This window comes from Vanellus vanellus, assembly GCF_965231255.1.
Source record: "Vanellus vanellus genome assembly, chromosome: 1".
Lineage (NCBI taxonomy): Eukaryota > Metazoa > Chordata > Aves > Charadriiformes > Charadriidae > Vanellus > Vanellus vanellus.
The window spans coordinates 78,589,933-78,709,055 of NC_138905.1; the positions used below are offsets into that span (position 1 = coordinate 78,589,933).

Below are 119,123 nucleotides of genomic sequence, written 5' to 3' on the forward strand. Positions count from 1 at the left end.
ACTTCCAAGTGTCCTAAAGTGGTACAAGCCCCCATGCTGGCACCCTCAGTCTCCACCCTCATTCCTTCTGACAAATGCTGTTCTGTTTCTTGAATTATTATTTAGATTGGAGAAGAACAGTATCCACAGCCTTGTTCTAAGGACACAGCGCAGGGGAAGAGAACATAGATTCAAACCTCTACAAGAAAATTTAAAAAATGTGGATCAAGGCCTCTGCACACCTTCTTCCTTTAGGGAACATTAAATGTAATAAGAGTCATAAGCTTACTTAATTATTGGGGAACGTTTAAGCACAGTTTCAACCGAGAAGAGAAAGGGGCTGCTAGGACCCTTCCCACCTGAGCTTTTGCACGGTTAGTGCCCTCCCCTATGACAGGAGACCTTGATTCCCCTGGTATGCTGTCAATGAACTAACCTCTCCCACCTTGCACGCATGGAGCTAGTGGATGAAAATCCTCCTCTAGCTGTTTTAGGTGACTATTTAAAGATTGTGTTCAAGATGGTGACCGCATAAGAGGAGTATTCCTAACAGCCACCTCAAAAAACCTCAAAGAGGAGCAGGATTTAGGAAATAGTCTTGTCTTCAGCATTTCCTCTTGGCCAAGACAGGCAGCCTGGTGCCTATTGTAAAAGCTTGAACTTTGACACATGTGCTGCGTGGGGAACCAGCTATCCCAGAGCATTGTAGCATTGCAGCCCAGCACTTCCAATCTAACTGCTAACTTCCAATTTCTAACTCTTACACTTAAAGTGGATTCTTTAGAGGCAAAGCTCTAGCAGCAGAAAGATCTAAGGTAGGCTTTCTTTAGCAGATGCAGACCAAGCCCTGTTCCCCAGGACCACACTGGAGAATGAGAGAAGAAAACTAAAACCAAAACCAAAGCCCAGCCCAGCCCCACCCCATCCTGCCCCCAAAACTGTGATTACCAGCTGTGACAGGGTTGAATGGGTATTTAAGGAAGGTGGGTTCAGGCCTCTTGGGATTCATTACTTCTTGTTAGGATGTTCTGTGAGTGCTGCTGAGTTGAAGGAAAAGGCTTATGTTTATCCTCTTTAGGATGAAGAGGATCTCAATTGGCTTCAATTAAAGTAAGTTAACCTGATGATGCTGTAATGGAACAGGCTGAGCTCTGCTGCTGCTGTGGTTTAGAGCTTGCTGAACTAAACTTGCCTCTTTGCTAGCGAATGTGGTATCCACAAGTGTTTTGTCTGCTGTGCTAAAGCTCTTCTGCTGGGGTAATGACTAAAGAAGGAGCAAACGCATTCTGACTCTAATGGTTCCAGCTGCAGTTTCAGGGCTATTTTTTAATTAAAGAAAACATTATAAACTCAGCAGGCTTGCTATGAAGAGCCTGAAAATCTGAAGTCAGAGTTAAGTTCCCTACTGCAATGGTGATAGGGTGGCATTTTGTCTCTCCTTTAAGTTTCTATTAAAATATGCAGGCAGATACAACTGTAAATTGAATAACTGGGTGTGGTGGTCTAGCTAATTCCTGTGAAAGTCACCATCTCTGTTGTCCTCAGAGATGAAGCTTCTCATCAACTCGTTCCCCAAGAAGTGGCATGACTGGTGGCACTATGGAGGCGAGAAAGATGTAGGTGGAGCTGTGCTCTACCTCTCTGCTTTGTGCCGGTCTGGTTTCTATCTGCCAGATCATGGGTGTGAATGTGCTTTATTTGTGAATGTGCAAGGTGCCGAGGGGCATGGAGTCGGACATAGCCCTGGGAGGACAGAGCATGAGAATGATGCTGAGCCGGGTGTGTGCAGGCAGTCAAAGCCCACTGTGCCAGTGTTCAGTGACTTTAAATGCTGCATAGATGTGAGACTACCCTAATTTGTGACCCTTCTACTAGCAATCCCAATGCAGACAGGTCAGGGATGTGGTCTTTTTAGAAACAAATCATGGAGTCATTACAAAGGAAAAATGGGTATCAAAGAGTGCAGGTTCTTGTCAAAATATATTTACGAAGTGATGGCTTTCAGCTTCAAATGCTGCTACATGGCAGTGTCCCAGTGCACCAGTGATATTCAAGCTTTGTCCCTAAGGGGGCATTCTCAGTATGCCAATTCTTCCTCTCCACCCTTCCTTTGTTATGATAAACCATTTTATATCCTAATCCAAAACTCAAAAGCTCTCTGCCCTTTCCCTGGTTGGGACTGGTTCCAAAACCCTGCGAGGGAGATAGAGCGAGAGATAGCACTTAAAGCTCCTGTCATCTGGCACAGGAGGGTCAATGTTACTCAAGCAAAAGGAACCGGCAAACTAACCTCATCAACAGCTGCTGAGCTCTGTGGAGAAGTAATGCAGCTCCCTGGAGCACAACTGGAAGTGGCAGAATAATTGGCTTCAAATAATGCTGCCCCAATAGCGGCCTTTTTTTGGTATAAATGGGGAAATTTGCTTTCTATTGTTCAATTAGCTCCTGGTAAGCTGGTTTTGATAGTGCTTTTGACTAAAACAAGTGTGCTTGCTGATACCATCTGAACCACTAAGCTGTGGTGACAGAAGAGCTATGGGCCACCTTCTAGGGCCACTATACAGACATGCGAGTATATGAAAATATCTGATATCTCTCCAGTTCTGGTTAGAGATATATTTATTGTTCCTTTATTTGGATACTATCCTGTAAGAACATCTTGGAAATAAAGATGTCAGGAAATCCTTAGTGTTAATTTTGAACTCTGGTCTGCAGAGGTGTGACTGTTGTTCCCGAACTTTTCTCAAAGTACCAGAATTTTGATGGGGGGAGCAGAAACCCAGATATCAATCGAGCTGGCAGTGCTGCAAATAACATATGCAGCCATTTTAATAATACATAAATCCTTGCACATGCTCTCCAGGAGAATAAAGCATTTGGTTTACAATTGAAGTCTTGTTTGCATGTTTCCACAACGGAAAATAATACACTTCTACATGGGGAATAAATATATTTTGCCTCGAAAGGCCTTCTAACATCCCTTTCTCTTCATGTGGCGTGGTAGCAACAGCAGCAGATTGCTGTGCTCAGTAGTTTGCAAGTTCCTAGACTCTTCTTCCTCTGCAAAGGGAGGAGATGGTGCTTGGGGCTGGAAGAGCAGACCAGCATCTCAAGATGATGTGGGTGAAAGGTGCCAAGAAATCAGCTGTGCTGTTGCATCCTCTAAAATCCAACTCAGGTTAGAGCTTCTCAAGGCAGATTATTCATCTTAACTGGCAGCAGGCTTTGGAAAACCACAGACCACCTGATGTTTGTTGGGCTGCTGTGGATCAGCATCCCAGGAGGGCGATGTGGAGAAGAGCTGCCAGGGAATAGCTGCTCAAGGCATCCAAGGTGGCTCCTGGTCATTCCTTATGGCCTGAAGGATCTCGGGCCCCTGCCTGTTTTCTGATGTTACTGACAGATTAGGGATCTCTGAGGGATGGAGATTATACCAAATGATTGAACTCCTGGAACTATTGAGAGATGTGCCAGAAAGTGGTTCAAGTATTTTGTGTGGTCCCAGGATACCACAAACAAGTGGACACAAACTCTCCCAGGTGCCCTGTCTTGGCCTCATTGGTCCATCAAAAACAATGGTTAAACTCAACTGGTTTCATCAGACTCAGAAGGCTAATGTGTTGTCTCTCAGAAATCCACTACTTGGCTTAAAGCTGTTGCTTACTCTTCTGTACCGCCCTCAGAAGCCACATTTTGGGGAGATCTGCAGAAAGGCTTTAGCTTTGACCTACTATCATAATATCATAATTACACTGGCATTTTAATATTATTCAGGCAGGTAACTTGGTTAGTAATTGAATAATGAAAATAGCCTGTTCTTTCACAAATGGTGCACCCCTCAGGTCTTGTAGTGCATAATTGCATTAGCGAGTTGGCTGCTCGCCCGCCTATAGCAGGATTTCCTACCTAAGAGAGGAACTGCCAGGATGCTCAGCCGAAGCCAGAGGAGAGGGAAGGGAAAACTGGGTGTGTGAACAGCCGTGGAACTGCTGGGCTAATAAACCTGCCAGAAGTTTATTGTTAGTTAGCTGCCTTTGTAAAATGAGGTAGCGGGGGCTAAGTTTATAATTCTATTACTGACAGTCTGCGTCAGCATTTTCACCTTAAGATTGCTGACTCTTCCTGAACATACTTATTTCCTAATTATTTTAGGAGGGGTTAGGTTTGGGGGGTTTTTTTGTTTGTTTTGGTTTTTTTAATTGCAAAAGAAAATAGATAGTCTTAGGCAGAGCTTTAGCTAGATTTTAAAACACACTCCCTCTAGCCCTCTGGGTTTGGAAATCAGGATTTAAAGGGAGTTCTTAGGGCACTGTTGTCTTTACAATGAAGATTAGTCTTGCAATCAGATTGCCGAGCTGGAACTCGAAGACTGGGATGGCTTAATTCCATATCCTCCATGGGCTTTTTGCATGGATTTAAGTCACTTAATAGCTCTATACCTTTTCAGAACATGGTGATAATGTTCTTATCTGCCTTTCTTACATTTTAAATTGTCGAGTGAATTGTCTGTTGCTTACAGATTTAATGATAAAGTATGGATAACAAGAGGAGAGGAGGCAGTGCATTGGAGAATGATTGAATGTAAATTAGAGATGCAACCTTAACTTTTGTGTATTTAACTTTGTTGCCATCATATTCTTTTAATGTAGCTGTACCACTGACTTAAGTCTATACATGGTAATTAATTCTTATTTATGATCTATCTTCATGCCTTGTTTGGCTTTCCTCCTCAACAGCAATCTTTACTGCCACATTTACAATGACGCTATGCTCTGTTTCTCTGGCTGATGTTATGTCGATACTCTCCAAGATTGGAGCACTTCATGTTTTTTTCCTTCAATCCATGTTACTTTGTGCTTATCAGCATTGAGCTTCTTATTGCCCATTACCCTAAATAGTTTAGGGCCTTCTGAAATACCTCATGTTCTGTCTTGAAAATACTCAGTAACCCCAGGACCTTTGCTTCATGCTTCATCCATCTCTTCCAATCAAAAAACTTTAGGCTTGGTTTCCAAAGAGGAAAATTTATCTTCCCACTTGCAGTAGTTTTGTGGAAAATTGAGATCATAATGTTCTGTTCTTCATGATCACTTGGACATTTTTTCCCAGACACAGATGTAAAGGTTGCTAGTTTATAAGTGTTTGGATCATACCCTCAGGCTTATGTTAAAACACAGGTATGGTACTTGTGCTCTCCAGTTCTCTACAACAATGTCTGTCTCTCATAAAAGACTCCATTTGCTGTGCATTATTAAGCCACTTCATTCTTAAACCTCATGGCTACGCAATCATCTGGGATGGTAAAACGCTACAGGAAGCTGGAGAAGGTGGTAACCTCTTGGGGTATCCACAGGCAATCTCTTTACATAGTAAGATAGAGAGGTAAAAATACAAATGGAAATGTTGCACCCCCAAAATCAAAAGCAGAACAGCATGTGGATGCTGGAGCAGACAAAAATGCAAACCATTTAATGGCAAAACTCAACTGACTTCAAATGCAGCTAAGATCTCACCCCACATCTGCGCCAGCAGCTGTGTAGTGTCCCTATTCTTAAACCTTGTTCAAGCCTGCCTGGAGGAAGAGGATGAACAGAAATTATTCTGAAGAAAAAATTGTACAGAGCTCTGAAAAATTTTTAAGGCTTATGAGGGGAGGAATTTGTCAGGGTAAGGGTGGAAAACATTTTCAATTTTACTCATTCAATTTAAATCCTGATTTGTCATACAAATGTTCCCAATCTTTTGCAAAATCGGCTTTTAAAATTATTTTTAACTGCTTTTTGTGTCATCCACTCCAGGAGTGAGGAGTGGTGGAAGTCGAGTACATTGTACTGCTAGCAAACCAGGCGGTACTCAAGTGGATAAAAGCTTTCTGAAGAAAACTCCAGATTTCCAGGGCACATTGACTGAGAGGAGGAAGAAAGGGCTTTGTTGCACAAACATTCCTGCGACTCCCCAGCTGCTGCTGTGCACAGGGAGGGGGAAGGCGGTCAGCTGCACTCTCTGGGATATGATGAATGTTGCTGAGGAAAAAACAGGCTTGGGATATTAGGTATTTTCTAAATTCCCTTCTCCGTTCCTTGGGTCAAACACAAGGTTCATGCACAAAACAGCATTTGGATGGCGAGACTCAAGGTGGCATTTTAAGTTTTACTTTGTCAGATTCAGATAGAGCAAAACACATCTGGGGCAGCGCTAGTCCCCCGCCTCCTCTTTTTCTTCTACTTCCTGTAAACAAGTAGTTACTGGTTATTGACAAACAGCTCTAACATTTTGAAATTGGCCTTGTATATGGGTCAAGCCCTGGAAGGTACTACAGATGCATCCATGGTGTATGGATCCATCCAGATACTTCCACTAAACTCTGTCCACGGGGCATCAGGGAGCCTTCTGCAATCGGAGACTGCAAGCATCCAGTACAGCTCAGGATCTGGCCTCATCAGTCTGGAATTAGCAAATGATGAGGAAACAGAGGAAAACTGATGCCACACTTAGCAGGGGAAGAAACTGCGCGTTGATGCCTCCAGTTGGCATGTACAGTGTGGAAGGACCACTCGTGGTTACTGTGCAGATTGAAGTGTCAGCAACAACATTCTGTCAGCAAGAATCACTTAATTTGCTCATGCTGAAGAACTAATTTGATATTCTACCTTTTGTGTCGTCCAAAAGTTATTCCTTAAATGTTGTATGTGGGCAGGAGTTCTTGGCTGGTAATGCTGCAGTTTAAATGCTTCATTTTAAGTGCTCACAGCGGATGTATCAGTATTGGTTCAGGTTGTAGGAGCATTCAAATATAGCGCCAAGTCACTGCTGAATGGTCTCATATATAGGAAGATATGATATTTTTTTCCTTACTCTTGAAACTGTCATATATTTTCCTCTTACTGGTTAAGTAGAGTTCAGGGATTTGTGTGTGTTGGATGGGGTTTTTTTACTTGTTTCTTTCCCAGAGGAAGCTTTAAATCAAGCCTGAAGTCCTGCTTTTCTGCTCTGGGCACGTTCTGGGATTGCCTCCCTGTCTTTTCTAATACAGATGACTATACTGTTCTTATTTCTTCTTTTGTGCAGTAACCCTGCCAGCTAGCTCACTGGGACACTCTGTGACAAAAGCTGACCACTGGCTTCATGTAAGGAGATGCTCCCTCAGCGGTGTGCCAGTGGCCAGGCTGCATGTTTGTCCTGGTTTGAGATGTTTGTTCTCCACAGATAGTTTGGATGCTCGGTGAAAGAGAAGGAGCAATTCAGAGCCACAGCCTAACTTAAGCGGTAGATCCTGCGTCTCATTTCTAACTGCACAGGGATCCCACTGAGACCACCACAATCTTGTGTGGTGCCTGTGGCCTTCCTTCCCCTTGTTACTCCACCGCAGAAAGCTTATCCTTCAAGAATGACCTTGAAAAACCTTAGACTGCTTCTGGTGACATCTGTCTTGTGAAAGTGTAGCTATTAACAGAGTAGTATGCTGACTGAGAGGAAGGGGAGAAGAATGCCAATAGCCCTACACTTGGGGCGTGTCCTGGTTTGAGAGACACAGGACTCATTTCTCTTCTAATGCTTGGGAAAACTGCACTTTTAGAAGACTCCAGTGTCTGAATTTGTGAAAATATTTACTTTACAGCCAGCTATGGTGTGTGGCTCTCAAGGTCTCAGTGTTTTCAAGCTAGCCAGGTGCAGGGATGAGGAGGAGCGAGACCCGGGCACTTGACCCAAGCTGGCCAACAGGATTATTTCATACCATCAACGTCACACTCATTATAAATTAGAAAGTTTGCTGCAAAGTTCGCTCTCTCCCTTGATGGCTGCCATCCTGAGAACTTCGTGCCCTGGTGCTGGAGCCCTGAGGCCTTCCCTTCCTCCTGAAGCCGTAGCGCTCGCAGTGTCCCACATTTGCTTCCACTGCTGGGAGTGCACAGCTTCCTACTGATAGGATTGGCTGAGTATAATCTGTGCATATTCTATATTGGCGTTGGGATCAATATCAGTTCTTTAGTGCTATTAATGTTAATTATCTAATCTTATTTTATTAAATCTGTTCATTAAATCTGTTTATATTTCAGTTCCCAGGTTTCCTTGTTTATCCTGATTTCTCTTTCCCAGGTGGGGAGGGGTCATCAGGTGATAGAATGATTGTCTAAATGACAACAAATTCTTATGGGTTTCTCAAACCATAACAATGTTTAAGAAGGGAGACGTAACTGCAAACGGGATTGACTCAAAATGGCTATGCTGTTTGGACTTTCCACTGGAATTTCTCTTTTCCCTCAATGATCCAGTCTTTGGCCTTTCTGACCAATCTTGTTGACTCTACAAGCTACAAAGAAAGATACCACAATAATCTGGGGTTCAGAATCTGTTTCCTGAGCTCCTTTTGCGTGGTCAGGGAGCCTCTTGATGAGGGATGTGAAGATGGCATGGAGATGCACCCAGAGTGGAGTGTTTCCTTGGAAGTACTCCTGTTGAAGCCTGGCTTACAGAAGACAATTTCTCATCTCATATGGTCAAAAGTGGTAAACAGCCTCCTTCAGCAACACCACCTCCTCTCTCTTCCCCAGACTAAAGCATATGTAAAAACTACACAGACTAAGGAGTCCACTGAGCATAAATGCTTCCCCTTTCAGCGGATGCTTTTCAGGAGGGCTATGCAGTGCAAGGTTTGCTCAAGTCACTGCCATAAGCTGACAGTGTAGGAATCCAAAGGCAATTCTCGGAGGGGAGATCCTTCCTCACAACTGGCTGGGTACAAGTCCATCTTCAGACTAAGATTTGCTACAGTCTGTTTCTGCAGGATTTCTGTGGTCTCATCTCTCTGATTCCTCTGGTGAGCAGTAATATCAAGCCTGCACCATTTCTTTTGGGATGAAAAGATCCTGCAGGTCCACTTCTTTGCCTGTCTCCATGTGCTCTCCAGGCCAAAATACCTAGTCTGTAGCAAAAGATGAAATAAATCCACATTCCTGCCTCCAGATGCTGGCCCTTAGAAAACCCACATATTTAAAATGTTAATTTATTACTGACAGTGGCAACGCTAATGCCTTCTAGACGGTGGCCCCTTCCTTGCTGAAGGACTGTTGTGGAAGTAATGTGCTCCCTGGTCTGGGGTGCAGGTTGTCTTCTGGGACATGCTTTCCACTCCAGAGCGGTGTGGTGCTGGGCTTGGTGTCAGCATGCATAGCATCTGCACGTAGCACCACAGGGAGATAATACTCAGAAAAATGTTAGTGAGGGTTGTACAGTTTTGTGAGGATGGGCTCTACTGCCCCTAAAGAAGAGCCGCCCCATTTATTGATTTCAACAGCTGAGTCCTGAGCCTCTCTTATCGAGAAACATGGATCTTCTGTGCATCTCTTAAGATAACTCATTGATAGACGTCACTATTTCTCTGCAGGCTCACTAGTATTGCAGATCCCTTTAGGTGCATCCTAGTTTTGCAGTGGATTAGAGCTTGTACAGTATTACTGTGTTACTATCCAAACTGGCCACTGGATTGCACCATTGCTCCAAATAAATGCATCTGAAAGCAATGCAGCATCTGAGACCGGAGGAGTCAGCTCTGTATATAACAGACCTTTTGTGTTCTCGCTTTCCAAAGTCCCTCTGAGAGAACAGCAGCAACATGCTGAGTGTGCTACAAGAAAATCAGTCTCTGATCAAGCTTGTGTCTTCATTTGTGGACATGAAAACCTTAGCACCCTTTGATTTCCTCGGGCCCTGGTTCCTGTGGCTTACTCAGCCACACACCACCTGGTGATGAGCTGGGCGAGAGCTGCTGCATGGTGTTTCAGAAGAAGTCCCCCTTCCATGGTCTCTCATCTCATGGTGAAGGTGAGAAGATTGAGCAATTTGGAGAACTAGTTGCTCTTTTGAAAGACCCTAGTGAGAGGAAGAAACAGCAGAGGGACAGAACAGAAAGGCAGAGTCCAGGCTGCCCAACACAGCCATCTCCTGAGACATGGAGAGCTGGGATGTGGAAGGCCCTTTTATTGAACTGGAGCAAATAGCTCTTGCAATAGCTGTCTTGCTTCCTTCCTGCACGTCGCTTCTCTAACCCCAGGCATGCCTGGAGTTGCTGATATCTTCCCTATATCCCAGCCCAGGAGCCACCAGCCTAAGACACAAGCAGTGCCCCAGGGCTGCTGAAGCTCAGTAACTAAAAGATCCATTTCTACAGAGAGATCAGATGGCCCTCCTACAGATTTGCACCAGGGTTCCCACCTGTAGCTCCTCTACCTCAGGCACTCTGCAAGCCAGGGACCTTGACCATCGGTGTTCAGGTACACTCATGGGTTCTCCTCTGGGGTGTTTGGGAGAAGCTTCCCCAAACCTGACCTGCCATAGCTTTTGCTTATATTGGAAATCTCTAGTCATCCAGTCAGTTAAATCCTTCTTTGTCTTGCCTTGTATTATTTGATATCATAACTCTCCAGTGCACCATGACTCTCTGTTGTGACTTTTGATCAGCTGCCATGGAGCTATAGGTCATATCCTGCCTATCACCTTAAAGCCACAGTTTAGGCATTTCTCTGGCATGTTCAAGGTGTCTAGGGAAGGCCCTGCCGACTCTTCCACAGGTCCCAAGTAGAGCAAATGGGCAGGTTACAGAGAGGCACAGAGGGCCTGGCACGGGGTTGAGAGCTGAGGGCCAGGGTGTCCCCAGCAAGGCGGTCTCAGGGGAGGACCTGAGATACATCCCAGAAGAGGACCTGCACTCCAGACCAAGGAGCACACTCCTTCCACAACAGCCCTCCAGTGAGGAAGAGGCTCACCGTCTAGAAGGCATTAGCACTGCCACTGTCAGTAATACATCAAGGCAGTTCCTTCCTGTGCATGAGGCTTTCAGGATGCCTCCAAGAGGCAGCCTCCCCTGGTCTCAAATGGCACGATTTTCATAGAATAAAAAAGGTAGGTTTGGCTTTCAGCCGTGAGGTGGTTGAATTCTCCATTTCACATCATCTTTATTCGAAACACATAATTCTGTATCAGCTAATTGTGTATGTGAGAGCAGTGGTCTTCATTGTGCTTTCTGCCTGGCGCAGCATTTCAGCCAAATGCTTCGTCCTCTTTCTTTCTGTGTGCCTGTGCCAGAGCTGTGCCAACTGTGCTTCTGGATGTCTAGGCTGGGCTTTTTGTATCTTCCCATCTCATCTGCGCCTGGTTATACCCCACAGTTCAGCACAGAATGTTACCTATTTTCTTCTGGTGACACTGCTCATCTCATGAGTATTAACTTTATTGCTTGCGTCTGAAATCTAACTACATGAACGTTTTTGACAATGAGATCACCATCGAAGACTGTTATGCTGAGCAAAAACTTAATGATGAGGAAAATCTTAGCATTGGTGAGCCACCTTGGTGGCTTTTCTGAGGGATAAGGAGGATATAAGGCTGCTTGCACAGAATCAGTGCAGCTGTGGGAGTGGGAGAAGAGGTGGCACTGAAAACATGAGAAGAGCTTTGCTTTGCTTCAGTTGGTGCAACGGGCCAACACAGCCAAGGGGGACACACTTCCAGAGCGCACAGGAAGGGGAACAATTATCATTGCATCTGGATGTTTAGTTCATGTCTAGCTGGTCTTAAGGCAAGGCAGATTTCCAAACAAGTTCAGACTGAGGCACTTAACTCATGTCTAGCAAGATACACCATTGCTTTATCACTGTGGCCCAAGACCTTGACTAAATTTAAAAAAACTTTCACTCCAATGAAGGTCAGCGGGATGCTTGTATGTACAGCGAATCCAAGAATGGTTATCTGTACAATATACTCCAGCACTGTTATTTTAAGAAATAAGGGTAGAATGTGTATTTATTTCACTGAAAAAAACAGATATGTTGTGCAAACATGAAAGTTAAGCTTTGCAGTCACTGCTGAGTTGTAATTTAAGATGCCCTTAGGAAACGCTGAGTTCAAACAGAATCTGTATCTTAAAAATATATCCTCAACACAGGTAGGAAGTAACCTAGCTTTACAAGTTGCCAGATATGTGTGATTGTTTGAGACTATTTGATATAAATCTTCAGACATTTTCAGGGATGCTTTGGATGATTCAGTTAGGCTTGCAAGAAGGTTTAACAGTTTGTTGTTGATTAAAGCTCTATGCTGCTATTCCTGGCTATGATAGGAAGAAAGGTCTACAATATTTGTCTGATGAATCACTGAATTTAATATGTATCTTAGAGCATGAGATAATCAGGTTTGTGCTTTTATTTATATGCCGTTAGTGTGGTAATATATTAAAGTGCATAGTGGGCGTTTTGTTTTGCACCCCTGGCTTAAAAATCAAAACTACAGTTAACTTCCTGATGTTGCTGGATCAACGTATTTTATGTACTATGAAGGTGAATATTGTCCTTAGTTTTTTTAAATCTTTAGGCATGAGGGGAAAGAAGGTATAGGTAAAGGCAAGGGCAGGGGTACAGTCGGGATTTTCTCGGTAGCTAACAAAGGCATACAGACAGGCATGGGGCAGCTTCCCATGTGAGCAAAAATAATCGTATATGAGAAGGTTATAAGATCCTTTCCAAGATAATAGCCATTTCTTGTTGCCCAATAACTTACACTTCTTGCTTTGCATGAATTTGTTCTTTAGATATTTATTGCATTTTTCCCCATGTTTGCACACACATACATATACACGAAAATTTTCTTTTGGGATCCCTGCCCCCTACAGTTGCCACTGTATGGCAGTTCAAGGCATAGCCACGTCCTGCTCTCTTCCTTACCTCTCTGTTGATCTCAGAACCCTCCAAGGTATCCAGCAAAGGCAATCCTGGTCTCTCCTGTTCTTCCTTTCTGGGCTGTAGTCAATACTATAAAGGAACACATGTTTTTGTTGTAGCCAGTTCAGAGCTTGTTTTAAATTAAATAGGTTCAAGCAACTGAGATGTAATATATTCCCTGCTAAAAGAGCATGGGCATGAGGAGAATGAGGTGGAAGGGGGGAAAATCAGACAGCTGTTCTGAAAACTTCCTCAAATAATCATAGCAGGATTTATCAGGCTTGCTTTATCAGTTTTCAGCCCTCTGTGGTTCACCAGTACAACACATCCAGCCATAAGGTTTGTAGGGCCAGATGAAAACTGCCACAGGCATGAGATGCACAGTACTGAACTAATATAAACTCACTCTACTGGTCACATTTGTTTTAAAAGTAATTATAAACCAACTAGGCAATTGCAAGGTGGAGCAGGCCTTGTTGGTCCTTTTACACCTAGCATAAGCTCTGTATCACGTGTGCTGGTGAACTTGATTGAAATGTGATCAATGCTTGAGACGGATTGTATTTTTGTGGTTAAGTGATCTGGTTGTATGAAGGTCTGGCAATAGGCTACGTGGAATTGTGTGGTCCCACAAAAGCCACTTTGCTTTGTACTTCCAGGGGAATTTACAACAAGGTTTTTCTAGAAAGCACTCGGAAAAAGACTTCTAATTACAAGCACTTGCTGTATGCTGGACTAATTAACAGCATGAGTGATGTACTGGAATTTCTGTAACCTTGTGAACCAGAGAAAAGGGCTTGTAACAAGGACAGTGGTGTTTAATCCATAACCTTACAAGGAAAGCATTGCAGGGGCATCAAATTGCACTCCCTTTGGTAGACTTTGTGCAACCAGACATCAGAAATGCAAACAGGGGCAGAATATCAAGTGGAAGTAAGGCACCCCAAAAGCCTTGGAGTAGGACCATGCTGTGAACTTAAAGCTATGCACATAAGGGCATACTTCAAGTTGAAATTTTCAAAGAGACCGAAAAAGAGCAGAGTGGCAGTATTGCTTGTTTTTCATCTTGAGTGGAGCAAGTAACTCTCAGGTGGGATTTTTCTAAGGTTTCTACTCCGCAGGGGTTTGGTCTCATCTCTTTACTTCCATTGAGCATTAATAAAGAGGAGGCATGTGTGGGTATAGCCAGCAGAATGTTTTATTTTCTGTTTCCAAATGTGAAGACTGTTTCGAGGCAGGAATGTTCAGTGACTGATGGTTGAATAGGAGGGAGGAACAAGATGTGGAACTTGAATTCTCATTTCTTTGGCTTCTGAAATGTCATGTGATTTAAATGAAGGGCTTGGCTCTGTTTCCCTCTCTAGGAATCTAACAAATCATTCAGGTTCTCAGCAGCACTGGGTCAAAGCTCTTCAAACTCATTATCTGTTCCTTAAGTCAGAGAAGGAAACACTTTTGTATTGCAGTTTCAATGTGTGTCATATCTGGCAGGGGCTGGGTACTACCACGAAAGGCTTTGAAAAAATAAAACTGCCTGTTAATTAGAAGCATATAAGGCTGTCTGCATCTCGTTCAAGGCAGGAACACCAGCTGCAGACAGATGTGGATTCTGGGAGCAGATCTTTCCAGATTTTCCTCTCTCCCTACCTAGAAACACCCTCTGAGGAAAAGCTTTCTCTGGACTAGAAAGTATTCTTCTTCAATAGCATCCAGCTTACAATTTTATAGATGGAGTGCAGACCCCTAGAAAGCTCGTGTCAAAAGTGTGACCAAGGGTTCCCTGCAGAGAACCTGTAGTATTTGCCACTGCTTTTCTTCCCCCGATGCTGGGGGTCTGTTGGATTCAAAATAGGAAATCCTTTCACTAAAATGCACATATAATGCTTGCTAAGTGGCACTGCGGTGTGGGGGTGTGCAAAGGGATCTAGAGACAGTGAAATAATGGAGCAAATAGGTGAGTTTTCCACCATCCCACTAGGACTAGCAGCGAGAAGTGGTACAGAAATGAATGCTGCAGGCTGCAAACATTCTCCCAGTTAAATAGGAAGTTTGAAATTAAGTTTCTTTAAAGAAAAAAGTTCCTCCTCAATGCACGAATCTGAAAGCCAGTGAGCACAGATGTCAGTGCACTGCTAATTAGTAACACTAAATAAAACTGTATGGCTTGGGCATATTCCTAATCTAACTCAAGAAGTCAGTGGATTAATTCTACTTCCCCCCCTCCCCTCCATTTTACAGTAAGTCATATTTTAAGGTGTAACAATTTTGGGAGAGAGAAAGGAAGAGGTACATTTTTAGTTGTGTGGATAGTTGTATGCAAACAAACAAGAGGTAAAACTGTGGTGAAAGGTCACTATCTAACACCAGTTAATAAATGAAGCTCAAGGCCATGGAGACCATGGTACTTAGGAACTACTTATTTGAGGTATGAATCTAGTCTTCTACTCATACTGGTTACACCCTACTTATACATAGTAAAGCCCCTTTACTTTTGGGTGGTTTGTTTTTTTTTTTTCAAAGCAAACCCATGGTGGGGCAGGAGCTCAGACACTATCTCAAAAGCATGGAAGTTAGATGTTTGTTCTCCACAGATAGTTTGGATGCTCGGTGAAAGAGAAGGAGCAATTCAGAGCCACAGCCTAACTTAAGTGGTGGATCCTGCGTCTCATTTCTAACTGCACAGGGATCCCACTGAGACCACCACAATCTTGTGTGGTGCCTGTGGCCTTCCTTCCCCTTGTTACTCCACCACAGAAAGCTTATCCTTCAAGAATGACCTTGAAAAACCTTAGACTGCTTCTGGTGACATCTGTCTTGTGAAAGTGTAGCTATTAACAGAGTAGTATGCTGACTGAGAGGAAGGGGAGAAGAATGCCAATAACCCTACACTTGGGGCCTGTCCTGGTTTGAGAGACACAGAACTAATTTCTCTTCTAATGCTTGGGAAAACTGCACTTTTAGAAGACTCCAGTGTCTGAATTTGTGAAAATATTTACTTTACAGCCAGCTATGGTGTGTGGCTCTCAAGGTCTCAGTGTTTTCGAGCTAGCCAGGTGCAGGGATGAGGAGTGGTGAGACCCGGGCACTTGACCCAAGTTAGCCAATGGGGTTATTTCATACCATCAACGTCACACTCATTATAAATTAGAAAGTTTGCTGCGAAGTTCGCTCTCTCCCTTGATGGCTGCCATCCTGAGAACTTCGTGCCCTGGTGCCAGAGCCCTGAGGCCTTCCCTTCCTCCTGAAGCCATAGCGCTCGCAGTGTCCCACATTAGCTGTCCACTGCTTTGAGTGCACAGCTTCCTACTGATAGAATTGGCTGAGTATAATCTGTGCATATTCTGTATTGTTGTCGGGATCAATATCAGTTCTTTAGTGCTGTTAATGTTAATTATCTAATCTTATTCTATTAAATCTGTTTATACTTCAGCTCTCAGGTTTTCTTGTTTTTCCCGATTTCCCCTTCCCGGGTGGGGAGGGGTCATCGGGTGATAGAATGATTATCTAAATGACAACAAAATGTTATGGGTCTCTCAAACCATAATAGGGCCCAATTCATATCTTGTGTAGGCCCTTGTTGTTGAAAATAAGCAAGAGTGCTGATGGGGATAGACATGGGATGAACCGACTGAACCCCATGATCATATTACCTGCATATTCTTCATCATCAGTAACAACTATGAAAAGGAAACCCAGTTTGACTCACAGATCCTAGTACTGTTTAACCTACTACCCTGAAAGTCACAGACAGCACTTTAAAGCTCTGTCCTGAATAGATATAAAAATGTATGTCCCTTAAAGTATAAGACCCAGCCTAAGACTTTCTCAGCAGTTCCACACTAACGAGTCATATAAGGTGGCTGATTGTGCCTCAGATAGCTGAAAATTAGAATCTACTGATGCATTTGTCTAGTAGGATTGCCCTCAAGTCTACAAGCTCTTTCTCACCCCTGCCGTGCACATGCTTTCTCTCACAAAGCTATCGTGCTCAGATCACTTGCTTTTTAAATGAATGGGTCAAGCTGTCTGCATTACTCTAGCTTGGCACTGATTCTGCTGTCTAGAGTTAATCCATCCTTAACTGGAAACTGAGTACTTCTGTTATGGTTTGAGAGACCCATAACAATTTGTTGTCGTTTAGACAATCATTCTATCACCCAATGACCCCTCCCCACCCGGGAAGGGGAAATCGGGAAAAACAAGGAAACCCAGGAGGTGAAGTATAAACAGATTTAATAGAATAAGATTAGATAATTAACATTAACAGCACTAAAGAACCAATATTGATCCCAATGCCAGTACAGAATATGCAAAGATTATACTCAGCCAATTATATCAGTAGGAAGCTGTGCACTCCCAGCAGTGGAAGCAAATGTGGGACACTGCGAGCGCTACAGCTTCAGGAGGAAGGGAAGGCCTCAGGGCTCCAGCACCAGGGCATGAAGTTCTCAGGACGGCAGCCGTCAAGGGAGAGAGCGAACTTCGCAGCATACTTTCTAATTTATAGTGAATGTGACATTGATGGTATGAAATAACCTCATTGGCTAACTTGGGTCAAGTGCCCGGGTCTCACCACTCCTCATCCCTGCACCTGGCTAGCTCAAAAACACTGAGGCCTTGAAACCCACACATTATAGCTCGCCGTAAAGTAAATATTTTCACAAATTCAGACACTAGAGTCTTCCAAAAGTGCGGTTTGCCCAAGTATTAGAAGATAAATTAGTCCTGTGTAGCACAAACCAGGACAACTTCTTACATGGCATAAAAAACTATGCCACCAAAATAATGTGAAGGGAGCCAGGGAAGACTCTAAAAACAAAAGACTAACCTAAAGCAGTAGTATTTGTACACAGTCTCATTTCTGCTGTATATGGGAAATAAAGCAAATCAAGCAAAAGAGCTTAATTGGAAAGAGAGTGTCAAATCCACTAGTTGTCCACAAAGGCCTGATGGATTTAGTTCCTTCTGAAGTGAGTGGGGTGTCTTCAGTAATTCAAATGCAGCCCTACATATCTAAAGGACAGGAGACACAAGGCCTCTGCTTTCTGTGTGCCCTTGTAGATGGAGCAGCCAGTATTCCATGTTTAACATCCCCAACTTACAGTCATGGCACATTATACCAAAGTAGGTAGTGCTGGAAGGAATGGGATCTAAGCTATGCTGTGCTTTAGTCAGTCCCTTTGCCATGCAGAAGAATGCATTTAGCAATCTGTTCAATGCCAGTGGCTGTTGAGAAGTGGGGGAAGGGGTTGTTGCTACTGTGTTTTACCAAAACTACCTTGATTACATACTAAATTATCAGCACTTTGGTATACCTAGGCATGGACTGGCCAGGGCAGGAGTTCAGCTGGAAATTACTACTGCCATTTGCTCTCACCTCATGTTTTTTTCTGCTCACCCACTTGTACAATATTCTATGGTTAATGTGAAAAAAAGGAATTGGAAAGTAGACACTACCTGTATGTACTCGCCTTCCCTGGTCCAGACACCTCCGAGACAGCAGTGTCATCTGCTAGCATGGACAAGGAAGCGTTGGGATGCTGGCAATAAGATGGAGTTAGGTTTTATTTTAACTTCTCAGTCCTTGAGACCGTTACGCTGGAAGTGATGCAGCGGCTTAAGAAATGTAAGGACAACTGAGGCAAGTATTGTCATGTTGTCAAAAAGCTGCATTGTGCTTCGAGTGGTTGATATATAGCTGTAAATGGCACAGCCTCTTTCCAAATGCTGCTTCCACTTCAAACCTCTTTGCAGTCACCTGTGCATGGTGTCCTTGAGCAATAGCAGGATGTCCTTGAGAACCATGATTTCTTCTTGGCACTCCTCCATAAAGCCACACATCTCTCCAAATTTTTCTACATGACCCACTTTATTGCAAAAATACCTCTAAGAAATCAACAAGCCAAAATAAGCCATTATTACTGAGAGCAGTATTTCCTAAAAAGCCATGTGAAGACCAAAATTGAAATCACCTTTGGGACAAGAGAGTTACACAGCAGCTAACCTCCAAGACCATTTCATTTCATTTTCTTCTGTTCTTCTTTTTTGTAACTTCTTCCTTTTAGCCCCTCATTTGTAATCTAATTTGAGATGTTTTGGGGCAGAGTATGCCTGTCTGTGTGTGAGAGCTACTGCATGTAGCACGTTTCTGCTCACAGCCTCTCCCATACCATCCTCTTCTTCCCTCCTCTTGCAAGGACCCTTTTTCCCTCTCCCAAACGTCCTAACCAATTACAAGTGCTCCTCACTGCCTTTTTACACTATTTTGCTTTTTTCCCCACTCAATAGTAAAATTACCAGGGTTCTACCAGAAGCCTAGGTTATGGCCTGATGCCTCAGAAAGGAGAGGGTATGGCGTTCCCATAGCTACCACGTTAAGCAGAGAAGCGTTACCCATTTGAGTGTTATGCCTCATACTATACCTGGCTGGGTAAGATCAAGCGTCCAGGCATACCATGCGTTCCCCCTTCTCATGGGCTCCAGCTGCATCAGTAAAGGGATGATAAAGAGCTGCGGTGCATCACAGCACAGGCACAGCTTTGAGACGTACGCTGCTGCGGGGCTCTGTGCTGACTCATTGACTTCCAGCTACAGAGAAATGCCACCGTATTTCTAACTGTTAAATGATGAAGCCTGGTGCCTTGTGCCCTGAACTCACTGGTGCTTGTCTCTGGGCATTCATCTCCACAAAATAAAAAGCACTCTATAAAGATAAAATAACACTGTCAAGAAAGGACAGTGTTGAAGACAGACTGCAGGGAGGGAGAGGTGTTATCAAAGCTTGATTCCCTTATGGATTCTCTCCTGCTATGTGCTACCCAGCCCGTCCTCCTGCCCTTTAAATATTTGGCAGCAAAGTACCATGTGTTGGGATTATCCTACTGTAAGGCCATCTCTTGTGTACGGATTTTTTTGAATCAGTAGAAGATACCATGAAAATGGTTTAGTGACTTTTCACAATGACTGGGAAGGGGAAATTAGTTTCTGTCAGTATTATTTTATATGTCAAATAACAACCACAAAGAACTAGCTGACAATTCGTCACTTGGAGGATTTGTTTGTTGGTTGTTTTTTTTTCTTAGTGTGAATTCTGTCCTTTGGGAGGAAGAAGTAAACTAAGATTTCGATCCAGAGATGAAGACCAGAGTGGCAATCTTATTTCCATTGCCCAAACTGTATCATGGAGCAAGGGACCTGTTTTCCTTTGGTCTCCCTGCTGAGCTGGTTGCAGTAGCTGTTGGTTGTGGTTCCCTTGGCATAGATTATGGCCTTCTAAAACTGGGTTGATACCAAAACGTATTCTATTAAATATCTCGCATTTCCAGTTGGTATCATGGTACTGACTACTTACATAGTCCCTGAGCCCAAGCTCTCAGATGCTATAGCTGACTTTGACTTTTGGAGGTGAGGCAAGTGACTATTGTGTGTGGAAACAATAAATTGATTTACCAGCCAATAGAGCTTTCTATCCAGAGCTGTTAGGCTCCTCCAGCTGGTGAGCTGGATCATTAGAAATACAGAAAACGTGGCATCCCCGGGCTAACGTCAGTCTTCAAGAAACTATAAGCAGAAACAGAAATGGGGTCAAACCATGGTTCTCGCTAGTATTGGGCTATGTTGCTCTGTTAAGAATAAAAAGTAAATTGAAATGTTAAGGTGGGAGGCATTTTCACAAAAATTTCTGGCAAACTACTGAATGAAGTCCCTGCTTTGACTCTAAATGGACAGTACATTGTCTATGAGAAAAAAAGAATATTTTATGCATTTCCTCAGTCATGAACCAGGGCATATAATGGTGGAAGTTTCAAAAAAATTTGGTTTTCATCCTGTGCCGATTCTCTTGAAAGCAACAAGATTTAAATGGCTACTATGCAGAGGAAGAAAATCCCCTTTAATGTTTGTGCAAAGATGTGTGCAAGAAGTCCAGGCCAGGGATGAAATTTGGAAAACTTTGTTCCTTACTCCACCAAATAATTCCACCTAAATAGCACTGACAACGTGCCAGCACTAACGTGAGCATACAGGAATTGTCTCAAAGGATGAGCCTCCAGTGCTCCTTGCCTGCATGGACCCATTCCTGTTATTTTCTAAATGGCAGGCCTGGTTTTGATCTCTACATCGAAGCACAGCAATGTTTTGGGTTGTGGTTTTTTTTTTTTTTTGTAAAGAAATATTTATCTCTTCTAATAAGCTGCTTCTTCTCCAGAAAACTTCTTAAGCTGTATCTCCCTTTCATCACCAAAGCAGGAAAGATGCTTTCATCTTCCATCTCTAGTTATGCTTCTCTCACTTCATCTTTAAAAAAGCAAAAAAATCCCCTTTTAGTAGCAATGCTGTTCAGAACTTTGTTGGGCAATTCTTTGCCCTTGGTAATCTCCCTGTCTCCTGAAAGCAAACAGGTAAACCCTCTAATTTGAAATGGATGTGATAAAATATCTGTGCTCAGCTTGTGGGAAACACAAAGATAAATATACTCTGCAATATTGGCCCACACCACCTAACAGCTGCAGAATAGAGGATGTAAACCGCAAAGCAGGGAATCTCTCAAGATAGGAAAGTAGCAAAGATTGTCTTTACAACCTTGATAATTATTTTGTTTTACCCCTGAGACAGAAAGAAAGAAACCAACCACACAAAATCGCTGGGGAATCTGAAAGCACCTTTGTAGTGCCAAGGGCAGCCAGGTTAATTCTAATTTTGGCTGTAATTTATTATTTTAGTTTATGACAGACCAGGACAAACTGTGCAAATCTGTTGCTAACTCATACCAGCTGAACCAAAATAAACTTGGTTTCAACCAAAATAAGCACCCAGGCAGCCTTTTGCACAGGTTTGCCCGAATCTGTTTAAAATCATGCCTCTTGGTAGACCTCATGTAAATGAGATACTTAAGAGTGAAAGGCCTGAGCCTAAGGTGGGCTCTGGATTTCATTGCAGTATCAGCGCCTGACTACAGACAGGAAAGCTAAAAATGCAACAGCCAAAAATGGGAAGAAAATTAAGACGGAAGGATCCGGGTTACGTATTTATAAACTAGGTAGTTATTGATAGTATAATTTAATATTTTTTTCCTACTAGAGAGCGTTTTCTATATATTTTTGTCTTGCAGCTAAACAATGCTTCCTTGCCACTCTTGCAAGTTTTTTTTTTTCCTCCTCCTCAGCCACAATGCCTGTGACCTTGTAGTCAGGAAATACCAGCTGAGCCTTTTCTAGCCTCAGTGTAAATAGCTGAATTCAGTGCTGTTAATTTTTTTTGGCTTTGTTTTACAAGATTTATAAACATCGAAACCTTAGGGTGTATTTAAACACTGAGATCAGTTCAACTGTCCTTATCTTTTTGTTTAATAAATACAGTGTTAACTCTGCTTTGTCAGGTCGGGGTATGCGAATGCACGTGCGTGAGAGGAAATTCAATGAGCTGCAGTGCTGAGAGCAGCAGATTATTTTTTGCTCTTCTCAGACCAAATAGCTGTGATTACAGTTCATACCCCCCCCCCCCCAAAAAAAAAAAAAAAGTACAGGCTGTTAATGCATGTCAGGCTCTGGATTTGCAGTTTGCTGCTTTGACACCTGACATAGACAGACCCATGTGGTATTTTTAAATTTGTATGTTGGACTTTGAGCAACATTCACAGCCACAGTGATGCTCTCTGCAGGCTGTTGGCTAGAAGCTCAAGATAATAACTTTGCATTCACCTACTGGATCTTGCACAATCAGAGGCAGATTTACTGAAGATAAAAATCTGTCTCAAAATGCTGAAGCAAAATTTTGTGCATTGAAATAATCTCAGACCAGACAACATTTGATAATGTCATATGAATCGGCCGAAAGAATCCTCAATTAATGTACAGGTTTTGATTCTGAAATAGATAATAATGACATGAAACAAACTGCATTTTTTAGGCATAAAAAACTATTAGAATTTTAGAATTTTAGATGGTGAATTTTAGATGCTGAGATGTAAGGCGTAGTACAAATGTTGTTATTACTTTATTTTTTTTTAATGGTATGTGGTTTTATGGGGAATGTAGTTAGAAAATCAAGATCTGGTTGAATTCTAGGGCTTACCTGGAAGTTCAGGACTACTCAGTAAACCCTTTATTCCCATTCCTGGAAATGCATGCATCAGCTTCCTAATTGAGTTTTGAAGATTGCTTCCTCATATATTACCTCAACAGCTGATGGACACTTTTGTTTTTATTGGCTCTATTGTAGCATGAGCCGCATGTAGTCTATTTTATTTGATTACCCTGGAGGGCAAGATCTGCTTGACTTCTACTTTCATCTGGCTTTGTTTAGTATAAAGCAAAATTGAGCTCAGTCCAGCGAGATGCTGAGCCATCCTCCACCAGTGAAGGCTATTTTATTTTGAGCAATGCTTTCTACCTTGCAGTCCTGAGCTAAAATGAATCACAGTCTGGATGATACGAGGGTACTCGTTTTCAGAGGTTGTTACTCCAACTTGAGGGTGAGACTTCAGCAGAATTACAGCAGTTCCTCTCTTACTGTCTTCTGCAGCCGCTCTAAAAGAAGCGGGGTAAGCATGGCACAAGGGATGACACCTCTCTCCATCCGGCAATGGGGAAAGGGAGTTCCCTTGCAGCGCTCGGCAGCAATTTGGAGCCAACAGTCTCTCCTTCAAGCATGTGGTGGTGGTGACACCCTAGAGGGAAGAGCCAGGCAGTACCAGCGGTCAACAGGAACAGGGAAAGCAGGAGCCCACAAACAACTAACAGCACTTACTCAGTTTTCTCACTTTTCATGCTACCTGGCTGTTGCTCAAACCCTATCTCCTATTCTCTTCACACTTATTTCTCCAGTGTTCCATTTCTTTTTTGCTTTGATTTCCATAAACCACTTCACCTCCAGAGTAAACCCATGAGAGGACAAAGTAATAATCGTAGAGTTGATGTTTGCCATCGCCGTGTCTGTTTAGCCCACGGGGTTATAAATATGTTCTGCAGAGTACTTTGTAAGGCAAGGATCTGTCCCTGAGTGCTTGTTAGGCACTGCTATCCTAATATTCATTAAAAAATTTATGCCAGCTGACAATGTTATTATTAGCACTAATTGGAGTAACTTGGCTTACTTCACTTGACATGAGGGCAATCGACACTCTCCGATGTTTAAGAATCACTCTATTTGTAACAACACTTCATCATTCTACAGCCTCTCACATCTGCCAGGGGCATATGCAACGTCATCAAAAAGCCTCCTCTAACTTTTGATCACAGTAATGATGCAGCATGAGTTCCAGCAAAGAAATTTGCTTTTCTTAAATAGGTTTCAGAATAATGCTGTCTTTCATGGTACACACTTTCCTATTTTTAAAGATTACTTTGCAAACCAAATACCCCTGGAACAGCAATCTGTGAACAGAGATTAATGTTTTACATCCTGGGACAAGTTATTTCAACTATGCCTGTGTCTTGCCAAAAAATAACAAAGCTAAATGAAATTGATGGTATGAAAATGATAGCACTCTTCTTCTCCTGCCAGCTGCTCATTTCTAGCTATGGAGTCCTCAGCACATCACATTTCATCTTAAACGTGGGAAAAGAGATTCAGAGACATGAAGACTCGTCTTTTTAAAGCATTAATGAGAGACCAAGTGATAATACGAATGAATGGGACACGCCCAATATTTCACTAGACTCTATGTAACATATGAAGGATGCATGCACTTCAGCTTTAAATAAACACAGACCCCTTTCTGTTCATAGTTACTTAAATTACTTGAAAGATGGGTGAACTCAGTACGGGGGGGGTTGTCTAGATATAATTAATGATGAGCTACTTAAATAGGCTTTTGGTCTGTTCTTGAACTTTCAGTGCTTTTCTCAAGGTGACCGATCCTAATTTACGGCAGTGGATAGCAGCAATTCCTAGGCAGCCGGCAGCGCCATTGATTTTGACCTAAGCTTTCAACTGGCGAGCTACCAATTACTTCTATAAAGGTTTCAGCTGCTCTGCGTGGAGGCACACACAGTGCTGGCTCTTTGGCAATCTGAAATGGCAAGACAGCCAATGTATCAGTTCTCTTCTATTGATAAACCTTCTGGGCAATAGCTGCTGTAGCTATAGGTCCGGAGATTTTTGATCATCTCAGATTTAATGACTTCCCCAAGCAGAGGACTTAACATGCATATATTATTTAGCAATAATACCCAATTGGCAACAGACACAATAGATACTGATTGATGGGCTTACAGAGAAGCGTACTGAGTATACACTGTGCTCAAAAATTCCCCTCTCTTTTTGGCAAAGGTGGATCAAATGTAAAACATCACAAGGAAAATCTATCAAAGCATAGTAGGCAAATCTTGAATGAAAATCTAATTGAAATTCACGACACAATACTTGATTACCTGTATAGGTTTAGAGATTTGAGTGCAAAGTGAAAGGTTTATTTGCACAAGTTTGGAGTCTTGGGGGATATTTTGGGGGGCCTTTTTTCTTTCTTTCATACTGAGGAATTTATCTGGCTTACAGCTTCTAAAGACACTGTATAAGAGGTTCTAAAACTACCGCTAATCACAGTAAGCAGATTTAGAAAATCCTTTCTCTTCTGTGCAGAGATCATCAGATGTGCTATTCAACTACCAGGAAGGCTATTTGTTGTTATTTATCTGCTATCACTGGAAACTCCAGCTATCTTTATTGCTAGAATCGACCTTAAAAAAAAAAAATAGTAAACTGCTATCGTACACTAAAATGCAGGCGCACATACAGGATAAGGAATATTAATATGACACACAGATGACACCTCCTTTAGGCCAAAGGTGGTTTTAAGTTACTTGATCTTAATTGTATTGGTTTGGAGATTTTTGGTAGGATGAGCTAGGACACAGTACTTGGCCTGGACTATTTGGAAGACCTTCTAGTAAGATAGTCTAATACGTTGCTGCTTGATTTTTGCATTTTTCTTAGATTGTAAGTTCTTGTGGGCCTCCTGTTCTGCATTTGTGAAGATCCTAGCACAGTGAAGCCTGAGGCTTGAGTTCCTCCAATGCATATAAAGAAATAAAAGGCTATAGCCCAGAGGTTGAGTAATACCATCTGTAGAATGTGTAGAATTTCCTTGTAGTTTTGGGACTTTCTGAAGAACGTTTCTGCGTAAGTACAGAGATTTTTAAAGAATTTCTAAGCACGATACACCTTCCTTTTAATTTTTCCTGCTTTATTTCCAATGGCTTTTGGCTTTTTTGTGTGCAGTGGTTGTTCATAGTAATAACCCCTAAGAGGAAAATGCAGCACAATGCTTCTGAAAATACAACAGATGCTTGTAATATCATTGCCCTCTCTACAGGGACTTCTGTAAACTGATTCCTTGCTACACTCAGCATGTTAACATCCAGGAGCAGAATATTGTTTGTGGAATTTATAATGGGACCAGGGATTCCAAAAATTGATCCACGGGGTCTTATAACTACAGGAGCTCGAAACTATACGTTATCAAGCTGCCTCAACTTTGCTCGTTTTCAAACACAACTCAGTTTGCATTTACAGCCTGTTCTGAATAATCTTCACTTGGTACATCCTTACTCGGATACTGTCAAGGAGAATGATTATGTGCCAAGTACTGATGTGTTTGGGAATATTCAGCACAAGTTTTGGTGTGTTATTTAAATGAATGTCTTCTTTTGTCACCCTTGAAATATGCATCGTCACTCTGGCAACCTCTGTATCCTGGAAGGTGTGCGGCACAATGAGACGTATGAATGAACAAGAGGCAGGCAGAACGGCATACATGATGAATGAGAAAAATAAGTCATTAGGAAAGCCTGGGATAAAAACAGAAGGGACCAAAAAAAAACCCCTCTCACACGACGGGGACATGAGAAAATGGGGTTGGTTTCATTTTCTTCTGTCTTGGCAGATTTCTGGGAGTGCATGCAAGACCTTAGATTGAAGATATGCATGAAAAATGCAAAGGTCCATGAAAAAACATAAACTCCTTGTTTCCAACGTTCAGTTCTTTTATAGCATTATTTCGTCTTCTCTGACTTCCTGTCATTTCCCACTGATATCTCAAACCTTCCTACGAATAGAGTGTAACCCGCCCCCACCTCTGCCAGGCTTTGTAGCTGCAATCATTTTTCTGGTCCAGAAGCCCCTTCCTCCCCATGAGCTCTTTGGTTATAAAAAATTATTTTCCGCCATAGAAAACTTCAGCGGGTGCCCACAATCTCTATCGCTATACTCCTGCTGCCTCCTCACCCCACCTGCAGACATGGATGAGCATTGGGCATCAGCAGGCTTATTTCCAGTACAACAGCTCTAATATGCAACATTGTCTTTGGATACGGCCTCTACCTGTTTCAGGAGGGCATATAACAAAGATATTTCCCCCAGCAACTGAAGGGGAGGCAGAATTGCATCCCCTCGGGTAGCATTTCCTATTGTTCCTAATCCAAAATATTATTATTTCAGTAAGAATAAATGCAATCATATTTTTTTCTCTTGCATTTAGGTTGTCCTTGTTCTATTTTCCAGAGTAGTATCTTCAGATCATGATTAAGTGGATGAAATGAAATGCTTGACAAATTAATTTTTTATTAAAAATTCTGGTATTGGAAAGTAGGATACTTCTGTAATAGTATGCAAATCAGAATTAATGTTTTCAAGAATAATGCATAATACTCATTTGCTTTTCAATGAATTATGATTTAAAAATGTAAATGTTATAAAATTTTACAGTCCTGTAGCTTGAGAGAATTCCAATCCCAATCCAATACATGAATCTAGTCTCAGCTTTTGTTTCACTATTATTTTTTTTTGATAACCCTAAATACTTTTGTGGAAATCCTGGTTGTTGAATGAAAATGACAGTGCCTTGGGCAGAACACCTTATTCACATTTGTATCAGCATCCATTTCTATAGGTAGTTGTCCTGCAATAAGTATATCAATACAGCTAAAGCTGTACAATTTTGTAGTATCAGTAAGATGTTAGGTGTCATTTCCCTGGGATGCATTTTTGCCGATTATGTATATAAAAAGCATCAAACACCGTAAGTCTTTGAAGCTGGGGCACATACTGTCTACTTGCTATTGTTAATACAAAGAGCAGTTATAGTACCACCATCTTCTGTACGCACTTGTTAATTGGCTGATTACCTCATCAGTATGGGAAGTCCTAACTCCATTCACCACGTGTTCAGCTAAGGCCAGAGTCCTTTAACCACTGTGGACACTTTAAATCAACCTGCAAACGTCTCGACTTCCTCCACTGCACCTCCTCATCCTACAAAACCACAGCGTCCAGCGTAGCTTTTTCTTGGTCCTTTTTTTCTTCACTGATGGATTATAGATATCATCCATGTTAGTCTAGCTGCTTATCACTCACACCCTCAAGTTCCCTCTTATCTCAGTTGCACAGTTACAATATCATTAGGCTGTGTAGCATTGCTTTGGCCAACTAATGTTATTTAACTTTAAGTACATATATTCCATTGGCTTATGAATGCTTCTTGTCTTCTGAATCCTCTCTCATGAATATGTTTTAGGGCACTGCAGGGGGGTTCAAATTTGAGAACTTGTATGACAGCATCACTGGGCTTTGTAAATACTGCATTACCTTTCGTGCATACCAAAAAACACTCTACCCCAATTATTCCCAAATCTAAAACCTTTTTCAAGTTACATTTGTAGAAAGATGTTCCATGGACAAAACGTGATAGGATAAAGGCATCATACAGACTTAGTGCAAATTTATCTGGGAAGATATTTTATTCTCCCCTTCAGGATTACGGAGTCTGTGCTTAGGTCTTGTGCTTAGCATGCCAAGTGTTTACGCAATTCATCTTCCACGATCATGCTCTGACGTGTCTTCCTCATGGGATGCTGGAAACTAATCCAGAGCAGAGGGGTGTTGCACAGCCTGGGAGTCTGAGCTTTGTCTTTCTGTGTTATCTTTGTTATCTAGACATGCTACTTTGAGATTTAGGCAATTCACCTTTTAGAAATTTCTGATGACTGGTTCACATTTTCTTGACGACAACCCCTCAAACCCCAATCTAAATGATGGTTTTGACCTTTGTAATTCCTGATAGCACTTATGTATTTACCTTTCTGTGCCTCAACTTGTCCCTTTTCGGGCTGAGGCTGCATAGGTAGGAAAACTAGTGCCGTATGTGTAAGCACGTTCAGCAAAAAATGCTAATAATGCCACACCACTGGATAGTGATTTGTCTTTTTGGTTTCTTTTTGGTGAGGCCCTGGGCAATTTGCATAGATCGAAAGACAGGTAGGCATAAAACGGTGACGAATGGCTCCCTTGGCTTGAACGCTAAGCAGCAGCTCCAGCGTGAGTGATGAACCCAGGGTATTAAAAGGATACTTACACAACAGTAAGATATGTCTTCTCAGGGTTCCTCTTCAGCACTGACAATTATCTCTGTTAATGATGCATTTGCAGAGGAGCTTGCTGGACTTCTTGGACCCAGCTCAGCCCAACCAGAGCACCACCAGTGTCACTGGAACTCTGCCCATCTAAATGAAGCCAGAGTTTTTTGCACCGTGATTTACAGCATGCGTTGCTTGGACACAAGAAAATTGCAGTTGTACACTGGCTTTTAAAAATATTTTCACTCTTGAAAGAAGCCTGATTGACAAAGAATATGAGCCATTGAATTATAACGCACCAGATTTTACTAAGAACACTCTAAATATGCAAATTTATGGGAGGGGAAGCAATATTCTTACTCCTATTTAGGATGAGTTTGATAGACAGAAATAATTCTCTTGTCACTTGTTACAGAGAAGAATTATTAATTTTGCTTTGTCTGTAGAAAGGCAAAAGCCAGCAATCATGTTACAAAGTAGGTTGCATAAATTGGTTGACTTTCAATGCCTCTTTCCCCATCACATCTTAGGAAGAAGAAAAGATTTCTTAATGGTGCCAGTTTCCATTAGAACAGTAGCGCAACATAGTTTTAATTGACGTGTACCACGTCTTAGGAAAATAACAGGCAAACTCCCTGACCATTCAATTACCATATAAATAAGAATGCGCATATCTCCCCTCATATCAGCATCTTGCTTTTTTTTGTTGTTGACAAAAATATGTTAATGGATAAAAGCAGCTTTTCATTTGAATAATGACTTAATGCTTCTGTGAATCTCAGATGGTGGATTAAGCCCTTTCTTTAAAAGTTTGCAATTTCCCTATAGCTCACCAGCTGCCTTTGCTCAAGGAAAAAAAAAAAAAGGCAAATGGGAAACTTCAAACCTCAGCACCTGCTAGGGTGCTGCTGCGGTTTATAAATCTGTTTAGGGAAATTAAGCATGCAAGTCCTCTGCTGCCTTTTGTTTGGAAGACTATCATTGATGGGAGAGAGGAAAAAGCCCAGCAGTGTGTGGTTTATAGTGTAACCAGTTTTCTTTTTCATGCCTTGCCAGGTGGAGGTGATCCTTTGCAAGTACACACTTCAGGTCTACAAGGTCACCAAGGAAAGAAGCAGCACTACCTTCTTTTGACTTGACCATAGGAGAGGGACCAGACCTGAGTCAAAATTAATTACATGCAGGGCATTAATGTTAATTGTTCAAGTGGGTAATTATTTACGGGGAAACAGTACTAGCTGTGGTAGTTGTATGTGACGCCTCCTTCATTATGCACTGCAGGCCATTCCTGCTGCCAGAAATTTTGTTGTTTCACTTCATTTTTCAGCAGTAGGAGGCTTTACTTGATAGTCAGTGGATCCCAAACAGCAGCTGCCCCATTTTCACTTGCTCTTTCCCATATTTTGGACACCAGACATCAAACTTGCTTTGATTCAGCTAAAAAATCAGTAACACTCCAGTCGAAATGACAAAACCAGTAGGCAATAGCCTTTAAACCAACCACGAGACACGTGTCCGGTAGTGTACAAAGATGTGGTTCAACAGCAAGCCTCTAGGCCCTTCTCGATTTCTGAAGGAAAGCTCCAATTTCAAACAGGTGTTACAGTTTGAATCACACTCCTATTTTAGGAAGAAAAATAAAGGCAATACCATGCTCCCCACACCTCATTTCTGAAATAATTTAGATGCGAACACTGACTGCTTACCGTAAGTGTTGAGCATGCCAGGGAAGGTGAGAAAGTGGTTTGAAGCTGGACCACGTGTCAGTAGAGCATCCCAATCTCTAGTTATCTGCTGTGATATACAGAAGCACAGGGCTCTGCGAGTGCTGGTTGCTAGACTGAACTTGCTGTTAAAATTGCAGACAGTTCTGAATCAGCTGTCAAAAAAAAAGCTTCCACTAGATGGAAGGCTCTTCTTTCTGCTTTCTCTTCATCTCTTCCCCTTACTCACTGAGACTCAGACCAGACCTGAAAGCCACCGTGCTTTGATTGTACTCCCATGTCACTTGGAAAAGCACTGGCATTGGCAATTCATTCTGCAAGGGCCATCTGTGTCTGATTTTCAAAAGGTGTACTTAGCACATCTGTCTGAAAAATCCAAACTGTTAATTATTACCTCCAAATGAAATATATGTTCAGGCTGAAAGCAGGAAAAGCATCAGGCTTTTCACAATAGTGATTTGTTTCTCCCAAGTGAATTCCTCAAAGTATCTGTGTCTTTCTATCCCTTTCACTGTGGAATAAGAATCTATGTCCATTTGTCGTGCTAGACAGGAAAATAATCTACATTGTACTATACACTTGGAATGCTGCAGATAAAAGAATGTGTAAATAGATACCTTTGCTTGTATTTGCTGCCAGCAGCCTTTGTGTTTCTCTCCTAAGGTTCAATATTGCAATACTTGTGCTATAACAAAAGGACCTCTTTCATTAGTGTAGAAAGGGCTCTCCTGGTGGTGCAGTAAGATTTAGCTTAACCATCTTCATCAAACGGAAAAAAATTAAGTTGGGTTCGAGCAAGCATGATACCGATACAGAAAAAAATCATATAAAAAATATACAGTTTAAGTTCTCTTTATGTAACTTCTGTATTTTTGGGATAGTTTTAGTACACTTGGATTCCTAATTTCATACATGCATTTTGAGAAGCAATACATGATACTCCATAATAGCGTACAGAGAAGTTTCAGCATAATAGATAGAAGTCAACAGAAGCCATATGGAACATGAATAGGACTGCTGTGCTTTGTTGCCCATTATCATCTTGCTCTAGTTCCATATGGTGATTGAGCTCTGTTTACATGACTTTGATGTGTAGGCATCTATGTTATTGGAGTTGTTAACCAATTAATAAAAATCTACTGCCATATGTGCTGATTCTACTGTTCGCTGTTTTATTTGCATTGGAAACTGATTTGGGAAGAACTCTGTTCTCAATTCTGTTCTGATGATGATAATATCCTTTCATACAAAGACTACCCTCACAGTTGCACTTCTAACTTGTGCTTATCGAGAGAGAGCTCTTGATGAAAACCGATGAAAAGCTTTGGTAGAAATTGAGATCTGTGACCTGAAACAAGACAGTTCTTCTTGGTCCATAACTTGGGAACAATTTCTGATGAATGAATGCATGTCAGAAAGCAAAGTTCAAGTTATAGAATCATAGAATCATTTTGGTTGGAAAAGACCTTTAAGATGAAGTCCAACTATAAACATAACACTGCCAAGTCCACCATGAAACCATGACCCTAAGTACCACATCTACATGTCTTTTAAATACCTCCAGGGATGGTGATTCAACCACTTCCCTGGGCAGCCTGTTCCAATGCTTGAAAACCCTTTCAGTGAAGAAATTTTTTCTAATACCCATCCTAAACCTCCCCTGGTGCAACTTGAGGCCATTTCCTCTTGTCCTACTGCTTGTTACTTGGGAGGAGAGACCAGCCCCCACCTTGCTACAACCTCCTTTCATGTAGTTGTAGAGAGCAAGATCTCCCCTCAGCCTCCTTTTCTCCAGGCTAAACAATCCCAGTTCCCTCAGCCACTCCTCATGAGACTTGTTCTCCAGACCTCTCACCAGCTTTGTTGACCTTCTCTGAACACGCTCCAGCACCTCAATGTCTTTCCTGTAGTGAGGGACCCAAAAACCAACACAGTATTTAAGATGCGGCCTTACCAGTGCCTTATACAGAGGGACAATCATTTCCCTGGTCCTGCTGGCCACACTATTCCTGATACAGGCCAGGATGGTGTTGGCTTTCTGGGCCACCTGGGCACTCTGCTGGCTCATATTCAGCTGGCTGTCAACCAATACCCCCAGGTTCTTTTTCTGCCAGGCAGCTTTCCAGCCACTCTTCCCCAAGCCTGTAGAGCTGCATGGGGTTGTTGTGACCCAAGTGCAGGACCCAGTGCTTGGCCTTGTTGAACCTCATACCACTGGCCTCGCCCCATCAATCCAGCCTTCAGATCCCTCTGTAGAGCCATCATACCCTCACGCAGACCAACATTCCCGCCCAACTTGGTGTTGGGCAAACTTACTAAGGGTGCACTTGATCTCCTCATCCAGGTCATTGATAATGACATTAAACAGATCTGGCCCCAATCCTGAGCCCTGGGCAACACCACCTGTGACTGGCCACCAACTGGATTTAACTCACCACAACTCTTTAGGCCCGGCCATCCAGCCAGTTTTTTACCCAGCAAAGAGTGCACCCATTAAAGCCATAAGCAGTTTCCCAAGGAGAATGCTGTGGTAAACGGTGTCATCACCTTACATGTAATTCAGGTAGGTGCTAAAGATGAGGTAAAAAGAAACTCATGAACAGGTTTCTGGACAAGTGCTGATGAAACTGATGAACTGATTTTTGAGATTATTCATCAGTTCTTCAAAAATTTAGAGAGGGATTTAAATTCCACACTTTGGTTGAAGACCAAATCTTTTATGGATTCCATTTAAATCTTCACAAGGGACAAATTTTGTCATGTCTTCCTACTAGAAAATGTATGATGTTTTTGACACATCTGGTACGCACTGAAAGGCAGGGCCTGGGCTGGGTGGACCGCTGGTTGAGGCCAATGTGCTTCTTTCTGTTGTCTGTGGTATTTCTCAGAAAAATCCATATCTGTAATCTTTCTTTATCGACCCTTACTTATCTCTGCCCTCCAGGAATTACCAGCCAGGCTTACTTTGCTTTTTGTTTACATTATCTACTAAACCAACAAATGTATTTGTACAGCAGTGCTTCAGTAGTACTTTTGGGTCACACAACATAGTCTTGCTGTTACTCTATGCCTCATAATTAGCTTGTTTCAAACAAGTGTATGGATGATTTGCCAGACTAAATTGTTCTGCTGCTAAATTCAGTGACACTAACCCAGCAAATGAGGATTTGGCCCATATTAGCATTTATTTCCTTTAAAAGGGAATGACTTTGAAAAGAGCCTGTGGATTCACGGGACCGCTATTACCATAGCTCACTAATGATAATTACTGTGGAATTTCCTGTTTGAGGAAATCCAACTGTGAGTTCATAAACATGTGTGAAAGCAAACGGAGAGGAAAAAGAAAATTCAAACAACTCTTCAGTCCCTTAAATCTTGCTTTCGATTCGCAGCTTTCCTTCAGCGTTCAATTCTATTTTGTAGCAATGAAAGGCTCTGACAAGTTGCATGAATGGGGGAAGTATTAAAGAAACAAAACCAGAAAACAAGCAATTCTTCTTTACTGACATGTATTATTTTATACTCTAAGTGGTATAACAGGAATTTCTTCTCGCCTTTTAAATTATGTTTTTGCTTTATTATCCATACAGTAGTACTGCACTGCCATTTTAGAAATTACAGACATGTTGAAAGAATATTGGAGGTTCCACTGAATCTATGTATTTATGTTGCATTCCTCGTGGTAACTGATACATTATACATCATAAATAACTCTAGTATTACAGGAGATGGTGCCCCATATTAAGACATTTTGCGTTAGAGGACTCTCATTTGCAACTTTCTCTAAAGCGAATTTTAACAATAGTGAATTATGTTCCTTAAGTGAACCCGTACATAAATTACAGATTTAGAGATGACAAATAGCATACATTTGGTTCTTGTTCATATGAAATAAAAGGCTAGAATATATACACACGGTAGAGTCAAATTGGGTACGTTCTCCTATATAGTCTTCTCTTACTCTGGAAAAAAAAAAGGTTGTATGACATTAATCTTAACCCAGTGAGATGTCACAGCCTTACTAGAAAACATAACCTTGCTGTTTCTGTTGATCTTTCCTCCAGTTTGCATAAGGTCAGCTGGCCTCAGTGCTGAGTCTTATCTTAGAGACCCACCAAGCAAACCTATTGCACCTTGAGAGAAAACAAAGGTGATCTTTTACCAAGTAAAAATCTGCAGCCTGATGTTACTCCACTATTTTATCAGTAAAACTTGTTTTCTGTGACCAAAGTCTAGTCTACACATAGTTTTAGATCCTACCTACAGAATATTGATCATCTACCAGTGCAGTTAAAATAACACAAGCGGTATAAACCTTGCACAGGCATTCTACCAACGGGAGGTGATGAACAGCTGAGTTAGCACTGAAGTCTTCCAACAATGATCATAGAATCACATAGGTTTCAAGGCACCTTTAAGATCATTGAGACCAACCATTAACCTAACACTGATAAAGCCATTGCTAAAACATGTCCTGAAGCACCACATCTACCCGTCCTTTAAATACCTTCAGAGATGGTGATTCAACCACTTCCCTGGGCAGCCTGTTCAATCCTTGAAAACCCTTTCAGTGAAGAAATTTTTTCTAATACCCATCCTAAACCTCCCCTGGTGCAACTTGAGGCCATTTCCTCTTGTCCTACCGCTTGTTACGCAGGAGAAGAAACTGACTCCCACCTCGTTACAACCGCCTTTCAGGTATTTGTAGAGAGCAATAAGATCTCCCCTCAACTTCCTTTTCTCCAGGCTAAACAATACCAGTTCTCTCAGCTGCTGCTCATGAGACTTGTTCTCCAGACCTCTCACCAGCTTTGTTGACCTTCTCTGAACACGCTCCAGCACCTCAATGTCTTTCCTGTAGTGAGGGACCCAAAAACCAACACAGTATTTAAGATGCGGCCTTACCAGTGCCTTATACAGAGGGACAATCACTTCCCTAGTCCTGCTGGCTACACTATTCCTGATACAGGCCAGGATGCTCTTGGCCTTCTTGGCCACCTGGGCACACTGCTGGCTCATATTCAGCTGGGTGTCAACCAACACCCACAGGGCCTTTTCCTCCAGGCAACTTTTCCAGCCACTCTTCCCCAAGCCTGTAGCACTGCATGGGGTTGTTGTGACCCAAGTGCAGGACCCAGTGCTTGGCCTTGTTGAACCTCATATCTTTGGTCTCAACCCATTGATCCAGCCTGTCCAGATCCCTCTGTAAAGCCATCATACCCTCAAGCAAATCAACACTTCCACACAACTTGGTGTCTTCTGAAAACTTACTGAGGGTGCATTCGATCCCCTCATCCAGGTCCTACAGTCCTTACAGTCATCACTGTTCTGATTTAAATTTTGCTGCTCAGAAGATCTCTGTGACCAGAAGGTCCTCTCAGAAATTTCTATATAGCCTCGTCCTACAAACTGAGATCAGTGTTGTAGGCTGGGGTCCATATAGAGTTCTCAAAAAAAAACTGTTTGTTCAGACATGCAAAGGGACATAGAGGGTACGATAGGGGAGAGTTTCATGCCGGTTGAAGGATGGAAGTATGGCAGTCCAGCCGAAAATCTGGACTTGCCTGCCTCCCTTCCCATTTGTGCTACTGCTCTGAGGGAATTATACATCACTCTCAGCAATGACCTCATCATGGACTTCACCATCTGGACAAAAGCAGCCTGGAGTCTTGAATCAATTAAGTGGCAAAGTCCATGGAAAGAGATCTCTTTTAAGACCAAACTAAAACTAGAGAAAAAGCTCTCTCTGGATTTTGTAGGACAAACTTAACATTTCATTTATCCATGAGCTTCACCTCTACATCTCATTTTGAGGTGGCAGTTGGCTGCAATTGGAGAGGAGAAAAATTATTTTGTTTTAAAATAATAAGATTCTTCTAAATCCATTGACTGGATGTGTTCACATAGAAGAAAGTAGAAGCAGTGTTCTTCAACTGTTCTTTTTGGGTTGCAGACAAACTGTTAATAAAATAAAAATACAAACATAAAGAAATGCATTTGAAACAGAAAAGAGGTATAGTATATGCGAAGCAATGCCAGTGCGTTCAGGGAGTGTACATAAAATCTCAAAGGCATGACTGTAAGTAAATCTGGGAACTAGGCAATCTGAATGCATGGTTTTGGGGGAAAAAAAACAACTGTGAGGCAGGCTTTGAAGTAAAAAAGTATAACATTTGGCTTTTTCAGCCTGAGGGGTTAAGTCTAAAATCAATCACAGGCGTGCTGTGCCTTAATTTCAGGTCGGACCTTGTAGCCACAGCATCCCAGGAAAGACACTGAAAAGTCTGGACGCTTCTGTGTGGGACTTGTACTTGGTGAGAAAATGGACTGATCCAAGCAACTACAGGCTCTTTTATCTGACCTCATTAGTACACAAGGCTTTAGAACACATGCTGAAGGAAAAACTAATTAAAGATGTGGAGGTATATGAAAAGCTAGTTAAAATGCAGCAGGACTTCACCAAAGATAGAACATACCAGACTAAGCCAACATCTTTGTCTGATAAATCATTTTCTCAAACAATGCAAATACAGTAGATCAAATCTATCTGGACTTCAATAAAACATTTGAGAGGGCGCCATGTGAGAAAATATTAATTAAGATGGAGAGATGCGAATGAATGTAAGAAATGAAAAGTAAGGACAATAGCATGTGCTGAAAGAGAAACTCTAGATGGAAGGAGGTTACTTATGCAGTTCCATAGGGAATGATCTCAGAACTAATCTTAGCTAAAATTTTATTAGTGACCTTGGCACAAAAAACATGAGTGCGCTAATGAAATTTGCTGATGACATAAACCCAAGACCTGCTGTTACAACAGAAAAGGATTGGAATACCCTATGGAAAGAATTGGATGAGTCTGCGGGCAGGAGAAAGAGAAATGACATGCAATTTAATAGTAGGAATACAAAGTTGTGCACTTAGCAGAAATTCCTATTAATTCCAGTAAAGTGGGGTGAAGAGGAGGTTTCTCCAGATGGACAGAAGAAAGAAAAGATATTGCATGAATTAATCACTCAGAAGCAGGAGTGAGTCCACAGTGAGAAGATTTCTGTTTGGAAAAGGCAGTGTGAGGGGTGTACCATGCAGCCAGAGCTGTAAAGGGCAGTCGCACTGGCTCAGACCCCATGTCCCATAGCCCCCTTTCTGACAGAAGCCACCAGCAGGAGCTGGGGAAGGAGAGTCTGGCAGGATTTTCCCCGAGCAGTGGAAGCATCCTGCAATTTGTGACTCATTTGAGGTGGTGTCCTTGTGCCTCTAATTGTGTTTATCTCACCTTACTTCCCACTTTTCTACTGGCAATGACAATTTCCTGGTGTGAGTTTGAGGGAGTATAAAGAAAATGGCACAATCCGGGTGAAACTGTGGGACGAAAGATCAACTTGGAGTCTTTTGTCAGGACGCTGGTGGTACTTTGGACCTCTCCTAACTGCACGAGGATAGCTGGGTAGACCTAGAGGAGCTACTGGTGTCACATACTTATAAAAAAGGTACATGAAAATGGATAAATGCTGGTCATACAGACTGGAAAATTACACCGGGCATATATTGGCTGTTCACTCCTTGGGCAGATGGAGCAATGCCACCAAACGTTTGCAGCACAGAGCCCACCAGCATGCGTGTGCCTTACAGTGAAGGGCCACATCTGACTCCTCTGCATCACCTGAATGAATTTTGAAGGGTGGGTCACCATCGTCCCAGTCCCCCCAGGGCTCTTTGCCACTATGTTCATTGCTCCCCACTGTAGTTAGATGGGGATGCTTGAAAACTTGGTAACCCCTCCCCCTAAACAATAAGGAAGTGGTAAAAAGAGATTAATTTCCACATCTTGCTTTTGCACCTGGTTTCACTTCCCCACTGCAGTCGCCCCGCAGGGCCTGCGGGGTGGGCCCGGGGCCCTGGGCCCGGGTACCGCCGCCCCGGCACCGCACCCCCCGCCCAGCTCCCTCCGTCTCCTGCCGCAAACCACCCGCGGGAAAGAAAACCGAAAGGCCAGTGGCGGCCCGGAACCGAGCCGTGCCTCCGGCACCCGGCGGCATTCCCTCTAACAGCTGCCCCCCGCCCCGGTTCACCTGTGTGGACAACGAGAACCCTGCTTCGTCTCCCCCACAGACCCCCTTCACTCCGCCTCTATTTCAGTCAGCGGGGCTCGGTACGGGCCCGGCCCGGCCCGGCCCGCCCCACCCCACCCCGTGCCTGAGGCGAGGGCGGCCTCAGCGCGGCCCGCTGCCTCCCAGGGGCCGGAGGCGCCCGCCCTGCCCCGGCCCGTGGCCTCGCCCCCTCCTCCGGCCGCCCGCCTGCGCGCCCGCAGGTGAGGCCGGTCCCGTGGCGGCGCTGCCGCGGCCCTCCCGCCTCGTCTCGGCCGGGAGAAACACCTGCGGTGCCTGCGAGCACCCGCCACCACCACCGCCGCCGCCAGGTACGTGAGCCCGGCCCGGCCCCGCCCGGCTGCCCGCCCCGGGGAGTGCGGAGGGGCCCAGGCTCGCCTGTCGCCGGAGGCCCGCTCCGCCCCGGCTCCTTATCCCCGGGACCCGCGGGGGTTTTCCCCGCCGGTGAGGGAAGGTGAAAGCAGCTGGGGCTTCCCGGGGGTAGAGGTGAGTGAGAAAACTCGCTGCCGGGAGGGAGTTCGGGGGTGGCGGCGCCAGGAAGGACCCCCGGGGGGCCCTTCCAGAGATGTGTCTCGAGATATATAGATGTATATACGTACAGGTGTATATCAAACCAAGCACTCCTTGGGCTGGTCGTTATAACAACCTGTTGTGCCGCTCTTTATTTGAGAGGAGCCCTGTCTAAAGGCAAAGCAGCCAATATGGTCGGTCTGGGGTTCCCCCCCCCACCACCGTTTTGCCCCATCGGGGAGCGGCTGTACCAGGCTCCCCCCGCAAAAGGGTCTGGGCAGGCCGTGCCCGGGGTGGCTTTGGGTACCTTCCGCTCTGTGGGACGCCTTCGTTTTTACAGGTTCCCGCAATAAATATGATTCAAAGGTCGTACGGAGAGACAGGTTTTTACTGTAATCTGTGTGATAGGAGGCCGCTGTTTTACAGCGGTGCTTACACCTCTGCCTGAGAACGGAGTCTTGTGGGTGTTTGCGCAAGGGTATGCATGACTCGGCGGAATAGGGTTCTGCGCATTAAGAATGTGTAAAATGGTTTAGCGGTTTGATAGCAGGTAGGCGATTTATTTGCGCTCTTGTTGGCCATCTCCACTGACTTCACGGGAGAACTTCACGGGATGAAAGGTTTCTGCCTGCAAGTCCTATTGTAGAATGGGACCTGGTATCAATATGAAACCTGACAAGAAAGAGAGAAAATGGGGTAAAGATTACAGTGAATGTTATATGACTGAGATTCAACACTATGAACTCTAGCTATATAGTGATGCATTGTGCTTTTAGGGTTTTCTTTCCTTTTCTTTGTCACCAGTCCTTTGAAAATTAATTCCTCTTCACCCCCATTATAATAGCTGTATAAAATTAGTTCACTTTTTATCATTCTTTCTATACATGTGCATCATGTATTAGGTATGTAGTTAAAATCTGTATCGATGTGCGTGTGCACAAGGGTCTGATGGCATGTTGTACACGAAACTTTTGTCCCAATCTTTCCACATGTCTGAGTGATGACCTTGTTCTTTTGCAGTAAATTTTCCAGGCAGAAGGTGACACAGGGTTTAGTTTAAGGCCTAATTAACTCCTGGGGAGGGCTGTGGTAGGCTGGGAGTACAGACTGGAACCGGTTCCTCTTGTTTGCTGCTATTAGCATTCCTGCAATTCCTTCCTTCCAGCCCTCTTTCTAACATGCCCTGGTAGATTTCGACCACCAAAAGGCTCAAACCCTTCAGGGCAGATACAAAAGACTAAGCCTCTCATCTCACACTTCCATGGCAGGTAAGCAGCAAGCCTGAAATCTAAGGGAAAGGTGCATTCCCGGTTAGATGCCCTTCCCATAAGGGTAACTGAGTGCACAGCCAGGAGTTTCCTGTCCTTGATGTTGTATGTTGTATTCGTGACCTTGCTGTGGTTTGTGGGTTGTTTTTTTTTTCTTTCTTTCTTTCTAACCCAGATGAGCTGCTGGCCTGTTACTTGGTCTCTGAGCTGAATGATCGCTGAACTGCTTTCATCTGCTCTTTTACTTCTGCAAGTCCAACCTTGGTGGCTGGATGCAGGAGTAAAGCTCCTCGTGGAGCGATAGTCAGGGCCACTGAAGGTTAGGAGCCTTGCTTCTGACACCAAAGCCTGTTCCAAGGAGGAGTGACCCCTGCTTTTGGGAGGTGTTTTGGTATCTAGGTGTGATTTTTGCCACTGACTTGTTACAGACCTTTGGTATGCTGCCTAAAAGAGAATGCTATTTTATCCTCAAATCTAGCAGTTTGCTGAGGGGTCTCTGAATAGATCTAAGTAAGGCAGTGATGTTTCTGTAACCAAAGAAATTCTTTTTTAAAGCTGCTTTTACACACGTTGCTTATTCCAATGTCTTCAGACAAAAATATGCAGTAATTGTAGGTTGAACTAACTTTAAAAAGTGAAATGAAACTGAGTTCCCTGTGTGGTTTTTCTTCATTGTTAGAGCAGGAATTCAAAAAGTAAATAAACATGGAGAGATGTAAACTGTATTTTTAAAGTTCTTCTGGATTGAATAAATGTTTAATAATAATACCACTGGAGAAATGTGTAAACGGTATTTTTTGTACTCTCCTGTGAACTCTTAAACTTTTATTAAGAATATGGATAGAGCCATGAAGTCATTGTGTGACTAAGCTGAGTGAGTATTATACGTGCTTATGTGGGTATTGTTTTTATCGGTTTTAAATTTAACAGTTGGTTGTTGGCTTTTTTTTTCAGATAAATTATTCAGAGCCAAAACAGTCTGTGGTGTAAAGGGTTTGTGCATAGTATAGCAGTAAGTGTTTATGCTGTGCTGACTGGATTGGTTTAATTTTGAAATTCAGGTACAACAGAACAGTCATCATTTAATAGGCATTGTGTTATTGAAACTGTAATTCACATTTTAAAAATTACAAATGTTTCATTTTTTTTTTAATGAGGCTTAACAGAATGTTGTAAGTCTAGGATAAGGATTCTTACCCCGCCAGACCATATAAACCACAGTCCAAGATGTTGCTGTAGCTAGGGATGTAGGATGCAGCGCTGAGAGGGGGAAATTAGGGTGTCTAGGCAGGCTGCTGCTCAGGAATGGGCTGTGCAGCCAAGGCCACCTGGGAGTGACTCCCCACTCAGCATTAGTGTGAGTAGCTCTTGCTGCTCACCATGTCAACAGTTTCAGATTTCTTGCCAGCCTCCACACCATCATAACCCACTGCCAGGGAAATGATGCAGACTGACTGTGGGAACCACGTACAACCTGCTTGTGAGTTACGTGAGGCTGGAGTCACACAGGTTAACTCCCTTTGCTCTTGAACAAAAAAGACATGACATTTGTATCTGGCGGCTTTCTTGCATATCCCCCAGTTCGCTGGCCCAGCTGAGCTGCAGAACAGAAGCAGCTATTTCATATCCAGGAATGAAGAGGTATGGTGAGGATTTGTATTGTATGTATATATAAAAAAACCCCAAACGCACAATTTCTCATGAAAAACAGGCTATGTAGACTATCAAAATTTTAATGTAAAAATAAATACAGAAAAAAAGTAATTCAGAATTTTGGAAAATGTAAAATCTTACTGGTTTTACTTGACACCCCACCCCCACTCCATCCCACCCCTAGCCCCCCCCCCCAAAAAAACCCCAAACAACAAAACAAACGTTTAGAATACGTGGGTAAAAGTACTGATGATGGGAAGGTTTGAATCAGCAATGGCTAAGACTGCAAAGGAATGAAGTGCAGAGTAATTGTAGAAGTATTACCAAAAGACTTTTATTTTAGCAACACTGCTGGATATTAGTATAATAAGGCACAGATTCTGTTGTACATATACACTGTTCAAGCCTGACAGCTTAAAAATTGACAACTCTGTTGGTGCCTTTTCAAAGAGACAATTATCACAAAAGCTTCCTTTGCATCAAATGAGAGACTGGAAGTTAGTATTACCAGTATACTAAAGAGTGGCCTAGTTGAACCATCAAATTTTCCCTGACCCTAACTAAAATAAGCTCTTTTGTTACAAAATGTAAGGCATTTTTAAAAGAGAACTAAATATAATCATTGACTTATAATATCTGGTTTCAGAAATAAGAACATTTGAGGGAAGGAAAAAAATAAAGAAGAAATAATTATTTCTTCTCTGCTTCTACTGGAAGTCTTTCTTTGTTCATACTTACTGAATCTTGCATTCTTTATTGCTGAATTCACTATATATGATATTGATGCAATTCATATTCTTTGAGAGTTTTTCTCCTCCTCCTGCTTACTCTGTCTTTTGGAGGCATAATCTTTGATCTACGATGACAATAATTTTCATGGCACGTGCAGACAGTGACTGCAGATGGGGAATAAGTAGCATGAGCTGACAAACATGTAAGAAATAATCCTGTAATCGTGCATATATGGGGTGTGATGGGTCAAACAATGCATGTATAAGAAACTTTGCATCCTGTGAGAGCTGCCATTTACTTCACCTGGGGCTGCAGGTGCCTCCAAGAATCAAGGACTATGTGTCCAATGCCAGGCACTCAGCACTGAATTCCAGCTGTTATTTGGGTTTTTCTGTAGACTAGTGGCTATGCTCGGCTTGCTTTTATTCTCAAGCCAATTCTTTATGTCAGGCTAGTCTCCATATCTTTAGTTCTTTGAAGAGCAAAGCATCTCTCTCACTCACTCTCTCTCTCTCAAAAATGGTTTTGGGGAAAACCAAATATATGTAGGTATTCCTTTAAGCTATTTTTTCGTGCTTTTGAACTATTCCAAAAGTAAGGATTATATTTCTGGTTTTGCTGTTCAAGGACGGTGGCAGATGTGTCCATTGAGGGGAGCAAGCTAGGATCGGCTCTCCTGAGGGAACTGGTCTTCTCATACTCTCATTCTCTTGGCAAACTCATAGGTAGTCCTCAGATCATCTAAGAGAAGAGTTTTGTTTAATGACTTACAAAGTATCTCATTGGAAATTGTTGGCAGAAGCAAAAATGGATTCCAGATCATCCATGTTAGCTCTGAGACCATCCCTTCTCCTCTTCCTGGCGTGCAAGCCTTGCCTCTATGACTATATCTGCTACGTTACTTAACAAGAGGGAAAGACAACCATCTTCTCAGCAGAAATGAATGGTGGTTCTTTAGCTCATGTTCTCTTGTGCAGAACCTGAAAAAGGAATTACATGGAAAGAAAAAACACAGTTCTGAGCCTGTAATAGAAAATGTCTTGCACACATGCATAGGGACTAAAAATCACATTGTTGAGGCAAACTTATCTCTAGCGTTCCTGAAAGTTTGTGTGCTTGGTTTAGGAAGCACATTGGTCTTCTTGTAACAAACTTTTTGGCTTTGTATTCATGTATAAACTTTTAATTTTAAAAAACGTAGTAATTCTATTGGGGGATATCATGTTGGCACCAGTGTGGGTCATCATCAAGGCTGAATCTCAAGATAGCTGTACAGACTTCTGCGTCTTGATGTGATGGATTAACTGATAGCAATTTTAAGTTGCTATTTCTGAGGCCAAGCAATGTAAGATGCTGTAACAGCTGATGTGCTGATAGGAAAAAAAAAATGGTGAGACAGAACAATCTTGGGTTTCATTTCAAGCTACATTAGTGGGCACAGATTTTCTGCTTATTATCCCCAGTTGGGACTCATTCAACTTCTTTCTTATCTCATCTCTTCTCTCTTATCTTGTTCAAGTCCTATTTCTTTCACTTAACCTTCTCAGTAACCCTTTCTGAACTACTGTCTTACTCGCATGCTTCTTTGAGGTTGGAAAATTTCAGCCCACAAATAAAGTTGTGAAGAACTGAAAATAGGGTCTCAGAATTGGAAGCTTCAGGTGATACTAACCAGACTATGATATCAATCCTGTCCATAGTAAAGAAAATCCTCAGCAGTGTAACTTCATTGCCTTTCAGCGATATGTGCCTTAAGGGCTTTTTCTTTGATTTGTTCATTCTGAAGATATCTTTTCTACTTTTTTTACATTAATATATTCTGGGAATATTTCTTTCAACTTTAAATTCTTAGCAAAGACTAGCTGACATTGTGTGCTGTGCAGTGCTTGTATTTCACTAGGTTTTTCTAACTTTGAAATTAAGTCTGCTGAAGACTTTGGACTTCTGTATGGTTCCCACAGCCGTTAGGGAATACTCTGTCTTTGGCATGATGCTGCAGGGTTATGGTGATAAAGCTGAATGTCAGACCTCCAAGAAAAACATTCACCACGAATTTGTTGTTCTGTGACATACAGTGATGTTCTCTGACGTGGTGACATATGGTGACAGCGCAGCGCACATACCAAGTTTCTGCAGAGAGACACTTTGAAACAAAACAAACAAAAAATTAAACTAAACCTGAAACTCTTTACAGAGTTCTTGGGCATTTGCATTCCCTCATGGTAGCCTGTCAGCGGTGATTTTGCTGGCCATTGAAGGCTAATGCTGATGAGCATGGGGAACTTGGGCTAGGTGCGAAAAGGGTTACACAGGGAAAAGTTACAAGGTTCTTTACAAAGAAATAGGTCTTTTCCCCAGTCTTCAATGAAGAGTCTACGTATCCGCATCTTCTTAATAGTCTCCTGATATCATATAATGTATACTTTTCCTGTTTTGCCTGATGTTGCTCTCCCAAACCGATTGCTTGATGCGTGCATACGTGCGTGTCCACTAAAATTTTGCCACTGAGATGCCTGACAGCTAAAAAGGCTGTAGAGCCACCTCTGTGTAAACATTAAAGAAAATCTGTTCCATGTCATTTGTTAGACCGCTGGATATAAGGTCTATAAATACACAATACTCTGCATACTGAGAAACCAGTGTATTGGATGCTACATCCTGAAATGCTTTATGGTATCTTTTGTCACATAACAAGGAAGAACTGGAGAAGATACAGACCATAAGGCTAGTGACTCCATTTTTATTTTTAAGAAAGCATTGAATTATTAGGGGAGAATGCATAACCTGCCATACAAGAAATTGGAAAGACTAAGGTGTTTCTGTTCACAGACTTTCCATGTCCATCTTTACTATTATCACTCATTTTTTTAATCTACATGTGAGGCAGAATATACATAATCTTCCATGTGTTTACACATACAGAATGCACAAATAAATTTAAACAATTAAAAAAAAGTCAACAGCTTTATGGGCTTTTTATCTCTAAATCACACTCTCCCTTCTATTCTTATGAATGTTACTAACAAAAGTCTGTAGTGTCATGGGAGCTTCGACTTTTGGAAGCTGTCTCAGGCTTGAGAAACTACTTGCTTGAAGCTTGAGTTTGAGGCTGAAATCCAGAAGTTTGGCATGTTCCCTACGAAGCTGGCATTGAAAAAAGGCTGTGCACTAAGGGCTGATCTCTGTAGCTTCAGAGAATACCAACAGACCTAGTAGCTCATTTATATTTAGCTTCAATAAGTGGTAGCACAGAAATCATGGTAGCTTTAGCTTTAAATCTCATTTTGATATAACTGTGCTCTTTTGCATTGATATAGTGCTTGTTGTCACCTATTGGATGAAATAGTAACGAAAAGGTTGCTTTTCTGAAAAATATTCTATTGGGTTATGTTTATGGGGTTTGCACCCTGTGTTTTAGAAGTTGAGAACTGGCAGCTTCAACCTACTTGTTGAATGTTAGCTGAGATTGTGTTTATGGTGGGATGCTGGGGAGTCCCCTGCTGAAGCTGGGTACTGTGGGGGTGACTTTGCCACAGAAGATGGATAATTCTTGAATTCCTCATAAGAGAATTTTTAGTATAAGCAGGGATCCTATGCTTGGGAGGAAAATACCTGACAACACAGGGGTGAGATCCTATCCCAACTCAGTCGAGGTCAGTGTGAGTTACGGTTGTGATTTCCTTGGGCGCAGAATCTCACTCTGTGTATGGAAGAATGCCACTAAACCTGTAGGCAAGTTTTCATGTTAAACTCAGAAGCCAGAAATAACCGGTGCCTGAAGGCTTAGTATCGTCTTCCCTGTTCCAGTGTATCTGCTATGTCTTGTTTATTTGTCAATGGTTTTTTGATCTTGCCTAATGGTAGGAAAATTCTTTTGTAGCAGTGTTCAGATAGCAGAGTAAGCTGTGGTTATGTCTCTGCATTTGGACTTACTATACGTACTGTTTTGCTTGACAGAAAGATTAAGCAGACTTGACAAACTCACAGTTGTAAACTTATCTTTGCAGTCAGAAGCCTACAAGTCAGGATAAAAGATATGTTACTCAGGCTTGCAAAGGAAAATACTACAGGAAAAATGGAAACAGAAAAAAAAAATTGTGCTTGATTCAACAACTTTCTTTGCAAGTAGAGCTTGTAGTAGTGCATATTGGTGTTAAAAAAGACCTGCAATATCCCTTGAATTTTTATGAGAGTCCTAAGTTTTGTTGTGGATGTGGTGGCCTCATTGATTGTTTACTGTAACTTGGTGATATCCCATGTATAAATATGTAATGATTTTCTGTAGGTAAAATAGAAAGGACACTGATATGAACCTGAAAGCTAGTAATTTTAAAGTAAATAATTGTAATTAGCTCCTAGCTCCACATTTCTTATTTCCTCTGACAACCTGGTAACTTTCCTCATCCCTTATTTTTTTATCCCTTAAAAAAGGCTTCTCTCTCCCTTCTGTAAAAGACCCATGCAAAGAAACTGGTGGTTTACTGAAAGGGCTGTGAGGATATCCAAGTATAGAATGGTACCACCTAGGAATCATTAAAAGTACCAACTAAAAGAATGTAATTGTAGATATCTTTGTACCAACAGTAGGTAACTTTTTTTTTATAGAAATGTTGTTTTTATTATAAGATGCCTTTGAATGGTTAAAATAGCTTCTTGTTCCAGCCAATTGAGTAGGGTCGAATTATTTTAAATGGGATTACTGTAAATTCACCTTTCAGTTTCTTTTTTTATTTCCTCTCTCTGCTTCCTTTACCAGCAGACAGGAAGTGTCTGAATTGGCTCTAGAGCCAAATGATCATTGGAATGTCCCTTGGGATAACTTACTTTAAAATCCTCAGAAGAAAATGCTTTAAGTTGTATGATGAGAAGAATTTACGCTAATGTTTAAGAAGCCTCATAAAAGCCTACAGAAGTCTGACTGAATTTATGAAAAAAGAAAGTGGGGAACTGTTAGAAGTCTTATACCTAAAACTGGATGAAAAAATCACTAATACTTCACTCCCGAATGACACTTTTCAACAGAATCTCATAAAGAGCTCTGCTGCAGTACCGTTACTGACACTGAATAGTACGCTTCTCTTTGGGGAGTCCTGAGTATTTACCAGGTAGGTGCAGGATGGGGTGCAAGTTTTGGTTCTAGCAGCTATAGCTGGGGGAAAGGAACCAAATTTCATTGTAATCCTGGTACCTACGAAAGTACTTTAAAGGCAAATATATCTCAACATGAGCTAAGAGTGGCAATATCTGATTAGGTGAAGAGTGGCAGAACTGCTTCCTGATTAATCAGGCAGCTAACACTTCTTTGAGGCATTGATGGATGAAAACCTTGAACACATAATTAATTTTAGCTGGACTTCTGTTGAGCATATATGTGAGCTGGTGCTTTATGGCTGTCCCGAATGTTTCCTCAGTCTGGGCCTATTAGGGCTATGTATTCATTTTACACTGAGGCAAGGAAAGTGACTTACAGGTGTGTGTTCTTAATATATAAATAGAAGTGATGAAAAGGATAAAAATCCATGTTTGGAAGGAAGCAGAACATGTCAAGTGCTTTGTTGCATTGATGGGATTCTCAAAGACTACACTTGAGTGTGTCACTGTTCCTCAAAACTGGTAAGCAGTGTGCAAGGTTGTTTTTTTGGTTTGGTTTTTGTTGTATGGTGGTTTTTTTTGTGTGTGGGTGTTGCATAATTTTAATTGACCCTCTGAAGGAATGGAAGGCTTCTTCATCCTGGCCCAGAATTCTTTCCAGGGTTTGGCATCTAAGCTACTTCTCAAAAAAAAAAACCAAACCAAAACACCAAAAACCAACCAAAAAAACCATGGCTCAGTAATACCCATTCCAGCTGTTTCATACAGCCTTCATTGATTATGGCCAACAGCTAAGACAAAGACAACATATATATTAATCAGTCTAAAGAAATAATGTTTTTCTTGCCAACCATGTTGGTAAAGCAAGTCTGTTGTGTAGCATTTCTGGTGAGGTAAGCTGTGCGTCCACATCCTTGGAGAGAGTATAAATGTTCTTCAAAAAAAACTAGGGATTTATTTAAATAGTTAAATTACAGATTATGGCAGTTAGAGGAGAAGAGCTGCACCTGACAACCTTATTTATTTCTGATCATTGCATCAATGAGTAATTTGTTTGTTTTCTTCTCTGCTGTATAGCCTTGCTGTTTTCCACAGCTGACTTGGGGTATTTTTGTCCCCTTACTTTTTTCTCAAACTCTGCACTCTTATGTTTATATAGCATTTATTAAATATTTATTAAGCATATCAAAGGGAATATTGTTGGAAAGTGCACAATATGATAAGTTGCTGGGTGCACAAGCTTCTCTTTCAGGTCACCTGAAGGGCTTGAGTGCTTGAAAACCCACCAGTTGTTTTTTAACCCTGCTGCATTCTTTGATTTAATAAAAAACATTGTTTCCCGCTGTGCCTTGCTTAAATTCAGACCTTTGTGTCACTTCTGTTGTTGAAGTAGTACTTTAGCCTGTAACAACACCATAGACTGTAGCAACACTAAAGCCTTCTTCAACATGTACAGAAATTTTATATTACTTACGTTTTCCATTTTTGTGATGTGCTGACAGAAGAACGATGAATAAACAATATGGTCTTGTTAGATGTTAGCATAGGTTTAAGTAAGTGTGTATACAACTGATGCACTCGTATCTTTACATTTGTGTAGTGATTAGCATATGTATGTTTTTGAAAGTTCAAAAAGATCTGGATACCAGTGTTGTTAAGTACCTCTGAAGAGCGTTCTAGTTGTGTTTCATGGAGATTAATGGGCTAATACGTGTCATTCCTGCAATATGTTACCAGTGTTAGATTCCTTATGTGGGAAGTAGGATTTATTATTTTCCAGATGTTAGAAATTTTGATTCCTTCCTAGGATGATAATTTGTGCCTGTTTGGGCATGCAGTTGAAGAGGGAAAGGTAATAAACCAAGTGCAATGACAGCAAGTAGTTTTACATGACAGTAGGGAATTGGCAAGATTTCTTTTGAAGTTGACTTTTGTTAAAGTATGGAAAAGGTCTGATAGCAGAATCCAGTTAATAATGGTAAGTCATCATTTCAGCCACCATGGTACTGCTACCACGTCATTTCTTTTTCTACAGTCTCTTTCCTGAGAACTGCTCTGTAAAGTACATGTTATTTACACTAACCTAAGCTGGATACCTTTGGATAAGGTGATAATGTCTTCAGGGTTGAAGCCTTTGTAAGGGGGCAATGGTTTCACAATCATTATTAGCAAATATACATGCAAGCAGATCAGCCAGCAATGAAAATTTGATCCAGATCATGCAGTGATGCACAATCTGTCAATTTAGTCAAAGTACATCAGGACAGCAAAAAAGCATAAATCCCTGCTTATGTCAGCTCCAGGAGGGCAGGAGATACTTGATGCCACATAAATCTTTCTGATAAAAAAGTTAACCTGCCAAAATTTGAATTTGTTAACCTGAACAAATTTGAATTAATAGAGTTTGTTTATGCTGTGTCGTTTCTTTCTTTCATGTGACCTCGGTTTTTCTGATCCAGTACAGGGAACTTGAAAGTCACACTTAATACATCAATGAACTGTGACACAAAATGCTTCTCATGCAAATTTGAGCTAGTCTTCTGTATGCCATACCAGGTAAGAGAATTACACCTCTGAAAGACATGGGCATAACAAACACGAAGGAAAATTGACAGAAAGCCTTTTAGCCATATTTCAAACTTCAAGTCTAACTTCAGGGTTGGGTGGTGAGTTTTTTTTTTTTTTTTTTCCCCCAGCCTTTACAATTTAGTATGGAAAGATCTGTCTTTTCTATTTCTTTTTCTTCCTCTAGTTCCCATTAGTCTTCCATTCCATAGTCTTGGCTGACAAATTTACTTTATTCTGCAGTTCTGTACATGCAAGAATTCTTTGTGCTCTTCCACAAACATTACCTGTCACAAAATTTTGCTCACAAAAGCCAGCAAAATATAGTGTGTGTGAGTTGCTAGTGAGTTTTAGTTTTGGTGGCAAGATGAGCAAGAAACGTTTAACATCGTCTTTACAATTCTAACATCAAGAGAACAGTTGAAGCTCTTGAAATGTAAAATTGTTTTTCAGTTTTTGTTCAGTTGTAACTCCAAAGCATCTACGGAAATCTAGCATGGGATGAGATCTTTACAAATTAAGATTCTGAGGATGGGATGTGCTGATATGAGCAGAGGGGAAATTTGAGGTGGACTGAATATAGAAGGCAGTTGTGTTGAAGGTTAGATTTGAAGTGGCTCTTGTTGCTGCTCGATTATATTGATAGTAATGAACATGTGAACTCTTTTGGGCCCTCCTAAGTCCCTTGGTACAAGCAGATCAATGACTGAGTTCTCATCTGAAATGCTTACTAGGTTGCTTTAGCAGCTTTATGGACATAGTGCATTGAACTCTTGTGAAGCCCGGTAGCATTTTACTACAATACTAAATTTCCTGCCTTGCACAGTAAGTTATGAAGTCTTACAAATTGGATGGGTGGAAAATGTTTAATCTTAATACTTGTGAATTAATGGAGAAATAATTATTTCAGGCAAACCAACAGCTAGGTGGGTTTTAAGTGCGCTGATTAAGAAACAATCCAGTGCAAGTGGAGAAACAGTGTAATGGTAGGTGCTGTTATCATCATTTTACTTGATTTTTGAATTGAGATTAATAACTAAACGTGGGCTTTCTGTTAACTGTATAAAATGACTTTTGTAACTCGCCTCCTGTGCTTTACAGTAGTGTTTCATTTTGGTGCAGCTTGGAGGTGGGAGGGGTGATGGTAAGCATGCATATTGCTGCATCTTGACAACAACTGGAAACATTTGCCTGTGTTGCATAAATATAGGAAGAAATTAATTTATTTAAAAAGCCCTAATTTATTTCAGCCAGAGGAATCCCCAGTGAATAATTATGCAATTAAAAAAACCCGTTTTATCATAATACGCCAACCCTTTGTCCAGTAGCTTGTCAGATTAATTTAATTAAAAAACCCAGTCTTAAAAATATACTTGTCTGCAATTGAATGTGTGTAATCCCTTGAGATGGAAGCGCTAGTTAAACATGAGTTCAGCCCAACGTAATTCTGCTACATTAGTGTGTATTACAGTATATTAATTTAGAGAACAAGTTCCATAGATGAGTGATCATTAATGTTTATTATGATTACATTATAGTAATCTTTGTTTAGTCAATAAACATTTACGCTGAATCAAAAACCGGTGGTGTAGTGTGTCATATTGCAGCCACTTATCCATGTTCAGATAATTTTGTCCTAATAATACAGCAAGCATGCATGGCTTTCTGTTAATTGGTTATACATTAGGCACTTTTTCTATCCATGTGCTTGCACTCTGCCAGATAAACGAGTGGATGTGATAAGAAAATAGCTGCACTGTTTCAGACAACAAAAGAGTATTTCCAAAACCTCTTTACAAGTAATGGGTAGAAATAATCCCTTTACTTTTTTGCTTTCAGAACTGGGAATGGCTGGTACATGCAGATATTTATACGCAGTATGGAAACAATTTGTTTTTTTCACTCTGACATGCTTAATTCTTCCAATAAATAGATTTTTGACTCCTTCCAGCAGAGAAGGTATGGCAAGGCGGGGGGCAAGAGACTGTGCGCACATATTTCGTGGTTAATGAAATGACAATGCATCACTGGTTTCCTGGTAGAGGAGGAAAACAAGTGATGGGCAGTCTGTGGTTCAAATTATAACCTGCCTTGTTTGCCTACCTGCTCCAGTCCTGCAATGGAGGTGATCACAAGCTTTATAGAGGCACGCAAATTACAATATACTTTGAGATTGGACATAGTAGGTAATTGTGGAAAAATGTTTTATTAGGTGAGTGAGGTCTGCATGGCAGCCTGCAGTCCAGAGTCAGCTCTCAGAGGAGAGACAGGAGTGGACGGAGTTGGATTTATGCGTCCCACGGGGCTTGTTCATGGCCCAGGACAGCCTGTAAAGGACGTCCCAAATTGCAACACAGCCCCTGCTGCAGGAAAGTTTTGTTTGTGGTGCGCTGAGCCATAACCCTATACTTTTGTATCTCATTCCCACCCCAGCATCTTTACTATTTTAGGTAATCAAGTTCTAAATCTTCTTATATACAAGTGTGTGAGTATGTGTAAAAAGCCTAATGAATACACTGTTTTCCCCAAGGTTCTCTCTTGAGAGGAAAAATAATTCCATCCAACAAAAACTGAACTTCTAATTTCAGGAGTGTGCTACGCAGTGTTTACCAATATCCCCCCCCTCCCGGCTGAGAATTCACCTCCTTGCACAGTGTAGCAAATGTTGCTGTATCTATTTTATATACAGTGGATGTTTGCTTTAAATGAATGCAGTGCTGGTTAAAAATTACCCAGTTGATGGCATCAGAAATTGAAGTCTGATTTATCATCAGATCAAGTAGCATGTAGGCACCTCCTCCTCTCTCTTCAACATCAATAAATTTTTGTTCTAAACAAGGTTTGAACCAATGGGAGTTAAAGAGGATGCTTCAAAATTACATTTATAATATTTGATAAAAATGCTTACTCTTAAGTTACTGGTCTCTCCTATCTTTGCTGCTATACATCCATGTGGTGAACATAGAGTTTGCTTTGTATTCATACTGTAATTCACATGCTAGTAACTCAGTGATGAAAATTGTTTGTGTACCAGGTTATTGAGCCATCAGGTTTCGCCAAACTCTGTCACAAATGAAAACCATTGCTTAGAAAATTACAGTTCTGGTTGCCAATATAATTGTAAGTACTAAGGGAATACATACAAATATGTTTACTCGTTCAGTCAGGTTTCATCATTAACAGTTTAAGAAGAAAAAGTATAGTAGTGTGAATTTTTAAGCTTTAATAATTTAGTTGTACAAATAAGAGAAGAACTGTCTGCAAATTTCAGACAGAATTCTGTTCTAACAAATACCAGAGTAGCCGTAAGAAATGCAATGAACTGAAGAAACACCTTTTCTGCTGTTATGGACTTCACTTCCCCTTTGTTCCTGGGGGGTCTGCAACCTTGGAGGTTCGTTTATTCCTGTGCAGCCTGAGAGCTTGAAATCTGATTGTGCTGGGAGTGGGAGAGGTGAGAGAGAACTTCAGGCAGGAGAACGTGGACGTCAGCAAAGCAGAAGGTTGTGTTAACCAGCGGATTTGGTGGTGGTTGCAGGTGAAAAATTATGCACAAAGGAGCTAAGCCAAGGTGAAGGAACTAGGGAGAAGTTGGGAAAAAAAAAGTCATGGTGGAAAGGAAAACAGAGATGAACAAAGGGGAAGGCCAGACAGAAAGGAGGAGCTTGGTGGATGGGAAGACAGGAAGACAAAGTGAGAGAAGTTAAATCAAGAGAGGAATAGAGCCACTTAAGTGGGCACAGAGCGGTATGACTGAAAATACAGTCGTGAAAGGAACAGCAAGTAGCAGGTCACTGACTCTCCCATCTCCTTCACATTGCCAGCCAGCGCCAGGTTTACCAGAGAGTTGACATTTGGCTGAACAGAAGACAGGATTATCCCATCTCGAAGTAGGAGTGTTGAAAGAGTGTGAGCACAAAAAGCCAGGGGTGAGTTGCCAGCAAAAATTGGCATCACAACCAGAGTCCCTAGACCTAAGAACAGTAATGCTTGTGAGCAAGGAAGTAGGATTTGGGGTGCAGGCTCTGTAGGGAGGTCATGCACTGTGGGGATGAGGACCGCAGCATTGCCAACTACATCTAGCATGCTGTCCATGCTAATTGCTCTGCCAAGTTGAGACCCTAGCCAGGATTTCTGCATGGCACTAGGCTACACCGGGCAGCTCTGCCATGGAGAGTTATTTTTTCGTGGCCCAGAATCACAATGCAGATGTGCTCTGAGTGGCCCAGGTGTTGAAGGAGCAAGGCCACATTTCCGTGTGGCTTCAAAACTCCAAAGAAACAAAGCAATCCACTTATTTGAGGGGTTGGGTAATTAAAGAATAATGCTTCAGTATTTATCCAGGAGTAAATACTGAAAAAAAAACAGCTGCATGAACTTGGGCTTCTTCCCAAGTTTAGGACAATATATACCATCACCAAGTAAACACTGTTCTCTTATTTTCCAAGTGCTGAATGGATGAGCCTAGTAGAAAATTGCTTTCAGAGAAATCAGTGCTGTTTGATCAGTGTGTAACTTGGTATGATAGAGCACAGAGACTCATGACAGGGGGACAGTCTTCCTTTCTTTCTGATTTTCAAGGCTGTGTCTCAATCCATCATAGGAATTAACCTTTGTGTGTGCTCCTTCTCTGATCATTATATGAAAAGAAGCTCAAAATCCCCCAAACTAATGTGATATAGAAAGGATAAAGTCTTTGTTCGGATTCTTTTTAAGGCCATATTAATTTCATTTTTATTTTTGCTCTTCCATTTTAACATAATATTTTACATTTTAGCCTTAAAACCAGATAAGTTTGTACATTATCACTACTCTGTCCCAGAAATGCTACAGCACAGTGTTATTTCATATGGAGATGGGTAGTTTTAATCATTATAAATGCTTCACAATTTTTGTTAATTCTGTTAGGTGTCAACCTAACATGTAAGAACCCAAACAATGTTAAAATTTATGCACAAAGTAAATGCTGAACAGTTGCAGGAATATTTCTAATATTTTGCTTTAAATCTTAGCATGATGGTTTTGTGTGTTAAGCGATATGGAAATCAATTTATATAGATGCAATTAGGAATAGTGATTAGGCTTTTAAAGTTATTGAAATATCAATACACATTTGGATAAACTTTTGTAAACTTGCATTGAACTTTTCAAAATAATAATATTCTAATTTTAATTATTAATTTACCAACCTGTGTATCATCATCCTTCAAATTATTTTTTTCCAATATGCTGAATTATTTTTTCCTTTGAAAATTAATTTTTCATGGAAATTTTGGTTAAAAATGTTTTGACATTACAGAGAAATGTGGCCAGTTTTAGGAATTTGTGTACATTTATCTTTACTGCACCAAAATCAGTAGAACTTATTAAAGTAGTAAAATAAATTTGGGATTAGATCCCTGTTGTGGTTTACGCCAAATCCGCTACTGGGGACATGGGGGACCCCAGATGGGACCCACAGATGCTCCCCTCTACCTTTCTTCAAAGAGAGAGTCAGAGGAGGAAAAAGAGACTTATGAGTTTAGAAGGAACTAAACTAATTTAATGAAATATTAATAATAAAATAAAAAGGAAATAATGAAATATATACAAAACCGTATCAAGCTCCCGAGATGACAATCACAACACCGGCTGGCACTGGGGCAGTCCCAGGCTGGACTCAGTGACAGACAGGAGTTGGATTCCGGATCTGCATTCAGGGTCGGGATCACAGGCAAACAAACAGAGTCCTTCTCAGACATCGGCCATTGAAGGAAGAGCGCCAACCCTTTGATCCCTCAGCTTTTATACTGAGCATGAGGCAGATGGGATGGAGTACCCTGTTGGTCAGTTTTGGGTCACCTGTCCTGTCCGCTCCTCCCCGCAGGTGGGACCCGTCTACGCTTTTCCGCTTCCGACCCTCCAACGGGGCAAATAACAAAGTTGGTTGGCCTGGGGTGTTATAGCAACAAGTATAAGCAAGAGCCTCTCTGCATACCATCCTGGGCATCAGCTATAAACAATTGGTCTTATCAGTCTGAGAGAGTGAACACTGTCTGCACAATACGCAGTTAATTTCAGTAGTTAGAGAGGCCCAGCTAAGAAGCGAAGTTACTGAACAAAATTGGTTCTGTTTTACCTCAAACCAGGACATTCCCAAAGGGAAAACTTAGTAAAATTAAAGCTGTTTAAGTTTTCCTGAATTTCAGGGTTCAATAACACTTCTTATCAATATTGATGTGTGGAATTAACACTATAATATTTACTTTTCCAGGCTTCACAGTACTTTCATCTTGGAAAGGGTATTTCGGTTCTGTGCGAAAGTGGAGGTGCAGCCTTGCAGCTTTTCATGCTGTGTGCAGAATCTCATTATGCAGCTGGCATCCTTGCAGAGTATGGGAGTCCAGGCTGTAGGGTGAATCTGTACTGCCTCTCAGTGTGGAAGGAAAAGTCATTGCAGCAATTGAGAGACTCCCTTTATTTTGAGAAAGGTTTCGTCCATCCATTTCTTGTATTTTTGTTTGGTGGTTTGTTTTTTTTGTTGTGTGATGGTTTGGGTTTTTTTTTTGCTTACATGCATCCCCTTTATGTTCTGGTCAGTATGGTACAGTTCGATGTTTACATCACACATCTACGTATCTCTATCACAGGCCTGACTTTAGAGACCTATATATTCTCTGAAAGATGCAATCTGCAGTCGTATATAACAGAGAAGCGTGGCTGTAGGTTATAGGCTCCCTCTTCCTTCATCCCTTGGTGTTGGGTGAAGGTACAGCAGCAAGCAGGGCTGTACCGCATCTCCCTACCTGCCTCTCAGCATGCAGCAGTAGTAGCACGTTGCCCACTCTCATAGAATGGTTTGGGTTGGAAGGGACCTTAAAGATCATCTTGCTCCAACCCCACTGCCATGGGCAGGGACACCTCCCATTAGACCAGGTTGCTCAAAGCCCCATCCCACCTGGCCTTGAGCGCTTCCAGGGATGGGGAGTACACAACTTCCCTGGGCAACCTGTTCCAGTGCCTCACCACCCTCACGATAGAGAACTTCTTCCTAATACCTGATCTAAATCTACCCTCTTTCAGTTTAAAACCGTTACCCGTCATCCTATCACTATCGTGATGCTGGGAAGGCAAATGAGACACCAGGTCTTGCAGGAAATGTGCTGGGGTTTTGTTTGGGTTCCCCCTGGGGAAATACTATACCAAATGCCTCTGGTAGTTTGGGGGAATCTGGGTCCTCTCCGTAAACCTTTGCTACTTGTTTGATTCCATATACAGTATAAACAACTGTCTGACACAAAGAAAGAAGAGAAGCAAGAAAGAGTAGAGGGGGAAGAGAAGAAAGAGGGTAGGTAGCTGGGAAGTCTTAGTATTGTAGCTATAGAATATATTTTTATTTTTAAAAAAAGAAAACAAACCCCCTACTTGCTGCCAAGTGAAAAGTCAGAGTTTCTGTGGTCTGATAATTTGTAGAAACTGCAAAGAAGAAAGGAATTCCCATATTTCCACCCGTGACGCAGATCTCAACTCCAATGTTAAAAAGTACTGATGTTTTAAAATGAGTCGGTATGTACTCCGTTCCCTCATGCTGCCCATTCCCACAGTCTTTTGCACAAAACTGGGAGCGGAAGCTGGGAGAACACGAGGAGTTGGCTGGGCATCGGCGCTGCAGAGGCAGCGGCAGCCGGGGGATGGGGGCCGGGGGGCTTGCTGGAGGGAAAGGCCGATGTGCGACGAGGCGGTGAGCAGCGAGGGAACGCTGCCGTCGGCTGTACTGCTCCTCTTACTCGCTTGGGTGTACAGCTGCTCTGCGGCTGAACCACAGTTTCCTTTTTTAAGAGTTAATCCATGCGTTTTATATGTGGAAATACAGTCATCCTCTTGATTTTTATTTATTCTGTCCCCAAAATTGGTCGTGACAGACCCTCTCAGTGGCAAGGCAGGCTTTTGACATTATCTGAACTAGACGCAAATCAGTCCTTAAAATGAAGGAGGCCCAAAGAACCGCAGGTCTGTGTGCTCTCCCTGGCAGCTGGTCCTCTGGGTGTCTACTTACTGTGCATGGTCTAGCTGATTTTCACCAACATATTGCCAGCAAAGAATGGTAGGTCGATAAAGAATATGAAAATAAATTATGTCAAATACCTGAAACAAACTGCTAATGAAGAACACCGGCTTTGCTTTTGGTAGCCGTTTTGTGGGAAATACACCGAGGAAAAATACAATTTAGCACACACAACCTGTGGGAAGAAAAGCAAGATGCTTTAAATACACTTTTTAAGAGTACATTATGCACTCAGCTCGTGTGTTGCTGTGTTTATAAATTCCATAGCAAAGTTCCTGCAGTATTATAAATAATAAAATAATCTTCAGAAACGACTTTACCTGGTTTTGTAGACGATACCCCTTAGCAAATAGTGGGGGTATGTAGAATTCTCATCCTATCAAAATTGCAGACTGATGTTACACAGTGAATTGTGTCACACCTTTTAAATGTAACAAAGACTACCAGTGGAAGGCAAGAACATTGCGGGGCCGGGGGGGGGGAAGGAGAAGAAGAGAAACCACACTATTTAAATTTGAAGAAAAACATATCTGACAGCTGAGTGAACAAAAAGAATAGGCATCAAAGATGCCTGCGCCTTGACAAATGTTGGGAGGAATCCCTCGCCTTTGTTTGGACTATCTGTAGATGCAAGTTCATTATCAAGCAGTTCTGCGTGCCTGGCTGCCTTTATTTTCGATAAAGTAATGCTCTTTTAGGGACGTCAGTAAGTAATAACCTTGCCCGTGGAGTGATATAGGATGTGGTATTTTGTAAAGTACTTCCAAATTTCTATTATTAATAAAAGGCTTGTAGTTTGGTCTTTTTGGTGCTTTTTTTACTGATTTTTTTTTTTTTTTTTTTTTTTTGTGGCTTGAGGTGGGGGAAGGCACTAAATCTGACGGTTTACTAGAAACAGTGATACGTGGCATGGAACGCTATTAAGGAGATTATGTTATCTCCTAGGAACAGAGAATGCTGCGGTCAACGGGAAATCAATTTCTGAGGGTGCTACGGTAAATTTGTCTTGTAACTGGAAACTTTCTAATTGCTGCCCCAAGGGAACAGTAAGCTGAAAACCAGGCAGATGGTTTCTTCCCCATTTCCCTTATTCTTTGATTCCATCTAAATTATTTCTAGCTTCCTAGTAACTTTGTTAAACGTTTGCAAATGTTTTAATGCTATCATAGTTGCTCTCACTTGTACAGTAACTTTGCTGTTCAAAAGCCAGATGTTTTTCAGCAGGTTCTGGGAGAGGTTTAAATCTGTCCTCTTTAGATTGAGCCACTACTTCTAACTATAGCGTTAGCAATTAGTATGAAGGAGAAGTTGTTTTTCATTCCATGCTATGCAGCAGAAGGATTATATTTTGTTTTTCAAGCGGGGGCTTAAGGAGATGGCTTTTTTTCCCTGTTCCATCAATTCATTGAGACTTTCATTATTCACATAATCTGAAAAACATTCTAGTGTCAAAGATATAGTCTAGGTTTTATGACTTACGATTTTATTTATGATTTACAGTTAAAATTCAATAGGATGAAAAGGCCTGGTGTAAATAGGTACTTTAGAAGGAAGGTAGAGCCCCATTTCTGTATAAGAGCTTTGGGAAATATTTGGTTGGGATGAAGTCTATGAAGATCAGATATATCGAACATTGGCTTTCTTTGTTCTGAAAGTTTGGCTGAATGCAGGTTGTAGTCTATGAAAACAAAATTGAAAAATGTAACAGAAAAATAAGTCACAAAGAGCTTATTGTGGTCAAGTTCTGGCTTCAACAAAGAGTGGAAAGACCTGCCTGAAATACTTGGTGGAGCTGAAGGTTAAGAGGTGTGAATACAAATGTGAGCTGTAGGTTGAATTCAGAGCTCCTTGAAAACTTCTTAGTTATCATTACATTCCTACAAGATGTAAACACGTTGTTTAGGAAAAAAAGGTGGGAGGAAATTGTTCAGATAAGATAGAAAAAGTCAGCTTTCCCTTTTTTGCAACTACACTTTGCTTCAAAAACATTTTTAAATTTTGTTTATTCGAAGTAGATACTTATGTACCATGTACTCCTGACCATTGCAGGTACACGGGATCAGATAATATATCAAATACTTATGAGCAAACTATGTCAACTACTAAATCATCTACAATACCTGCCACAAATTAGTTGCTAAAAAAACTTGCATTATCACACTAGTTGCTAATTTTAGAAATGTCTAAATAACACTTAGAATAATAATAAACAAATTAATTACTGGTTGGAATATCTAAGTATTTTTTTGCATCATAATTTAAAAACAACAACGGAATTATAATTTTGAATACCATGTGGTAAAATTAACATGAACTGAAATATATCTGGCCCAGAATTGCTTTCTTTTTTTTTAAGAAAATTGTTGCTGAGTGAGAAATTGCATAATTTTCTCTTTTGAGCTTAATGGGACTTTTCCCTGTATGAGCTTTTAATTTGAGAGTTTCCAGTCAATGGAGACAATTATGTTCAACAAGAAACAAATAAGATTGGTATAAAATATCAGATTGTTATAAAATAGTTGGTAAGCGTTTGAAAATCTTGGAAGTGGTAGAACCATGTTTATATTTTATCTGCGATGCAGCAAGTTATGGAAATGCACGGTTGCCGTTGGTGATGACTATAGCATTAGTATCAGTGAAACATCTGTGAAATGTTTTGAAAATTTACAGAAAACCTTCATTAGTCATCAGAAGCTCTTTTTAATATTATGATGGTTAGCAGGTACTTGTTTTACTGTAGTTAGATAGTAGGATGCAAATTTGTTTTGCCTGTGTAAGCTGAAAGCCAAAGGACAGACTTCGCATTAGCCGGTTAGAGCCTGGCTCCGGTTCACACACATAGTACCTGTGGTCACTCTAATGACTAGCAAAATAGGTAAACATATGCTTATAATTAAGCTTAATTGTAAGCATATGCTTACTTGCTTTGTTGATGTGCATTTTATTTCTAGAAAACTACTTTTATATGTCCCTTCTATGGTTGAAGAAAAAAAAAAAAAGGATGGTATCTAGCTTTCTGACTTGTGGGTCTGGAATAAACCTACTTAACTGACTTTAGCTTTGGGACGTGCAGGGTGAGCAGCAGCAAGCAGGCAGACTGCCTGGTCTTGTTTGGTTTTGGTTCAAAATAATTTCCCAGATTCAGTGCTTTGAAGTAGCAATACAGAATCTAACCTCTTGGCAGAGAAGAACATACTCGTTATATGCCTTTTCTCAACAACCAAGCCATAAATGTCCCTGTTTTCTTTTTATTTAACATGCTTAGGTGAAACCAAACCGGTATGAAACAGGGGTTTTATATTAAATTAAAAGGAGAGTATGAAAAGCTTGATTTCTTTCCCACCTCCACACCCGAGTCTGGACTTTTAATTTAAGGGAAGTACTCCTGCTGCTGCTTGGAGCAGCTGCTTGGGGAAACAGATCTTCTAAATCTTATTCTTCACTCCTGATGCTTGCTTTGGCTGTGTTAGTATTCTGTGTACAAAGCAATCCTCAGAGTATTTGACAAAAAGTAATGATTACACATAGGAAGTGCTGTTTTTTTCAGTTTTTTATATGTTAATGCTCACTTGAAATTTTCATGAAGCTCTTTCATGTAAAATGTGCAGTATAAAACGTTTCCTGTAATAAGACTTAAAACTTAGCGACTTTGTTGGGAGGGTATGGAGTATCTATCTCCTTCACCAGAGAAATAAAATAAAGAAAAAATTAAGTTGTAGATTGTTTCCAGAAATCTGCACTTCTGATGTTTATCATTAACAGTGTGTAATATGTGAGTATTTTTAAAAAGAACCGCTGTCCCCCAATAAAACCGGATCAGTTTGTTGAAAGTCTTGTTATTGTATATAACTTTTCTGTTTCAGACTGCTGTTTTAAAACACTTCTGTAGTACTCGGTGTTGTAAGAAAATGGTGTTCAAATGCAGATGAGCTGATTCCTCAACAATAATTGGGCAGTAGGATTTGGGCGGGGGGAGGGAGAGGTGGTTGTTTTCTTCTTATGTTTGTAACGTGTGTAAAATATGCCACATTGTGATGACAGCTACTATTGTTTACTTTTGTAGGGTTGACCCAAGGACCATTTCATCCTGCAAGAATCAGTTAGCAAGATCTGCGTAGACTTGTTCCTAAGGGGAAACATGTCTGAGATTGACTATGAAAAATTAGCTGAAATAGGTAAATATTTTTTATTATACTTCAAATGGCATCTGTGTAGAGTTACACTTGATTTAATAGAGCATCTTCAGTAAGTTAGAGGCTTCACCAACATTTTGTAATACTTTTTGGAGCAATCCAATATGAGTTACAGCCACTGTACTGATGTGTACCCTATTAAAGCCATTAGGGTTGAAGGTTAGTTTAATACATGCAGCTTTTATGAATTATTGGTAGATGTTCCTAGTGCAATTCTGGGCTATTGGAATATCACCATCATCACATATTGTGGCACAAATGGGAGTCATTACTCCAAAGAGACAAGTATTGAATGAGCGTAGAGATTGCTGTATTGCATGTTATCTCCAAAGATGTTAGTTGAGCTGAGCAATATGACCACGGCATTAGGGGCCTCATCATTTTGAAAGATCAACGTTAATTTTTTTTTTCCTTGGGTTTTTGAGGATGCAAAGCTGAACCCCCGGAGCAAGACTCTGCCAGAGCTTTCCCCCCCATTTTTTTTTTTTTAATCAGGGCCTGATTCAAAATGCACTGAAAGCAATTTTCCCCTCAGCCTTGGTAAGCTCTGGATCAGGCCCCTCATGTTGTCTCCCAGCCTGGGTTGAACAGTGATAACACTGCGAGTAGTAACAGATGATCCTCTGCTATGGCTCATGGAGCAGGGCAATAAACTCCTCTATCATTTGCAGGAGAAAAATGGAGCTGGGGCCTCCCTCAGTTTGAAACAGTGAAACTTCCTTTTTATTTGTGTTTATTATGAAAGATCTCTTGAACTCCAGTCCTGTTGTTCATACGTTTAAAAAAAATTAAAAAAAAAAAAAAAAAGGAAAAAAAAAAAGAATACACAAAGAATTATCTTACTAGCTTTTCAGTAGATGTTGGGACTTCTTTAGTCCCTGTGAATAACTGGAGTACAAATAGGCGTGTGTATTTACTTCGCTTCTCTAGTTCTTTGCTACATCTCAAAGCAAGATAGCTTGATATCTATACTTTGTTTACAAATCCTTACCCTTGCTTTTTGGAAAGGTGTCTATTTTTATGTGTAGTACAAAATAATTTTTTACAGAAGGAACTGGCCTCTGCCTCTCTGTACCAAAGACTGTAGTTAATGTATTGGTTGTTTCTGTTGTGTTTAACTTAAATATAAATTTCACATTTAATAAAGCCTGTTAAGTTCCAGTGGATTCTGGCAAATGGATCACAGCTCCTGCTTTGCATCCCCACAGCCCAGCATTTTCTGTTTCTTTTTCCTTCTTCCCTTTGCAACTTTTTGTTACTTTAGGTGGCTACAGTGCTCAGACCAGAAAAAAAAAAAAACCCAACTAAACAAAATAGCATTTTCCCTCTTCTGAGTTTTAACATGACTTAGATATATAAAAAAGGGAAAAAATTGTGAAATTTATATACAGCATTATGCTTGTGTTATTCTTTCTGGCTCTTGGAATAAAAACATTCTTTAAAGTGAAAGAATACCTTTCCAGTTAAGGTTAGTGTAGCTTTTTATATATGTTGCACTTTTATAGGGTAGAAAAATACACATTTTTGGAGATGATAATAAGAATTTTAACATCTTTGTTGGTATAAAGAGGACTCTAATGGTGTATTTCTCAAAGCAGATACATTTTTTTTTTCCTGTAGGACTGCTGATTTATTTTCTGAAGAGGCTTTAATGTGAATTCACACATAAAGAAATGTAAAAATGGTACACATGTTCCTGACTCCTCTTTGTCTTTGAGAAGCCCAGCCTCGGTGGCATTTTTCATCCTTGTGAAATGCATTTTTGGTACAAATCATGTTAAAAATAAGAATGAGACAATAAAGCTTTCATGTAGTTGTTCATAGGATAGAAAGATAGTGGGAAACTGTGAGTGGAAAGCATTCAGAAATATTTACTGAGAGTTTTTCTCTAACACTTATTAGCTACTAGCACGTAAATCTCGCTGAAATCAATACTTAATATATTCTTTCTGCTCTAGTGTGTCTTGCGTGGTGGTCAAGGCATATGAAATACACATGATCAGAAGGCAAAATATTGTTGAAGTACTTTTAAAAGTGGCATAATAATGTTATAGACAAAAATGCTAATTCTACCTTATTAAAACTTGCCTGATAAGAGATGGATGATGTACAGGGTGTGGTGCACATTATCAGAACGTTAATTTTTCTCTTTACGTGTACCTTTTCTTCTCTTAACCCACCAAGACACTTGGGTGTTAATGTGTCAATAGAATGGTATTCTAGTCAGTTTCTAGAAAACATTCATTTGAATAGTGTGGAAACACTAGTGACAGTAATTATCCCAGAATCTGTTCGTTTGGATATGTACTTAGGATCAGCTCTTTTTGAACCTTACAACAGTTTGGAAAAAAACTTGGAGAAAAAAACCCAAAACAAAAACAAACAAAAAACCAAACCCTGGAACAAGATCTGTTGACCTTGTGTTGCTCATTTCAGCGCATTTGAACTTTAGGATTTAGTCCAGAATCTACTGAAGTTGGGGGAAGGATGCCCGTTGATTTTATTGGGCTTTTGAGTAGACTTTTAGACCTTTGCTTGACCTCTAGCTGGAGTGTAAGCTGGATGGACGTTCGGCTGCCTTGCCTGTTGCAATTTCAGAAGGTTAAAGGATTTCAACGAAATGGTGGATTTTAAGGGAGGTGTGATGGAGATTTATTTGCTCTTTGCGACCTTTATGCAAAGTATTGAGTCTGCTCTCAGCATTCATACGGGGTGTTAATGTGGAGTAGCTGTCAATGCATGTGTTAGTGTACTCTAATTTTGACTTCTCCATTTGGGCAACTTTGAAATAAAAGGGAAGAAGCTGTAGATGCATACAACAAGCAGATTGTGGGAGTGTAGGAAATGATGAGACAACACCAGCAGTTGTGAAAAGCAAAGTCACAGCATGCCAGAAATTTTTGCTGAGATTTTTGTGAGCATCACAGTAGATGTTAATCTTAAGGAGGATGTGAAGGTAGCTCTGAGGTAGTAAAGGGTTGCTTTTCCCCCACATGAGAAAGAGTAAGCAACAAGAAACTAATTTGAAACTGCAACAAATGGTGATAAAAGCCTGTGTTTTTGTCAAACTGAGCCAAATTTCAAGCGTTCAATAATGTATCGGAGGCAAAAGTTTTTCTCTGTTAATCAGCTCTTGAGTATTCTTGCTTGCTCCTTTAGAATTGCAGAAAGATGAAGCGGAAGATGCGCAGTCAGAACAGGAAGAAACATTTATGCCTCCACCACTTGAGGATCCTGAGCTAAATATCAATCACCCCTACTATGATGTTGCGAGACATGGCATCATCCAGTTAGCAGGTATGTTTGGAAAATACTACGGCTTTACCTTACTTACACCCCTTACCACATTTTTCTTACTGTACTCCTCAAGGTGATGCGTAGGAATCACGTTGATGCTTTCAGCCTTCACCCTGAAAAGCAGCTGAATAGTAATATGCGAACTCAGTGCTTTTCTGCAGATGAATTATGAGCCATATATTTGAGCTTAATCTTGCTTTAAAATATAACTATAGCAATATATTATATTCTAAGGCCTAACTGTGTCTGTAATAGATCTGTACTTTATTTGTGATAAGCTGTTTTGTTTTCTGAATAACCTGAAGTGTTGTGTAGCCACACGTAATCATTTTTCTAATCTGCCCTGGAAAGGGTGTGCAACTGAAGAGATATGGATGGCTCTGTAAAAACTAACAAAAGTCAGAAAGGAAACTGTTGACATGAATGTTTATCACCTGACTTTCTGTTGTGACATGGAGAGAAGCTATGGGTACATAGCATATTTGAATATTGGATCATTTAATGTTTACAGTTATTTATTTTTAAAACATTCTGGTATCGTGTAAGACGTAGGCATATTTAAGATATAAAAGCACCTCTTTAAAGTATGCATTGCATGTTCCTTTTGGCTTATTTTTGGCATCAACGTGTTTGTTAAAATAGCATTAATAATCACAATCCTGAACTAAAGAAACGTATACAATAAGAAACAAATAGCAGAATTTAACACTGCTCATCCTGATGAAGTCTAGGATTGTGTTGTATTGTGTACACTTTTTGTGTGCTCATACTTTAGTGAACCTAGGTTGATTTTTCAGGAAAACTATGAACTCAGGTTATACATAGGTAGCTTCCTGAATTTGAGCCATAAACAGGATGTCATCCAGGTGAGTATCAACTTTAGCAAAACCTGTCCTCTAGTGAGGTATGATTGACTAGGGCAGTGAAATCTGTGGTAATTTGACTTCTGACTTATAGTGGGAGGTGAATTTTACCCATAGTAATTTCTCTTCTTGACCCTAGTAATACACAGAATAATAATTACCTTTTACATTCTTCGAAACTAACCCCTCAACTTAAGACTCAAATCCATAAAGAAGGGAGTAAGAGATTAACATTCTTGCAATTCAAAAGCTGCTACCTGCTAACCCACTAGGATGTTTCTCACTCAAGCACTGGTTTTGGGATGGGGGAAATACCAAGATACAGAAGTTATTAATGAAACCATTAAAATCAAACTGACAAAGCGTGAAACAGATGTGTTAACAGACACACTGGATGCACCAGAGTCACTATAGCTGCCCACCTAAGAACCTCTTCCATCTTCTGTATTAGGCAGTGCTGTGTGATAACGCTTTAAAAGAGAACTTGTTCCATATCGGTGTTTGCTTGAAGTAAAGTTGAAACATTAGGTATACTCCTGGTTTAAATTCACTGGAGCAAATGGAGGTATTCACAAGATGAATCTTGGCAGAAATGTTGGATTATCTCTGTTGGTTTTGTCCTTAATACTGCAGTCTTTTGTAGGGGAAAAAAGTCCTCTAGCCATTGTTTAAGCTCAGAAAAGAGTAAATTTAGCTGCCATTTCAGTCAGAAATATATGACGGGGTTTTGCACGTCTACTGCACAATTCAAATGCAAAGCACAAGGCAGGAGCTGTGCTTCAGAAGGCAGTCTGCACCCTCGAAAACAGCTCTGATGGTGGGATGTAAGAAGAGAACGCAGAGGTGTGCATATGAATGCAGAACACGGGGAAGGTGAAATATGATCTGAAGGCATGCTTTACCTCCACAAAATGAGACCTCCCTGTCCCCAGTGTTAACTGGCGTGGAGTCAGGTTTGAACGTTTTCTGGATTTAGATTCAAGTGGGGAAAGGATGAGCTCTTCAGATCTTCTTCCCATCTTGGAAAAGGCCAGTCCCTTTTGAATAAATAATTTTAAAATGATCTGTACCTAGCTTATAGTGCTTAATATCTCTTTGAATATGACAAAGTATAATTTCAGTGTATGGAATAGCTTTTTAAAGCAATTTGGAAAGCTGTTCCTTCAGTTTAAATTCTGTGATTGAAAGACAATGAGATGTATTGTTTGAAAAGATGAAAGAAAAAGAAAGAATTTAGGTGAAAATATTTGCAGTAATTTACTCATCTCTTACAGGGATCTACTTTCCAACAGTTAATTTTAAAAAACTTCAAAACTCCTTCTTGCTTCTCACAAATCAAAATGACTCATACCTGCTTTCCATAACAATGGATTTGACTATATGCAAAGGAGATTTTTTGAGTTGTATTCATGCAGTGTGAAAATACAATTAATTAAATAAGAAAAGGGGGCATTTTAAAAGATGTAAGCTTTAAGAATTGTTTATTAATCACAGACTGATTTCTGTCACTAATACCAATGTGCAGCTGACTACTCTAAGCATTATATAAATGGAACAGTGCTGCAATGCTGGTTCTTTTCATTTCTGTTTTGAAGGAGAAATTTCAGTCTGTTGCCAAAAAAGAAACTCAAGATTAGTTTTCTTTGTGGCAAAAAGGAAAGGACATATAAGCATATATGATGCATCAAGCTTCCTTATTTTCTCTAGTTTGTTTCTATAATATGATTGCTGACAACTTCTGGCAGTACCAGATTATGTGCTTACTTAGTAGGACTGTGTCTGTGATGCTTATGTTTTCATTAACTGCCAGTGACATCCCTTTAAGTGTTAGACAAAACTTTTTAATGCAAATGAAGTCCATCATTGTTTTAAATCTATATTTCCCTTCTTAGCTTTTTATTGCTTTCCTAGTTATATTTAAAGACTTCAGGTGTCCATCCTGGGTCTTTCTAGAGACTGACTGTATATTTCTTCAAGATCCAGTTGATTTCATTCCCGTTTCTGATTTTGAACTGGTGCATTAGAAACTGATTAGAATAGTAATTTATGTAGATCAGACTGTGAAAGGTAAAGTTGTAATTTAGTTTTTGTAACATGTAAGGGGGAAGTGTAATGAATTACCTAATAAGCCTAAGACATAAGTCCTAATAATTTTCAGTCCATGTCAGTGACAGCTTTGCTACTTCTTGCAATACCTGTAGGAGCAGATCTGTAAATTGCAGTACCACAGGAAAGAACTGTGTTTAAAGATTATTATTATTTCTTAAAATATTTACTTCGTTAATTTTTTTACTTCCAAAGGATATTCCTGAAATCAGTATCTCTGACATTATATCACGAGTACCCTTTTGGGGATAACAACAAATCAACTGGAGAGACCTAAGACTTGGGCACTTCTTGAGAAGGAAGCTGAGGGCTCTGGTTCGTAATCTATTTGTAGCACAAGAGCAGATTTTAATGTGGGTTTTGCACTTTACAAAACTCGTCCTAACCATTTGGGTGTTGTCGTGGTTTTCTCTCCAAAATAAGGGTAGATATCAGTGAAAAGTATTTCCTGCTCTAGTGAAGAGGGAACTTGCCAGAGTGATAGAAACAGGGGTTCAAATCCTTTAGGCAAGAATTGAACTTGGATTTTCCAAGTTCTGCACTGGTTTTCCTCTCGCTTCTTTCTCCAACTATTTTATTCTCAGAATGTGAAAGGAAATAAATCCTTATTTACCGCATTCCTTCCTTTGAGCATCAGATTGTAAGTTATAATGTCTTTTTTAAAGACAGAACTGAGTTAATTATATCTAAATATACGGACGTGCTTTCTTGTTGAATCTGAGAAAATATAATGGGTCTGCTTTAGACATCATTTAGTAGATCAACAGGCTTGCTAAAATAAATGATGGCTCAAAGTGCCAAATTCAAATATGAACTCAATTTTAAGTTTGGGTACCCTGACAGTATACCACAAGTCATTATACACCCAAATATACCTTATTAAAAAGAAAAGCCAAGCACTATTTCACCTGTACCAAATAAATGTAAATTATATTCCCTTTCTATTTGACTATTATGCTGTTTCTTTGCTTTCCTTAAATTTTCTTTTATGCTTTCTGTGAATTATCAAAATACTTAATTTTGCATCACTGAAAGCAGTTTTGATTTTCAGTGCCTCTTTTTAAGACTAAAGCATTGTTCTAGTCCAGAGAGTTGGCCAGATAGAACTGTACAGACATTAGAGAGGTTAGCTTCAGGAGCTGACTCTTATTTCAAGTTATTTTACATACTTTGAGGGGCATAGATGAAATGTAAATAATTATTTACATCAAAAAGCAAACTGTCCCTTTGCTTTCACCTGATCTGGAAAAAAAAAAAAAGTGCTATGGCAAAGTATTTTTCCTAGGCAAAATAGAAAAGAAAAATTGCTTATGGAGGAATCCCCTTCAGAAAGAGGGGAATGAACAAGGTTCCTGATGTAGGAAATCTCCTGAACATTCACTTACTATGTTACTATTTAGAAAAACATCTAAGTATGTTTGATTTTAATTGCAATTCTAGCACTTTCCAGAATTAATCAGGTGCAGTACAGGTGCAATCCTTTCACAGAAAGTTGGTTTCTAAATAAACAGGTGGACACAAGTGGAATCCGGAGGAATGTGAAATCAGTACGATTTGGTGTCATTCTCCTGGTTTCCTTGGTGGGTCTTGTCTCTGTCCCAAAGGATAAACATTATAATGAATTTTTTAATACTTCATCTTTAAGCTGGCTAATATCTGTTGTAATGTATTTTTGCGTGATCTTCTGAGGTGATCAGTGCCAGGAGAAAGAGGACTCAGTTTTTCACAGCTAAAGGTATAAGCTTCTCCTGCTAATGTTGAGACTCAGCTGTGTTATCTTGGCTTAACTAAGAAGTTTGCCTTTATGGATGGGCAGAGACCCATAGAGGACTAGTTGCGGGTGTATTTACTGTCTGTTACTCAGCCTCCGCAAAACACACAAATTTCATGATGGCTCTTTTGCAACCGTGTATTTCCCTGAGTCACAGAGAGTAGAAGGAGGCTTGGAATGGCCAGGTTTGTCTGGCTATTTAACATAGCATAATTGAGGTTTAGGCTCAATTTCTCTAGCTTAAATTGTATGAAAGAAATGAATATGTGAGCAAGTGTTTTCACTGTTGTGGCAAGTCCCCTGGATTTTGACCCTGCTTCAACTCCACTTGAAACCGATGACAAAAATTCTGTTTAGAAGAAGCGTTTAGGATCTTGCTTTGCTGTAATGTGATAATGACAAGCTTCAGTGAAGTGAAATGATATTTCACTTTTCACTTATAAAGTAGTAATGTTTAGTATCATCAGAACAAAAGCTCTTAAAAAGTCATGCTAAAATTACAGCATTCAAAATATCTCATTTGCAAATTGGAATGAGCTGTATCATTAGAAAAAAAATTTCATTTGCAAGAAGCAGTTAGGAAGTGCTGTGCCATCCAAATTCTTAATTAAAAAGTAGAACAATCCCCTTTTCCACTTGCTCTTCCCTGTGTCTTACTACAACTGTTTGTTTTTTTTTTTTCTACTGCAAAGTTTGGTACCAAAAGCGATGTATGATTCGTGTCTGTTTCAGTGAAATCCAGACAAATAGCTATCTAGCGGATAGCTTGTATTTTAATGTGCATAAATCTCGTTCTGGACAGTGTGCTCTACCCACCCCTCTCTACTCACCGAGCGCAGAGGAGGGGGCTGGCATCGCCGTGCTGTGCTCCCAGGAGTGGCTCCGCAGCCAACAGAGCTGATAATCCCGAGGCTGCCCGGGAACGCGTGCAGATAGCAAGTGCCTGATCCAAAGGCAGGAGCCTCTTACCCACGGGCAAGAGAAGTCTATCAGACCTTTTCTATCTGAGCCAGTGACTTTAAAAAAAGGCATAGGTAGGTGGCGAGGGGAGTATGAGTGCCCTAGCAGTTAAGGCAGTCAGTCTTTGGGAATGCCTCCTAAATAGCCAAAGCTCAAAACCAGTGCAGAAAGGTAAGGGGAGGAGCACGTTTTCCAGGGAGGGTAGAACAGGTTATCAGCTTTCACCTGAAAGTGTTTGGTGACATTGGCCTCTGAAATAAAGTAGGTTAATACAGAACTACGTTTTTTTACCTGAAAGCGAAACATGAAGGAGCAAAGCTGATGTTGTGCTTCTGTTTTGCTTTGTCCCCGGTAGAAAATGAGACATCTTTCAGTTCTATCTTATTTAAGTCCAAGTAGTAGGGAAATATATGTTTTGTGGGATAAAAATATACTCTGTTCTGTTTTAAAATCTGCATACTTGAAATTACACTCTCCTTTGAATGTGCAGATAACTGCCGCTCCCCATTTTACCCTTCAAACCGCACTTCCATGTGTTTAGGTAAAAATTGTATCCTCAAGGTCATGGGATTCAAACTGTGTCAGACTGGGAAGCAAATGCGATGGGAATTTCCCAGGGTGCTCAGTCACAGCTCTTCTGGTGGAGGGCAAGGGAAGCCTCCTTCTGTTTTGATCAGCACTTTGTGTGTCATGTTAAAATTTGATGTTGTTCAAAACATTCCTGACGCCTATGAAGAGAGGGCAGCCTCTTTCCTTTCATTAACTCTCATCATTAATGGGAAGCCAGCTCTGCTTTATTTAGTTTTTAGTAAAGTTGAGTTCTTGGTCACCTTTTCTGGTTTGCTCTTGTTGCCTATGTGGCACTGTGGGGTGGGAGAATGAGGTGCTCTGCTCTGCTGGTAGTTTTGGGAAAGTTTCTCAGCCTCAGTTTTCCCATTATTGAAACTGGGCAATTATATTTGTTAGTGTTCTGAGTGTATCTATTTGCAGTCTTTTCTGAAGCTGGTTATTTTTTTTCTGCCTTTTAATTTGAGCAATTGAATGTGACCAACAGTAACAATTAGTGAGTCATTTAGTAATTTAATGGGAAACCTTTCTTAGATTTATTTTACTCATAAAAATGATTGTCTCTAACAAATAAAATATTCTGCAGTGCATTGCAACACAGCCGTTTTTTTCACAAACAAGTCATGATTTAGAGAACAATCTTTTATTAATGTTTTAATTTAATTTTAGTACATCATTCATATTAATGCATGTCACATTATAATGCCTTTGTAAGTACTCTGAGAATATCAAATAAGACACTTAAAAATAACTTCAGGAAATAAATCATTGTCTGTTTAAAAACAATATGCAGACATACCTGAGTACATGTAATTGTGGTGTTGTGCATATTCTTCCTTTAGTGGTGCTCAAGCACCTTATTTAACCCAGGAGTCAGATTTTTTTTTTTTAAAGTGGGAAGGAACACCAGGGATGAAAAAACACCTTTGAGAAAGATAATAAAAATAAGCAGTCAGGCAAAGAAGGAGAGGGGGAAAGAACCAGACAGCAGAGAAAGCTATATTTTGGAAGTCAGAACTACAGGACTACTATCACTACAAGTGATAATTGCCAAAATTCAAGCTGAGTTAGATCTTTAAAGATGTTAAAATTAATACCAAAAGTTTATTTGGTTGTTTAAATAAAAAAAGAGAGAAGTTATCTTCTGTGAAGTAAGAGTGGGGTGGCAATCAGAGATAATCCAGCAATAGCTGTCAAACGAAATTAATACTTATCTTGGCTCTCAGTAAAGACAAATTATGTTGATATTATTAGGAAACCTTTTTAAGTCCTGTATGGGATGTTCATCTGCTGTTTATTATCTAACTCTTGTCACCCATGTTTAGGAAAGATGCATTCAGATTGGGGCAGTGTAGAGAATAGCTAATTTGGGGAAGAGACAGAAAACCTAAATTGTTTACAAGCAGTAAAATACAGATTGGGAGGGTATATGTTTATTGTCTAGAGAGTCACGTGGGATGGTAAATAGTACTGAAGGAGAAGCGCTGCTTCAGCTGAGTGATGTCATTGTCTCACAAAGAAATTGGGACAAACTTGCTATGACTTTTAGACTGGAATTGAGAAAGCAGGCTGCTAGTTGTCAAAGCAGTGAGCAGGAGGAGCAAGAAATAGAAAAACCTAACTGTTTTTTAAGATACAGCTCAACAAATCAATGGAAGGATTATGTGGTACAGATCTTGGTGGTAACACAGGCTTGGAACTGATAATGCAGAAGATGTCTCCCAGTCCATGTTCATACGTGAAAAGTCATTAAGCACTAATCTCGCTTCTTCCCTCCTTTTTGTCCTTCTGCACCTAAAATGGAATGGGTTTAAATAGATGCTGTCCCATCATGACCTCTTTTGAGCGCAACTAGGTAGGAATTAAACAAAGCAGATACAGGAATTTTTTTTCCGTAGTGTGGAATCTGTCAGGTGAGGACAGTCGCCTCTTCCTGTGTTGAATGGAGGAAGGCATGTTACTATCAGTGATGGGTTTTCATGGAAAACGTGTGTTTGCAAAGCTACAAATTAGAACAGCTTAAGAAGTAGTCTGAAGCTGTTCTACCCAGTTTTCATAGAAATGCTTGTATGATTTTATTTACTTTATTTACTTTTATTTACAGATTTAACTTCCCCCATTTTACTTCTTTTTGTATTTGTTTATTCATTACAACTACTTACTTGATTAGGGGGGAAAGGGGAGCAACAGAATTGTAAAGAATATCGAAAATACCCCCAATTGTACCCTTTATTGTACTCCTACAGATATCGAAACTAAACTTTGATGGTTTAGAGGCAATAGAAGAAGCAAGTGTTAAATATTATTTTGTTAGAACATTGAAATTAGACCAAGAATGTCTGAAATAGGAATTCAGTCTAAACATTTTCTGGGATGTTTCTGTATTGCTTTAAAAGGAATGGTATCTTTCATGTAGATAAATGTTAAAATAGTAATACCTCGCAGTCTTCAGTGCTGAGTTACCTTCAGTACGAGCGTGACATAACCTCTGTTCCTGGCTTTCCAGATAGTGGAACCTGGGTGTGGGGTGGGCATGGCATGAACACCAACCTTGTCTGTACAGACAGCGTGGGTGACGCTGTCATGAGTCAAAAAAGTAAATGAACTTGAGTGCAGCAATATACACTTTGTCAGAGGAATGAAGGGATGGACACTTAGGGATCTTCAGGTTATGAAAAGCGTACTTGTATGCCTTGCTTGTTGCGTTTTAAATGTGATCTCAATGTAGTGGTGCTTCTGGAAAAGAGTATCTAAGAAAGCTTTTATTGGTTAAAAAAATCTGACTTAGATGTGTGACAAAACAAATGCCCAAAGTGCTTGTAGGCAGAGCGGTATTCAGATACATTCCAGAAATAAAGCATGAAGAGTTTTAAAAGAGGTCACTTCCAAGACTACTGGGGAAAGCGGGGCTGTTTTCTTCCACGACTGAATGCTGCAGGAGGACTTGAGTGTTCCCTGTCAGGAGCTGAGCACCACCAACCACTTTTGAATGTGACTTTCTCAGCTTAGCTTCCTCATTTGCCCAGCAGCTGTTTCATTGCACTGCAGCGGTGGCCAAATTGCTTTCTGTAGGCAGCATGTGATTTGACAGGGAAGTTTTGCAGTATGTTTTGAATAATGATGGGAGATAGAGGTAACCCCAAATACCAGAAGATACAAGCCATTCCTTCAGATCACTGAAGTCCCATTGCATAAGTAAATGAGCGTTGTCTTACTAACTGTTTTGTTCAATAGGTGATGACAATTCTGGACGGAAGGTGATTACCTTCAGTTGCTGCCGTATGCCCCCCTCCCATCAGCTCAATCACACCAGATTGCTGGAGTAAGTTTCTCTCAATCTCCCGCGTGGACTCCTTTACATTTTATATGTGAACTCCTATTAGTTTGTTTCCAGGTGAATGAGCTTTCAGGGAGGAAAAGCAGGAGGCGGGGAGTGAAATGAAAAAAGAATGTAGGACCTACTAGTGTTAATATTAACTGAATGAGGTGTGGATGAAACTGCCAGAGTTACTTCACCTGGAATCGTAACTAGAAGAAGAAATTCACTGTGTACTGAAATTAAATTGTTGTCTTAATTTTTATTAATGAATTCTAATAGTATTTGAAAAATTGAATTTATCATGAGGACCAATAAAAGAGAAATTCTAGTATTTTAGTGCTCCATACATATGTTCTCATGAATAGCAGTGTTTGCCTTAATTTCTTATACTTTATCTCCTAAATCACTCAGCAAGAGCATAATTTATTTATTTACATCTTAGTGGGTTTCCTCTTTTTATAAAAAAGATCTCCATTATGTAGAATATATAATGCTTAACATTTTTATATATATCTCACTTTGTAGTGTTTAGGGTTTTGTGTTCAAAGAGATTGTGAATATGTAAAATCACAACATTCTTCCTTATAAACTTGCTGCAGCAAGGTACCAGGACATGTTTCTGCCTTGTAGTTTGTCACTACAAGGAGATCTGTTCTGCCGTGACAGTCCTGTTCTTATTAAGCATTTTAAACCAATTTGGATTTCTTGTACAGCCTCCATTGCCAAAATGTTTAAGCACCTTTCAACTGTCAGTACACACTACCTTTGGAAAGGACCGAAGTGCTCTTATCTCAACTTTTCAGAAACAGAGAGGGATTAGAAGGCAGGTTATTTGAGATGTGTTTGAGACTATGTTGCTTCTTTTGTATGCCCTTCACACCTAGGGTTATTTCCACAGCCTTATGCCAGAAGTTTGTGTAGCACAGAGGGAACGTTAGCACCTGGGAGGAAGAGCCACACCAGTCAGCTCCTCACCTAGAGGTGCTACCTGCAGTCGTTAATAGGAAATGCCAAGGAAAGGAGTGTGACAAACCATGTTGCTACCAGATCGAAGAACCCTTCCTCAGTTCTGCGAGGAGGCACTTTCATGAAACTAGGATTTCCAGCCCTTAGACTCTTCTGGACTTACATGTTTTCCTGTATCTGAGTCCACATCAAATTCACTTGGGATTCTAAGAGGGAACTGAAGGCAGGTGTCTGAATGTGAGGCTAGCAATATAGCTATCAAGTGATCTGCTTTGGGGTAGTTAGACCCAGATGTTGAGTGTTGAGGAAAAACTGCAGAGTAGACATGGATTGGTAAGTATTTTGTGATGAAATCGCTTAAAGAATTGATTTGGTAAAGCTTTTGTAGTGTCCCTGCAATTCCGTTACAGCCCTGGAACAGGTAATAGACTGTACAAAAATACTGGTTATTTTATGCCCACAAAATTCTCTCCATTGTTTTTAGAAGTACAGGCTTTCCTGTATGCAATGTGCCAATGAAATTACATGCTGTAAAATAAACCACAAGGCACTCTGTATGTAAGAGTATCTGTTTACATATATTTTATTTTTGAACTCTTTTTTAAGAATGACTGTTACTACTACTTCTCCTTCATTAAAATACCATTAATACTTAAGTCCAGGATCAAAACAGCTTTATATTAATTGCAGTGGCACTCCCAGGCTATTCGCAGTCTAAGATTTACAATATGCTGAGGGAATAAGCAGATAAATGAGACTGTGGGAGTACAGCAGAAGAGTGAAGTTACGGGCTTTTCCATGCAAAGGTGGATAGTCAAAGTGGCCTTGATACTTGCAGATAGCCACAGCCTAACAAATGGCACATGGAATATCTATTTTATTGAATGAAAATCGCTTACATAGAATTAAGAGAAATAGCTGGGGCTCTGTTGCAGAATAATAAGATAGCATTGAGAATGACATGAGAAAGTTGAAACCTGACACAGCAAGAGATGAGGCCAGATTGTACTCCTACATCATTGCTTTATTTGAATCATTGAGCTGTGTAATAGGGCATATAGTGTTCTCAATTGTAGGAGAAAGGGAAGACAAAAGCATCTTAAACTATACCATAAAAGAATGAACACACAGAAATCTCCTTATAAAACATGCAGAATTATTTCAAGATGGGATAAGTAGTGTAGTTCTGTAAATTAGTTTTAAAGGAAATGATCTATGAACACAATCCCCAAAATACAAACAAGGGAGGCAAATATATTCAAGAAAACAGTTTACAGTAGCAAGTTGTAATTGGCAGTAATTAGGGCTAATGGATTTTTTCAAGAATTCATAAAGTTTTAAATTGAGAGGAAAACCCAAGATTTATTCTTTTTTATTTTGAAAAGTCAAAATGACAGCGTTTGCTTGGCTAAAAGGAAGGAATTTACAGAGACCAGAAGAAAGCCAAATAAAAGCTGCTGTCAGTTAAAATGCATCTTTTTTAAAATGTCTTGGAAAACACAGTCCCATATTGTCTTCATCTTTTAATGATTCATGAGCACTGTAGTTTTTGTAACTAAATATGTTCTTTCAAATTGCAGGCTTTGCAGTGATGTGGAATTACTGGTAACACTGCCACAAGAGAAAGATGAACTTGTTAGATAAATACATTGAAGCAAACGTGAATTTGCAGTCACTAGCGTTCTGTGCAAAACCAGCACATTTTGTTTCTCAGTTACTGCTTTAAAAAATCTCGTCCAGTAAACTGCCTTAAAACTAAAATGTTGTTTTTCTCCTCAGGTACTTAAAGTATACTCTGGACCAGTATGTAGAGAATGATTATACGGTTGTCTACTTTCACTATGGCCTGAAGAGTTTGAATAAACCGTCTCTGAAATGGTTACAAACAGCCTACAAAGAATTTGACAGGAAGTATGTCTCCAAAATATTTGGTTTACTCTTTCCGTTGTGTAATGTCTGTAACTGATTTCCATGAAGGAAGCATATCTTCCTGATCTGCCTGCAACTAACTGAGTTCCTTTTGCCATTGCAAATTCTTGTAATGATATTGTTGCTGTTGGTTCTCTTGTAAGTGTCTTCTAAGCGTCTTCTGTGCAGTACTAAGGAATGGCCTGAGTGCTGCAGTGGTTATCCAAAGTTATAAAAAGCCTTGGGAACAAAACCAAGAGCCTTTGCCCTTTCTGTGCGCTATTTAACAATATACCCGTGACTCCTTATTAGTCGTTATTCTCGATTCTCTCGCAGTTGTGTTCGAACCTTTGATCATCCTGAGGCTAGGTTGTACACAAAACAGGAAAGATTAGTTTTTAACAGTGCGTATCTCTCCAACCTTGTGGCGTTCGTTGGTTTTTATATGTAAAGCCCTGAAGGGACCACTGTGCTCGTATGTGCCTGACCTTTGGAGTAACAACGGCTATGGCTCATGGCCTCATGTTTTAGTTGGTTAGGGTGCAGTCGAGGCCAAAGCTCCTAGATAAGCGGCATTTTAACAGTGTAAACTAAAGTTCTGGTGTTTATGCTCTGAAAATGCATGCTTACCAGTGGAGCGGAAAGTTCCTGCTGAAGTCAGTCAGTCTTGTTTGCAAGTTGTTACGTGATCTACTTGCTTGTAAGTTGGCCTCAAGAGGGCAACATGACTGGAAGCAAAAATAGCTCTTTCCTGATAGTGAGAGTGTACGTGCATGTGCATTTTGGGGGGAATGGATCATACATGTTTGACTTTTTCAATTTTGGAGCTGAAACAAGAAGCAAATATCATAAAAGATGCCACGAAGAAGATTGTTGGGTGTTACTGGCCTGGACTGGGATATAAATTCCTGAGCATTTCACAGGACTGCACACCCTGCTTTCAAAATTGAAGTTGAGATGTGCAAAATGCCTTTTGGTGCTCTAGTGCCAGAGCTCAGGTTCTTTTGAATCTCACCCAATAACCTCCTGAGACTCTAAAACCCACTAAGCAAGAAGATGAGGTTGTGCATAGCTTTCATGAGATACTGCTCTCCACTCAACAACAGACTGAGAAAGCTTTTTGGTTTTGCTGCTGAGTTTCTGAATATGGTTAGTACAGTGTATCTGTTTTTTCTGGGATTGGGTAAGGGAGAAGAAAGGTAAAGGATCCCTTATATTTTGTCTTTGGTGAGAGATTTGGACTACGATACTGGGTTTTGCTCTGCACTGACAATTCCTGAAAAAAATAAAAAGCACTGTATGGAGTGGGAAGCCTAACCTACTGTACTGTTTTACTTCAAGGAGAATCCCAAGCCAAATTTACAGTTGCTGTACGGGGAGAGGCCATATGAAGGCAATGTCTTCTTCAGTTTTGTTGCCTTCTGACATACATATGTTTCATGTGCACAAAGTCATTCTCATTTATGCTGAATCTGTTTTCTCCGTTCACACCCTGACCCAGAAAGCAGGAGAACCAAAAAGGAACAGAGAAGCCCAGAGAAGCCCAGGCAGCTGGGCAAAACCATGCCAACTGTACACCCATTTTTTTATTCACAGTTGGCACTGTGAATTTTTTCAAGATACTGTCGTTGAGAAACTCAAAGCAATATTCACAGCCGTACATGTATGTTCTGCTGTACTAGCCAGAGGTGGGGGGGGCAGCACCGTTCAGACTTCTTCCGTGTGTGTGTTTTGGGGGTTAAAGGAAAGAGAGAACAAAGGAAAGTACAAGGGACGATAGTAATTCGCTAGTATCATGAAAGCAAATGTTCAACAGGAATAGTTTCAAAAGAACAGATCTGTCTTTGAAGGTTTGCAGCAGAGGCTCAGTAAAGTCTTGTGGACATTTAATTGTAATCTAGGAAACTATGAAGTGTGTGAAATTCCACAGAAGCAACAGCTTATGCCCACTGCTTCAAGATACAAAGCAAATTTAAAATAGAAACTTCAGTAAAGCAACTAAGGTGTTTTGCTTGTTAGTCTTTATTGTTGATTTTGGGTTCTTATCCACCGTGGTGCCAATTGCACAGGGACAGTTGTTTGCTTGTGTATGATAGTGGCTTTGTGAAAACAATGCTTTTTTCAGTCAAAAATGTATCAGCCCAATTAAAACCCAAAAAGGAAAAACTGTTGTGATTGCTGAGTTGGTCCCTTTTCTGCCTCTTACCATAACCTCTTACAAGAAGGTTTTTCTTAGGAGTTCACAGTTATTTTTTCCCATGATTGTGTTTTTTCTGAGAATGAATGGTGAAAACTTGGGAGGGGTGCTCCCTACTGGGAAGCAAACTTGGCAAAGTAATGAGTAACAATTCATATATAAAAGCAGGATATTTCATTATGTGGTTCTCAATTACATTTTGCAATAACATTGAATAAGAGCAGAGTCTTTTTGTGCAGCCTGGTTTCCATTTCAGTTTCAGCCTACTAGAATCTGTTGTTTATATATCGTGGTAGAATATCACGGTTGCAGGTAGAATCAAGCAATGCTATATGGAGAAGGGCTTTTGTTTCATACAAAGGGGACCATCCAAAATAAAACAGTGTGCAGTTGGCTTCACCTTTAGTAATTACTAGCAAAAAAAGACACAAGTAACGGTAAAAACACAAGATTAGATGTAACTTTTACATCTGAAAATTTAGAAGTCTTTTCAAACATGAAACTCCTGTAAGCAGAAAATAGAGATGAACAAAAGTAATTTTTTATATCACAGAACTTTTTGTAGACTTTTCGTTCTCTTCTTGATTATTTTTTTTTTCTCCCCCTCCCCCAAGCTGCCTGTTATTAAACCTATGAGACTGCAGACATTGGTTAGGAATGTGATAGTGTTATCTTGGCCTACTATTGTATCATCAAAACTGTCCATTTTTTAAAATTGGGGTTTTTTTCATTTTACTTTCATTTTTTTCTGAATTAGGTCTTTTTAATGTATTTGAAAAGACTGCTGTATAATGTTCCTGTATTAATACCTCCCATTCAGTTGTAGCTATTCAGTTCTACTGTCTGTGATATTCAAAAGTCTTCTAACAATTTCATTTTCTTTTCCTAGGTATAAGAAAAACCTTAAAGCACTCTATGTTGTACATCCAACCAACTTCATAAAAATTCTGTGGAATATCTTTAAACCTCTTATAAGGTACTTGGCAGTTTATTCAGCACATTTTCCCGTTTAGTTTATGGATGGTTTGTTCTCTAATAAGTTGCTTTTAAAAAGGCTTGAGGTAAAATATGTCAAGTAACAGCACAATAGCCATTTAAACTGTCTTGAACTAATGAATAAGGTGAGCATAAGCTTGGGTATGAATAATAGGGTAGAGTTCTTTTCTTTCTGAGAACTGGGAGTCTCAATTCATAGTAGTTTTACTCATATGTTAAAGTAAATATCACTTTAAAACATAGTTATTCTGTGGACCATGAATGACTTTTTTGTCCTCTTTGACAGCACTTAGCACAATAGAACTGGGTCCGTGACTGGAGTTACTAGGTGGTATGGTAGAGCAGATAATAGATGGTTAACCTTCGGTCTGATCGCAAGTGCTGAAATGAATAAGAAGGATACTACTTGTGTATTCAAAGTTCATGGATAAGCCCTGAAGTGTCCATAAGAATTTGAGGTGGAGGGTATAATGGTGAAGGCAGATGTATTTTACTGGTGCATTCTTTTTCTTTGCGTGGTAAAAATTGATGGGACCTACAAGGAACCAGCAACAATGGGCAGATCATGCTAAGTGCTAGGATGGGTGGGCTCTCTTAGTTTCTGCTTCTGAATTTCTGTCACTTTCAGAACAATTCCAGCATTTTGCAGATTATGTTATGAAAGTCCTCAGGGCTGAAGGACGAAAACAGATTATCTTGAGATGCCATAATGAACCAACTAAAAATGTCCGTTACGGTACCTTGCAATTGATTCAGTTCTGACTGGTAGAAAGCTAATTAATTAGAAAGGGGAAGTTTAACTTCTAGACAGATCAGAACACATAAGAAGTATGTGAAAATAAAAATGCAGTTACTGCTAAAAATCCTTCCAGAATATGCTGTTCTTGAAACAAGGAGACTGACTATAGATCTTTATTTTAACTGGCAGTAAAATAAATGCCAGAGATCCAGGACATAGACCGATGGTGAGGAAAATGTGACAGAAGCTGGAGGTCCAGTAGCTGGTAATACCTCAGGAGTGGGGATGGATTTTTTTGTTCCTGATTTGCTGTAGGATGGGTATAGAAAGCTTTGCAGGAAAAAAAAATAAAACAAAAAAAAAACCCAAAACAACAATAAAACCAGAACTCCTCTAGGTGTACATTACAGCACTTAGATGAAAGCAACTTCTTTCTCAGAGGTAGCTGAGAGCTCCTTGGAATAGGTCCAGGCAAGCGGTTTTGGGACAGCGATGGTTTTCAGTCTGTGCATGTTAATGCACTCAGTGGAGCCACAGCTTGACAACAGCTGTGTTATTTGACTTGTAATAATTGTACTGTAATATTTGGCTGCTAATTCTTACAAAAGAGAAGTTTAAATGTACCTGTTCCAAATAATCTTTTTTTTTTTTAATCATTTTTTTACCAATGTATACCTGGATACTTGATTTGAGTCTAATTTCGCAATATTCTTTGTTGTCAAAATATGTGACCAACAGAAACAAAGATATTTGTACACTGGCACTGACAAAATAATTGAAAGTATGATTAAACTCTGAAAAAGTCAATAAGCCAGAAGGCAGGAATTAGCTGAAGCTAGGAAAACACACTCTTTACTGCCTAAAATGGTTTAATTACCAAATGCTTATATGCATTTGTGGTTTGGGTTAACTCACGTTTGGGTTTGTCAAGTAAAGGAAAACATAAGAATATAAATTTAAAACTGAAGTGTTTAAAACTGAAGTGTTAAAATTTGTTCACAGTACCTTTTCATTCCAGTTTAGAATAATCTTATCTTAGCAGATCATACTTTTGTTTGTGTCAATATTAAACATAAGTTCACAAAAAGAAGGCGGAAAAATCCTCTGGACTTTCTGTTTCTAGCTTTGCTTAATTATAGCCCAGACTCATTTGTAGATAGCATTTCCAATAAAAATCACAAATGTAAAATAAATTCCATTATCAAGAAACATGTATTTATTCTTCAGAATGATTACTTACAGACAATTCTGTGCTAGCCCATGGCTTAGGTAAGACATCAAAATCGCAGGCCGTTTTGGATAAAAGGCACACTGAAGAGCTCTGAAGTTGTAAACACACAGACCGATATCCATCAGTGTCCCCTTGCTAGCTTGCCTGCTAGCAAATTTTAGCTTATTTCAGATAAAAGCTTTGAAAATGCTGAAGTGACTTATATTTGTACCATCTCCCACTAGAGGGAGTGTGTGTATGTGTATTTGACAATCCAGGGATAAATTCTTTAGCGCAAGAGAATTTTTCTGGAATTCTACTATCAAAATAAGTTGCAGCAAAGTATACTTTTTGTCATGAACACCTATTATTTTGCTCGACACTTCATTACAGGACAGATATTTTGTGTTGTGGAAAAATATGAAATTATTTCAGACAATGTGTATAAATGTGTTGCTGAACTTTGTTTGAACGCCTCAGCCTGTAAGTAGTGTATTCTGGCTGAAACTCAAGACCTATACTAGTGATACTTGGTGCTTCAAATTTGGCAATCTGTTTTGTGCAACTCGTAGAAAAAGTTTATTATTCATGATGTTTCCTAGAAGCTATCCAGCCCTTTTCAAAATAGGTAAAGCTGATGGCCCAACACGATCCACACTTTGAAAATCTTGCCTGTTGCTTACTACTTTATAGTTTGTGTCTACAGCCCCATGATTTTGTCTTTTGGCAGGGACGGATGCCTAAATAACACAAACATGTTGTTCTGTTGGCCACGTAACATTTTCTCCTAACAGTTCTTTTAGTGAGCTTTCTAATGCTGTGTGAAAGCTGTTTTTCAGTGGCTTTTAAAGCAGTGTTTTTCATATCTATGCAAATCACAAAACATTCAGATGGAAGTCAGTTATTTTTATTCAAATCAGACTCTCAGGGATGCACCGTATATGTTTGATCATATGAAATGAAATACATCTTATGTCTCCTGCTGCTTCAATTACAGTCTAATTTTGAGTTGCATCAGCACTTACATTTTTGTAATAGAAACTAAACCCCTCATAAATGTTCTTCCCATGCTGTTTTTTATACTACTTTGTGATTTTATTTTTTATTTTTTTTTAGCCATAAGTTTGGGAAAAAAATCACTTACTTGAACTATTTAAGTGACCTGAGAGAGCATCTCAAATATGACCAGCTTAATATCCCCCAAGAAGTCATCCGGTATGTGGCAAGTTTAAAATAAGTTGTCTCACCTTTTCTCAGGTGGAGTTGCATCCTGTTCACTGTATTCCAAGCAGAATCTAATCCTATTTCTTCAGTGATTAAAAGTCTAATTTGCCTATTTGTGCTTGGTTGGATTTGATTCTGAAAGCTGTATTGCCATCAAAGACGTGCTGATGTGCGTTGGGTGTTAAGAGAACACTATATAGTTTTCTACAGATTTGGAACATGTCTATCTCAGTTGTGGAGCATTTCTTAGTATCAATGCAGCTTCTGTGTGAGTTAACAAAACCAATCCATATGTCATTACTGCTTATGAGTATCATGTAATGTTCATGGGCAAAAATATAATCATGACCTCTTTGCTTGCATATCGTAACAGGTTAAGTGACTTCCTTTTGCTAAGAGCATTCCCAGTCAGCAAAGTGTTGATAGATTTTAAACTTTATGGCTACATCTATTGTTAGTGTATCCATTACTTTTATATTGTGTGCGTATCTGTGTTAGGGAGGAGTATTGGAGAGGGGGTGGGAGAGGGAAAGAAAAAGAAATGCATAGGGCTGGAATTGTCAAGTGCCAGTATTAGTATCAATAACAGTCTTTTCGACACAGCACTTTACATGGAAATGCTTTGATGTACTGACAGGAAGTGATTTTATGTCACTGCTGAATGAAAGTAACTGGAAGCTTTGATTATGACTGTTATTGATGCCTGGTGGGTTTTTACACACCTTTTGTGTAAATATGGAATAACAGAAAATACCTTACAGCTCTAAGGTTATAAATTGGATTGCATGGTTGACAAAGAAAGGGGAGTTGTATTTTGAGTAGCAAATAGGTTTGAATTTTGCTGTTAAATTATAGTGTGTTCCTATTTTTTGGACACATTTATTACTATACTCCATTGGCTGAAGCAAAAGAGCTCTTCTGTGTCTTGCTTAAGTATTCTACCACAAATACTACTTAAAAATTTCCCTAATGCTTAAATGAAATGCACGTTCTGTAAGACCTGCAGCATATACTCTGTTGTCAGGAAATCAGCATCATGAGCAATACCAGTAGCTGTTCAGATATATATATAGTTTTTCAACTGTGGTGCACAGAAAATCAATGATTTCTTGATTTTTTGCAGACACGATGAAAATCTTCGGGGGAAACAGAAGGGAAAAATGCCACCTGTGGTTAAGGTTCCTCCACCACGGCCACCTCTACCTACCCAGCAATTTGGAGTCAGCCTGCAATAGTAAGCTCTGAGATTTCTAAAATATGAGATTGCTATACCCTGCAGCCTTCTGTAATGTGCAGATTCACTGGACAGAATGTCTGCAAGTATTTTGTTTATTATATGTTTAGTTTCTCATTCTCTTTAAAAGCCATGAAACTACGAGGCCAGACAGTAGGTTTTATGACTTCAGGACAAGTGTCTCAGTCCCTGTGACCTGCCTGGTCTTCATGTTTACAGTATCTTTCTGGTAGTTTGTGCCAACAGGCTGCACAACTTTTCTCCTAGTGGACAGAAATTTGCCCACATATGACAGAGCACTGAGCTAATCTGTTGCTGGTGGATGCTGGCAGTATGAAAGTGTTTCAGAGATACTTAGATGGTGGATAGCAAAGCCAAAACAGAACCTCAGGCTCCAAAATGGCTGCATAAAGCTAAAATGGATGCTTGAGCCTTTATATATTGCTGGTTTGTTGCTCACATATTGTTCTGATCAGATTTTTATGAAATGAATAAAATCACTCTCTTCCAGAAATGCCCTGACAGCTGTTTACGTAGATTGCAGCACTGTATGTGGTATAAAAAATGATTTACTTTACACAAGGAATGGGATGGCAATAGTACTTACAAGATTCAATTTTGGTAAAAAACAACAAAAAAACCCACAAAACCGTCTAGCTTCCTACCCACAATCATTTCTGTCATATTTCTATGGCATTCCTCTCAAAAACAGCTGAAGAATATTGTTCACATTCAGCAAATGGAATTTAGGCTGTCTGATGCATGGACATTTGTCGAATCTCTTCCCATCCCCAGTCTACTTTTCTGGTTCTAACGATTCAGCTGTAAATGAGATATGAAATATAATTTTCCCCTGGTTAAATGTTAAGCATTAGTCCTCTCTGGAAGACCTGAAATTAGAACAATCAATATCTATTGTGTAAGAGCTACTATGACATTAACTTTTATGACATCTCTTTAGAGTTCAACCTAACACTTGAAACATGGCTAACTCACTTCCCTAATTCAGAGAATATCTTTTAGGTGGGCTCCACTGGGTCATTAAGAAGGATGGTGTTTTATGCTGCCACTTCAGTAGTAAAACCTGGACTGTTTGCAGGCATCAGGGCACACTCTTGTCTCTTGCCTCCAGCCTAGCCCGGCTGCTCAAGCAGCTCTATTGAACTTCTTGCAGGCTTATGCGATCAGACAGCATGGCGCTTGCCACTCTTACTGTCTGATAGTCATATTTCATTTCTCTGACTGTGCCTGAACAGTGTCTTTTGCTGGGCTGCACGTGGTGAGGGTGTGGGGGCCACCCTTCCTGGCTCCACCACTTCCCAGCTGCGCTGCCATCAGCAAACTACATCCTTGCTTCGTGCATGCCTTAGCTTTCCCAATTATAAAAAGGATGGCTACTTACTTTTCTGTGGAAGGTCTGTGGATGGAGGAACACCAAGCGAGGCATTACTGTCATTTTTGACCCAGAGAGTTCCAGCACTGACGATGGAGGTGCTGACAGATGGGCACCCTCCGTGTGTGGGTGCATCGCACACAGCTCGTGTGTCTAAAATGGACATATATGGGGATATTCATTCCTTCTGTTTGCCCATCCTTATCCAAATTCCTGCTTGCAGAAGAGACGGTGTAAAAATCACAAATAAATAAATTCCCTATGACTTCTAAATGAGAAATAAAGGACTTAATTTAGACTGTGTTTGTGAAGAAAGGTAAATTTAATGGAGAAGAAGGAATGCTTCTAAAATCTGAAACCAAAAAAAGTATCAAGTTTCATCGTGATGAATTAATTGCTTTTCTAATTCCCCCTCCTTTTATGATCTCTATAGACTGTAATGGCAAAATGGCAGTGACCTTACATCTGTCTAGCAAAGAGGCAGGTTTGAAGTCTTCTCCTGGGTGGGGCTCTTCCATTTTTCTGAAGAGAGCTACACGGAGACCCTGATTTTATTTTGTATAGGCTTATGGGAATACGTGTGCTGTGTATTTCATTAGAGTTAGTAAAAATTGTACTGTCAGAGATGCTGCTGAGAGAAAACTAGTGTCATTAAAGAACTGTTTCTCTGTGGAGTCTTTTTCTTTAGTTTAAGACTAAAGAAGCGATAAGGCCCATAGGTCTGAGGTTTCATCAGATTCAGTACTTCTGGGATGATAATTTTTATTCAGTCAGTTAAAGGTTGGTGAATGGGATTTATCCAAAGCCATGGTAGGTGGCCTAATTTTGATAAGATATTTGATAATAGTATCCCAATGACTTCTGGCCGTGAAAGGTGGTAAGGCCATACCCTTTTGAATGTGCCTCCCTAAAAGCAGTGGGCAGTGTGGACTCTGGTAACACTTGCTCATTTAACTTTTTTCTCAGTTTATATTGGTTAATACATTTACTTTCCAGAGCTATAATTAAAAACTAGAAGAGCAAAAAGTGACTAAGTGTTGATTCAGAATATCTCAATTTTGTCCAACAGGCGGGGGCAGGGGAAACCTGTTTTGTTAGGGCAGCAAAACGAAGCTGAATCAAGTTTACATCTAGACACTTAAAAATGACTGTCTGGGACCAGTGCCTTGTCTTGGAGGAATCTGTTAACTCACAAAGATATTTTTAACCTTGTAGAATTGGGTTTTCAAAATGACATAAGGCAACTGGGCATTTAAAAATCATGGAAGGTCTGTGAGAGCTGGGAGTACAATTCTATGAAATGTAATTTATACTGAATTGTGTTTAATTTATGAGTGAGCTGAAGGGCTTATTATCAGGTTAGTTTTCTTTCTTATCTTACACCCATCCACTCAGGATCCAAAATCTGAATTTAAAATGACTGCATTAGATCTCTTTAACCCCTCAGTGTCGTCCTAAGTTCTTTGTGGCCAGGAAAAAACAAACACACACCAAGGTGACTTCATCTTAAGTGTCCATCCGGCTTTATTTAAATTTACTTGTCTGAGTTTTAAGCGTGTCCTTTGTGAGGCACAGACATGGAGTGGAAAACCTTCCTCATTGTGAGCTCCTGTGAGGACTCAATGATTTGGTCTTTGCAACTAGAACCTGAATCTAGTACCAGGTTGTCCTGAAGTTTCCACTGAAACTACGCCAATTCAAACAATAATAAATGAGCTTAATACAGGCAGCTAAACCATCCAAAGGTGGCTTATAGGATATCTTTAGAATAAAGTGTGGAGGCTCAAAAAAGATTTGCTTTTTCCGTATTTAATTCTTTATGCCTACATGTACAGAGCAGACTTGCCCAGTTTGCTGAATGACAGTCTTTCCATAGCATTTCTGATCCCCAGCCTGCATTGCCTAGTTGCTAAATTGCACCATTCAAGGTTTGAACTCATGTTAAAAACTATGGGATTGTCTTGAAAATACAAAATAACACAACTGAAACGAATATTCATCTTCATGGCAGTATCAGACAGAACAGTCCTCCTGAGGAGGTTTTGTCCACACTTAATTTTTCAGTTATAACTTAATGGGAATGTATGCTTGGATTTGACAGGTACTTAAGACTGTGTAGCACAGAGCATGTGGGGTAGCTTGCATGTTTAGTGTTTATTATGTCCTTCTCTAACTTGCTAATTCAGGCTTCTTATGTGCAGATAGAGTGAGGAGAACAACCATAATGAGCTAGTTTAAAGGTTTATCAAGCCTCACGTTGTGTCTCCAATAGAGGGCAATAGCAGATGTTAGCAGGGAGCAGTGTTGTAACAGGGCAAGCATACAGTGATACTTCCTTGGGTATAATGTCCTAGCTTGTAGTAATCAGAGACTGACAGAGAAGAGTACTACAGTACTATGAAAATGACCCTTCTGTTACTCACCAGTAGCTATCGCTTTTATAAATTCAGACATTTCAAAGAATATTCATGTATTGTGTCGATATAGCAAGATTATTTTTCTGTTCATTCAGCAATGCTACCTTCACATACAAAACGTAGAACAGCAGGAATTAGCTATTCAGATTATATCCTCGCTAGTTTGCACTGCATATCATGCTGAAAAATAGGATTTTTATTCCAAAAGCCATTAATAAAGATTTCATGTTTAAAAAGGCAAAGAAAAATTGGGTGGGGGTACCTTTTGCTTATGTTGATCAGATAAGTGCAGTTAAAATGCATGAATGAAGCTTCCTAAATTTGCAGTACTTCAAAGGAATTAGTATTTGACTATACGGGCCAAGCGGCATCATTGTCCTCTGCTCAATGTTCAGCAAGCTCCTATAAACCCCTGTTGCTGCACCCGAGTGCCTCTGTAATCAAGGAAGGCTACAGCTGAGCTCCAGCACTGAGCACAGAGTTGACATTGACTAGCTATTGACATTGTTCTGTTTTCTCCGATTGGTTTTAAAATCTAAACTTAAATATCTTTTGTGGGAAGACAGGAAATGTTTTGTTTTTCTATCGATTACCGTGGAAAGGGAGAGAGGGCCGAGAAAACGCACAAAATTGCCACAACCGTACCGCTTTTGCTTGTTGAATTGTTACCATAAACATTTCAAGGTGCTTTCCTTTTGGTCATAATCTTTCTGCTTGTGCATGCTGTGCATGCGTGACCAGGGAGGAAGAATGCATTCTAAACCAAATCTCAGCATGTCTCAGCAGGGAAAAAAAATGAAAAGGAGGGGAAAAGCAGAGAGAAAGATTATCAGCCAAGAATACTTAATGACACTTCAGAACAATGTGTAAAGGCCTTTCGTGATAACTGTCCACTGTCTAGAAAGGAGTCATTGGGTATATGTGTTGCAGTAACTAATCATATATCCTATAGTGCGGAGGACTTGTTCTGCCTGGCTGCTGTGTTTACTGGAATAGATCCCTCTTGAATCTGACATGTTGCTGCAATATGATTCAGATCTGTGAATCAGTTACAGAAAACTATACCGTGCACTGAAATGCTCTGTTAAGCTCATCTCTTAAGCAGAAAGCGTAAGAGATCTCTCATTTCAAATTGCCTGTAGTAGTGCCTGATCTCCAATGTCAGTTTGCATTGTCCATCATAAAGCACAGCTGCTCATCACACCATCCCAAACAAGGCAAGAAAAATGCAGATTACTTGACAGGATCCACAAAGAGAGGGATAGAGGTGTAATTTCATTGACCTCTGAGCCAGTCTGATTTACATTAGCTGAGGTAATGCCCCTATTATTTTTTTTGTCACGTTAGGTCCGGTAAACTGAACACTGTGTCCCACATTGTGAAATGCTATGAAAATATCCATCCCAGCTTTCCCCAGTGTTGGAAAAACAGAACAAACCTTTGCATGTGACTTTCAGTGAATATCCTACTCTATTTTAAAATACCATTTATCTTGAGGACCTCTTTCATTGTACTGGACATGAAACCTTTCCTTCAAGGGAAACAGGAATGCTGTAGAAAATGGTAGATGTGCAGAAACAGTATCTTTTTTCCTAGAAAATGAAAAATGATGTGTAGGCTTTATTATTACAAATTATAGCCCGGTTATTTGTCTCACCTCTCTGACAGATAAACTAGTGCTCAGCAGGAGCAAGTGCTGTAAATAATCAGTTTGCTATTTATACACTGAAATGAGAAACACATTTATGGGTAACAATAATAATTAGAAAACATTTATAAAAAGCTGCTGGGTTGCTATTTGGTGCCTCTGGAGTGAGCAGCTGTAAGAAAGCAAAAACAATCAGTGCAACTTCAGAGAGACTGAGAATTGGTTCCATGAGCTTAAATTGTCAATAATAAAGATGTAACAGCTTCCAAGCAAATTAAAGTCTTGATGATGTTCCCATTTAAGTGAATTAGGCTTTCGACTAATTTTAATAAAAGTTGCCCTAAATGTTTAGGGTACTGATCTGAATACACGAAACAAAATTATTTGACACACAAGAAGTGTGTTATAACTCCCCTATTAGAAAAGCTAAAATAAATGGTTGGGTTTTTTTCCCTTACCTTGATTTGCTGCAGGCTTTTCCTTGCTGGTATCCTGAACATTGACCTTGGTACTGACCTCATCTCCCAGCCCCTTTTCTTGTTTAGTCCCTTACCGGGGGATATCATTTCACTGGGGATTTCAACTTTGCATGCTGTGCAAAGAACCCCGAGAACTTCCTTCCTTCTATGGTTTATTAGCAAGGCTAATTTATTAATGGGGCTGCACAGTCACTGCCTGTTTTGTTCAATGTTGTTGCGGCAGGGTTGTTATACAACACTGATGTGCTGCGAGAGAAAATAATTAAGCTACAGAAGCTGCCTTTCAGAGCAGGGGGGCCGCGTGTTCTGTGTTTGCGTGGCTCTGTTCCTGTTGCTGTGGCCAACTTTTGCAGGGGTTGGTATGAGAGCTCATGGTACTGAAGCAAAGTTACTTGCTAATTTTTTCCTCTCCGGGGTCTGGGTGGAAGGCAGGGGGAAGGGGGGAGCAACCTGGGTGTCGGAGCTGGTCGGAGAGCACTGCACAACTCCTGCGTGGTTGTAAAACTAACACTGACCTTCAGGTCTACAGTGTCACCTGCATGTGTGAAACTGCTGGAAGAAGGTGGAAAAGTGGGAGAGGCCAGGAATGATGGGACACATATCCTGAAAGGGTCTGAGAGGATTTTGCTGCTAGGAGAGATATTTTACAGAGGTACCTGATTGTCACTGTGGCTAAGAAGAGGATGCTGCTCTGAGGGCTAGGTGGTAAACTTGGTTCTGGTAGCGTTTCAGGTCATGGCCTTCTCTAGACAGTGAGGTTTTTCTTCATGAAGCGCTTATGACCTCTGGTTTAGCTCTCATAAGATGTCTGTGATAATGGGGAAGATTGAGGTTGGACTTGGTCTTACAAGTCAGGTCATAAATAGTTCTTCTGACCATTATCATGTTGTTATGATACTGCAGAGAATGATTGCTCCAGCAAGTCCAGTGTTGTTTAATGTTGAAATTAATGGTGCCTTGCCAGTGTGTAAGGACAAGAAGTTGTATCGTTTCATCTGAAGATCGTACTTGCAAGCAGCAGCAGATGCTGAGAACTACTAACGTAGTATAAAAGGTCATGCTTTAGGATTATTTGAATTAAACTCATTCCTTGCTGATAGCGTTTTTCTTCCTGCAAGTGCATTGCATACGTTGTAGAATTTATTTGGTCAAATGTCTAAAATTATCATGTTATGAACATGGATTTGTGAAACTTGGCTATGTTTTTAATCAAAATTCCTATGTCTGTTTACATCAAGGAAAATTCCCCTTTCCTAAACAGTTCCTGTTAGATATAGATACAGCAGTGTCCACTGTAGTATTAACCCACACATAAAGCAGTATTGAATTTTATACACTTTAGATTCTGGTATGGATACTTTGTTGAAAAAGAGCAGGAAAAATTTGTTCAGTGGATTGATTTTTAGTTAGGTGCACAGAAGAGCTATGGGCTTATGTCAACCAAATTTGACAGAGGAGCAGAGCTCTCACAAATACTACAAGCTTCTAAAAATCATTGGCTGGAAAGAGAGAAACTATAGCAGGAATTCAGGTTTCTGTTGTATTTGGTCTGATGGTGCACCAGTTAGTGTTTAGATGGTGATTAATTAGCTATTCCTTACCTTAGGAGGAAATACAAGATGAAGAGGTGAGAGGCAGAAATTAAAATACTCTGTAAGGGAAGTGAGGTTATAGATGACATAAGGAAAATTATCTGGGATTACTGTGATGAGGAGAGAGGTAGGACATAGGATACAAATCCATAGCAGATCGACTTCATTAGTTCTGCAACCGAGGGAACAACTTATTTCCTTTCAAACAGCAAGTTGGTCTAGGTATTTGAAATAGTAGAACGAGCTCTGGGAGCTGGATTAACAAGTTTATTACTATCGAGTAACAAGTTGCATTGTTTTATATAGCACTAGGGGCAGCGACACACAAAACACACACAGTGGGGGAAGAGAAATATGGTCTGGGAGAATCTGGATAATATACAGATGTTAATGCCAGGGAAGATATTGGATGGTGAAAATAGGAAAGAGTGGGTGGGCAATGAAACTGTAACTGGAAGAAATGGCACTGGTGGCTCAGCGTTGTGTCCCTGGAGTGAGGAATGAGGTCAAAACATTTGATGGTTGAATAACTGAATAGCATGAAGTATATTCCCCTGCCAGTTTATGAGTAAGAGAGGCAAATCCACAGGGTGATTCAGTACCTAAGTCTTGATGCTGCTCTGAGTCTTCCCTTTGGAGGAACACCCCCACCACCCTCATACATGAAGCTAGGGAAGACCAACCTCCTAAGCTTGGAGATCTAAAATTAACCAGTCTACATATCTTCTAACTCCCTTTATAGGCATAGGGAAAACAAATATGAGGCAGGGGTGGAGGGGGGGGGGGAAATTGACAATTTTCCCACCCCTCCACGCTGACTTACGTTGCTGTAACATTTATTTTAAAGTAGTTTTTGCATCTAGTGTAAACACAAAATATAATACTGGATTGCTCCTTCCATGCAACAATGTTACAGAAGTTGTATCAAATACACCCCAGTTATTATCAGTTGTTTTATATTAAAAGAAATCACAGTACTTGGAAAAGAAAAAGATTCTAAGAATCATTCTCCTTTGCAGATGCAATCTCAGCTAGTAGCACTAGGTTAAGGCTATGTTACATGTTGTATAAACATATCATGTTTTCTGGTGCTTTAGAGTTTGTCAGTAAAGCTGGTCACTTTTTAAATATCAAATATGAAATTGTACACATAAATATATATTAAATCTACTTTAAAATCTGAGATTTGTCCTTTATTTTGTTGTTGATTAATATAAAAACGTAGCAGAATACTCAGCAGATACTGACCATCTCGTTCTACTTTTTAAACTGCCAAAGACTTTTATTTTTTTAATAAGGAAGATAATTGCAGAATTTTCTGCACTGTCTAGATCAGGAAAATGCTATGTTCGATTTTTTGCCTCAACTGTTCACTCTTGGAAGAGAAAGAAATCTCATTTCATGGGAATCATTCAAAGTGTTAATAATCTCACTGCATCACTTTACCTTCAAAATAAATAGTACAATATCCTTTTAATTATACATACACGGTGGCTTAAAAAGAGACAAATGACAAAGAAAAATCTGCATGATAAAAGGCTCCTAAAGTCATAGCATCCCTTGATCAAGACTTATGATGAAGTATTCGCTGCAAACGCCTTCCTCTCCTGCCTCTAAGCTGCCTTGAAACGCCATTCCACCAACGGTGTCTAACCAAATCCGGTCAGAGCCACCGCCACTGCTGTCACCATGTCATGGTTAAACGCAAGCAATGGGAACAAAACTGGAGCAAAACTAATCTCATGCGGAGGTAAAGTTAGCCTGGGTCACCATTCTGCTCCTCTGTCCTTTGCTCCCTTCAGTATAGTAAGTAACACTTACTTATTACTCATCGCTGTTGCAGTTATGTAGGTGAGAAGAAAGCATTTAAGAACAGCTCTTTGAATAGAAGTCCAAGTCACCTGTTTCGATGGCTCGTTCAGCGCCTGTTAGAGTTGTGGAGGACTCTTGTGTTTGGTGCAGGCTCTTTAATTTGTGGACTTTAACATATGCTCTCAGATATCTCTCAGGTTTTTGCTGAGACTGTTCTGTCTTGGTTTTGACTCTTTGTCTATAAATGCCATTTAAAGGCTGTTACTTTTTCCCTTTTTTTTTTTCCCTAACAGTATCAAGGACAAAAATAAAGGCGAACTAATACCCCCAGTAATGAAGGAAACTGTATCCTACCTAAAAAGAAAAGGTGAGTTTTTTGTCAAAAGAGGATGTGTCTTTCAGAACAGGGACAATAATATGAAACTATATAATGCTCGTGCTTGATTCATCAAAGTTTACAGCTACACAGGATGTGTTTGTATCCTGAAAAACTGAGTGGCAGTTGGGCACTGCCTTGAGAGCTTTGATGGATAGGGAATACTTATTTCAAGATTATTGTCCTGCTGTGAAAAAAAAAAAACAAAAAAACAAAACTTTTTGCCCTTAGGATTGGATTAGGGAATAGCAAATGAGAGAAGATGTCTTGAAATACACATTGTCAACCCATATCATATTGTTGGTTTTAAGTAGAACTCCAGTAAAAATCAATGAGAAGTTCTATTTTTATAGAACCAATGGCCATAAAAACTCATTGAAAAAAACATGTTTTGCAGGAGTAAGCCTGAAGTTCTCCCTTCACAAAATATTTTTACTGGCATTTACAGACCCTTTTGACTGCAGTTCATATCTATGGTTACATTGTATAGAGATACAGATTACAAAGGCACATATTTAAAATGGGAGCATCCACATCTAAGTTCCCTATATTGCCTTCATGTACAGAGCAAAGAGAGGCTAGACTCGGAACCACTTGCTACACCACTGAGCTCCCCAGTGCATACCTGACCAACATAAAGGACCAGATATCAGGTGCTATCTGTAGGGTAAGTGCACTGTATTCACTGCGTAGGGAGAAAGTCAGAGCTAAGGCTACTGTCTTGAAATTCCTTTTCCCAGTGTAATGTGATTTTACATTTTGAGCCTTGATTTGTAAGGTAACCACAGCAATATTTTCATAGCTCTTTGTGCTCCAAGGCCTCAGAGTTTCACAAATGTTCGCTAAATCTTACCACGCTAAATCTATAGCCTAGGTACATCATGCTAAATCTATAGCCCAGGTACATTTGTTTTACAGGTGACAGAACAGAAACAGAGCATAATACAGTTTTGTGACTGGCACAGCATTACACAGTGGTAGAACTAGGAATGATTCCTAAGATCCCTGAAAGAAGGGTGTGAATTTTTAATAGGTGTGTCAATACAGGCAAGTGAAGAAAATCAAAATGCATTTGGTTCAGTTATTTAAAAAAAAAAAAAAAAGGAAACATCACTGGTGTTTAACGTACCATTAAGTTGGGTTAATATTTGAACAAATTTTGAGCATCAGCATGATTTTTGTTAAACAAAAAACAGACTCAGATCTCTATATTGCTGTTAAATTAGTTTTACCTGAGATTTTACTCATTTAAAGAGCTATTTGTATTGACAGTACACAAATAATATAAAATATAAATTTTGAGTAAGTTATATTCTTCTGTAGACAGTCAGCCAAAACCTATATCCCACAATATTCCCAATTCCTAATTTGCACCTTGAGCTGTCATTCTGAACAAGGTACATTTTGCTTTCAGTATTCAAACAGTATGCATCATTGATCTCTGTTCATTTTAACTATTGCCACTAGGGTTTGGTCTCAGTTTCAGTTTATTTGAATCCTAAGTGAGAAATTTCAAACTTTTTAAAAACTTGTACTGAATAGCCTTCACATTTGTGAAGACAAAGTGGGGGGAGAGGCAGGGGGGCAAGAAAAACATTGCTTCTTAGCCTTTATTGCTGATTCTCAAGAGAAATCGTGGCTTCGTTTAAACCAGTGCAACATCACACTGATTTAAATGGGGACAGACTAGACTCTTTGTGTCTTGCCCTCATTGCTAGGCTATGCTCCTTTGTATTTTAGCTTCCCCCGTGGTAAATAAGAACATTAAATAACTGCCCATTTTATTTTCGTTTGGGTTTCATGCCTTGAGTGAAGCTGAATAATGATACGAATAGGAGAATGAGAGAGCTATCCACTGCAGTTGATACCTCCTTGCGATTTGCAAGCAGTGGAGCATAGCATCTATAGGGATGCTTGTGTACAGAACAGCTAGCTCCTCGCCTCTTGAAATTGCTGATTTATCTTCAAAATACCTGCAGCAGCCAAGGCCAAGTGCTGGAGTGGGGCCAGTTCTGCCATTAAAGGTATCTACTCATCTGCAGTAGATGAAGAGTTCCTAATAGGCTTTACTGAAGGACTCTTGGTCCAAATTCGGGATTTCCCCTCAAGCTCAGAAAGCTGTTTGGATGTGCTGTTTCCAGACTGGTGCTAATGATGAAAACTTTGCAGGTGTTGCTTCTGTCAAATATTATGGTTGGATACAGGGAATGTAAATAGTTCGCTACGAAGAATGTTGAAGGCAAGTGACTGGCAGCTTGAGACAATCCCTGTAATTATAATTGTAAGTGGATAATTAGGGCTTGTGTAGTGTATCAGTGCATGCCCCATCTGCAGATGAAAGCCAGACTTTTTCGTGTTTTAAATTGTTATGAAACAATCATCCTTACATATATTTAGCTTATCTTAATAGGCAAATACCTCTTCCTCACTAATCACAGGAGTCAAGAGAGCTAAAATGAGGATGAATGTGCACTAACATCATTACTTCTCACAGCTGTTATTATTTAGAAATTGAGTGAAAATTTAGTCACTAAAATGTTAATTGCTTTAAACTTTTGGCTGTGCTTGGGAGGAGGGCTTTGCATATTTGGCACTTCCTTGGACCTATTCAATGATTTTAAAGAAACAGGAGGTTTATGGCTGTCATTATATCGTGCTACTGACCAGTAACTAGTAATTCTTGCACTGATCTGACACAAAACCTCCTCCATATCTTGCTTTTATTCTTTCTCAGTGTTTTGCCTCATCACTATTGCAGCAGTCCCATACTCTTCCCTCTGAACAATTTCTGAGTCCAACTCAGATACCCACAGTTTTCTGAAGCAGCTATGCCAACTGCACACTACAGGGAAAAAATAGCAAGTTTTAGCTCTCATGGTTGTGATAAAAGGAAAGGTTGGCTCAACTTTGTCTTTGCAGAATTTCTCCTAGCTGAAATGTTTTGTTATTCTGAAAACAGTAGTCATCCTTGGGTTTTTTCCAAACTTAATCTCTTTTTGGCTAAAAATTCATCTGTTCAGTGCTGTATCAGCACAGTTTGTAAAGGATAGTCTCTGAGGAAATGTGATGATACTTCTAAACAAAGCCCTTGTCCTACTTTGTGCATTTATGCAAGTCAGTGGCATGGTAACACTGGCCACCGATAAGTAGTCCAGCCCATGCACTTGCTAGCCGGACTATCTTATTTTTTCCCCGGCTCTCCGTCCTTCTGTGTCCCCAGGAAGGAAGGGCATGGGCTCTGTAAACATTGTTATTTTCCAACCAAGCCCAAGTTTGCTTGGAGCTGTCATATTCCCTATCATAAGGAGATCTCCACAAACCAGATTTCGAAGGGGAGATAGCTTGTCAGGTAGAGTGTTTTCTGACATTCTCAGCCAGCTGATGCTTGAAAGCCAAGTACCTGCCATGCCAAGGCTGTTAAGCAGTAGGTGATAGACATGCATTTTTTTGCACTTGATTATGAGTGTGCAGGTATCTGTTGTACCTGCTGTCTGCTATGATTTTAACTCTTTCTCTAAATTGAGAATATCTCAATTCTGCCATCAGCTTCAGCGAGTGTCAGTTCCCGTGCTGACATCCCCGGGAGGCTGACTGGCAGCATTCTTTGCACTCCAGACGCGGCCGTGAGCACAGTGAGAGTTTCAGCTCATCTTCCGGAAGTGACAAAAATTCACTGTCATTACCCTATTGATTTTGGCATAGTTTCCAGTCCTGCTGAATTAGCAGGGAGTGGGGTTTGGGTTTCACCCTAGGTGTGCAGTGTTTCCACTTTTTCCTCCCATTGCTACATTTTCACATCTATGTACCTGAAATCAGTTTCTGAAACTCTGATTTAGAATACAAAAGCTTCCGCGAAATCACGCTTTGTCAACAGGTTTAAGATTTCTTGAAACATCAGGGACCCTCTGACGTCTCTGAAGTCCAGTCTGTACTGGTCAGGCTTGGATTTCCTGAATGGATGTGATGCAGGAGCTGGGGTGGTACTCAAACTACACACCAGCCTGCAATAGTATGCTACCAGGTTAAGGCAACTTTCAGTCTCTAAAGTTCATCCAGCCGCCTTCATCTTAATGACTCCGATCCCTTTGACAGATTGCTTCATGTCACTTCTTTCCTCCTTGGTGTTTAAATTTTCTGCCTCGGTTTCAGACAACACTGTTTGCAGAAGTGTTCTTCCCAGCGTGGAAGCATCCTCATCTGTACAAATGAGCCAAAACTCCCCTTCTTGTACCGAGTTATTGAGTGGTTTCTGACAGCAGCGAGCACATCCTCATCCCCAACAGCCAAATTAACATTATGACAGTGAGTGCGAGTTTCTTCCTTGTATATTTATCCGACTGCATATTTAGATAGCTGTTTCTAGGCAAGATGACTTTCACTGGATCCGGTTAGTAAGTCATCTTAACAGAGACTAAAGAATCTACTGTAAGCAGAGATTCCTCTACCTCTGTTTGTATTACATAAACGAGATCTGTTATGGCTGATGCCTCAGACACTGTTACAATTAACACAATAAACTAAGTTTCTTAATTTCTGTAATAATTTTCAGGTTATTTTTTCAACAACGAACAAGAAAGTAAGCATCTTGCCACTTTCATTCTAGCTCCACTTTAGCGTGAAAAAAGTTCTTAGATTTTTTGATAATGAATTTTACAAATGCTTAATTTCAGTTTCTGCTAACCTTCGCAGGACAGAATTGGTTTCCTAAACTGAGTTCTGAGTATCTGAGAAAATCATCAGCTTGTTAAGACTAAGCCTCAGAGTTAGTCTTCTGGACCAAACAAGAGAAGTGCTCTTAATTTCAGAAGTAAGGTATCTGTATTGTCCTGAACCCGACCGATGATTCAGACCAAAGAGGAAGGATAGGTTTAACATAGTACATTTGTGAATAGATCTTCATAGTAACCAACAAACCAGAGGACATTTTTTTCTATGCTCAGCATCAAAACCACATCATGTTCATCTGTCTAGTTTATAAACGCAAGGCTTGACTTGCACTTGCACTAAATAATTATTTTTTGTGTGTACTACATTATCTCTACCATGCCATGAGGAATTACCTTGCTCAGTTAAATATTCACTCTCTTGTCAGAACAATTCGTAGGTGTTTCTAACCTGCTGTCATTCTTTTGGCAATAATGATCTTGATGCATTGCTCACAGGCCCTTTTCTCCAAGAAGCCCAACTTATGCCACAGCATAGCCATTTTCTTTCTCTGGTTACTATGTCCCCACGTGTCCTCAGCAACCTATTCTGTGCTGAAGTGAGACTGTAAATGGGGGCTGTCACTTCCAACCAACTGTTTTGGCAACCAGGGATATAAGTAATACCATGCTATGGAGGATGCCTCTTTGTGTGTATGGCTTCCGTAATGCTGGGGGACAGGGTTGTGCAGGTGGCTGCGGCTGCTGGTGCTGCCCACACCGACCGGGCAGGGCAGAGAGGGGCGCGCTGGCGTCGGAGCTGCTCGGCCACCGAGGCAGTTCTATCCGTTGTAGGCTTGAGGATTCAGAAATGCATTTCTGCTTTTGAACTCTAATAAGATATCACAGCAGAAATTCCCTTTCATGTCTTTTACTTACGTGTCTCTTTTTGTCTAGAAAAGCAGGTTACAGACTGGGTATAAGGTATCGTGATAAATTAAAAGCTAGGTGGTGTGTGGCTGGTGGTTTCGGTGTTTGTTTAGGTCGGTATTGGTACGATTCACCATGCTCTCTTAGTTTTTACACTCTGAGCCACAGTTTGAGTGTATAAACTGATATACATTAAAAATAAAACTGCATTGCAAAATCCATAGTTTGTTTGCAACCCCCTCCAACATTTGGAAGTCAGAAGACAGTTTTTAAGGGAACTTTTATTAGATTTATTATAAAGGTGTATATAAATAGTGTTCAGACCTGCATGAAGATGTCAGATGGGTTACAAAGGGCAGGAATGTTCCTCAAGCCTATCTCAAATATTAATACACTGTCATTTGTACTGGTCTTATACAAAGTAATAATTTGAAATGTGTAGGTAGGATTGTTATTTTTAACGTATTTTATATTTTAGAGAGTATCCTCAAAGGTATAAGCTACATGTTTGTTCGTGTTTTAAACAATTTAAAACCAAAGCTAACTTGCTGGTATTATTACTAAAATTCTCCAAATTTGATAACACTTGCATTGTCAGGAATGGCCAAATAAGGAAACAGCTACAAAAAAATTGCATAAAGAACTGGCTACTAAAAAGACCATGTGAGATCAGCAGCAGCTCAGAAGTGAGGGAACAATAAACTCACCGTGAAGGAATCGCACTACAGAATTACAAAGCAGAAAAGATAACTGTCCCCTATAGGAACACTATCTTGCAGAAGCCCCCATTGCTGAGTCTTTCTCTCTTACTTCATCTCTCTTGTTGACTGGAAGTGCTTTGTAGCCCAAAGTTTTTGTTCAGTGTTGTCTCGTGGTTGACTCTCACAGGAGAGTCCTGGGCGATGTCTAAGACTTCTAAATGAAATGGTAATAACCATGCTATAGAAGTTTAATGCTAAAGTAATAAATGTCCTATGGTATGATTATAGTGACAACTAAAGCTGTCCTTTATCTGTTCAATAACAGAAGCAGTGGTAAACAGTGATTAATCTTTCCTCCTCATCCCCTCCATGAAGAAAACAAATCTTGCTGATGGAGAAAGTTTTGGTTCCATTTTTTAATGTGAATGAATACATCCTGGTGGTGATAGTCAGAAAGGGTAGAGATGGATGGTTATGCATTCTGAATTCGTTTGGATTGCTGCAGCTTAGTGAGTTTGCCTCCTGGCCTCCACTTTTTGTGATCAATCAAATATCTTTTAAAAAAGCAGCACCGGGAAAGCTTGACATTGGCCATATAAACATTTCTGAGCTCTTGGCTCTTTTGTTTTCACGTGGATGTTTTTACCTAGGGTTCATGGAGATGAGATAAATCCCAAGACTGGTTCATGTGGTGTCAGATAAAAATGAACCTTGTAATAAGCACAGTTTGTGGTTTTGGTGTTCAGGTATTGCAAATATATTACGTTCAGAGGTGCCAAGTGTAAACTGAGAATATTCATTCATAAATTCAAAGGCTAGAGACTATGCCATTCAAAATTTGCCAGGGCACAAACACAGTTTGGGTTGTGTGGAGATTGCATAGTTCTACATTCTTGCTGCTGCTGCTCAGCTTTTCAGTAGGGCTGGAACCGTCCCTTCTCTTCCCCTCTGCCCTTGATCTGCTGTACACCTTCTTGCAGTGCAAGGCATCTTTACAAACTGCAAGCATCACACTCACTTGTTCTGTATTCATTGCACAGAGTACAAGGGAAAGGAAGGCTGTGCAGTATCCTCAAACCTGTACTGTATTCTGGCTTTAGAAAAACAATCTGGAATTTGTCTTAACCATAAAAATTCACAATTGCCACTACCTTGGACATTTAAGAGGTTACACTGAAGACGGACAGTTAAAATACACTATAAACTCATCGGTCCTTATATTAGAAATAAATTAGTTCTAATTTTTAAAAAGGAATGCTATTAGAATTAGGTAGTCTGCAGGAAGATGTCTAAATCAGTTGTATCATTGAGAATGAAAACTGCTTCCAAATCAGGCTGGACACTTCCTGAGACTTGGCAGGACCCCAGCCAAAAGAAACATTTCCAGACTCAATTTAGGACAGAAGGAATTCAGATGCTCACTCTTTGCTACTTCTCTTCTGAAAGCAGACAAATTAACAAAGGTTTTTGATGCCAGCAACCCTCAAATCAAGGATGATTGAAAGAAAAAGAAAGTAATTTTCTCATCTCTCTCTCTCTGACAAGTTTGCAGCAATGTGACAGCATGTGTTGCTTTAATTTATCTTTATGGGTTTTGATTTTCTGTGTCTTTCCTGTGGGACAACTGATGGGGGGTGGAAGGGGGTTAAGTATTTTTAGCAACAGTTTATTAATTTGGAGTGTGACACAGTTATGTCATTGCACTGTGAAATTTTGTCTACTGTGGTAAAAGCCATCTTATTTCAATGTGGAATGAAGTGCCTGCCTGTTTTCATTTATGATTACTGACATTTAAATAATTACTCAGTTAAGTTCTCAATCGCAGAATCACTTTTCATTGAATACAGATGGCTCCTTCACTAGTCACATCACTACGTTTTTTCTGTATACCACTTAATATTTAAAATAAAATTTCACTCTTTTTGGTCTGGAGAGCTTAGTGCAGGATAGCAAAAGTCCACTGATCTCTGTATCTGTCTGTATGTATCTATATTTTTTGGTGAGGGGCAGGGAGCAGTTTGTGCTGAGTTATCTCAACAGAGGCTCTGCAGTGTTGATAGAATACGTGAGTGACGTGCAGCTGCGTGTTTATCAGAACTGGAAAGCCCAGGCTAGCTGCTCATGTCAGTCATCCCCAAGCAGTGTTCTGGCAAGCACTGCTGCTCCGGGGTTGGTATTCTCTATGGACTGTGTTACCCATGCAAATGGCAAAAGAGTTCAATATATACACACAAAAAAATATTTCTCTTTAAAGAGACAGCTGACATGAGTCATGCTGCGAACAGGATTTGATTGAAGAACACTACTAACAAAAATTACATAGCCTACTTCAAAATTATTTTTTTAAAAGGACAAAAATGAATGCTTTGAGCTGCAATGACCAGGATTGTCTTCGGGCAATTTTGTTTCTTCATCCCATAACTCTGGCATGTATTTTGTCTGCAAAAAGAAGATAAAGCAATTACTTTTATTTTAGTGTGGGCACCTTGTGTTAGCTTAATTATGGTAATTCCAAGAACTGTTTTTTTTTTCCCCCTAGTGTCTGAAATGGTTTGGAGAAAGTATTTCCTGACTGTGTATAAGACCGTGTGTTTATCCATCACAGTGGAATAAGTAACGGGAGGCTTCAGGTCCCTTTCCCCCTTCCCATCCCTTATGAGACCCTAGCTGGGGACATATGCCTATGCTGTTCAGGGTATGTGACGTGGGAAACACCATTGTTTCTGAACATCATGTTTTCGGGTAGCTTTCCCCTGCCCTGCCTAAACACAGAAGGCGCTGAGAGCAATTAATAGACTTACAGACTTCTAAAGAAGTATCCTGCTCAGTTCATATACATCACAGAAGTCAGAAAAATATATTGCAAAAGGGCTGTCTCTGTACCCAGGCTCATTGTTTTGCTCCTTCAATAGCATAATTCCTGTTGACTTATCTTTCTGTTTACCAGTTGGCTGAAGTTATGACCCATGCTTTATTTAAAAATTGCTATTATATATATTATGTAAAAAAAAGATGTGGCTCTTTTACTGTTGGGGTTCTCTTACTTTAGAAGGAGAATATAGCTTTTTTTTTTCTTCCTAAAAATTGCACTAACCTACATTTAATTAGTGTCATGTCATTTGGATAGGTTGCCCACAAATGTAAGAAGGGTTGGAGATACCTGCTTTGGTAGTTGGCTTGTTGCCACCTGTGATCAAACAAACTGCTGTATATCGATTCTGTTTCAGCTGACCTGGAAAATGAATTCTGGAAGAAGAATGGGTGTCACTCATATCCCAGATTTCTGCAGATGAGGATAAAATTTGCTTTTCCCCTTCCAAAAACATATCCAGCAAGAGCTTAGTGTTATGTGCTATTACAGTAACTTTGATGGGATGCGGGGCCAGACAAGTACAGCTGCTGTCTATGCTACAGATTAATGTCTTTAATTAGACTCTTGAAAGCTTAGCCAATAAAGGCATAAACATGTTAAAAATTGATATTTATTACATTGTAGTTTATACAGTGAGATTCACATCAGATTAAAGCATTAACTATTAAACCAATTCCTGCAAACCGAATTGCAAGCGTTTATGTCCATTTTCTGAAAGACTTGTTTCTACAGAAAACCCCTAGTTCACTGACAGCCAGCATAAAATTCTACAAATTCTCAGGAAATTATTGTATTTCTTGTTTGCTGAGGGCAATGCCGTGACGATTGCTGTTCACAGCTGCCACTTTGAAAACCATGTCTTTAGACAGGTTGCGCTATAAATCTAATGGAACAGTTTTACTACAGTGATGTCATTTGCCGTAACTTTAAGCAACTGAAACATGATCTGATCGGGAATAAAGCAAGCGGTCAAATGGATCATAATTATTGCCCATTTGGTTCCTTTAGTAGACACACATGTTCTTACATACTGTAGTTTGAGATATCGTACACCTTTCAGAACTGAGTGTGTGGGCTAAAGTTTTAATATTTAACCTGTAATTTAACAAGCAAGGGCATAAATGCTCAGAAGGCAACTAGGAGCCTCTAAATCTAGTCGGTGAAGAAATTAAGTAGAGCTTGGGGTTCTTTGCAAAAGTCTGAAACATGGCTATGAAAATTTACTTCAATATTATATTATCAATTCTTTTAGTGTACTGATCGAAATTCATATAAACAATACAAATGCTATTCTGTAAGGAATGGGTTTGTTAAGGAGTTTTGTGTTAATTTACTAATTTTTAGTGTATACAATACGTGTGCAACCTGGGTGAATTTACAAGAGTGACTGAGTATCTTTCATTAATGTACAACTCAAAATTTTTCTCGAACACCACAAAGATTCTTGATCATGCAAATAGATGCATGTGTGCTGTGGTTGAAATACACAAACATTGGTTTCAGTCTGGCTGCTTACCTGCTGAAAGCTGAGCGGGAAAAAATAAAGAAGTCGATCTGCTCTTTCCCACTCGCGTAAAGAAACATACAGCAGTCCCGCCAAGTCAGTGGGTCGTCTGTCAAAACATCAGCAATGTTACGTTTTGTCAGACCAGCATAGGCTAATATTTTAAATTACTGTGCTTGCAGTAGGAACATCCAGTTGAGACTACATGTGAGCCAAATTGCATTACCTGCTGGGTGGAAAGGGCAACACAAACTGGAGAGAAGGAAAGAGAGAGGGACATGATGATTTTGCCAAACTCAAAAGCAAGAAGTACCACAAGTCTCCAGAAAAGTAACGCTTCTTGTCCCCTGTTTTGCATAATAATTCAGATAAATAACTCACCTTGAAAACTGTGGTCCAAATTAGATCCCTGATCAGATGCATTTTATTGAAGTTTTTCCTCTGTAGCTGAACTCAGATTTCAGTTAGTCCAAGACATGAAAGCAAATTAGATAGACACGCTTCAGGAGATTTATGATAAGTATCTGAGTTGTGCCTCAAGACTAGAATCGGGTATTTCAAAATACCACAGGCAGGCAGAGTCTTAAGTCCCCCCGACTTCCAGAGAGAGGTGGAAGGAGCAGTGGTCTGTCCCAAACTACCTTTAAGATGTGGAGGCCACTGTCCCTCCAATGGTAAGAGACAGGCTCCTCCACCAAAGATCCTGTGAAACATTCCCTAGCCTAAAGGATCTTGTCTCACCCACTGACGGAAGAGGGACCTATGGGAATCTTTGCAAATCCCCTCTTTAGCTTGATAAAGGTCTAAGGTGTTTAAAAGGAGAACAGCAGATTTACAGGTGTGCTTTGGGGCTCAGTTTGCAGATACGCTCAGTGAGAGTGGGTACATTAGCAGCCTGGTGAATCTAAATCTCCTGCTTCTGTGTCATTAGGTGCAATTTAAAGCTACTTTTAAAGACAAATTATAGTTGTCAAGACACTCTAAAACACTTAAGGAAAGGTGGTAGTATTTGTATGAGACATGGTAAAGAGAGGCTGTAGGCAGTGTTGCAACATTATTTGATGTACGTTCTATTCTCAAGGACTTTATTTAAAAAAAAAATGGTATATCAAGTGGGTTTGTTCCCAAACCTTCTGCCTCAACTGTTTCAACTGAACCTGTAGAGAAAAACAAGAGAGTGAGAGCTTTTACAGATGAGACCTGCATTAATTGTTTTTTCAGGACTACAAGTAGAGGGCCTCTTCAGAAGGTCAGCCAGCATCCAAACTATCAAAGATGTTCAGAAACTCTACAATCAGGGTAAGCTGTCTTCACACCATTACCAGTGACAGCGTGAGGGCTTTGTTGGTCTTGGTTTTGTTGGTAAAGCACAAATGCTGGTTTTCTTGTAATTAGTTAATCATAAAACCATTTATAAGATAAAATAATCATAATAAGAGCACTATTACAGAAACCTGAAAGAGAGCAACAGGCACTGAGTGCTTACTGCCTAGCAAGTCATCGACTGATGTCAGACCAGAGCTTACAAAATCTGTGGCAGCTGGTGAATGGTAAGGTTTGAGTCAAAAATGGTCTGTTTTTTCATAAACATTTGTATTGCCTCTATGCACTTTGAGTTACTGTAGTTACAAAGTACAGTGTCTTTGTATCATTTTGCCTCTTGTGTTTTTCCATGGTTATGGCAAAGAAATATATTTTTACCTAATAATTTATGAAATGTAGTGAAGTAATTTTGAAAGTCACTTACATCCCCCTGAAGTTATTTTATGAAATGCCTTTTTTGGGGGAGAATCTCTTATAGCAAGATTAATAAAACTCTATGAAAGACACAAAAAGGAAATGCCAGGAGTTACGAGCAGCAGGAAGCCAAGGTGTTTTCTGTTCAAAATGTAATGTGACACAGTTTTTAAGCAGTTGTTTAAAGAAACCATAAAACATATGATTGAACACCTTTTTTTCTTCTTTTTCTCCTTTTAGGCAAGTTTGTGAATTTCGATGATTATCATGATATCCATATTCCTGCTGTTATCCTAAAGACTTTCCTTAGGGAACTCCCTCAGCCATTACTAACTTTTGAGTGTTATGATCATATCCTCGGAATCACCAGTGAGTATAAATAAGTTCTAGAAAAATTTATACAGCAAGTTGAACTGGACCTGGCTAATTCGTAATCATTGCTGTTTGCTAATCATGGCACAGTTGTGGGAATATCACATTATTAGCGCTTCACTGCAGCCCCAAATGGACAACCTCATAATCTGTACTAGAGCAAGGTGGTTAGGGTTACCAAGACCCTTTCTGCTTTTTACAAGGTTCACTGGTTTATCTACATATCATACTGATTTATTAAGAATTGGGTAGGACTTCTCACTTTCAGGGCTCCATTTTTATGTCATGGCACAGCACCAAGTCAGTTCTCAGTGATACAAGTTATGTCAAAGCAGGTTTAGTTTTAGCAGTTTTGTGGGAACAAAATTTAGATGGTCATTTGTACGCCTCTCTCCTTTTTTTCCCCGTTTTTTTTGTGGGAAGGGAATTGTTTTTATTTGAACTTTTTTCATAACACTGGGGAAGAAAGGTTCTAAAGTCATGAGACGAAAAGACATTGATTATCTAAAGATCTAGCACCATATGAAACTATGACTTATAAAACTTTGTCGGGGACTAGAAGTTTACAATGCTGGCAAGGCAACTCCCTAATAGATGGGGGTTGAATAGCTGAGATCCCAGAATATCTGAGGTTTAGTACCCAGTACTTGTAGAAACAGGTATTTCGCCATCCAGGCTATAGTCATTCTAGCAGGGAACTAGTAGAGCTTTCAGTAACAAGTCACAAGCACGCATTTTTCCCAAACCTGCTTTTTGAGGAAATTATATATTTTATAATAGAGTATGGCTTCCAACAGAATCTGTTCGCACACCTCTGGTAACCGTGGGCTGATGCTGTTGCAAAGCATAGGTTATCATCGCTATCGTGACTGTTGCTGTTGGGCTAGGTCACTGGAATAATTCAGGTTGAGGATAAATCTCAATGGCAACATGTTTGTAAAGTGTAGAAGTACAGTAAGTTTACCTGTTTGTTCCCAAACCTTCTGCCTGTATTCTGTATAAATTTTTTATACTGTGCCCATCACTAGCATCTGCACGTGCTGTTTCATATCATTAATTTTATTCATGTATTCCCATTAAAAAACTTAATTAGGTCGTGTTCAGAATCCTGTGAACTTCTGTACTATTTTGATATTTGCAAGTCTGTAGTTCACCACTTCCAAATCAAGGATTCATCTCTCCACACACTAAATATCTGAGGGTGTTGAGGAAGACAGGTCTATTCACAGGAAGGTGGTAGAAATGGAGAGACTAAGGATAGTCACTCAGAACTGGAATGAATAGGGGAAATTTGGAAACCGGATGTACGAATGCTAAATTGTACTGAAATTATCTTGTGCTGACTTTCTAGACATGATATTACGTTGTGATACAGCTAAGTGAAAGATGAGATCAAGTCTGAAAAGAATCTGAGCGCAGTGCGTTGTCCCAGGAGCACTGGAAGGTTTTGCTTGGCAAAACACCTGTGAAACATTCAATCCCTCTTATTTTGGTTTATTGGTGTTTTAACTGTTGACAAAATATGTTGAAAAGTGGAATGTAAGAGAATTTCTTCTTGGGTTTTTGTGTTATGCAGTGTCATGTCCACTAGCTTTTCTTGATGCTGTGGTGATATCCTGATTTTAAAAGATCTTAAGCTTGGGAGCCAAGCTGGACTGCAGCAAAGGCATGTTCTCTGTGGATCCAGTGCAGAAGGGAGCTCTGAAGAGGTGTGATAGCAGACAGCTGTCTTGGGATGATTTGAAAATTCTCATTCTGTCTTCTGGAAGACACCAGAGTGTGATGTATCTGTTACATCTCTTAACCTGGGAACCCAGAAATACAGTATCTGTTTTACAGTACTTTGAAATGATAGTGAAACTTTTCTTTTTAGTGTCTCATATGAAACTTTTTTTTAAAGAGTTATTGATGGGAACTGTGAAATTAATTAGCCAAGTGACTGACTAAAAAAATTAATAAAACCTTGAAGCTTATAATTGTCAAAGAACAACTTCTTTGTTCGTGAAAACTGCTAACAAGAGTTCCTTTACCTGGTATTGCTACACTTCCTGCGTTATTTACTCTGCAGAAGGCTGACAAAAAAATTCTTGGGACTCAGATTATTGTGTTTTACAGGAACTGGTAGCTTTGCAGTAGGAAAAATGTCAACACAGCTCACCACAGTATAGATTCATGTATTAGTTCAGAAGTTAAGGGAACATTTAACATGCTGGAATTTTGTGCGTGTACCCATGCTTATGTGCACCTCTGTCTGTGTCAAGGAGAGGGAGAGGGAAATCCAACAAATGCAGAAAAATCATCAGCACAAATGGGCTGGTTAGGTCAGACACGATTGTAATCTTTAGACCTTTCTGCAAATTGGCGTTAAACTTCCAGTACTAAAATAATTACAATATTGGGGGGAGTCATTTGGTACAGCGTTTGAAATATAATCTGCCGTTAGTGTAATTCTCACCCAGGCTGTCTAGATGATGCAAGGAGTTTGGGGTCCAGTTCTGGTTTTGCCCATCTGTGGAAATGAGTTAATGAACCTGCTTAGGTCCATCTCTAGAAAATTCTTACCCACCCAAGTGGCCATCTTGTAAATTTTTTCCCAAAGTCAGAAGAGTTTCCTGCAGAATCACGAAAGTGTTTTTAAAGTTAGTAGAGTGCCAAATGAGCATTTTGGGCAGGACTGTGTCTCAGCAAGAATAAAATCAGGGCATAAAAAGTAGACATCTGAATTCAGTGCATGGAGAGATAATGGGATTCAAATCAGACATTTGAAAGTCCTCCCTAGCAAAGAAATTATTTCAGCTATTTCATTGAATTGAGAAAATACTCTGGAAGTTAGTCTTAGCTTTTGTAATAATACAAAATATGACCGGGACATTCAGATAACCCTAACTGCTACTGTGGTCATGGAGCTTAGTAGAGCTGAATTTTGTGGTCAGTTTTACAGGTGAGTATCTAAATCCCAGCAAATATAAATAAGGGGTTATTTCTTCGTAATATTTTGATATTTTTGAGTTATATTAAGACTAACTTTGAAATTGCAGGTGTAGAGAGCAGTTTGCGAGTCACCAGATGTAAGCAAATCATTCAAGGACTTCCTGAACACAATTACGTTGTTCTGAAATATCTGATATGCTTTCTCCATATGGTAAGTATAAGCAAAATTTCCAAAGTAGCGCCAGTCTTTTCTTTCTTACTCTGTTCTTTTTAATTCAACATTGAAAATCTCCACAGAAAGTAAAACTGAAGAATTTAAAAAAATACAGTGAGTTGGTGGTGCAGTGCTTGCCAATGGAGTGAACTCAGGGTGCAGAACCCTCCAGTTCTAATAAAAGTCAGTGCTAAACAATGGTCTGGCCATCCCTTCACCATGATGTAATGAAAACTACTGTGTAAATTTAAATATAACTGTCCCTGCACTGGAATATTTAAAAGACCCGTCCCTGTCCCCTTCACTCCCCATTAACAAATGTATGTTTTATTGATTTAGTTCTTGGTTTTACCTATTTTGGAGTGAAAAAGCCTGAGAACAGTTGTTATGTAATTTTTGGTGCTGAAGAAAAACTATGTGAAATCACCTTTTTTCTCCGAAGTATAAATCTTGGGCAACTGAAACACCAAATAAATTAGTGTCATTTTAGAAAATGATAGAAATATTAATGACCTTTAGAACAACAATTAGCAAAATAATTTCCATTAAATCTTACAAATAGCATTTTCCTATTTAAAATGGCCTTTCATTCTGTAATTTACTACAGTGTTAAATGAAAAATTTTGACTGTGCTATTTTGCAAGGATATTTGGTATGCTTCAGGATGAATGAAATCATGTGTCTTTTGTCCTACTTTTTGATTTGATGATTTTTTTTTAACCCATTTTTGGAAACCCCACAAGTGTGAGGGTTTGGGGAACATCCATTACAAATAGTTCTACAGTTTAACCTAGTGACATCCTTTGATTGCCAGTTTATGTGCAGGGAGAGACAGCAATAGGAGTGTAAGTTTCCCTTCCTTCTGCCTTATCCAATGCATTGCCTTTTCCAGATTGCATTTTTCAAACCCATTGCCTATAATTGGGGATCACAGTGTAGTTGACACCTAAGTAAAGTGATCTAGCCTTCAGAAGTCCTAAGAGCCCACCAAAGCAATCGTTTGCGTGGAATGATGCCGATTTTCACTGGTGGAGGAATTAGCCCTCAGTGACTGTTCTTAGGCTACAGTCATGTTTGCCATATTCTAGCCAGTAGCATATTTCAGAAACAAGTACATTTAATCCCTTTTTCTATCAAAACACTAGAGAAAAGCAAGATTAAAGGAAACACATTAATATGACCCTCACTCAGACAGCACTTGCAAGGTTCCTCTAATACCCATATGTTCGTTTACTGTTGCTTAGCTGAACTCTAATGCTATTAAGGAAAACCTCATGTCGTTTGCTATTATTTTAGCAGCTGATATCTCTCCTCAGTGTTATGAATCGTGTAAGTGACTTTGTTCCAATAATAGATGCACCATCTCAACACACTTCTTAAGAGCTGAGCACTTGAGGTGTTAATGAGGTGTGCAAAAGTACTACATAGTGTTTTCTGTAATTGAGCAACAGAACATAGCATTATTTTTGAGTATGCCTTGTTATGTAGAGCACAGCATCAAGTTGATACTAGTGCTCAGATCTGCAATTTTTGCTGATCCACGGCTTTTCATCCTTAATGTCTCTGGGAATATTTGCATTTGGAAAGGTCAAGGGAATGTGAAACAATCTAGGAGCTAGAGATTTCTGTTCATTGCAGATCGGTGTGCTGCACAAGCTGCCACAATTCAAACTTGAACAGACCACTCTACCAATAATCCTAGTTTTTACCTGCAAGCATCAACCTTCTTAAATATAAGAGGCAATTTAATTCTTCCATGAGCTCAGCCTTGAGTAGTGCAAGAGGTACTTGTGGTAATTTCATGAAGTGGGCTGAATTGTAATCACTAGGTACAGGTTTTGAACACTCCAGGTTTGATACAGGCTTGTGGAAGAAGAAAAAAAAAATCCCTATTTTCTCTGCAGTCTCAACCCCCTTACTTAATGAAACAGCTCCTTCCGGTCCAAGGGTGCTACAGCAAGACAGTGCAACTCCTACAGAAGTAAAAGACTTGAATTTCAAACATAGGTCCAAATCCTTTAATCTTAGATTAGCAGTGATTTTACCAGTAATGAGCCCAGCATGCTGTGAAAGGTGTAAGCTGTCCATCTCCACTTTGCAGTGCATCTGGACGCTACAGAGGGATTTGCAGCGTCCTCTTGGAGTTGCAGTGGACTGAGGTCCCTAGGCAGAATTGAGCAACCAGGAGCAAGGGGGAAAACAAAGGCTGGTTTTCAGAAGTCAGTCCTGGAATTATGTCTGTAAAAAATATCCATGCTTGCTCAGCAGATCTCACAAGAGATGAGTGTGCACAAACAAGCGTTTGTGCCCTGTGTTGTTCATGCAGTGAAGTGGATTTATGAATGCACACGCAAACTTAAAGGCCTCAAAGAAGTCTTCTTGCGAATTACTGGTCAAAGCACACTTACCCAGTTCTGAAGCCAGAAACCATTTAGTAGAAAACTATATTTGTAGTTTTCCATGACAGTCTAAGGCTAAACAATCAGCAGAGTTTGTAGAGGCAATAATACAACCTAAATTGTGTTTTTATAACCACATCTTTGGTTTTGGTACCAGCTGATACAGCCCTCTCTCTGTGCGTACACGCTTTCCCTCTCTGCTGCTTATTTCTGTCCCTGCAGTCATGCCTGACGGAGGGGAAGGGGTGAGATATGCTTTGGATCCGTAACTGAAGCAGCAAAGTTAAAGCCAAGTACAAGCTGGAAAAAAATGCTCTGAATTAATGTTTTGTCTCAATCACTTGTCCAGTTTAAAAGTGTAATTAGCACCAGCAAAGCTTGGGGGTGGCTGAGGATGACAGGGCACGTTGGGAAGGATTAGATGACTAAGCCTCATAGAGCAGATACACGCAGTTGGCACCCCTGCAAGGTAGCAGAGAGTGGGGGACAGAAACTTATATTTCCAGTCAGTTTGTGGGGGCGTTTTAATATCTAGTAATTTTCTTTTGAAAATGTTTTGTGGAGTTCCTTTCAGCATTGTGACTGGGAAGCCAAAGAGATGGTGACGTCCTTATATTTTTAAAATGAGATGGTAATTGGCTGTTTCTACCCTCTGGATTTCACTGTTTAATTACATTAGGTGGTGTAGTGGCTGTCTGGTTTCACTCCTTCAGTATCCATGAGAGTGCTGGGATGCAAGTGCGTGGAAATCAAAAATCATCACATTTTTGTTGGGGGGAGCTGGATGTTTATTCTGGGATAGTGAAGATGTCTATTTTGCATTCATTGATGTGGCATTCAATCTTCAGTGTTTATTCCCAATAATTAGTTTTGCAATGTACAACTTCTATCTTTCTAGATGACTTTCTTTCAATATAGGCTGTTATTACTTAATGATTTTTCTATATATCTTCCAATGAAAGGGGGGAAAAAACCAACAAAGCGGAGCTGTGTAGTTCTTTGTTGTAATACTTTTCAGCGATGTTCAGATGATTTCTTCAAAGATGCAATCTAGGTCCTTGGAGAATTGTTTTTTATTAGCTTGTCAATTTGACAGAGAAAGTGTATTTTCACTTGAAACAGATGACGGTTACTAACTTTCTGAGGGTATCAAAGGAGGAGTCAAGGGGGTTAGTCCAAATGCTAAAGATGTCAATTGTATTTCTTAGATATAGAACGTAGCTTTGGAGTGCGGTTATTTAGAGGGGTAGCCCATGAAGAGATTGGCTGACTGCATGCTGCCCTTACGTGGTCCAGTGTTGGAAGAAAACATCAGCTGCTCATGGCAGTGGTGTAGATGAAGTGGACGTGTTTGTGTCATTTGAGAAAGAAATCTAGCATGGGAGTAGTGAGGGGATTGAGATGGTGTGAAACCTGATCCCCTTGGGAAGGGATAAGGCTGTTGCCGTGGGTGTGGCAAGGCTTTCTTGCTTGCAGCTCTTGATGAGCCGGGAAAAGTCATTGTGGAGAGAGCTGGATTCAGTTGCACGCTTTTTCTTGGATCTGCTGAGGAAGGGATTGCTGTGCGTTTTGGAGTGAAGCAACGTGCTGCGTCTCCCTTGAATTCCGAAGTGTCAGCCTCACTGATGACTCACAGAAGAGGTTTAGTGTAGCTGTGCCTCAGATGATATAATCACTGAGTCATTATATCTTAAGGATTTTCTCTCTTAGGGGAGAGGCTGTGTCATGGGTGTTTTTGTTGATCGTTTCAACATTGACTGTCTCCTTGAAATGTTCACAAGAGTAGTGGCGGGTGGGAAGAGATGGTTTCATCTTGGAGTTAGAAACATTCTTTGAAACAGTTGGCCTGAAGAGAATAACAAAATCTAGCTCTACCAGCAAGTCACAGTGGTGTTGCTTTGGGCTGGAACGTTGGCCCTCGAAGACGGTGGCTAGGTTAAGCTGGGTGTGTTTCAACTATCGCTTGAAGACAGCACCTGTACACCGCTTGCTGGATGGAGCATGTCAGGGAATACTCGCAAAAACTGGGGGAAGACAAGTGCAGCAGGTTTGGCTCCTTCCACCCACCACTGTCCTCCAGTACTATACCACATGCTTCTGTGCCATCACAGGGTACCTGCCCAGTATGCACTTAAGGTGCCTTCCTTAGGATATAGAGGACATATCTTTGGCTTTGTCCTATAGAAAACACAATGTGATGGGCTGTAGCTCTCATGTTAGTTTAGAAACTTTCAACTGAAAGAAACCCCAAAAAATAATTTGTCTTCAATCCACAGGGGTTTCACAGTTACAACATTACACAGTGTGGATGTGGCCAGTGTGAGCCACTTGACTCAAGGGCCAGAACACAGTCTCTAACCTTGTTATATTTAGCAGTATCCAAACACCAGCTTCATTTTCCAGCTACCTTCAGGGTAATACCTAAGTTTATGTCTCCTTGTTAACAGGGTACTCCTGGTAACGTTGTCCTAATTGTTTTCCTTCATCAGTTATTTTGGTAGCAGTGTTGCTTTTACTACGTTGCTGTAGTATAATGAACTCTTGCTTGAGCTGATCTCGTCTGAAGCAGATTAAATGAACAAGACAGGCTTGTTGGTTTTTCTGTATAGTTAAACAGTGCATCGAGAGCGATATGTGAAGGTCAGCAGGCTATACGTGGTTCGTACTCTAGAGAGAATGATGTGGGTTTTGCATAAGGTCATGAAGCAGGCATTGCCATTTAATCTGATGACTTTTTATTCTCAAGTTATGAAGTCCAGTCCTTTGAAAAGGTGGTTATGGCACCAATATCTCCTTATTAATACCTCCTTCCTTTATCCAGACCTGCTTCGTGACCTTAAAAACAATTGAAGCCTTTAATATTCGTAGCAGAAGTAGCACGATGGTAGCTTTGATGTCCCAGGAGGGTGAGGCAAAGATTGGAGGGAAGAATAGAACCTATTATTGGAAAAATTAGTATGGTTAGGAAGAAAATGATATGCTTTTGGGCACATAAAGTGCTGCTTCACATCCCCAAGGAAAAGACTTCCATCCTGCACACGTGTCTAAAGAGAATTATATCCTCTCGTGGCTGAGCAAACAGGCTTCTTGCTAAGTAAAACACTGAGGAGGGTAAGACTGTGCTGTAGGAGGTAGAGGGGAATTAAACCTGTGTTACTGGGCAGAGGGCAACTGGAGTTTATGCATATGCTAAGAAGTGTTCACATGATCATAATGTTTCTTAGGTTTTCCTCTAGTGCTCTCGGGCTTTTCATAGTACTACAGAGGCTTTATGGCAAGGCAGAAATGGGGAGAAACAGAAGTAGAATTTTTGCTTTCCTATTCCACTTAAAATTGTAGCATAGCATGAAGAATACATGGGAGATTTTGTCCAATAATTCCCTGTTCTGTTCTGAGATGACAGCTTCAGAGTAACCTGTACATCACAGTTTTTGACTGCGTAGTCTTCCCGTGAGTGATTACTGATCAACAACAGCAACCATCAGCCTGAGAAGCACTGGCTGAATTACCTAGTTCGGGAGGAATCAAGAGCACCTTCAGCTTGCTGGCTCTTTGCAATAACAGAGAACTTGTCAGATAGGACACCCAGACCATATTGGGCTTTAGATACCAGCCATGCAATGCAGGAGAGCAAAACACACACAAATTCCCTGACAAGGTCACGCAGAGAAAACAAAATACTCCTGCTACCCAGTTCTGGGCTCACGTCCACAGGTAGAAGTAGGACACGTCATCCAGGTGCAGAACAGATTTCAGTGCTGTGTGTTTTACCTACAGCCCATTTTCACCTCCGTTGCTTCAGATGAATTGGGTAGATGTGGAGGTACTGGGAAGTGAAGTCATGCATCAGTGGGAGAAAAAAAATAATCCTTCTACACCCTTGCAAACAACTTCAGAAGTCCTCAAGATTTATTCTGTAGAGAACTTGGTACCAAAGCAGATGGGATAGCCATTTATTTCTGCTGTCCTTCCCTGCCCCCCAGCAGAGATAACAATAGATTCCATATAGAAGGATTGAAAACAATTAATTTTCCCAGCATAAGGAAACAATTCAGCCTTTTTGCTTGACTTACTGACATCTTATCTTGTATTTGATGGACAGAGAGTCCAGTGGCCACATAGCTCTAGGCTGCATAGGCAGCCCTGAGGCTGTCAAGAAGCCAGCGATGTCCCCATGGCCAGGGTCTACTGGTTCATCCTCAGTACAGGATGGTGTCTTGTCTCTCACTCTCTGGGGCACATGTCTGCATGTACCTATTCATGTTTATGTTTTTCCAGGTTTCGCAGGAAAGCATATATAACAGAATGACAGCATCCAGCCTGGCCTGTGTCTTTGGTTTGAATTTGATCTGGCCGTCGAAAGGAACAGCCTCCCTGAGTGCTCTGGTACCGCTGAATCTCTTCACTGAACTACTGATAGATTTCTACACGAATATATTCAACTCCCGAACAGTGCCTGGTGAGATCTTACCTTAGTGCTCCCAGAAAGGAAAATGGAGTATGGCTGCTCGAGGGAAAGAGTCTCCTTGCCTCAACTGGTGGGAGCTTTGTATTCAGGGCTCTCTGCTGCGAAGAAAACTTTCAATACAGAGTAAAGTTTCTATAGCTTTCCAAATACCAAAGATGTGGGGAGAAGCACGCTGCCCCATACACATGTGGGACAATATATACACGAACGTTCAAAGACCAATAGGTCAAAATGAATCACCTTACTAAAATTCAGCAGCTGACAAAAACTGATACGTTAAAAAAAATCATGACACTATGTGCCAGTCTGTCATTTCCTTGGGGATGTGGAGACCTTAATATGTGGCGTT

General features: G+C 40.2%; 1 protein-coding gene across 1 annotated transcript; it reads left to right on the forward strand.

The window, feature by feature from the left end:
- Window positions 1-62,874: 62,874 nt before the first annotated feature.
- LOC309677566 (rho GTPase-activating protein 8-like) lies at window positions 62,875-118,782 on the forward strand (the record flags this gene model as incomplete). Its single annotated transcript, XM_082490390.1, has 12 exons — window positions 62,875-62,911; window positions 66,089-66,226; window positions 75,728-75,815; window positions 78,558-78,689; window positions 81,773-81,859; window positions 84,945-85,043; window positions 86,176-86,286; window positions 95,921-95,994; window positions 107,875-107,952; window positions 108,631-108,759; window positions 111,801-111,904; window positions 118,585-118,782. 12 exons carry the CDS (start codon window positions 62,875-62,877, stop codon window positions 118,780-118,782), a joined length of 1,275 nt encoding a protein of 424 aa, XP_082346516.1.
- Window positions 118,783-119,123: the final 341 nt, after the last annotated feature.